Source organism: Muntiacus reevesi, chromosome 2 (assembly GCF_963930625.1).
Source record: "Muntiacus reevesi chromosome 2, mMunRee1.1, whole genome shotgun sequence".
NCBI lineage: Eukaryota > Metazoa > Chordata > Mammalia > Artiodactyla > Cervidae > Muntiacus > Muntiacus reevesi.
In genome coordinates, this window is record NC_089250.1 from 48,313,260 (window position 1) to 48,457,438 (window position 144,179).

Consider the following 144,179-nt stretch of genomic DNA (forward strand, 5'->3'; position numbering starts at 1 on the left):
ATAAGAGCCAGACTTAAAATACAGCCACTGATTAAAATGGAAGAGTTCTGGATTAAATATCCTGTCAAAATAAGCAAAACTGAAATGTTAATTCTGTAGGAGCATTTAGACCAGGGAGTGATGGGGAAAATAGACTGAGTTGCGAGATGTGTTAAAATAAGAAAATGTTTATGTTCACTGACTAGAAAATAGAATGCAAAGGAAAGTTCATGTAAAGTAGTTTTATGGAACAAATATTTGCGAGATTCATTTTTATTCTATAAATGGTGAAAAATAATTATAGAATCAGATTTTTTCTGTACCTATCTGCCTGGTTTTTCATTCAGAGAAGTAGCGCCTGCCCACCCCCAGTAGTATTTGAGAATGTGTAGGGGTGTTCACTACTTAAAAAAATGAGGCACTACTGGGATTGATGCACATATATGTGTTTTTTATACTATATATATCATACATTATATATTATAGCATGTTTTATATGTTTAATTCAATGTTATCTTATTTATAAACATGTATATATTATATGTTTTATATATGCATAAGTTATCCTTTGGAAATACTAATATTCTTCTGGAGAGATATGGTATTATGGGAAACACTATTATGCATAACTTTGAAAACGATATTGAATAGAATCACAGTTCATTCGCTCAGTCGTGTCCAACTCTTTGCGCCATGGACCGCAGCATGCCAGGCCTCCCTGTCCAACACCAACTCCCAAAGTTTACCCAAACGCATATCCATTGAGTTGGTGATGCTATCCAACCATCTTATCCTCTGTTGTCCCCTTCTCCTCCCACCTTCAATCTTTGCCAGCATCAGGGTCTTTTCAAATGATTCTGTTCTTTGCATCAGATGGCCAAAGTGCTGGAGTTTCAGCATCAGCATCACTCCTTCCAGTGAATATTCAGGACTGATTTTCTTTTGGATGGACTGGTTGGCTCTCCTTGGAGTCCAAGGGACTCTCAAGAGTCTTCTCCAACACCACAGTTCAAAAGTATCAGTTCTTCGGTGCTCAGCTTTCTTTATAGTCCAACTCTCATATCCATAGATAACTACTGGAAAAACCATAGCTTTGTCTAGATGGACCTTTGTTGGCAAAGTAATGTCTCTGCTTTTTAAAATGCGGCTTGTTCATAACTTTTCCTCCAAGGAGTGTCTTTTAATTTCATGGCTGCAGTCACCATCTGCAGTGATTTTGGAGCCCCCCAAAAATAAAGTCTGTCACTGTTTCCACTGTTTCCCCATGTATTTGCCATGAAGTGATGGGACCAGATGCCATGATCTTAGGTTTCTGAATGTTGAGTTTTAAGCCAACTTTTTCACTCTCCTCTTTCACTTTCATCAAGAGGTTCTTTAGTTCTTCTTCACTTTCTGCCATCAGGGTGGTGTCATCTGTATATCTGAGGTTATTGATACATCATGAGAAATGTTGGACTGGATGAAGCACAAGCTGAAATCAAGATTGATGGGAGAAATATCAATAAGTTCAGATAGAAACACAGTGAAACTAGCAAACAACCCAAACCTAAAATCATTCTACAAAACAACTGACATGTCTTCTTTCAAAATATCAATTTAATGAAAGACAGTGAAAAATACGGACTGATGCAGATTGAGAGAGAATAAAAAAAACTTATCAACTACATGAAATGAGCTGAATTTTGGACTATTTGAACAAAATACAATATTGGGACAATTGGCAAAAATTGAATTTGGACTGTGTATAAATAATAGCATTGTAACAATGCCAAGTTTCTTGAATTTGATCATTGTTTCATGATTGTATAAGAAAATGTCCTTGTTCTTGAAAATACATGCTGAAGTATATAAATGTGACCAGTCATGGAGAATGCAGTTCTCAAATCGTTCAACACATCAAACAGAAGAAGAATAAATATATGATAAATGTGTGCCCATATTGGTGCTGCTAGCCATATCCATATGCATATCTATAGCTCTACACAGATAAATAACAATTTCAACTCTAGGTGAAAGGATGGTGATAATTCATTGTACTTTTCTTGCAACCTGAGCATTTTTTAATAAAGACTTTTTGTTCTGCTTCAAGATGGTGGAGTAGAAGGACATGCATTCATCTCCTCCAATAAGAGCACCAAAATCACAACTCATTGTTGAACAACCACTAACAGAAGGATACTGGAACCCATCAAAAAAAAAAAAAAAAAAATACCCTGTGTCCAAAGACAAAGAAGAAGCCACAACAAGATGATGGTAGGAGGGGTACAATCATGATAAAATCAAATCCCATACCCACTAGGTGGGTGACCTACAAACTAGAGAATGATAACACCAAAGAAGTATTCTCACTGTTGTGAATGTTCTGAATCCCACAGTTTCCCAGCCTGGGAATCTGGCAAAGGGACTGGGAATCCCCAGGGAATCTGACCTTGAAGGACATTGGGGTTTGATTACAGAACTTCCACAGGACTGTAGGAAACAGAGACTCCACTCTTGGAGGGCACAAACAAATTTCTGCATGCACCAAGACCCAGAGGAAAGGAACAGTGGCCCCACAGGAGACTGAACAAGACCTATCAGCTAGTGTTGGAGGGTCTCTTGTGGAAGTGTGTATTCGTCTTACCACAGGGAAAGGGGCACTGGCAGCAGCAATCCTGGAGGGTGCCCCACTGGCATAAGTCCCCTTGGAGGTCACCGTTAACCCTAACACAGACTCTGTAGACCTCAGGGCTGCATTGCTTCAGGTCAAACAATCAACAGGGAGGGAACACAACCTTACTCATCAGCAAATAATTTGACTAAAGTTTCACTGAGCACAATCCTGCCCACCAGGGCAAGACCCAGTTTTTCCCACTGCAAGTCTCTCCCATCAGGAAGCTTACACAAGCCTCTTAGACTCATCCACCAGAGGGTAGACTTAAGAAGCAAGAAGGACCAAAATCCCACAGTGGCTAGAATTAAAACCACATCACAGAAAGTTTAATCAGGATGAAAAAGCAGAGGGTTATGTCCCAATGAAGAGACAAGATAAAACACCAGAAAGACAACTAAATGAAGACAAACTTCCAGAAAAATAATTCAGAATAATGATAATGGAGATGACCCGGGTTCTTGGAAACAGAATGGAAAAGATGCAAGAAATGTTTACTAAAGACCTGGAAGAACTAAAGAACAAACAACCAGAGATAAACAATACACTAGAAGGACTCAGCAGCAGAATAATTGAGGCAGAAGAACAGGTAAGTGACTGGAAGGACAGAATTGTGGAAATCACTGACACAATAGACTATAGAAAGAAGAATGAAAAAAAAAAAAGAAAAGAAAAGAAATGAAAACAGCCTGAGACCTCTGGGACAACACTAATATACACTAACATTTGCATTATAGGGGTTCCAGAAGAAGAGAGACCCACAAAAATGTTTAAAGAGATAATAACTGAAAACTTCCCTAAGATGGGAAAGGAAATAGTTAACCAACTCCAGGAAGTGCAGAATCCCAGGCAGATAAATCCAAGGAGGAACACACTGAGATACATAGTAATCAAACTGATAAAAATCAAAGACAAAGATAAAATAGTAAAAGCAAAAAGGGAAGACCACGAACAACATACAAGGAAACTCCCATAAGGTTATCAGCTGATTTTTTCAAAGAAAGTCTACAAGCCAGAAAGGAATGGCATGATATATTTAAAGTGATGAAAAGGAAACCTACAACCAATAATACTCTACCCAGCAAGACTCTCATTTGTATTTGATGAAATAAAAAACTTTCCAGATGAGCAAGTTAAGAGAATTCAGCATCACCAAGCCAGCTTTACAACAAATGCTAAAGGAACTTCTTTAGGCAGGAAACACAAGAGAAGGAAAAAACCTACACGAAATAAACCAGAAACAATTAAGAAAATGATATCAATAGTTACCTTATGGATTAAATGTAACAACCAAAAGCTATAGACTGGCTGGGCAGATGAAAATACGTCCCTGTATGCACTTCCACTTACCACATTACTCTACATAATTGCCCAAATTGTACGTAATTATTTTATTAGTTCAGTTCAGTCGCTCAGTCATGTCCGACTCTGCGACCCCATGAACAGCAGCATGCCAGGCCTCCCTATCCATCACCAACTCCCGGAGTTCACGCAAACCCATGTCCATTGAGTTGGTGATGCCATCCAACCATCTCATCCTCTGTTGTCCCCTTCTCCTCCTGCTTTCAGTCTTTCCCAGCATCAGGGTCTTTTCAAGTGAGTCAGCTCTTCGCATCAGGTGGCCAAAGTATTGGAGTTTTAGCTTCAACATCACTCCTTCCAGTGAACACCCAGGACTGATCTCTTTTAGGATGGACTGGTTGGATCTCCTTGCAGTCCAAGGACTCTCAAGAGTCTTCTCCAACACCACAGTTCAAAAGCATCAATTCTTCAGCACTCAGCTGTCTTTAGAGTCCAACTTTCACATCCATACATGACCACTGAAGAAACCATAGCTTTGACTAGACGGACTTTTGTTGACAAAGTAATGTCTCTGTTTTTTAATATGCTGTCTAGGTTGGTCATAACTTTCCTTCCAAGGAGTAAGCGTCTTTTAATTTCATGGCTGCAATCACCATCTGCAGTGATTTTGGAGCCCAGAAAAATAAAGTCAGCCACTGTTTCCACTGTTTCCCCATCTATTTGCCATGAAGTGATGGGACCGAATGCCATGATCTTAGTTTTCGAATGTTGGGCTTTAAGCCAAATTTTTCACTCTCATCAAGAGGCTCTTTAGTTCTTCTTCACTTTCTGCCATAAGGATGGTGTCATCTGCATATCTGAGGTTATTGATATTTCTCCCGGCGATCTTGTTTCCAGCTTGTGCTTCATCCAGCCCAGCATTTCTAATGATGTACTCTGCATATAAGTTAAATAAGCAGGGTGACAATATACAACTTTGACATACTAATTTGCTATTTGGAACTAGTCTGTTTTTCTATGTCCAGTTCTAACTGTTGCCTCCTGACCTGCATACAGATTTCTTAAGAGGCAGGCCAGGTGGTCTGGTATTCCCATCTCTTTCAGAATTTTCCAGTTTATTGTGACCCACACAGTCAAAGGCTTTGGCATAGTCAGTAAAGCAGAAATAGTAGTTTTTCTGGAACTCTCTTGCTTTTTTGGTGATCCAGTGGATGTTGGCAATTTGCTCTTTGGTTCCTCTGCCTTTTCTAAAACCAGCTTGAACATCTGGAAGATCATGGTTTAAGTATTGCTGAAGCCTGGCTTGGAGAATTTTAAGCATCACTTTACTAGCATGTGAGATGAGTGCTATTGTGTGGTAGTTTGAGCATTCTTTGGCATTTCCTTTCTTTGGGATTGGAATGAAAACTGACCTTTTCCAGTCCTGTGGCCACTGCTGAGTTTTCCAAATTTCATGTTTCATTATGACTTGTGATTGTAATTTAAAAAAAAATTTTTTTTTTTTTCTGGCTGTTGAATGTGAAAACTGATAAACATCTTTTACTATTGTGATTATGCAACTATTTTTCACTGATAGCGTTGTTTCATGATTGATCAACAGAAAATAATAGAATTCTATATCACTAGAGCTACTATTTAATAGAAAAACCTGTAGTCATTTTTTAAAATCCAGATGTATATTAGAATTATCTTGGAGTTTTTTAAAACGCATAAATGCCTAGGTATTACATTTTTTCTCCAAAGTTCCAGGTCTATTTCTAGTGAATAGCCATGATTAAAATCAACTGCACTATTTGATGATCTTTCACTTTTATCTGGTTTGTTTCACTTTTTCTGTTTCATTTTCAGTGTTCCCATTTCATTTAGTTTATGTTTTTCAATTTTTCCATCTCTTTTTCTTTTTGAAGTTCTTTCTGAAACCTTTATCAAGTGTAGTAGGGAAGCTTTTGTATACATATATACCAAGTGGCAGTAATAATAAGGAACATACTAGCCAATGCAGATTGCATAAGAGACACAGATTTGATCCCTGGGTCAGGAGGATCCCCTGGGAAGGAAATTGCAATCCACTTCAGTATCTTGCCTGGAGAATCACATAGACAGAAGGCCCTGGTGGGCTACAGTCCATAGGATTGCAAAGAGTTGGACATGACTGAAGCAACTCAAGTGAAGTTAAGTGTTAGTTGTTCAGTTGTCTCCAACTCTTTGTGACTCCATGGACTGTAGGCAACCAGGCTCCTCTGTCCATGGGATTTTCCAGGCAAGGATACTGCAGTGGGTTACCATTTCCTTCTCTAGGGGATCTTCCCAACCCAGGGATCGAACTCAGGTCCCCTGGACTATCAGCAGATTCTTTACTGACTGAGCTACAAGGGAAGCCTTATATAAATCATATGTGTAATATAATATGTATATTTTAGAAAACATGAAATTTGCCTAGCTAAAAATTTATGACATCTTGATTCCACTTGTTTGACTTAGTGTGAATAGAATGGTAGACTTCTTATTTATATTCATTCAAAACTTTGATATAGTTCCAAGTATTTTGGCATCTAGTATTACTGCTAGAAGTCTAGAAAGTTTATTATCTCAGTGCTAAAAAAATTGAATGAAGCTTGAAACTCCTAATCCTATTCTGAGAATATAAAGAAATACTATGTTGCTAAAAAAAAAAAAAAAAGTAAAGTAATGGGATATAAAAAGAAAAGGAAGTATGAAATTTAAAAAAAAATATTTTTTAGAGGAATAAAATTAGGAAAAAGCAGCTTTGATTAAAGGCTGTTGGGATACCTAAAGTGTAAATATACTTCTGAAAAGGGACAGTTACAATGTTATCTGTGACACGTGATGATTTTAATTAAATAGACTTTTGGAATGTACTGTTAACTAGAGCAGTGATATCTTTGAGACTCAGGGAAGTGATTCACTGTTTAAAAAAAATTTCCATACGTCTATATGGCATTTTCATATATCATTAAAATTCAATTTAAAAATAATAAATATGGTGGTCTTCCACTTTAACCGAAATAACAACAGCTTGTTTGAGTTTTTCAGTTTCTAAAATGCTGTTGGGAATCATGTAGCCAATTAAACCAATCCAGATTATTGAGTGGGGTTGAATTTAAGTTGGAATCAACTTGCTATTTGTGTAGTAGATACAACAAGACATTCTGAATACATTTTGGTTCATGATCAGCATATTACTGTTTTGTGGTTAATATGAGGAAAAGAGTCCTACAAACAATTTATTTTGTATCACAATCTCTCCCGGTCTGTCTCTCTCTCTGAGTTTGTACTCATGTGAACCTATGCTCTTTGTTTTTATGTAGTGGCAAAAGTATATTGACAGTGTCACTGTCACTTCATGCTCTTTGTTTCTTACAGGAGCACATATACCACTGTGACCCCTGGCTGTGCCCCTGAGATGGGGTAGCCTTTGCAGTGAAGGGTAATTGGCAGTAGAACACACTTTGTTCTGTACAGTGTTAAAAAATGAACCCCTTGTTTGGCCAACCTTCATGAACTTCCGTTTACTTCAGTGGCAAGTAAAACATTTGTGTAAGAAAGAAATATTGTCTTCAATGGGAAATGCATTCCATGTGTGCTATATTTCATATTATGACAGATTTTTCTCGAGCCTATACTATTCACTATGTGAATACATGACTTTTTCAAGGATCAGTATTTTGAAGCAATCATTATCTGCATTTGTGAGAATAGCTAATAAAATATTAAATATTTTTATGGGTAAGTACCATTTTTAACTCTTGTTCACAGTAAAAGACTCCCACTTTTTATAAGAAAAGAACTTGAGCAATTTCCTTTCAAATAAAGAAAAAAATCTATTCTTAAGAAGCACAGGAACAGGGGAATAAGGATGGAAGATGCAGGAGAAAGTCAGTGTTCATATTCTGTCTCATTAATCTGGTCAGTTCTTCTTCACTTAGTCTTTCCACTTTAATCTTGCCTTACTCAGCAAATGATGTCACAAGGTCCAAACTTTCAGAGGGATGTGCTAATGTTATCTCCAAGTGGTCTGACGTGATTATCATTTGGAGAACGTTTGAGCATAGGGCAGAATCCTGGAGACCAATTTTGGCAAAGAGGATAGAAGTTTTCTATTAACAGAAGTTTTCTGGTAACAGATGTCTCAGAGAAGGGGTAAGCTGAAGGGTCAGGATGGCATTGATTAGTTGATAAGAGATAGAAACAGAATTTATGAAGGAAGAATAAAAGCAGGAAATGAATGGACTCATTCTGATACCATAAAGAAATGTGTGGACTCTGCTATCAGAAATGCACGAGTGTGCATGCATGTGCCAATTTTAAGAATCTAGATCTGTGAGGACTGTTCATGGACCCCATGTTTGCAATCTCGGCAGGTGACAGTGCCATGTATTTACAGAGGCCTCTAGCCTATCTATCTCCTAGCTTTTCTTTCTTAAGAAGCACCAGTGTCTTCCCAGTCATTTTACGAAGTCAACCTCTAGCCCTTTGAGACTTTATTAAGTACAGTAATTCCATTGCCCTAAACATAAGCCCTTTGACACATCCCTTGACAGTAATCCATTTCTTGCAGAGCTTAGGGGCCCGAGCAGCCACGGAATGTTTTCATTATAGACCTCTGGGCTTCCTCTTGTCTGGAGCTTTAAGTACTGATGTTCAGTCACTTAACAAAGTCCACATTGTGATCCCTAGCTAAGTTTGCATAGAGGGAGTACAGTGTCCTGGGCTTACAGTTGGTTGTATCCAAGGGATCTTGGATTTAATATATTCCCTTCTCCTTTTCCCTGATACTTCCTTTCATTTTCGATTTCACTTTCACTTCTCATTTTCAATTCCCCCATTCCCACTAAAACATTCTAAGCTTATTTTCTAAATTGTTTCAATATAAGGTCAGAAATTGGAATTTTATTGCCCAGAGGGAGCCCAGCATTTGTGAGGGTATTCAACTGTTATGAGAGGCAAGTGACTAGTGTTACAGATTTTTTTTTTTCCAAGAGCATCTTCCATCTTCTTCCCTGGATATTAACAATTCTTGTGCTCAGAGATATGCCATTCAAAGTGTAGCCCAGAACCAAGGCAGTACAGGCATCCACTGGAAGGTTATTACAAATGTAAAATCTTGGGTTATGCATCAGACCAGCCAAATCAGGATCTGCTCCTTAATAAAATCCAAAAATGATTCTCATGCATTTTAGAGTTTGGGAAGCTCTGGTCAAAAAGGATTTAGTCTGTCAATGGTTCTGAATTACTAAGCCTATTAAGTAGGAATCTGACTAGCACAATTTTCTACCACAAAAATATCTACATGGCTCAGCATTAAAAATTATTCAGATAAATGAGCTTCTTTCCACCAAAATTTATTTGGGTAGCTATATTGTATTTTTTGTGTCAAATTGTTAGTAAGTCAAGTATAATTTATCCCATAATAGCCATAAATCTTTAAGAAATGAGGATCTGAAAAATCAGATTTTAAGATAAGTTCTGAGGTACATTGGGTCATGATGGGTACCTGCACTATCTTTGGTGCTTCATATATTTGTTTTAAACAAAAACAACCTGACAGGAGTATCATGCACCATATTTCTCAAGTAAAAAGGAGGAGTCCCACTGAGACAATGTATACAGTCACAGCACCACATGCAGAGAGCCCGCACTCAGGGTTACCTCCTATGAACTTCTTCCTCTTTCCACTATTTTACATAAAAGACAATTCCAAAAGTTGAGAAGACTTAATTCTAAGCCATTATCTAGAGCCAGTTTCTCAATCTCAGTGCTATTAACTTTTGAGACTAGAGAATTCTTCATTGTGGGGGCTGTCCTGTGGCATGAACTCATTGTGGGATGTTTGGCAGCACCCTTGACCTCTACCCACAAGATGCCAGCAGCAAGTTGCCCTCTTCTCACTGCACCTGATCTTCCCTGCCCCTGCCACCTAACTCTTCCACCCTGTCTATTGCTCTGCCCTCCCCTCCACCCTCCACCCCCACTCCCCACCCCCCCACAATGTGGAATCTAAAAATATCTCCAGACAATCGATGTGGTTGCTGGGGGGCAAAATCACCTCTAGTTGTGCACCACTGGGCTAGAAATATATGTCCTTCTATTTATTCTTAGCTTTAATCTGATTTTCTCTATCATGTAACTCTTTTTTATGAGACCGCCTCATTCTGGTTAATTAAAGATTTCAGGTAAGGAAGGCTTTAAACTTTCCACAGTTGATTCCAGCTTGTTTTCTCTACTTTCTCAGTCTTCCATACTTTCACAAAATGACATTCAGCTTCTGCTTGATTATCCTAACAGGTGTGCTCACAGTTTATGAGTATTTTTATTCTTCCATGGTTGCATTATAAGCACTTCCTGTAGGAAGGTAGAGATGCCATGCAAAGGAAGCAGATCAGTCTAGTGGATGAACATGCAGGCCTTCCAGCCCAACGCTTCTGTACACTTCTTATCTGTGTGATCTTGGGTAAGTTATCTCCACTTTGCTTTCTCTGTGAAATGGATTCCTACCTGATAGGGTTATTGTGAGAATTGAATGAAATGTTCCAGTGTTATTTGAACAGTGTCTAACACAGAGAATGTCAAAAAATGTTTGTTACTATTATTCCTTTGGGCATTATTTATACCTCAGGGTCTTGTCAGGAACAGAAGGGCCAGGCTCTCACTCATAAACACATACTCTGTTGTTTTGAAATTTTAGTCAGAGCAAAGTTTTAGCCTATATTTTACATATTTAAATTGTGTAACATTTCTACCATAGATTATTTCTACCACAGACTTTTCCACATAGGAGGTAAGAATATCACCGAAATACTGTGAGCTCTTTGTTAACACTGGCTACCCTTCATTGATTCATAAAAACTTAAAACATGAACAAAACTGATCAGTGTGAGAAAGGGTTACCTTTGGTGCGCGGAGCCTGGTGAGAATTCTGGGATAATTTGAGTTCAGTGTTTGGAGGTGGTTATGTGAGTGAGACTGATCAGTTTGTGAAAATCCATCGAGCCATTCACTGATGATTTAGGCACGTTTCTTTAGCTATTTATACTTTAGTAAAATTTCAAACATACAGCACAGATCAATTATAGAAAAATAAAAGTTCATTCTACCTTTAACAATGTTGTTTTTGAGAAAGGTAGAGACTCTGGGAGTTAAAATATGTTTGACATTTTCTTTCATTATGATTTCTGAATTATTCAAATGGTTTTCTTAGGGAAGCTTGATCCTTAAACTCTGTCTGTGCTTGTGTTATAAATATGGGGTGGAGTATGAAAAGAAGTTATTATATGGTTGTTTATGTTCACGTAGCCAAACATGAACCTGATTTTTTTTTTTTTTTTAACTCAGACATAATATTGAGAAGTGCTACTTGGATGACTTCAACTATATTTTTAGTTACCCATACTATTGTTAATGTGAGAAATATAAAACTAAATTACAGGTCCCTCTATTTTCATTATGGAAAAATTTTATAGTTGTCAAAAAAGTTGTGTTTCGCACTTCCCACATACACAAGGCTATGTTGGTACTAAAATATATAAGTTTTTCCTAGAATTTTTTCTTAGTAGCTGAAAAGTTGATATAGTAATGATTTTGTTGCAAAATTATAAAAATAAATAGAGCACACAAAGCAAAGACAAGGACGTTTAAATTACAGAAAAAGATGAAACTTAGGTTATGACTGTGCATGGTAAATAGAAGAGCCATTGGTGAAGTCACCACATTATGCCCAAACCTCTTTCAAGCCAAGTCTTGACATTTTTCACACCATTTTTCCACCCAGAGCTGCTGTAGAGGAGACAGTCTGTCTAATGGTGTTTCATATTTTTTTATTTCTTATGCCCTATATTCTATAGAAGTGCTAAAAAGCAGAGAAGTAATAGTAAGGCTCAAGAGCACAGAGCAGGTGGAGGGGGAGGTTGAGAAACAGAGCAGTTACACCTTGATTAAACCTTCAGTAAGACAAGCAGCACAAAAGCAGTTTAGCTAGGTTGTTTATGAAAACTGAGTAGAATATAATAGCATCTTTAAATGAATAAAATTCTCTAGAATGATGTAGAAAATGTAATATGATTCATAATTCCAGGAAAAAATCATTATTCTAGAGCATAAAAACAATTAGAAATTTCCTGATAGTAATATAGAAATATCTTTGATCCTTCTAAATTATGCTTGGATTTAACAGTAGAAGATTTAAAAATTTGCTTACCTCAGCCTATCTTTACAACATTAAGAAACATATATTGGGTTGGTTAGAAAAAAATCCAAACAAACCTTTTGGCCAACCCAATATTAATTTCATCCAGGAGAAAAAAAAAATCATCATAAATTTCAAGGAAGATTCACTTTGAGGCTCAGATGTGATCACAAGTGACCTTCCACTTCTCTTTCTAAATATGTTATGTTTGTTTCCCATAAAAATAATGTAGCTTGGCCTGAGGGGTTGTCATTGGTCTAGTCAGTTAATAATGCCTATACCTAACTTCTCTGCTTAAAATTGTGATGCCTTTTCCCCATTCTGTGTGTGGTAGGCCAGGTTTCTTCAAAAAATTTTTTTTTCACACAGACAGGTAGAGAAACTGTACATGTTTGCCTTGGGTTCACAGCCTAATCATTGTCCCTAGAGTAGAAAGTAGAATTCTGGTGACAGCAATGGGAACTCTTGTTTCGTCTGTTCACTTAGAGTCTTTGTAAAATTCTCATTAAAAGTATTAATACAAAACGCCAGTACAGAATTCCGGGGAGAGTCAAACAGCGGAAAGAACAGTGAGGAAAATATAAGACAACCCAAGCAGCTGAAATCAGACATCCCCAGCTCAGTGAATCTCTGATGGCAGACAGGTCTTGAGGGTCTGAGTTTGACTGGCTATAAAAGGATTGGGACCACCAACTACTACTTATGCTTTGATCCCATAAATCCTCCCACATGTGAGAGAGATGCTTGTGAATTAGAAACAAGTGATATACATTTATCCATAGAACAAAGTGTGGCAACCATAGTAGGCACCAAAACCCCCAAATGAATGAAAACTTAGGGTTAAGGTTAGGGTTAGTCACATGGGGAAGGGGGTTTTAAATGGGGCATTTTTCATAACTAAACCCATGACAAATTATTCTCTGATGGAAGTTATGCCATGTGTGTCATTTGGGAGATGATTTCAAATGGTATTCCCAGGAATATTCTCTTCAGATGCCTTAGTTCTGCCAATTCTTCCATCTTGGAGTTTCTTAATCCTTGAAAATTGTTATTAATCCTCTTTATCCAGTTATTAGCTTTTATACACTTGCAATTTATTCTCTCAAAATAGAGGTCAACACAAGGCAAGTCAAGTGGACTTGATACTAACTTTCCTCCCAAGGTCAAGCTGATTGCTCAGTGACCTGCTGACAGCTTTGGGGTAGCTCAACCAGAAGTCAGTTAGCCCCTGGAGCTATCCTCACGAAGCTGAATAACCTCTGTCTTAACCTGCCAAAAGGTTTCTCAGTTCAGTGCTACCCTTACTGGAACTCTATCATTATGCTATATTTAGATCATGAAAGTTGTAATTAGCTTTGTTCTGCCTCAAATGGATCCAGCCTCACATACAGCATAAAAGGTAATAAAATAGGTAGGCAGATATAAAAACCTGAATAAGCATCTTATGTAGGAAAGTTTCATGGTTCTCAAACTGATGAAAGAACCAAGAGAAGGGAATGTTCATGACTTCAAAAGCAGTAGAAGCCAGCTAAGAAGCAATATCTAGGTATGGCCAGTTTGCTACACAATGTTTGGTCATCCCCCATCTCTCCCTCATCCCCCTAGTCCTGTCTGCCGATAAGACTATTCAGTAACTTGGTGATATTTAGTGGTAGCTTTTTTTGTTTTTTTAATCATGGTATCTCATATCTCTTTAGGGAGGTAATTTTGTTTAAAAGTGGGCTTTTCAAATTCCATTGTTCAATATCTCTGTATTATCCATTCTAGATACTGTCTGGGATGTGAGCCCTCCATTTTTGTCACACAAACACACAACCATGTGAGTTTGTAGGAATGCAAACAAATGGATGCTACTTATGAAAAAGGAACTGGCAGGAAAATACCAAATCACAAGGTCCACAGTGTCCAAATCGTCATTATGAGTTGATGAATCCCCTCTTACTCTCTAACTTGGTTATACTCCTTAAAGATGATATCTTCTATTGTCTCTTTCATAGGTTTTAATTAAACATGGGCTAACTGTAGATTATTAACAAATATATCATTAAAGAGATGCACTTAGAAAAAAATATATGCTTTCTCAAGATCCAGGTTAAACCTTTCTGAATATTCTTTATTACATTATTGCCAAAGTTTTTTTGACATTATGTAGGACGTTAGGGAAACATTTATATTTGTCAGTTTGTTCAATGGACACAAATGCAAATAAAAGAAATGAATGAATACATGTAAAGATTTTTCAAAGAAAGAAGTATGACTTTTGTGTATCCAGAAATATAAGGAGGGAGAAAAGGCAAAGAAAGGAGAGCCAGAAGAAAGGTGTGAAAGTATCTTGATGAGTTGGGATATAAAACATAACAGTGAACTTGAAGGCAGGAATTGTTATAGTTACTGTATCTTCAGAAATGAGCTCTTGTATTTCTTGTGTTTTGTGAGTTTTGGGAGATGAAGTGGGTGGGGAAGGGCTCCTCATTCATCTTAAAGGAGGGTCCTAACAATAAAAAGAGCAAACGGCATGCAGACAAGAAGTGACCTAGATATCAGGTAGATATAGGTACTTTATCTCTCCTCTTCTGTTGGTTTGTATGTAATGAGATAAGCTAGATGCAAGGGAATATCTGAGATCAAAAATTCAAATAATATATCTGTGTATCTTTTAACAGTTTATTTGCCTAGTTTTGTATTAATGTGCATTTTAATCTGCCTAGCTCTTTGAAGTGGGGATGATCAACTTTAGTTTTCAGATGAGTAAACCAGGTGCAAGAAAAGTCAGGAAACTTGACTGACCAACTTCTCAGCTAGTTAAAAGCAAGGTAAGATTTAAACCTAAACCCATCTCCCAGTTTAATCATCATTTAAGTCCTCACTCCCTGTCCTGTAAAGAGTCTTAACAGACTTGAAGGCAAACCAGACATCAAAGATGTTTGCAATTTCCAATAGGCCTCAGAGAAAGTAGTTATTAGGTTGGTACAAATGTAATTGCAGTTTTGGACCATGAATTTTAAATCATTATAACTAAGCTCACACACATCTTTATTAATCAGAATAGGAACAATTACAATTGACACATTTTGCCAAAGGGAAATAAGTTTGTTTATTCTTGTACCATAAAAATTCATGCTTTGGGATTCAACAAATGGTTGGAAAGCATTTTCTGCCTTCTGCTGGTTGTGGAAATGTTTTCCATGCAAAAAGTCATGCTTGAAGAAGTGGTAGTGGGTTGGTGAGAGATAGATGAATATGGTGGATGAGGCAAAATGTTGTAGCCCAGTTTGTTCAACTTTTGGTTGTGCAACCTGTGGATCAGGCATTGTCATGGAGATCTGGGGCTTTCTGTTGACCAATGCCGGCTGCAGGTGTTGCAGTTTTTGGTACATCTTATCAATTTGCTGAGCTACCACTAAGATGTAATGGTTTCACTGGGATTCACAAAGCTATAGTGGATCAGAAAGGCAGCAGATCACCGAATAGTGGCCATGACCTCTTTTGGTGCAAGTTTGGCTTTGAGAAGTGCTTTTGAGCTTCTTCTCAGTCTAGACACTGAGTTGGTCCTCACTGATTGTCACATAGAATCCACTTTTCATTGCATGTCACAATCCAATAAAGAAATAGTTCATTGTTGTTGCATAGAAAAAGAGAAGATGACACTTAAAAACGGCTATTTTTTTAATCTTTGGTCAGCTCATGAGGCACCCATTTATTGAGCTTTTTTTTACCTTTCTGATTTGCTTCAAATGCTGAATGACCATAGGATGATCAATATTGAATTCTTCACCAACTTCTCGTGTAGTTGTAAGAAAATCTGTTTGACTATCCTCTTGACTGGTCCTTGTCAACTTCCAATGGCCAGCCACTGCTCTCCTTATCTTCAAGGATCTCATTTCCTTTACAAAACTGCTTGAACCACCACTGCAGTATACATTTGTTAGCAGTTCCTGGGCCAAATAGCTTGAATTTTCTTTTTTTTTTTTAGCATCATATTCCTAGTCTAAAATCAATATAAAATAAACAGCAAGTAATATGTTATTAGCAAAAAAATACATAAAATGAGAAATGTGCATTAAAATGATGTGTAATATAACCACATTTATTTAAGAAAGTATTCCAATATCAAATGGCAAGTTTCAACAGTGTAAAATTGGGGTAATTTTGCGTCAACCTAATATAATCCACAGCTAAAATTTCATCTGCATTTTTTACAACCAGTGTGTGCAAAATTCCAGTGCTAGCAGTGTCAGTTTCCACTTTTGGATCATCTTCAGGAGGTAAAAACACTCCCCTTTTTGCCACTGATTAGAAAACATGGGATTTAAGCTGTCAAAGTAATTATAAAGGGAACTCAAGGACCCTGATAAGTTGAGGGTAAAATGAAGATTTTTAAGGATGGCTACTCATTTCCCTGATGACTGGTTGCAGTTTTGCATTGTCTCTAGCGGAAGTTATGCAAAGTTCTAGCGTACATTTTTTCATGCTGATTGAGTGGGTTCACATTATTATATTACATATACATTTTATTTGGGGAAGATGAGAGGCTTGGCTTGTATTTTCCTTTTCTGAACCTTGCATTTATTTTGTCAGCTTAGAAGTTGAATATGGTTCATTCTATAAGGAGAAGAGAAGGGAAAAAAAGGATATATGAAAGATTTAATTACATTTATTTTATGGAGCTTAGTCTTAACTTTTAAATTCATTTTTTTTTTAGATAAATAATTGCTTTTTAAAAATGTAATGTAAAAACTTAACTTTATAACATTATAACAAAAAGTCCAGTTATAAATCTTTTTACTGTTCATAACAAGTGGCATTTTTTTCATTCACAAGAGAGCTTCATTTGTGTTTCCAAAGTTGAGTTTTTTATATTCAGAACCAGTCATTTGAAGGATTTGACATTTTACAGTTGATGACAGAAAATGGAAAAAAAGCACAAGCTTTTCCCTCCCCTCTTCTGCTTTCATAATTCTATCCTGGCTCAAAACATTTTTTTTTTCCTCCCCTTAAAATTTCCAAAACTGTTTATATTGTTGTGATAAGACCAAAGTCAGTGAGTTTTAGACTGGAAAGAATCCTTGTTAAGAAATGCTGAAAATGTGATTGGGAGGAAAATGGGTAGATGGAGAGCAAACACTTGGGATACTCTTTCTTTGACAAGGTGTCAGTTCAGCTGCCTCTGTACCATTTAAAATAATAGGAAGTCAATCAGGCCATACTTTCCACTCCAACTCAGATTTCAATACTGTGCATTTTTTTGTTAAAAAGGTATGAGGTTTATTTTTAAGAAGACTCATTCTAAATATATATAGAAATTTCCATATGTTATGTATAAAATTACATTATGTAAAATATATGAAGAAAATAAAGATCAAAATGAAAAACAAACAAACAAACAAACCCCAACAGAACACAAGAACACTTCTAGCAGAAATCTGAAGAAAATAACTTTTAAAAATGTGGGAGGTTTTCAGAAAGTCTCATTATCAAGCCTAAAACAAAAAACGAGATTAAATCTTGTAATCATTATGAACATGAGCTTTCATTCTTTCTGACACAAAATTCTCACAGGTGGTTCTAATTAGACATAAGTAGTGACAGTGGCCAGTTTGACTAAATCCAGATCCTAGCCAAGAGTAATGGAAAAAAGTCTCAGTTTGCCTGCTTAGAAAACGGAATCTATATTGAGACAGTTCAAGGAAATGACGCCCACGACAAGATGTAAAAACCATGGCTGGAGTCCCTTTGTGTTTTCTTCCTTTAGGGAGCCAAACACCATAAAACACCTAATGCCATGTTTCTTGCTGCCCATATTAAATTCCAAGTCTCTTAAAGAAGGCTTGTGTTCCTCTAAGACAAACTTTGTCCACTTTGCCATCTTGTAGGAAAAGTACAAGGCATGTATGTTATATATATTGTCAGTCATTTTTATCCTTTTGTCTGGCATTTTGAATAGCTAGTTGATAATTCTGTCAAATCATTTCTTAAGTAATTTATTGTTTTCATTAAAACTCTGTATCACCTTTAGTTTAGTTGAGCCATACAGGAAAGGAAAAAAGTCTCTTTGGAAATAGTTTTCAAAAATCAGTAGGTTAGTAAAGCTTGAATCGTTTAGCTTACAATTTTTGTGATGATAAAATTTCTCCCTAGTTGTATTTTTTTCTTATTAGTTAACACTAGTGTCCTAAGAAATTAACACACTCATCCTTGGCTAAGAAATATCTTTTAAAAGTCCCACAGGTACTTATTGGCCATTCAGAGTAATTTTTTAATCTTCACAGCAGGACCATTGAACACAATGGTGCCAGTACTCTAGGATATCCAGTCCATGGGATGACTGAGGTTTGAAATTCAAGTCTCCTTGACAAGGGACTATGTCTACCTGAAAGAAACTGCAGATTTTCTGATATGCAGAAGCTGAGCTTCCTGCATTCCACTCATAAGTCATTCTTGGAAATCCAACCAAAATATTTCTTTAAAAAGAAAAGGATTACTTACTAATATAATTACTTTTCCCCCTACTCTCTAAATATCTTAGTATATGATTTTCAATCAATGAATCTGAATTATCTTCATATTTTTTCCTTCAAATATGGTAAGCGATGATGAGCCAGTCACAGACAACTCACTTTGTGATTTCTTAAGCATGACACCCAAGCTCGCTGAAACATAGGTTTTCTTGGTTGATTCAATGTACGCTAAGTTAGATAAAAAATTGGGGAGTGAGGGTACAGGAAGAAATACTCAGAGAAACCCATATACACTCTTTTCCACATAGCGGAAAATATGCTCTTAACTAAACAATTTTCAGAGCAGTTGGTGATACGTCATTTCTTTCTGTACACCTTTTCCCCAAGATATAGAGTGAAAGAGCAGCAAGGCTTCCCAGGTGACACAGTGGTAAAGAATTTGCCTGCCAATGCAGGAGATGCAAGAGATGTGGTTTCGATCCCAGGGCTGGAAAGAACCCATGGAGTAGGAAATGGCAACCCACTCCAGTGTTTTTGCATGGAAAATCCATGGACAGAGGAGCCTGGCAGGCAACAGTCAGTAGGTTTACAAAGAGTTGGAGATGACTAACTGAGCACATAAACAAAATAGCCTTTAAAGCTCTGCCTTTTATGAAACATATCTTCATTTTGTACATTTTGATATTAATAATTATTATTACTATTTTTATTTTATCTCATACAAAACTATGCTTGAATTCATAGTATTCACAATTTTTGGATATCTTGGAAGAATGATTTCTCCTGTGTCAAAAAGATTAAATGTGTGAAGGAAAGCAAATCAAGACAGCAATTTTTAAACAGCGTGCATTTGTGAATTTTACTTTTCAGCAGTTCAAACTGATCTCAACTGAATACTACTTGAAGCTTTTTTCAGCTCTTGCCATTTGCAGATGTAAAATATTTTTTTCATATTAGTGCAAAAATGACTGCTCTTTATTGGTGATTAGATTTCTAATGACATTGACTTTGTGCAGAGAAAACCCTAGAATGTCAGTCCCACCCTTTTAGCTAATAGTCACAAAATGGATATTCCTGTCATATTGCTTTGGGGGAAGTGTCTGATCTCAGCAGGGGATCTACTGATAAGGAGAGGTGTTCTGGAGAGAAATATCAGAATTAAAAGATAGAACACGCTACCCATTTTGTTTATATCACCACCAATCTAAGGAATTCCCAGAGGTTTGGGGTTGTTGTAAAAGATTCTGCTGCTTATTTTCCAAGGCTTTTCCAATTCAAGGGAGGTGGCAAATGTAGAAGAGCTAGTTGTCTTAGGATTTTATCAGGATTTAAAGAATAATTTTCCAAGTGAGGTTTAAGATTGGACACTTTCAGAAAGGAATCATTTTTAGCAAACCTATTGCTTAAATCCTATCTACCTCTTGAGGCTGCAATTGGTATTCAATTCACCTTGGAAGAAATTTCAGGTATGTATTCAGTTTGTCTCCTTCTCATGTGTTTCACTCAAACCTGCCTTTAACAAGTCTGAGAAAGTTTCAGGCAGCTGGTTTTGTAGTAAGAAATCCTGGATAGGAATCTTAAGAACCTAAATGTACCTTGGCCATATTATTTTCCTTCTACTTTCTCATCCCCTCTTTCTCTTTATCCTTTTCTCTGATTGTTTTTTTTTTTTTTTTTTTAATTTCATGTTGCTGTTGTTATTATTATTGTCTCTCTATAGAATGGCAGCAGCAAAAAAAAAAGTTCCTCGACTATGTGTCAGCCTTCTTCTTCATTACCCTGCTGAGAGGTTGGGGTAGGGCCCTACAGTTTTTGTAACTAGCAGGACACCTACTGGCATAATCAACCAGTCTAAGATAGACCAGTCCTTCTCAAACCCCTAGCTTCCCCTAGCTACAAGTGATAGTCCTTTTACCTGTGGAGCTATTTATTAAAGCCATCACTTATTGTTTTTAGAGTCATAATATTGCAATTTTTAAACATGTCAGTTCAGTTTTCTCTTCTTTAGTGCTAGAAACAGCCCACTGGGGCCTCTGTTTTCTTGTTGACATTCTTACTGTCTCAAGTGAGGAGGTGGGAAGGTGACTTCAAGTTGATGCTGTAATCCTAGAGCTACTTCAGATTTTACCTATATAGTTATACTGATTGGTTTCTTCATCAGCAACCATGGGCTTCCCTGGTGTCTCAGGGGTGAAAAAATAAGAAACAGAAAATAACTCACCTGCCAATGCAGAAGACACAGTTTCAATCACTGGGTCAGGAAGATCCCCTGGAAAAGGAAATGGCAATACACTCCAGTATTCTTGCCTGGGAAATCCCACGTGGGCTACAGTCCATAGTGTTGCAAAAGAGTCCGACACAATTTAGCAACTAAACAAGTTAACCTTGGATTCTCTCACTCAAGTTTGTTGTGAGCTCACTTAAAAAATCTATTAGCATCAGCTTTTTTTTTTCTTCCTTAAAAGCATTAAAAAGGATCATTCACTGTGAATTAATATAGGTAGTGCAAAAGCACAGTTAACAATATAGGATCCCCCAGCACAACCATTAGGTCAGCTTTCCTGTTGCTCTCCTGGGAGATGACAAAGTGAAAAAAAAATTAGGTGCAGCTAACTTTGGACTCTGCATAAGTTTCACCTCTGCTCCTCATTTTTCCATTTGTAGTCATGGCAGTGGGTAGTGATTATCTCAAAGTTGTTCCAGTTCTAATGGGATATGAAATTACAGTTTTCAAGTATAAACCTTTCCTTTGAAAGTCCCTCAAAAGATGAAATGATATGACTATTTCAACATAAAAATTGCATTTTGGCTCACAATGGCAACACACTTTTTAAACCACTGTGTAAATACTTCCACTGGTAAGATGTTTGTAATAGTGAAGAATAAAATCCATGGAATTGGAAGGGAGCAGCTGGCAAGTCAGTGTTCTCTTGGTCCCAGGAGTCATATTTATTGAGAGGAGATGAGTGGATAGGCTTGGTGATTTCACATATCAATATACTGCAAAGATATAACCAGTTGGGTTATAGTATAAGGGGAACAGTAGAATGTATTTCTCATCTGTTGGTGATATTTGTGTAGTGTACTCATCCACAGTGAGGTATGAGTATTCTTCAGGGAAGAATTAGCTGATTACTAAACTAACTTCCAGACTTTATTCTGGGAGCCCAGCCCTGTCAGTCAGTGTAGGAAGTGATTCAGGGTGTGATCAGTATAGTCTCCTAATGCTATAGTGGAAAATTCCCTGCTAACCAACTGGGAGGAGAATGCCAAGGTTTAGGGGAGCAGGGATAGGAGCATCACCTGAGGATGAGTGGCTAGAAACACCAGGTGTGCATATCTTGCTGGTCATTCTTCCTCTCTCCTAACAGTAGGCAAGTTTCATCCTTGGGTGTAGTCTCTCATATGCCCACTGGGTCAAAGTCACAACCAAAATTTTAAACTTTCTAGAGAAAAGGGCAAGAGGGAAGTGAGCCCTTCTTCTGTATTCTCTTTCTTCCCTGTTGAAAAATACATTAAAATAATAGCACTTAATCTTAGCAGAAAAGGACAAAATACATAAAATCTTAACAATTAAGAGTCTTGATGTAAGTCACCCCAACATGTGGTCTGACAGTTAACCCATAAATCTATTAAGAAGGGAGAGTGGAGAATCACATCCCTTGATTTTCAGATAAACTGGCTTTGTAATTCTTGAAAATTTTGAGAAATGAGCATTAAATCAACAGTGAATATTGTGGAAGGACAATTATGATTCTTCCTCTTGAATATTTCATCAAAACTGAACACTGAAACTCACTACCACCACACACACCAGTTCTGTGCTCCTCCAAACATTTCAAATATCTGTAAGGAGGGCTTGGACCCAATAGGCTCTTGCAGTTTTGTACTTCTAACTCCTAGAACATTTCCTGAGAGAGGAGAAATTTCATCAGTTCTTGTTGAATAAGTGCATGGCTAAATGCTCATTGAAAGAACTGAACTCCCTACTCGCTGCCAAGTGATCAGCAAACAAACAGTATGCAGAGATTAGCCTGACATGAGGCCTTTTCAACACAAAAGATGTAACTCAACCTGGTGTGGAAATGATGCAACAATTCTATGCCAAGAAAGAAAGAGAAATAAAACAAAATGCAGAGGAATCATTTCTAGTGAACCATTTTTTAATATACAAATTCTCTGTATTGTGTACTAAAAGGCTTGCAACAAAATATCTTCATAAAAATAAAAGCTTGGAAAGCTATTTTTTCCAGGAATTTTCCATCAGCTTTCTTCCTAATGTTCACTTGCACCATACATGCTGTGTGCATATGGAAATCTGTATATTCTTTCTGGACTGTTTTTTCCAATTAGGTGGCTGTCTGGAGAGCTACATGTAATCTTAATAATGCTCAGGTTTTACATAAGCCATTTTAATAGAGAAAGACTCTTTGAAGGTAAGCAAAAGGGATAATAACTGTTGGCAGTATTGTTGTTCCAGAACTTTCAATTCTTTCATAGGAAACTGCAAATACATAGAGGATTAAAATGAATACAATACACAGATGAAAAGCCCCACTTGTAAGCTGGCTTTTCTCAAATAATTTCTCTACGTTGACTGTTCTAACAATTGTCCCACTTAGTTTTAGGCCCTTCATACTATACAGTAGAGCATTGTTTAAAAGATACTTTAGCCTGATAAATCGAGTGTTGAGATTGAGCACTGTGTGTGATGAACTTCCTTGAAGTATCCACAAGTGCCCTGTTGAACATTCACTCCTGGTCAAGTATTTTTCAAGTACTATAGTCCTTTACTTCGACATCAGGACCCCAGATTTCCCTGCCATTTCAGTAGAAAACATGCTCAGAGACCAATGATAAATGATCCAAAGACCAAGCATGTATGCTGTTTACAGTAAGGCAATCTTTAAACCGCTGGTCCTTAAATCTAGTGGGCTCAGTGTTTGATGGAATAGTGCATCATTAGTGATTTCTCAAATTTCAGATTTTCTTTCTTTTTTTTATCTTTTTAATTTGTTTTTAATTGTGGGACAATTGCTTTACAACATTGTATTGGCTTTTTCCATACAACATCATGAATCAGCCACAAATACACATATGTCTCCTCCCTTTTGAACTTCCACCCCCGCCATCCCTGACCCCATCCCACCCCTCTTGGCTGTCACAAAGCAGCGGGTTCTTTTGTGTGATATCAGCAGTTGTTTGAATCCCATGAGAAGTATAAAACCCAGGAATTGCACTTGAAATAGAATCATGGGTTCTCAGCTTGGGAGGATTTTAAAAGCAATCTGAGACTATGCTTTGTAAATGTTAATATACGTAAAAAATTCCTGAGAATCATATTTAGGTACAGATACTTGCACACTCAACACCCCAATGTATTTCCATGATATATGCTGTTATTAATCTGAAGAGACTAATTCCATTTATTTTATAGTTTTCATCTATGCCTTGGATTCTCTCTTTTCTCTTGAATTAATTTATTTGTTTAGTTTGAGGCTCTCTTGGAGACTGGCTTCTTCAATGGATTACTCTGGCAAGTCAATTTATATTTGCAAATGATGGTCTGCTTTATTGATATCAGTAATCGAAACAGGTATACATGACACAAATGAGGAAAATATTGTACTCTGAGAGTAATTGAAAGTTCTCAGGCTCTGAAAAGAGGCAGGTAGGATGGCAGGGAGCAGGCAAGGAGTGGGTATGTAGCAAGGTTGCTTTACTTTAAGATGGAGGAAGAGTGTCAGAGAAGAGCTCTCTTGTTCTTTGTAGTAACAGAAACTTGCCTACCATACTGCTTACATCCCTTATCCCCAGTACACCTATGGAATTGCTGCTAGGCAGATCCCCACCTTTATTCAGAAAGACTGTCTTTTGGCTTTTGCCTGAGGGCAAATGCTTTAGTTGTCAGCTACCTTGAGGATCAGATTGCCCCACCACTAACTTACTCCACGGCTCCTTATCACATCTGCCTCTGAAACTTCAATGTAAATTCAGTTCAGTTGCTCAGTCGTGTCTGACTCTTTGCGACCCCATGAATCGCAGCACGCCAGGCCTCCCCATCCATCACCAACTCCCAGAGTTTACTCAGACTCATGTCCATCGAGTCAGTGATGCCATCCAGCCATTTCATCCTCTGTCATCCCCTTCTCCTCCTGCCCCCAATCCCTCCCAGCATCAGGGTTTTTTCCAATGAGTCGACTCTTCACATGAGGTGGCCAAAGTATTGGAGTTTCAGCTTCAGCATCAGTCCTTCCAATGAACACCCAGGACTGATCTCCTTTAGGATGGACTGGTTGGATCTCCTTGCAGTCCAAGGGACTCTCAAGAGTCTTCTCCAACACCACAGTTCAAAAGCATCAATTTTTTGGCGCTCAGCTTTCTTCACAGTCCAACTCTCACATCCATACATGACCACTGGAAAAACCATAGCCTTGACTAGATGGGCCTTTGCTGGCAAAGTACTGTCTCTACTTTTTAATATACTATCTGGGTTGGTCAAAACCTTCCTTCCAAGGAGTAAACGTCTTTTAATTTCATGGCTGTAATCACCATCTGCAGTGATTTTGGAGTCCAAAAAATAAAGTCTGACACTGCTTCCACTGTTTCCCCAACTATTTCCCATGAAGTGATGGGACCAGATGTCATGATCTTAGTTTTCTGAATGTTGAGCTTTAAGTCAACTTTTTCACTCTCCTCTTTCATTCATCAAGAGGCTCTTTAGTTCCTCTTCACTTTCTGTCATAAGGGTGGTGCCATCTGCACCACCATCAGCTTCAATATCAGGTGAGTATAAAATTCTGATGAGAATTTTTACTATTTTAAAAAACATTTCTGTCTAAACCTGTGTTGTCCTGTGAGCTTCATCATTTGGGTTACCACATATGCTTTGTAAATCTTCTGGATGTTTCTCATTCTTTGAGCTGATTGGTGTAACCCTCTCAGTTTTCCACTACTGCCTTAAATTTATTCTCCTCATATTTTCTTTTTATACAGACATTTGCAAGGGGAGAGAGAAATGTGTGTGCTCAGTAGCCACCTTCAATGTGAAACTGTCAACTGATGTTGATATATTCTTTTCCTCAAAATAATTTCTGAGCCAACTAGGATTTCCCACTGTGGACTGCAATTCAATGGCATTGCCAATTCAGTAGTTCAAATAAAACGATAGCTTCTTCTAATACCATAGTCCAGCAATAATAATCTAAAAATTATTATGTCTCACCCCAATTCTTAAGCTCTCAGGTCAGATTGGGACTAATGTGACCAAGCCAAACTAGTTACACTTTCAAATTACTTGATCTTCTTATAGTTCATCAGGAGGAATTGGGGGGTGGTGCTATAGGTTTACCATTTATCCAGTAGTAGTCATTGAAATTTCTGATGTAAGAGAACTCATGTATTAAGTAACTGTGGATATCTTAAGGATCTTCCCTGGTGGTTCATATGATATAGAATCTGCCTGCAATGCAGGAGACCCAAGTTCAGTCCTTGGATTGGGAAGATCCCCTGGAGAAGGGAATAACAACCCACCCCAGTATTCTTGCCTGGAGAATTCCATGGACACAAGAGCCTGGTGGGCTATTGTCCATGGTGTTGCAAAGAGTTGGACACGACTGAGCGACTAACACTTTCATTTCACTTTTGATATCACAAAGACTCTTATAAAATGATGAGATGGGAGAATCATATTTTTTTTATTTTGACAGTGATATTAGAAAAGTTTCACTCTGATTCCTCTTCAAGCATTCCTTTAGCTTTACAATGTCTGTTGGCTTTCTTCATCGAGCAGAATAACACTATTGATAATTTATGTGTTTGAAAAGTCTTTACGCTTTTGGAAGTTCCTCTTAAACTCATGCAGAGAGAAAGAAGCAGAATATAATAATATAATTATGATACGGAATGTAATAATAAACATTTAATAATAAATTATGTTGTCATATTCTATGCTATATTATGTAGCAAAATATAAATAGTAAATATATAGTGCAATATAGAATAATATAATAATGCAGGACTTTAGTAAGAATGTAGCATAGAAATTCCAGTTCAATATTAAGCAATTTTATTATTTTAGGGTTACTTATAACTGTAAAATACTTTTAATGTTTCTAAATTTCAATTTTTAATATAATTTTTCTTCCTTATTCTGCATCATTAAGTTAAGTGGAAAATGAATCCCATTGCATGAGTAGTTCTACCCAGTAATTTTAGAACAACTACAATTCTGTAGTGCTGCCAATTTTTCTACTCTTTTCTATAACTAATATTATAGCTTGAAAGATGACAACAAGAAGCACTCAAGAACATGGAGTGCTACTGCTGCTACTGTTTGGTCACTAAGTCATGTCCAACTCTTTGCGACACCATGGACTATAGCCCACCAGGCTACTCCATCCATGGGATTTCCCAGGCAAGAATACTGGAGTGGGTTGCTATTTCCTTCTCCAGCTGATCTTCTCTACTCAGGAACTGAACCCAGGTCTCCTGCTTGTCAGATGAATTCTTTACCACTAACCTACCTGGGAAGTCAAAATCATGGGATCAGTTCAGTTCAGTTCAGTCCAGTTCAGTCGCTCAGTCATGTCTGACTCTTGCAACCCCGTGAATCACAGCACGCCAGGCCTCCCTGTCCATCACCAACTCCCGGAGTTTACTCAAACTCATGTCCATCGAGTCGGTGATGCCATTCAACCATCTCATCCTCTGTCAGCCCCTTCTCCTCCTGCCCCCAATCCCTCCCAGCATCAGGGTCTTTTCCAATGAGTCAACTCTTCGCATGAGGTGGCCAAAGTACTGGAGTTTCAGCTTCAGCATCATTCCTTCCAATGAACACCCAGGACTGATCTCCTTTAGGATGGACTGGTTGGATCTCCTTGCAGTCCAAGGGAACATGGTTAAATCCATTTCACAGAGTCAGTTGCTTGCCACTGACTGATGTATGGAGTTTACATTTTTCTGGCATGTGAATCATTCATTTTCTTTCCTTTGTTTGCATTTAATCTTACCTAGGAACTCATCCTTATGTTTCTTAGAACAGCACTGATCCTTTTATAATTTCTTTGATAGTAGCATGGAACTTCCATTGTAACCCCATTCCCCCCCTCCCCCCACCTCAGCAATTCTCCATCCTCTGGCTTTTAAATCAAATGTGTTGTTCTTGGTGGATGATGAACTAGAAGTATGGCGGTTAGGCTATCATTAGCTTCATACATAGTACCATGAAATTTTTTGTCATTCAGGAGACATGCTTTGTCCCTGGGCATTTCTGAATCTGTACTTAATAATGGACTGCAATCATAAGCCATATAAAGTGGGTCTCACCAAGAAATGTGCTGGCTAATCTCCTGAGAGTGAAAAGGAAGCTTCGACTAAAGGGAAGTGCAGTTGTGGAGGCTGGAGAGAAGCTGAATGTTGACATTTGCAGCTTCTCCTGGAAATACAGGATGAAAAGGATAATTGCACTTTATTCTCATCACCTCTGGTTGACTTGTAAATTGCTTACATGGCCCTTAAATTAGTTTTGAGACAGAGATGGCCTTTCAGTGGAATTTAACCTGGTGATCTCTGGTGGCCTTGGCCTGCAGTGGCTTGAAACGGTGCTTTAGTTCTTGGCCAGAGATTGAGGTAGTGTTATGGCACTGAGAGCACTGAATCCTAGCCACTGGACCAGTGGTCAGTGAGAAGGCCCTGGCCCTTGGTCTTTACAGAAAAGAATTCCCACAAAGACAGAAGTAATGAAATAAGTAAAGTGTTTACTAGGGGGAGAAAGAATACCTGTAGATAGACACAGATGGGCTCAGTGAGAATTTCTGAGTCACACCCTCGCGGCAGTTTAAATTAATTTATGGGGCATTTCTTCCAGTATTCCTGTGGCCAATCATTTTGATTTGCCTGGTTCTGAGGCCACGTTTGGTATATATGAGGAACCTCCCATATGTGCATGTTCATCTCTTAGCCAGGATGGATTTCATAGTGAAGAGGCTAATAGGGAATTGTCATCAGGTAATATGAAGTGATACCCCTCCATTTTTGAACTCCAATGAGCTTTTCTGTGCATGTGTAGTTGGGAGGTCTCCTTAACTCCAAGAGTGAGGACTATGTGGTCTTATATCTTATCTGCACAGGGCCCAGTCACTTTCATCATCTTGTGTCCATGGAGTCTCTGCTATTATGGAGTTTCTGTCCACAGGAGAGAAATTGGACCACAGGGTCCATCTATCTCCTGCCTCACTGGGACTTTCCAAGATCTTGCAAATGATAACTCACTCATATGATGAAATAGAGAATTATTTGACTTTATTTTAACTAACTATTTTCAATTCAGTTCAGTTCAGTTCATTTCAGTCACTCAGTCATGTCTGACTCTTTGTGACCCCATGGACTGCAGCACGCCAGGCTTCCCTGTTCATCAACAACTCCCAAGCTTATTCAAAGTCATGTCCATTAAGTTGGTGATACCATCCAACCATCTCATCCTCTGTCATCCCCTTCTCTTCCCACCTTCAATCATTCCCAGCATCAGGGGCTTTTCCAGTGAGTCAGTTCTTCGCATCAGGTGGCCAATATTGGAGTTTCAGCATCAGCATCAGTCCTTCCAATGAATATTCAGGATTGATTTCCTTTAGGATGGACTGGTTGAATCTCCTTGCTGTCCAAGGGAACTCAAGTGTCTTCTCCAACACCACAGTTCAAAAGCATCAGTACTTTGGTGCTCAGCTTTCTTTATAATCCAATTCTCACATCTATACATGACTACTGGAAAAACCATAGCCTTGACTAGATGGACCTTTGTTGACAAAGTAATGTCTCTGCTTTTAATATGCTATCTAGGTTAGTCATAACTTTTCTTCCAAGGAACAAGTGTCTTTTAATTTCATGGCTGCAATCACCATCTGCAGTGATTTTGGAACCTCAAAAAATAAAGTCAGCCACTGTTTCCACTGTTTCCCCATCTATTTGCCATGAAGTGATGGGACCAGATGCCATGATCTTAGTTTTCGAATGTTGAGCTTTAAGCCAACTTGTTCACTCTCCTCTTTCACTTTCATCAAGAGGCTCTTTAGTACCTCTTTGCTTTCTGTCATAAGGGTGGTGTCATCTGCATATTTGAGGTTACTGATATTTCTTCTGGCAGTCTTGATTCCAGCTTGTGCTTCATTCAGCCCAGAGTTTCTCATGATGTACTCTGCATATAAGTTAAATAAGCAGGGTGACAATATTCAGCCTTGATGTACTCCTTTTCCTATTTGGAACCAGTCTGTTGTTCCATGTCCAATTATAACTGTTGCTTCCTGACCTGCATACAGATTTCTCAAGAGGCAGATCAGGTGGTCTGGTATGCCCATGTCTTTCAAATTTTCCACAGTTTATTGTGATCCACACAGTCAAAGGCTTTGGCATAGTCAATAAAGCAGAAATAGGTGTTTTTCTGGAACTCTCTTGTTTTTTTGATGATCCAGTGGACATTGGCAATTTGATCTCTGTTTCCTCTGCCTTTTCTGAAACCAGCTTGATCATCTAGAAGTTCATGGTTCATGTATTGCTGAAGACTGGCTTGGAGGATTTTGAGCATTACTTTATTAGCGTGTGAGATGATTGCAATGAGACAGAATGTGGTCCACTGGAGAAGGGAATGGCAAACCACTTCAGTATTCTTGCTTTGAGAACCCCATGAGCAGTATGAAAAGGCAAAAAGATAGGACACTGAAAGATGAACTCCCCAGGTCTGTAGGTGCCCAATATGTTACTGGAGATCAGTAGAGAAATAACACCAGAAACAATGAAGGGATGGAGCCAAAGCAAAAACAACACCCAGTTGTGGATGTGACTGGTAATAGAAGCAAGGTCTGATGCTGTAGAGCAATATTGCATAGGAACCTGGAATGTTATGTCCATGTATCAAGGCAAATTGGAAGTGGTCAAGCAGGAGATGGCAAGAGTGAATGTCAACATTCTAGGAATCAGCACACTAAGATGGACTGGAATGAGTGAATTAATTCAGATGACCATTGTATCTACTACTGTGGGCAGGAATCTCTTAGAAGAAATGGAGTAGCCATCATAGTCAACAAAAGAGTCTGAAATGCAGTACTTGGATGCAATCTCAAAAATGACAGAATGATCTCTGTTTGTTTCCAAGGCAAACCATTCAATATCACAGTAATCCAAGTCTATGCCCTGACCTGTAATGCTGAAGAAGCTGAAGTTGAATGCTTCTATGAAGACCTACAAGAGCTTTTAGAACTAACACCCCAAAAAGATATCCTTTTCATTATAGAGGACTGGAATGCAAAAGTAGCAAGTCAAAAAATACCTTGAGTAACAGGCAAATTTGACCTTGGAGTACAGAATGAAGCAGGGCAAAGGCTAATAGAGTTTTGCCAAGTTAACACACTGGTCATAGAAAACACCCTCTTCCAACAAAACAAGAGAAGAATCTACACATGGACATCACAGATGGTCAACATCGAAATCAGACTGATTATATTCTTTGCAGCCAAAAATGGAGAAGCTCTATACAGTCAGCAAAAACAAGACTGGGAGCTGACTGTGGCTCAGATCATGAACTCCTTATTGTCAAATTCATACTTAAATTGAAGAAAGTGGGGAAAAACTCTAGACCATTCAGGTATGACCTAAATCAAATCCCTTATGATTATACAGTGGAAGTGAGAAATAGATTTAAGGGACTGGATCTGATAGACAGGATATCTGATGAACTATGGACAGAGGTTCGTGTCCTTGTACAGGAGACAGGGATCAAGATCATCTCCAAGAAAAAGAAATGCAAAAAAGCAAAATGACTGTCTGAGGAGGCCTTATAAATAGCTGTGAAAAAAGAAAAGTGAAAAGCGAAGGAGGAAAGCAAAGATGTACCCATTTGAATGCAGAGTTCCAACGAATAGCAAGGAGAGATAAGAAAGCCTTCTTCAGTGATCAATGCAAAGAAATAGAGGAAAACAATAGACTGGGAAGGACTAGAGATCTTTTCAAGAAAATTAGAGATACCAAGGGAATATTTCATTCAAAAATGGGCTCAATAAAGGACAGAAATTGTATGGATCTAGCAGAAGCAGAAGATATTAAGAAGAGGTGGAAAGAATACACAGAAGAACTGTACAAAAAAGTTCTTCACAACTCAGATAATCATGATGGTGTGTTCACTCACCTAGAGTCGGACATCCTGGAATGTGAAGTCAAGTGGGCCTTAGGAAGCATCACTATGAACAAAGCTAGTGGAGGTGATGGAATTCCAGTTGAGCTATCTCAAATCCAGAAAGATGATGCTGTGAAAGTGCTACACTCATTATGTCAGCAAATTTGGAAAACTCACCAGTGGACACAGAACTGGCAAAGGTCAGTTTTCATTCCAATTCCAAAGAAAGGCAATGGCCACTAGAGAAGGGAATGTTAAACCACTTTAGTATTCTTGCCTTGAGAACCCCATGAACAGTATGAAAAGTCAAGAAGAGAACACTGAAAGATGAACTCACCAGGTCGGTTGGTCCCCAATATACTACTAGAGATCAGTGGGGAAACAACTCCAAAAAGAATGAAGAGATAGGGCCAAAGCAAAAACAGCACCCAGTTGTGAATGTGACTGATGATGTGAGTAAAGTCCGATGCTATAAAAAGCAATATTGCATAGGAACCTGGAATGTTAGGTCCATGAATCAAGGCAAATTGTAAGTGGTCAAATAGAAGATGTCAATAATGAACATTGACATTTTAGGAGTCAGCAAACTAAAATGGACTGGAATGGGTGAATTTATCTCAGATGACCATTATATCTACTATTGTGGGCAAGAATCCCTTAGAAGAATTGGAGTACCCATCATAATCTACAAAGGAGTCTGAAATGCACTACTTGAATGCAGTTTCAAAAACAGTAGAATGATCTCTGTTTTCAAGGCAAACCATTCCATGTAGCAGTAATCCAAGTCTATGCCCTGACAACCACTTCACAAGGATAGAATAGATTTGTAACATAAGTGGGAGGTGAGGTCTAAAGGAGTGAGATGGTCAAAACAACTCACAACATTCCCACTTCTTATGTCCATAACAAAAGTGGCTGCTCTACAGTCTTCCCCCTGGACTCTCTACCATCAAAGGCAAGAGGTAGTTTGGGGTAACTCATGAAATGTTAGCCACGTCCTCACTGATGAAGATAGGACTTCAGCCTCAAAAATTCATCATGACCTCAGTCACTGTCATTATTCCAGCATCTGAAAATGAGTAGCATGATGGATATGACTAACTGAAGACTGTACAGACTTTAGCTATCCAGGAAACTTGCAAAAGGTAAAAATAGCATCTATGAATCTAAATGGTGAGGAGGTAAAATATGAAATATTTTCAGCATAACATGAAACATGTCCATGTAAGAATACATTTCCTAAATACTATTCTGCCTGAGAAGGTGTTGATGTGTTTCCTGGATTACTTTTGTTGGATATATGAGTATATTGACAACAATTTATTAAATCTTTGGATATTTTATGTGCTTCTGGAGAGTTAAGTGGTAAAGGTTTCATCATGCTTTATTGTTATTGTTGTTAAGTCATGTCTGACTCTTTGGGAGTTCATGGACTGTAGCACGCTAGCTCCTCTGTCCTCCACTATCTCCTGGAGTTTGCTTAAATTCATGGTCATTGAGTCAGTGATGCCATCTAACTATCTTATGCCTTCAATCTTAGTAATTCAATATATTTTTAAATTAAAATGTGTTATTTTTTAGCCACAAAGTAGTGTCCTTTTAGCAAACTGATCAGTGGTAGAAAGGAGTAGCTTGTGTCTTTCAGCAACTAAATTTCTTTTCTTTATATTATCTGTGCTGGATGTAACATTGTCAGTTAATAGGATGATTTTGCTCAGGTATGGTGTGCCCTGAAACTTCTCACTTCTCTCAACACCAGCATGTTCTTTTTGAGGGCTTCTCTTTTTGTCATATGTAATGGAAAACTCCATATGAGACATTTGGGGTTTTTCAACCATTGACTCATTAAATAATAGGCATGGGAGAGAGGAGACCCCAGACACAGATGAAAGGTTACTTATTGATTTTTCTTTCTTTTTTTTTTTTTTTGGTAGGTTATTTTTGATGTTTCTGTTCTGTGGACAAAACAGAAACCAACAAAGGCAGTGAGTGATTCACTTACTTCCTGGACTGTCAGCTGCCACCCTGTCACCTTTGACAGTGTTCATACACATGGAGACATGTCTCTCCAGCTCCCAGGTGGTTTTCCAAGGGGAGGTCCTCAGTTTAGTATCTTTTCAGGCAATCTTTAAAAGAAAAGGAAACATCAAATTATAAGAGATACTCCAGTTGGGGCATATCAGTTCCAAGTGAAAGCAATGTGAGTAAGTCTGTGCTTCCCTTCCTCCACCCAAGGCTCCAAGGTAAAAAATTGTCTATATTTAAATGAAAATGAAGGTGGGTTTTCCTTTCCTTCCTATTCTGAGACAATTAGATAAAACTCCCTGAGGGCCTGCCAATCAACAGGACAGTCAGTTTGGAGATACTACTTGTACTATGATAGTGGTATTTACAAGTCTGGCTGGATCTGATTTGGAGACAGCTGGGCTGTGGGTGGTCAATCTTCCATTCTTTTTGAAATCTTATCATTGTCAGCATGGCTGAGATAAAACTCATTCCTAACTTCTTGAAGTTGTGGATATAAACTCACAAGGGATTTTTTTTTTTTTTTTTTTTTTTTTTGTGGTAAAGATTTCTCTGGCCCTTTATTTGTACTGGTTCCTCAAAAGCCTGGTCCTACAACAGAGGTGGCTACATTACTCTGGGAAAGAAAGAAATGACAAATAGTTCTTTAACTTTTTTTCATCTGCATTAAGATTGAAAACAATGGTCATATAAGGTTCAAGATCTAAAGTCTCATGATATAGAAGGCTACACAAATTATTTCACCATTTTGGAGCTTTTCCTAAGATTACTAGTGTAATTTTTCACTTCATTTCCAAAATTACATAATGTTAAATGGTGGATGTGAAATAGTAGTTCTACAGCCTTAGGTTTATTTAAAGGTTGTGTGGGAATGCATGTGTGTATGTATGTATATGAATATATAGAGAGATATATAGATATAGATTAGAAACACTTTTTTTTTTTTTTTTTTAGAAAATCTGACATACTACAATATTTTGAGTTTTAAGATCTTAAACTAGCTATTCATGGATGTGTTCTGTAAACTTTACTGGATATAAAGCATTTGAGGTGGTTTTAGAACTGGACCCTTCATTGTTTAATAAAGAATAAAAATAAAGCCTTTGGGAACCATTTCTGAGGAATAGCTAGTGTGATTTAAATAACAGAAATTTAAATCAGAGGCCAGATCTGATTTGATACCATAAAACAATAATTTTCTGAATTTTTTGGAACAGCAAGTAACTAAAATTACTTTTAAATTTGGATGGTAAATAGAACACTGTATCATATATTTGGGAACATTTATATTTTTTGGTAGCATTTGTGAGGCAAATATGACTTGCAAAAAGTAAGTGAAATGGTTTAGAAATTAAATTCTTTGCCTCTAGGCGACCATACTTTACAACATTCCCTTAGAATAAGGTTAACTTCTTCTTCCACATGAGACTCAATGCCAGCCTTTCCTTATGCCACCATTAGGTTGCCCAAAATTCTCCTCAGAAGATATCCAGGATTTCACTCTTGCCTCCAAATATCAAAGCATTTGGAGTGCTATTAAAAAGACTGAAGCCAGCCCAAAAGTCCTAGTCACTCAATAGAAAGTCAGAAGGGAACATGTGACAAACATACTCTGCAGTTACTTTCACACACAGTTTCAACATAATCCCCCATTCTGCTTCTTTGTTTTATTTTGATCCAAAAGAATTTAGAAATAATTGGGTGTATGTTTTATTTATACTAGTGGAGGTGTGTTAGTAAATAAATCAATAAAGTTGTTCTTGGAATCATCATAATATGCCAGACATTCTGTAAGCTCTTTTTTTAATATGAATATTTTATTTAATCCTCATCATTAACATCTACACTTTACAGATCAGGATCAGTGTCCCTCAGAGTGTTTTTCCCAAGTTCATATAATTGAATTAATGGCAGAAATGGAATTCAAGCCTAGACTCCTTCAGTTCTGAGTCTACTCAATTATATGGGACTTGCCAAAAATCTTAAGAGAGCCAAAAGTTTTATGATAATTTTGTATGATTTCCTTAATTTAAGTGTCTATATGCCTTCCAACCTCCTTGAGATGTTTTTGCCACTGAATTTTAAATGGAGAGAAGGAAGATAAACCGAAAAATAAATTTTTAGAGAGATGTTCAAAATCTCTTTGAGTATAGTAGAAAAAATGCATTTAAATTGTATATCTGTGGATATTATAGCTGTTAGCCTATCAGCTAGAAAGTCTGGACTTGAGACTAAAGCAAACTTTCCTTTTAAATCAAAAGCAGACTGATTGCACCTTTTTACCCTGGCATATGTGAACACCATTCCACAAAAGTTACAATAAGATGACAAATCTAGGTATCTGACCACTGATAGGTATTGAAGGAACAGAAATGTAAAATATGTTTGGAATATGTGCTTTGGATAAGAAAAGTTTTTCATTTACAGGTGGAAATTTTAAATTTGATATAAACTAACACATGTGCCATCCAACTGTCCAAAGCAAGTATAAAGCTAACTGAAAATAAAGGAGAAATAAATGTTCAATACCTGTATTAAATTTGTATTCTTCAAGAAACATCTTACCTAAAATGATTTAGCCTGGTTAGATTTTTTAAATGTCGTGCTCATCACTCCATTAGTAAATATTTTTTAATCTGTATCACTGGTGTCTACTAAGTGCTCTTTTGTGTTTGACATGCAGTTTATCCAAAGCCCTGCAATTGTCTTACCTCCTGCCCTTCCTTCTGCTGCATCCGGGGGAGGTTCTCTATTTTACTTCTGTTTATCGAGCCTTGTTTCTCTCAGTGTTGTCTTCCTTACCTTTCCTGTCTTTTATACCTTTAATTCTATTGTAAGCAGAGCCATAAGTTCCTTTCAGATTGATGCTAACTTTTAATTAATTGTTAGTTCAGCCTTTCCCTGTAGATTACCTCTTCATAAATGCTGGAATTGTGTTATATACTTGTTCTATGTCTGTTATAGTTATCCTAAAGTGTCTAGAACGAGGGATTATCTCTGCCATTACTTACTAACAGCTATGGCAAGAAGATATATGTTACAATTAGAAATAATTTGACTCAACATGAGTTAAAACTTTCTAATGGACATAAAGTTTCAATGAAGCTTTCAAGTTTCCATGAGAGGGGAAAAGATGTGTTGAGAAGCAGGCAGTGTGTTCCAGAATGAATGAACACTTAGGACAGACTGAGGAAAATTGCTTGTAATTGACAATTTATAAGGGCCTAGGTGCCAGTGGTGCTATTACATGGACATTCCAGGAAAGAAAAAAATAAAGGAGAAAGAGTAAAATCAGTTCCATCTTACTTTTTGTGAAAGTGCAGCCTTCTCTCCCCCAGACTATCCTCTAATGCAAAGTCATGGTCTCAACAGTGCTTTAGAAATTGCCTACTACTTATAAATTGGGCTTCCCTGGTGGCTCAGAGGTTGAAGCGTCTGCCTCCAATGCGGGAGACCCGGGTCCGATCCCTGAGTTGGGAAGATTCCCCTGGAGAAGGAAATGGTAACCCACTCCACTATTCTTGCCTGGAGAATCCCATGGACAGAGGCGCCTGGTAGGCTACAGCCCACGGGGTTGCAAAGAGTCGAACAGGACTGAGCGATTTCACTTTCACTTTCACTTTATAAATTGCAAAGAGTGTGAATGGAGATGCTTTTACTTCACATTTGTTATTTTGGTGAGTATAGATTATTGCCCCAGATAGTGGAAACCAAATAAAACTTGCCACCAGATTGTTCATTTTACTTCAGTCTGTTTCGTCCCTTACTGAAAATATGATTCTTTGATATATTAAGTTTTTACTTACAAAAATAATTATTAACTTTAGCATTTAGAAGAAGATGTTTTAGAATTTGCTGGGCTGTGGTGGTATGTCCGTTTCACCTCCCATAGAATAAATTAAAGATAAGCATGGCTGCATTGCCTTATCTCTGCATCAAGGCACATGTGGTCTCTTGGCCTGTCTGAATGCCTCAGCTGCTGGCTGCAAGCATACAGGGTCTGGTGGCTTCCTTTATAGGAATGAAAGTAGGCAGAAGAAGGACATTTTGAGTCTAACCCACCATGAATACAGATACAATCACCTAAAGAAACATTCAATGAATATAGAAAGTGTGCTGTAGCTTTTAAATGCAAGAAATTAAGTATGGTTCCACAGAAAAAGACAGGCAGTGTAATGATCTCTCCCAGCCAGGCATGTTAGCTACCATATTCCTCTGCAAACTTCCAGTTCCTTGTAAAATGCATCCAAGTAAAAGGGTCTGAAAACTTTGACTAGTGCCTAGCTCTAAATACTAGTATGTGTGTGTGTGTGTGTGTGTGTATAAATTCATTCATTCATTTCCTAAAATGTTGGTTTGATTGAGAGAAATCTTTATGCTTCTTTAAGTCCTTGCTGTTCATATATTTACCTGCCTGTGTGAGGATGTCAAAAATTTGTTTCTGACTTATTGTCAGTCCTTGATTGCCTTATAAGAGGTTTCCAGGCTCTGGAAAATAGTGAAGTCTTCACTGTGTTTCTAGAAAATATATTTTTATTGGTCATACTACGGGAAAAAAGGACTCTAAGCTAGACATTCTGACTTGTCATTAAAAGATCCATGGATTATTCCTCCTATCTGAGGATGCTTCTATCCTTGTGACACCATTCTGTCTGTCTTTTCAGAGTGAGTTAGTTCAGAAAGTGTTCCTTACTTAAATCTATCCATAATTGGCAAGAGTATTGCAGTTTCAATTGCAGTTAAATTGTAGTTGTAAAAATTATGTTTAGGTTGACTTTGGAAAAAACATCTAAATTAGCATCATCAGTTCAGGTCACCTTACCTGAGACGTTCAAAAAACCTCTCAGCTTGAAAAGTTTCGGGTCATCATATGCATCCCAAAACATGCAGGGTAACAATGATGCTGACAATGCTGATGCAGAGCCTGGGGGTCAGGAGCCAAGTGCTATTTCAGGTGCCTGCCACCTCTGCCCTTACTGTGATGCCAAAGGGATCATTTCACCCTCCTGGCTATGGTTTTCTTATCTGTAGCCTGGCAATACCAAGATATATCCCTTGGTACCCAACTGCAGTCTTGTCATACAGATTCTCCTCCTTAAGATTGTTCTAATTATTTAAACGTGAAAAGATGTCCATACACAGACATTCAGGGGTTCTGAAAAATATTTTAAGGATAATTTTATTGTCCCTGTGCAGCTTCATCTTTTTTTAGAACTGGAATTAAAAAATCAGCTTTTAATTTTTCCTCTTTTAAAATGTGTGTATCCTTTTGGTTCCAAGTGTAATAAGGCAAAGCATTGAAGCCTCAAAAAAAAAAAAAAAAAAAAGTCCATGGAGCTATTAAAATGTGGTTATATTTTCTCAAAGGTCAAAGTTGCCATTCTTATGCTACCTTGTTGCAAATCTTTGAGCAGTTATTAGCCTCTTCTTATGAACTAAAAATGGGCCATGTCTGTGATATGACATTAGTTATTAATATTTTACTTTTGGATATTTAAGAGAAAATTCTTGCTAACAGGAAATTGTATATGCATATTCTTGAGCTCTGATGTCTACTGCAGTAGCCATTAGTCACCTGTGGTTTGTGAACACTTGAAATGTGACTAGTCCAACTGAGATAGAGATGACTATACATCAAATTCAAAATTTTAGTATTAAACAAAAGTAAAAGATGTCATTAATAATTTTAATATGTTGATCACATGTTGAAATAAGAGAATTTTGGAAACACTGACCTAAAATAATATTTTATTAAAATTAATTTCACTTAAAAACTTTTGATTACTAGAAAATGTAAATTTACATATGGGGTTTATATTATTGTTTCTACTAGACAACACTGTCCTCAAGAGCTTATCAAGGGGCCAGACAATAAATAAAGCATCTTGGAAATATCATCTGGTTCAAAAAGTAGCAGAGCTCCTGCCCATCCACAAGCTCCGTGAGAGTCAAGATGCTTCAGGGGCCCACGGATCCAGTCTATGCATGAGTTTCTTTCATGGTAGTGGTTCTCGTGGTAAGTTGGTTCTCTGTGCCCAATGCTGATCAGTATTACATGAAAACCTTTTTTCAATTTCTACACTTTATGGCCAGAGTAAGCATCATCCTGGTTTTCCTCCTATTCAACAGAATGTCATTTAAAGGAATGTATTGGAAAATGAAATTGCTTGTGTCTGGTGATGACGGCCAAACTTTCATTTGAAAAATTTAAATAGCCATCTAAATCATGATCTTTTATTGTCCTAAGAGAAACATGCCATTCTTATTTGAAGCATATTTTAAGATGTGAAATTCTGTTGAAATATAGACTGGTAAGCATTAAGAGGGAGAGACCATGAGTGAATTTTGCGAGCTTTTCTTCTGTCAGTGAGTGGGCAAAATTCATTAGATAGAAAGAACCAAATAATCCTTCTCAAACCAGAAAGTTTTGAAAGCCCTTTCCCTTCATGGATGACATTCTTCTTCTCTACAAAAAGTTATCCTTGTTACTAAGATAAAGTCTATCCTACAAGCATTGACTCATATTTTCACTGCCACGACTCCTGTACAAGCACAATTTTTGCTTGTCTGAACCAGTGACAACATCTTCTCTCTTCCACCATGCCCCCCTTTAATATGCTGTGCCATAGCTGCCTGAGTGATTTTTCAAAATTTTAAATCACATTGCCCCAGTTGAAACCCTCCAGCCCTTCGCTATGGCATTAAAAGAAAAACCAAGCCGCCCTGTAAACTCCTGGGGCTCTGCATGCTCTGGTCCTTGCTTGTCTCCAGTATCATTTCTCCTTTATCACAAGGCAGGAACCACACAAGCCTATTCCACATTCCCAGAAGCGACCAAGCTCATTGCTGCCTTTCAGCCTTTACAGTTGCTGTTTTCTCTCCCTACCCGCTTACCTCAGTTCTTTACATGGTTTACACCTTCCTGTCCTTAGGTTGCAGCTCCAGTATCACCTCCCAAGAAAGGTGTGCCATGACCATCCATCCAAAATAGTCATCCAGTCAATTTCTGGCCATCATTATGTTTTTTATGTGATTTGATCTAGCTGACTTATTTATTTTTTGATTTGCTCTCTATTCCCCACCATCCTCGAAAACACTCCAGCCCCCTTAAAGAAAAATCCTAGGTATCTTATCTGCCTTGTTCTCTAACATGTTATCAGCACAAGAATAGATTTTGCTCGATTTCAAATGTCCAACTTGAGAAACAGGTGATGCACTGGTCAGAGGAGGACAGAGACTAACCCTCTCCTAATTTTTACCTTCCAGTTGACATCTTCAGGATCTGTTTCTCTGCAGTGTGCTTGGGCTTATCTGCCTGGGATTTACAGTCTCTACAAATGTGGGTCAAGACCACTCAGGGTTATGCTCTAATATTTTTATCTGACTTTGAATGAGTGCAAGAGTGTAAACCTTCTGATTCGTGGCTTATCCCATACACTTAACTGATAGCCCTGCCTCTCGTTGCGATTTAAATGGTAAATTGCAAAATACATCTTAGGGTCAGGGCACCCTGGTGAGTAAGCAGCGAATTCAGTTTTATCTTCTCTGCTCTGATTGTGTTTGGTTAATAGAAGGCTCTGAGTCCTCTTCTTGCTTACTCCCTTCAAGGGAAAGAAAAGTTGCAGTTAAGAAAGCAGGTGAGTCTTCGATTAAAGAAATGCCACATTTGATATGAACACCTTGAATGAAAGTTTATTATGTCAACTACTTTATTAGTCTTCCCAATTAATAAAAAAAAATGCATTTCAATCATTTTAAGGGATTTCTTCAGTGTGTTTTAATTTCTTTAGTGAGATTTTTTTGTTTGTTTATTTGTTTGTTTAGAGCAGAGAATTCTGTACTTGGAATAGTCAACCCGTTGTTACATTCTATGTATTCAAATCTAGGAGTGTAACAACAGCATTACTCTTTAAGTTCACCTGGAAACAGAAAACAGGAGATATAAAAGGAAAGTTGCACAAATCAACCAACTCTATTTGCATAGTCTTTTTTTGAACTCGGTGATATATATATAATGTAGTACTTTGATTCTAAATTTACTTTTGAATTGTTATTGTACTCTTTGTAAAAGCATCTTTGTTCTATTTCTGCGAATCATTTTCTGTCTGAATTAGTAAACCTTTTCAGACCTGCCTGTAATGTTTAGCGAATTCACAAAGCAGGCTTGACTGTATAGAGAGTAGCTACTTATAAAATCTAAACATCCACAAATCTTGCAAATAAAAATGAAGTTGGCATTTTTGAGGTTACTTCAAAGACAGCTGGAGAAGAGGCACATTTTTAAATTCAGATTCCTAGATGGAGGTTGTGAATCAGATTTCTAAGAAGAGAAAAGATTTTTAACTTCAGAATGTAGCCAAATAAGTAACATCATTCTTAAAATGGAGGGAGAGAATGTAAAAAAGTACCTTGTTTTAGGCAACCTGTTGATTAGGCATAAAGAAAACTTTTGGTTTATTTATAGACTTCTGGAAATATTCAGTGCAGCTGAGGAATTCGGCTACTTCTCAATTAAAAAAAAATCCATAAAAATAAATATTTGGCCAAAGGAAAAGAGATGTCCTCCCAAACATATCAATCTTCCAAATGTCTTCTATTTCTAAGGTATTTTGTTTTTAATGTGCACTAAAAATGGAGCTGGATTCCAGGCTGTAACTAGCTTCACAAACCAAAAACAGAAACAAAAACAAACAATAAATAAGAGAAAAAAAATGTGTGTATTTGTGATTATTTCATATATCAGTTTAATAACTGATAATGAAACTGAAGCAATCTCTTGAAGTTTATCTTTGGCTTCGATCCCGTCTTGCACTCTTGGAAAGTCTGGTCTGCCCCTTGGTGAAGAACACTCCAGCAATCTCAGATTGATACGAGGTAGATTCTCTCTTTCCCCACAAACACCCAAAAATGTGCATCTGGAAAAAAAAAAAAAAACAAACCAACTATGACAGGGACTGAGCCCCAGAGATATTTGCAGGAACTCTACAAAATCTGTGGCACAATCTGTGGTCAGCCCCAGCTGGGCACCCAGCCGGCCTTGGCTGCCATCCCTCTGGCTGGACTCTTCCCCAAGGTAGGGCTCACCCTCACATGAAATTGCCAACCAGGGCCCACGTGGGTAGAGAACTAATTTAGCCTCCTGGACACTTGATGAATGAAGAATTTCCTCTTGGGTCTAAATTATAGGGCTTGTCAGAGTTGCTCTTTCGTGATCTGTTATTTGGAGGTAATTTTCCAAAAGGGCTGGAACACAGGGCCGTGAGCTAGAATAGGATTCACCAAGCGCAGCTGCCACATGCTGGCCAGCACATCCCACTGTGCCCAGCCTCTCCTCTATTCTCCTCGCCTCCACCCTTCCTTCCCCAGGGAGGTGTCCCAGTCAACAGAGCTGGTCTTAACTTAGATCTTTACTTTCCTTCTTAATTAAACCACAAGAATGGCATCTGCCCACTTTTTCTGCATCCTGGTTTCTAGAAATTTAACATCTTGTCCTAACACGCTTGCAAACAGATGAGCAGGCTTTCCCCTCATCCCCCAGTGTGGATGATTACAACCTTCTGTCAAATTCCACCTACCCTCCCTCCCCTGTTGGCTGGAAGATAAGCTTCTGATCTTCTCTTGGCTTTTTGAACTGCTGGAAGCTGTGTAAACACAAGCTGTAGGTTAGTCAGATTCTGTTTGACCCAGGGCCTGCTGAGTGCAAAGAGATTACATTTGAAAACTCCCTTGTCTAATTAAGCGATGGTTACCTATTATGGGGTGGTTGCTGATGAGGTCAAGTAGCAAGAGGTTTCAGGTTGACCTGCTGCAGCTGGTCATTTGCTGATAAATAAGAATAGCTAGTTTTCAGTGGGCCGCATTCTCTACATTGGGAGCTCTCATTTCATGAAACATTTGAATTTTGCTCTTTTTCTGAATTTTGCATGTGCATTTAAGCACTTTAGAGAATTTGCAACAGCAGAAGTGACAAGGATTGTTCAATGATGGCAACTCTTCTTCTCTGGTGGCTCAGATGGTAAAGAATCTGCCTGCAATGTGGGAGAACTGGGTTCCATCCCTGGGTTGAGAAAATACCCTGAAGAAGGGAATGGCAATCCATGCCAGTATTCAGGCCTGGAGAATTCCATGGACAGAGGAGCCTGGCAGGCTACAGTCCATGGGATCACAAAGAGTTGGACACGACTGAATGGCTAACATACACACACATACACACACACACACGTGCACACACACACACACACATATGCTTTTCTTCATCTTTGCACATTGGTGCCCCATCCAGTGGTTCACAAACTAGTGTGCTGGGTTTCTAGCTCTATTTGGATCACTGGTTTCTTGCAAATCCCAAAAGTTAGATGAGGACCACTTCAAACACTGACAATGGATGGGCTATGGTGGTGAAGTCAAGAGAGGAAGGCCCAAGAAATGCATCATAAGACCTGGACCAGACTGTGTAGAGTGATCATGATCATTTATTGAGCACCAACCATGCAGCAGACCTGTTGCATGATTTCTCATATGTGTCTCCAGACCTTACCATGACCTTCAGAATAGGTGATTTTACTCCTATTTCCCTGTGAGAATTCCTAAGGCAAGTAGAGATAAGCAAGTTTCATAAGGGCACAAAATCACCCAGTGAAAGGCATGGGATATGACCCCAAATAGCTTCATACTTAAGGCTCACCTGATCCAGGCAACTGTGTGATTTTCCTGTGGAATTAGAAGTCTATGGAGGTCCCTGGATGAGGGGAAAATTTGATGAATGCAGATTCTCCTTGTGAGTAGATGATAAAAGTGAAGATAAGAACTTTGGAACTGTAAACACTGGAAAATTTATCAAAGAAACCCTCCCACTAGCTATCAAGTCCTCAGATAGGTTTATCCCCAAATTTCTTGTGAGCGTCTACTGTTTCTCTACCAGCATCTATTTCCTGAGTTCTGGAAAAGCATATGCAGAATTCCTCTGGAATAACATTGCTCCTCCAAAATTTTGCTAAAGTCTTTTGTTAGGGTCTGCGTCCCTAGGATGCATCACGATTGCATTTGGACCAATCAGAAACAATGAAATAAGATGCATGTTTTTTATTGTGGAAAGTTGTAGAATAAACATAGTTGTCGTTTCCCTCCATCCTTGAGTCAGGAAGGACAGGCTGGAGTTACCCTTGCCATCCTCTACTGAATATGGACATCTGAATGTATCTGAGAGACAGAAAGAAACTGGGTCTTGGTAATATAGTTGGAATCCTGATCAAGCTGTTTGTGATCTCCCTCTGTGCTGCACTTTAGGGATTTGAGAATGTTTTATATATTTTCAAAGTAAAGACTTCGAGAGGTTTAGTGTTATTTTCTTGCCAAATCCATGCATTCACCCATCTGGTTATGGGACAAGAGTAAAATAACGTCTTACTGTCTCCAAAGCTGGAGAAGGCAATGGCAACCCACTCTAGTACTCCTGCCTGAAGACTCCCATGGACCGAGGAGCCTGGTAGGCTGCAGTCAATGGGGTCGTTACGAGTCGGACACGACTGAGCGATTTCACTTTCACTTCCTTTCATGCATTGGAGAAGGAAATGGCAACCCATTCCAGTGTTCTAGCCTGGAGAATCCCAGGGACCGGGGAGCCTGGTGGGCTGCCCTCTATGGGGTCGCACAGAGTCAGACATGACTGAAGCGACTTAGCAGCAGCTGCAGTCTCCAAAGCCACTTCTTTGCCATGGAATCACATTGCTTCTGAATTAGAAAGAGGACATTGAAAAAGAGAGGCCACATATTGTTATCAATGCGTTATTTTCTTTATAAGCAAAGTTGGATGGTGTGACAATTTTAAAATCACATCTCTTGTAAAATCTTTCAACCTGTCCCACAGTCCATTTTTCATCCTTCTCATAATTTGAATATATCAAAAGCTGGTGAATACTTTTGTTAATTATCCTCCATAAAATAATGCAAAGCCTCTAATAAAAACATTTTCTGATGCCTTACAACTTTACTTCAGACAGTTCCTTACAATAGTGTACATAGAGTTCTCTGGCTACATTTCCAGTTAATGATCTATCTTCAGCATCATATGTAAAACAATTTTGTGTGTTCCCTAAAAACTGTAGCAAACCCACAATTCTCATGAAATTGGAATAATGAACAATCTCTTATTTTCACAGGGCTTCAGAGTTTATAGGGCCCTTATTCAATCTGACTGGTGTCCTTACAGAATACTTTTATGTAATTTATCTCATTTTTTCCTCATTTCAACACTTTAAGGTTGAAATCATTATCCACATTTTAGAGATTAACATTAAAAGGTTTAGGGCTTAAATAATTTGTCCAAATACCACCCCCCCCACACACTCCACCAGCCTCCAATGGTGGGACTGTATTTTACACTCAAGTGTTCTAAGTTCAGACTTTTCATGGTTCCGAATAGTCTATTGGCACTTGGAAATTTCTGAATAGAGAGGAGGAGTTTGAAATTAGAATGCCACCATATTGGTTCTGTTCTCTAGGTAAAGAAGTGAGCTTGATTCTCCAAATAGCTGAGAAAGACTTTTAATGCTTCTGTTCATAGTTATCCCTTTCGGGAACCACAGGAATCTTGATTTTCCTGATCATTTGTCCTCCATTGGGCCCAAATGTTTAAAGGACATTATTTTTATATGCCAATAATTGCAGTATTTGCATGTGCAAATCAAGTAATTACTTAACTACCCAAATTGTGCATGCAACTAAGGTAATTATGAACTTAGAAAATTGCTATAAGAATCTGACCCTGGAAAAACTGTGATAGCAGATAATGAGTGTTGGAGTGGAAATTTCTTGCAAGACTGATTTTGTTGTTGTCATTGTTTAGTGAAAAAAATAAGATAATTCAGTTGCTTGCTTTGCCTCAGTTTTGACATCTGAAGAATGAAAATAATAATGTTTGCACTACCGACTTCCAAAGGGTAATTTCCATGTGAGGGAAATTGGGACAATGCATGCAAAAGATCTGAAAATAAAAAAATGACAAGATGTTTAAAAAGGAGATATTATTTTTAAGCGGCCTATTAACCCCTATGTTGAAATCAGTAGAAATTCATATTTTTACATGACTCTTTGCTTCATCAATCCAAATAGATGTCATGTTGTAATTAAATAAAATGTAAAAAATTATCTCAAGTTGTGCAAAAATAAAATAAAATTGTTACTGTCTACCTCTAGATTGCAAAACAATTTCTCATGTCGCTTTCTAACAATTACGTGTGGTACATGGTGAAAGAAAGATTAATCATGGTTATTAAATATGGGAGAAACTGAAGCTTGATAAATTTAAAGCGAAAATCTAGCAACAGGGTGTCTGACTCTAATTAATAATTACTGCCAGAGAGACCACAGTACCTTGACACTGGTAGTTATAAACATGAATAGGTCAAGCTGCTAAATGAGTTTAGAAATATATCTGCTTCTGAATAATTTCATGAATGTAATCACTTGTATTAGGTTGACTTGCAGATTACTACCACATTATATGCAAGAAAAGGACTTGCTAGGAAAGCTGATGATGTGCTTAAGAAGTTGAAGGCTTTTAAAATTCATTTAAGAGAACAGATAAATCAGTAGGTTGTGATTATACTTTGTTTGTTGAAACAAAATGGTGGAGACTGGATCCAGTTCTGTGAACAGTTAGCTTGAGTTCCTGGGCCACTTAGAAGAAACTCATCAGATTTCCTATAATTCACCCAGCCTTTCCTCCCAAATGTTCATTACAATGAGGTCATTACTATAATTGTTAGAATATCATCTGATAAAAACATTCATGCTTAGATAAAGTTCACCAACAATGCTCACCTTAGGTTGCCAAGTCTCTGAGTTGCTATGTTCTAAAGAGCATGAAAGATGGATGGAGTTTGAAGTGCCCAGATCCCAATGACATTTGAAGGTGATTCTGAGAGTCGGTGATGGGGTTGGAGCATCTGTCATTGTTTGACCCCACATTCTGTTCTCTAACCATCTTCCTCTGTCAGCATCAATGTCTCCAGATAGACAAGAGATGCCTTGTATAGTAAATGAGGGCCACCAAGTCATCTATCTGTACCCAAAGACTTGGCAGGTAGTAGAATTACCACTTCCTTTTAGAGTGACAGTGTGTCTCAAATTGTGTTTATTGTAAAATTTTTTGTGTGCAAAACACAAAAAAATTGTTTATTGTAAAAAAATTAAAAAATTAACTTTATTATAAAATAAAGTCATCTGTATGATTCACGTTTCTTTCCAGTTTGAGAAGAGGACAGATACATTATCTATCATCATTCTACTCCACCATTTACCTCATTTTAAAAAAAATCAAACAAATTTGTATGCATAGCTACCATTTCTCAAGCATTTACCAGGTGCCTATCCCCTTGCTAAGCATGATCTATGCCTTATCTAACTTAGCCTTTGTTACATACTGTGAACTAGGCATTACTCTTTTCCTAAGTTCACAGATAAGGAAATGCAGGATGAAAGAGCTTAAGTAACTTGCCTAAACTTACACAGGCTGACTTATGTGTATTTTTTTGAGCACACCTCTGTACCCTGAAAATTCATTGTTGATGACGCCAGGATGGAAATGCTAATGACAAGACTCATATGTTTAAACAGATTTCCATAAAAAAATAATGAAATAATGCTATTTGCAGCAACATGGATGTACCTAGAGATGATCATGCTGAATGAAGTCAGACAGAGACAGGCAACTGTCACATGATATCACTTATATGTGGAATCTAATTAGAAATGATGCAGATGAACTTATTTACAAAACAGAAACAGACTCACAGATCTTGAAATCAAACATGATTGCCAAAGGAAAAAACCTGGGGGGAATTGATAAATTGGGAGACTGAGATTAACAAGCACACACTACTATATATAGAACAGATAACTAATTAATAGGGGCAAGGAGATCCAACCAGTCCATCCTAAAGGAAATCAGTCCTGGGTGTTCATTGGAAGGACTGATGCTGAAGTTGAAACTCCAGTACTTTGGCCACCTCATGCGAAGAGTTGACTCATTGGAAAAGACCCTCATGCTGGGAGGGATTGGGGGCAGGAGAAGAAGGGGATTACACAAGATGAGATGGCTGGATGGCATCACTGACTCGATGGAGATGAGTTTGAGTAAACTCCGGGAGTTGGTGATGGACAGGGAAGCCTGGTGTGCTGCGATTCATGGGGTCGCAAAGAGTCGGACACGACTGAGTGACTGAACTGAACTAAACTGAACTATATAGCACAGGGAACTCTAGTCATGTACCGTAATAACCTATATGGGAAAAGAGTAAAAATAACAGAAATATACATATACACATATGTATAACTGATTCACTTTGCTGTGCACCTGAAAATAACACAGAATTGTAAGTCAACTCTACTCCAATTTTTTTTTTTTTTATTGAATGAAATGAAGAGAAAGTCATTCAGTTGTGCCTGACTCTGCGACTCCATGAACTCATACAGTCCATGGAATTCTCTAGGCCAGAATACTAGAGTGGGTAGCTTTTCCCTTCTCCAGGGGATTTTCCCAATCCAGGGATCAAATCCATGTCTCCTGCATTGCAAGCAGATTCTTTACCAGCTGAGCCACAAGGGAAAGTTACACACACAAAAATAGATTTACGTCCTTCTTCTCTACATTTGTCCATCAGATAAAGACATAAACTGTATGTTGCCCTCTCTTTGAAAAATTATATTCATGTCATTAGCTTTTCCACAGAAGAATATAACATTAATGATGATAATTGCTAACATTTTTACAGTATCCATGAGATATAATTTGGGGCACACAGTTGTGACAGTGAAAGAATACTTAACAGTTGGGAAATTTCAACTTCTTTAGGAAATAAGATTTTTCTTCACTGAGTAAGACTATATTAAGAGGTCGAATAAGCTTTCCAGGATGGAACAGAGAACTTGATATAGAAGGTTTTTCTGAACACTCAGTGTCCCTGCCTATCAAGAATAAATTTTATTTTCACTGAAGAGATACAAAGTTCTGCCTTTTCCATTCTTATTTAGAGATTAACTCAGATAAGTGTAACAGATACAGGCATCTATCAAGGTGTAGCTATGTGCTGGGGATTCGGGATACTGGGATAGTTTTTCAGGTTAAAGCAAACTCAGAAGGCAGATTGAATTTGAGAGCTAGTGCTGAAATAAGGCTCCCAGGAAAGTTTCAGCTGGGGCCAGGTAAAGGAAATTCAGTCTAGATCTGTACATAAACACCTTAATTTCCCTAATATTGCTTTCCACCATTTAAAATCTATATAACAATCAGTTGATGAATATTAAGAAGTAGACTCTTCACCCCTCCGCCCAGCAGCATCAATGGTGAGAGAAGGTCACTGTGCCTGATGGCTTGCTGTGGCATCACAAGGGTCTTGACTAGTTCTAAAGTGGTTCTGGAGTCCTGCCAAGCTCATGGTTCATTACAAAAACCATCTAAAGTTACGCTCTCCAAACCAGGTGTCACTAGCCACAGGTGGCTAAATTCTTGGAAGGTAGCTAGAATGAGTTGAAATGTTCAGGGGGTACAAAATACACGCTGAATTTCAAAGACTTAATGTGAAAAAATAACGTAATATTTATTAACAACTTTGTATTGATTACAGTGGTGGAAAGAGAGCATGTTGGATGTATTGGCTTAAGTTAAATATATCATTAAAGTTAATTTTATATGTTTCTTGTAACTTTTTCTTAATGTGACCATGAGAACATTTAAAATTACATATTTGGCTCACATATCTCTTTGGGATAATGCTGATAGAGAACTTTTCTACTCTCATTGATAAAGTTCCTTTTCAAGATATTTACTTAGAGGAGAGAATTTATGTTTTATAATAAATGATGCCCCAAATAGCACAGTAACATTTTGATCCAATGCATTTTCCCTCTTACTCTTGCCAAGCTGCCACCCAGAAACTTGTAAAGCACTTAAAATATACTGTGTAAGTTGTCAAGAAATTGCATAAATGACAAAGAATATTTGGAAAAAATAGTGAAAGCAAATCTTATAATTTAGAAAACTGATGAGGGATGATTAAATTAGCAGACAATTAAAAAATATTTCTTTAGACACAACTTCATATATTTTTCAAATCTAAATTTTACTTGAAAAATAACTGAATGTGGGATTTTTCTAATGTTACAATCTCTATAATGTTTTTCATTTCAAAGTACATTTAACTTAAATGATTATGATTAGAAGTTTAGTATTCCAAAAACATTTTTCTCAGGGGACAGATGCTCTGGGCCTATGCATTCTCTTGTGTGTCACTCATTGTTTCCTGAACTGTAAAAAGGAGGGAATGAGATAATAAAAATTTTATATATTTTTCTGGGTTTGACAATAATTTCCCTACAATATTATGTTGGTTTCTGTCATACATCAACATGACTCAGTCATAGGAACTGGAATACATATGTTCCCTCCCTCTTGAACTTCCCTCCCGCTTCCCACCCCATTCCATACCTCAGCGTTGTCACAGAGCACTGGCTTTGAGCTCCTTGTGCCATATAGTAAATTCCCACTGGTTATCTGTTTTACATATGGTAATGTATATGTTTCAATGCCAATCTCTCCAATTGCACCACGCTCTCCTTCCCCCACTGTGTTCACAAGTCTATTCATTATGTCTGTGTTTCCATTGCTCCCTTGCATATAGGTTCATCAGTATTATCTTTCTGGATTCCATATTTATTTGTGTTACTATATTTGCTTTTCTCTTTCTGACTTACTTCACTCCATATAATAGGCTCTAGGTTCATCCATCTCATTAGAATGGACTCAGATGCATTCTTTTCATGGCTGAGTAATATTCCACTGTATATATCTACCACACTTCTTTATCCATTCTCTATCAGTGGATATCTAGGCTGCTCCCATGTTCTACTTATTGCAAATAGTGCTGCAATGAACATTGGGGTATATGTGTCTTTTTCAATTATGGTTTCCTCAGGGTATATGCCCAGTACTGGAACTGCTGGGTCATATGGTAGTTTTGAGAGGGAAAGTTGCATCCAATTAAACATAGAGTTTCAAAGAATAGGTAGAAGAGACAAGAAGGCCTTCTTCAACAAACAGTGTTTAATAACATAAGAAAATAACAAAAGGGGAAAGACTAGAGATCTTTTCAGGAAAATTGAAAGCATCAAGGGAGCATTTGGCCCAAAGATGGGGCACAATTAAGGATAAAAATGGTAGAGAACTAGTAGATTCCAAAGAGATCAAGAAGAAATGGAGTGAATACATGGAAGAACTGTATAATAAAGATCTTAATGTACCAGGTTACTATGATGGCATGGCTAGTCACCAAGTGCCAGACATTCTGGAAAGTGAAGTCAAGTGGGCCTTAGGAAGCATTGCTATTAATAAAGCTAGTGGATGTGATGGAATTCCAGTAGAACTACTCAAAAACCTAAAGGCAGATGCCATCAAAGTTTTAAATGTCAGTATATCAGCAAATCTGGAAGACCCAGCAGTGGTCACAGGACTGGAAAATGTCAATCCTCATCCCAATTCCTAAGTAGGGTAGTACCAAGGAATGTGCATCTGACAGTTGCACTCATGTTGCTAGTAAGGTCATGCTTAAAATCTTGCATGTTAGGCTTCAACATTATACAAACCAAGAAATTCCAGATGTCCAAGCTGGATTTAGAAGAGGAAGAGGAAACAGATCAAATTACCAATATTCACTGGATTATAGAAAAAGCAAGAGAATTTCAGAAAAACATCTACCTCTGTTTCATCAGCTACACTAAAGCCTTTGACTGTATAGATCATGACAAATTGTGGAAAGCTCTTAGAGAGATGGGAATATCAGACCATCTTACCTGTCTTCTGAGAAATCTGCATGAGGGACAAGAAACAACAGATAGAACCCTGTATGGAACAATTGTTGGTTCAAGATCGAGAAAGTAGAACAGTGCTGTCTGCTGTCACCCTGTTTGTTTAACCTATAGCATATCATAAGAAATGCTGGGCTTGATGAGTTAGAAGCCAGAATCAAGTTGGGCAGGAGAAACATCAACAGCTTCAGATATGCAGATGATACCACTTTAATGGCAGAAAGCAAAGAGGAACTAAAGAGCCTCTTAATGAGGCTGAAGGAGGAGAGTGAAAGAGTCAGCTTAAGACTAAATATTAGAAAAACTAAGATCATGGCATCTGGCCCCATTACTTCATGGCATACAGAAGAGGAAAAGGTGGAAGCAATGACAGATTTCCTCTTCTTGGGCTCCAAAATCACTGAGGATGGTGATTGCAGCCATGAAATCAGAAGACAATTGTTTCTTGGCAGGAAAGGGATGACAAACCTAGACAGCATGTTGAAAAGCAGAAACATTACTCTGCCGACAAAGATCCATATAGTCAAAGCTATGGTCTTCTCAATGGTCATGTATGGCTGTGAGAGCTGGACCACAATGAAGGCAGAACACCAAAGAATTTATACCTTCCAACTGTGGTGTTGGAGAAGACTCCTGAGAGTCCTTTGGAGAGCAAGGTGATCAAACCAGTCAATCTCAAGGGAGATCAGCCCTGAATATTCACTGGATGGACTGATGCTTCAACTCCAGTATTTTGATCATCTGATGGGAACAGCTGACTCATTGGAAAAGTTCCTGATGCTGCGAAAGATTGAGGGCAGAAGGAGAAGAGGGCATTAGAGGATGAGATGGCTGGATGGCATCACTGATGCAACAAACATGAACTTGAGCAAACTCCAGGAGATGATGGGGGACAAGGAGCCCTGGCATGCTGCAGTCCATGGGGTTGCAAAGTGTCAGACATGACTGGACAACTGAACAAAAACAACATGGTAGTTTTATTCCTAGTGTTTTAAGGAATCCCATACTGTTCTCCATATTGGCTGTATCAATTTACAATCCCACCACCAATATAAGAGGATTCCCCTTTCTCCACATACTCTCCAGCATTTATTGTTTGTAGATTTTTTTGATGATGGCCATTCTAACTGTTGTGAGGTGATACCTCTTCTTAGTTTTTATTTGAAACACCTCATTTACTATACAAGACATGTCTTGTCAGTCTGGAGACATTGATGCTGACAGAGGGAGATGGTTAGAGAACAGAATGTATTCTCATTACTCTAGGAGGTGGGCCAAAGAAGATCTTGCTGTATGTCAGAGGTCAGAGTTTACTGCTTACATTTCCTCTAAGAGCTTTATAGTTTCTGGCCTTACATTTAAATCTTTAATTCATTTTGAGTTTATTTTTGTGTTTGCTGTTAGAATGTTCTTTCATTCTTTTACATGTAGCTCTCCAGTTTTCCCAGCACCACATATTGAAGAGACTGTCTTTTCTCCATTGTACATTCTTCTTTTGTCAAAGATAAGATCCCACAGATGCATGGACAAATCTCTGGGCTTTCTGTCTTTTTCCACTGGTCTATATTTCTGTTTTTCTGCCAGTACCACACTGTCTTGATGACTGTAGGCTTTGTACTATAGTCTGAAGTCAGGAAGGTTGACCTCTCTAGTTCCATTTTTCTTCCTCAAGATTGCTTTGGCAATTCAGGATCTTTTAAGTTTTCATACAAATTATGAAATTGTGTTTTCTATGAAAAATACCATTGGTAGTTTGATAGAGATTGCATTGAATCTGTACATTATGCATACTATTGTCATTTTCACAATAATGATTCTTCCAATCCAAGAACATGGTATATCTCTCCATCTGTTTGTGTCATCTTTGATCTCTATCATCAGTGTCTTATAGTTTTCTGCATACAGCTCTTTTGTCTCTTTAGGTAGGCTTATTCCTAGGTATTTTATTCTTTTTATTGCAGTGATGAATAGGTTTGTTTCCTTAAATTCTCTTTCAGATTTTTCATTGTTATTATATAGGAATGAGAGAGATTTCTGTGCATTAATTTTATATCCTGCTATTTTACTATATTAATTGCTTAGTTTGAATAATTTTCTGGTGGAATCTTTAGGGTTTTCTATTTTGATTGTATCATGTCATCTGCAAACAGTGAGAGTTTTGCTTCTTTTCTGGTCTGGATTTCTTTTATTTTCTTCTCTGATTGCCATGGCTAGAACTTTCCAAACTATGTTGAATAATAGTGGCATGAGTGGGCACCCTTGTCTTGTTCCTGAACCTAGAGGAAATGCTTTAGTTTTTCACTGTTGAGAATATGTTTGCTGTAGATTTATCGTAAATGGTCTTTATTTTATTGAGATAGGTTCCTTTTATGCATACTTTCTGGAGTTTTCATTTTTTATCATAAATAGGTATTGAATTTTGTTGAAAGCTTTCTCTGCATCTGTTGAGATGATCAAATGATTTTTGCCTATCAGTTTGTTGATAAGGTGTATCACTTTGCTTGATTTGCATATATTGAAGAATCCTTGGACCCCTGGGATAAATATCACATGATCATAATGTATAATCCTGGGTTGTGGGATTATGTTTGTCAGAATTTTGTTGAAGATTTTTACATTTATGTTCATCAGTGATATTGGCATGTAATTTTCTTTTTTGTGTGTCATCTTTGTCTGGTTTTGGTAATGGGGTGATAGTGGCCCCATAGAATGAGTTATGGGGGTTTCCCTCCTCTGAAATTTTCTGGAAGAGTGTGAGTAGTATAGGTGTTAACTCTTCACTAAACTTTTGGCAGAATTTGTCTATGAGGTCATCTGGCCCTGGGCTTTTGTTTGTTGAAAGATTTTTGATCACAGTTCCGATTTTGGTTCTTGTGGTTGGTCTGTTCATGCTTCTTATTTCTTCCTGGTTCAGTCTTGAAAGGTTATACTTCTCCAAGAACTTGTCCATTTCTTCCAGGTTGTCAATTTTATTGGCATATAGTTGCTCATAATAATCTCTTATGATCCTTTGTATGTCTGCATTGTTTACTGTAACTTCTTCCTTTCTATTTCTCATTTTATTGATTCAAATCTTCTGTTTTTTTTTTTTTTTTTCCCTTGACAAGTCTGGACAGTATTTTGTCAATTTTCTTTATCTTCTCGAAGAACCAGCTTTTTGTTTTATTGATCTTTGCTATTGTTTCTTTCATTTATTTTTCATTTATTTCTTCTCTGATCTTTATGATTTTTCCCCTTCTACTTTGTTTTTTGTTGTTGTTCTTGTTCTTCTTCTTTTTCTAGTTGCTCTAGGTGTAAGGTTAGATTGTTTATATAATATTTTTTCTCATTGCTTGAGATAGGCTTATATTGATTTAAACATTCCTCTTAGGACTGCTTTTGCTGCATCCCATAGGTTTTGGGTTGTTGTGTTTTCATTTTAATTTCTTTCTAGATACTTTTTCATCCCCATCTTGATGTCTTCAGTGGTCTGTTGGTTATTTAGAGACATGTTGTTTAGCCTCCATGTGTTTGTTTTTTAGGTTTTTGTTGTTGTTGTTGTTGTTGTTAAGGAGGTTTTCAACCATAATCTCTTCAAATATTTTCTCATACCCTTTCTTTTTCACTTCTTCTTCAAAGATCCCTATAATTCAAATGTTGGTGTGTGTGTGTATGTGTGTGTGTGTGTGTAGTTGGTATCTAGTCTCATACTGTTGTGGTCAGAAAATATGCCGGATACAATTTCAGTTTTCCTAAATGTACCAAGGCTTGATTTGTGCCACAAGATGTGGCCTATCCTGGAGACTGTTCCATGTGTACTTGAGAAGAAAGTGCATTTTTCTGCATTTGGATGTAATGTCCTGAAGATATCAATTAGGTCCATCTAGTCCAATGTGAGATTTAAGGTTTGTGTTTTCTTATCAATTTTCTGTCTGGAAATCTGTCCATTGGCATCAGCAGAGTGTTAAAGTCCCCTACTATTATTGTGTTACTGTCAATTTCCCCTTTTATGGTTGTTAGCATTTGTCTTATGTATTGAGGTGCTTTTATGTTGGGAGTACAAATATTTATAATTGTTATATCCTCTTGGATTGATCCCTTGATAATTTTGTAGTGTGTTTATTCTTGTACCAATTTTTATTTTAAAATATATTTGGTCTATAAGTATTGCTACTTCTGCTTTATTTTGATTTTCATTTCATGGAATATCTTTTCCCATCCCTTGATTTTCAGTTTGTAAGTGTTCCTAGGTCTGAAGTGGTCTCTTGTAGGCAACAAAGACACAGATCTTGTTACTGTACCCATTCATCCAGTCTCTGTCTTGGTTGGGTCATTTAATCCATTTACCTTTAAGGTAGTTACTTTTATGTATGTTCCTATTGCCATTTTATTAATCATTTAGGATTTGTTTTGTGAGTCTTTTACTTCACTTGTGTTTCCTACCAGAGAACTTTCATTAGCAGTTCCACAGTACTGAATTCTCTTAGTATTTCTTTGTCTATAAAGGTTTTGATTCACCATCACATCTGAATGATATCTTAGCTAGGTAGAGTAATCTAGGTTGTAGATTTTTCTCTTTCATCACTTTAAATATATCCTGCCACTACCTTCTGGCCTTCAGAGTTTCTGTTGAAAAATCAGCTGTTTAGCTTATGTGGATTTCTTTGTATTTTATTTTTTTGCTTTTCTCTTGCTGATTTTAATATTTTTTCTTTGTGTTTAATTTTTGTTAGTTTGCTTAATATGTATCTTGATGAGTTTCTCTTTGGGTTGATCCTGTACGGGACTCAGCTTCCTGGACTTGTATAGCTATTTCCTTTCCCTTGTTAAGGACGTTTTCAACTATAATCTCTTCAAATATTTTCTCATACCCTTTCTTTTTCACTTCTTCGAAGATCCCTATAATTCAAATGTTGGTGCATTTAACATTGTCCCAGATGACTCTGAGATTGTCCTCAATTCTTTTCATTCTTTTTTCCTTATTCTGTGCCTCAGCAGTTATGTATATCATTCTATCTTCCAACTCACTTAATCTTTCTTTTGACTCTGTTATTCTGCACCAATTCCTTTTAGAACACTTTTAATTTCAGTGATTGTGTTGTTCATCACTGTTTGTTTATTTTTTGTTTCTTCTAGGTCTTTGTTAAATGTCTTAAATATTTCTCGCATTTTCTCCATTCTATTTTTGATATTTTGAAACTTCTTTATCCCCATCATTCTAAATTATTTTCCAGATAGGTAGCCTATTTCCTCTTCATTTAGTTGGTCTTGCCGTTTTTTACCTTGCTCCTTCATCTGTAACATATTCTTTTGTCACTTCTTTCTTACTGTTTTTTTGATAAGTGGGACTGTGTTCCTATCTTGTTAGTTGTTTGTCCTGAGGTTTCCAGCAATAGAGTTTCTGGGCAGTTGGGTAGAGTCGGAGCTTGGTGTTGAGATGTGGAACTCTGGGATACCTCACTCTGATTAATATTCTTTGGTGTTTGATGTTCTCTGTTACTACAGCAGTTTGGACTCAGTGCTCCTGACTAAGGTCTTATCTCTCTGGCCCATGAACTGAATCCCACACGATGTGAGGTGCAAAAGAAGGGGAAAAAAAAGAAAGAGAGAAAGGAGAACAATAACAAAGAATAAAAAAATAACACCCCCTAGTCACCCCTGGGTCTCCTGCCGTCAGTCAATCTGCCAGAGGTCTCCCACCAGTATACGGTGAGTATCCTCAGTGTGGGAAGACATGGAGCCCGTGTCTTCTCTCACTGCCATCTTGACTCCACCCATATATTTGTTTTTATTTTGATTTTCTATGTTTCTACATGTACTATAAACAAAATTATGTTAAATTATTATAGTTATAATGTGTAATAAAATTTCTACTCCTCATGCTATTATCCTTCACAGATGGTATCTCATTATTATCTTTTTTGTTCTAAAAGTTGTGATTATTTAATTTTCATCTGTAGCCAAGGAAAATTTGCAGTTTAAAGATTATAATATTTGAAAGTAATTCTATTTCTGTACTTATTATCTAACATTGAATGTTTTCCTTCATAAAATAAAGGGAAATATGATGTTAAATTCAGTTCAGTTCATTTCAGTCGCTCAGTCATGTCCGACTCTTTGTGATCCCCATGGACTGCAGCACACAAGGCTACCCTGTCCATCACCAACTCCCAGAGCTTACTCAATCTCATGTCCATTGAGTCAGTGATGCCATCTAACCATCTCATCCTTTGTTGTCCCCTTCTCCTCCTGCCATCAATCTTTCTCAGCATCAGGGTCTTTTCAAATGAGTCAGTTCTTCGCATCAGGTGGCCAAATTATTGGAGTTTCAGCTTCAGCATCAGTCCTTCCAATGAATATTCAGGACTGATTTTCTTTAGAAATGACTGGTTGGAACTCCTTACAGTCCAAGGGACTCTCAAAAGTCTTCTCTAACACCACAATTCAAAAGCATCAATTTTTTGATGTTCAACTTTCTCTGTAGTCTAACTCTCACATTCATACATGAGTACTGGAAAAACCATGGCTTGACTAGATGAACCTTTGTCGGCAAAGTAATGTCTCTGATTTTTAATATGCTGTCTAGGTTGATCATAGCTTTTCTTCCAAGAGCAAGCATCTTTTAATTTCATGGCTGCAGTTACCATCTGCAGTGATTTGGGAGCCCCCAAAAATAGTCTCTCACTGTTTCCATTGTTTCCCTATCTATTTGCCATGAAGTGATGGAACCAGATACCATGATCTTAGTTTTCTGAATGCTGATTTTAAGCCAGGTCTTTCATTCTCCTTTTGCACTTTCATCAGGAGACTGTTTAGTTCTTCACTTTCTGCCATCAGAGTGGTATCGTCTGCATATCTGAGATTACTGATATTTCAAAATTTTTCAAAATTTATAAAAATAGGGCTTGAAATTGATTGACAAAGAGAAATAAGAGACTGTTGGAGTGACTAATAAAATGCATAACTAATTCAGATTTTGTTGAGTAGGCAGACTTTTGCTATTTTTGTTACCAATCTATATCTATGATATGAAAATATGAAACAAAATTAAAATTTACAGCTAAAATTGCCATGGAAATATATATTATATAACAATATATGTAATAGAAAAAAAGTCAGATTCTAGAGTTGTATGTTAGATATATTTCATATCATTCATTATTAATAATGTTAATAATAATTTATAAGTGAAGTGAAGATGCTCAGTCATGTCTGACTCTTTGCAATCCCATGGACTGTAGTCTACCAGGCTTCTCCGTCCATGGGATTTTCCAGGCAATAATGCTGGAGTGGGTTGTCATTTCCTTCTCCAGGGGATCTTCCTGACTCAGGGATTGAACCCAGGTCTTCCACATTACAGGCAGACGCTTTACCCTCTGAGCCACCAGGGAAGCCAATAATTTATAAGGTTATATTAATTAACACCTTTTCATTGGCTTCATACTCCATGATCTCATAGTCCTATAATAACTATTGTATTAGAAATGCTAGTAATTTGAGTCTGTAAAGACAATGCAATGCTGGTAGAGCTATAATTTCATTCTTTAAACTTGCCACTTTTTAAATGTAGACATTAAACCTATGATTCAGATGTCTGCAATATCATGGTTTCGTCATTCCTTATATATCATATGTACAGAGAGAAAAATTATTCTAAAATAGTAGTTCCATGGTAAAAGTGTGACTGTATATTTTCATAAATATGAACCAAAATATTTTTTGAACAGATATTTGTAAACAGTATGGTATAGTTTTGATAGATTACAATCATAAGAGTTTAATTAAAGCAAAATTAAGGTGATGCTCCAATATTTCCAAAGGATTCTCTCTCCAAGTGTTACTGAATGCCAGAAAGAGTATTGTTTACTGCCTTGTTGATCCAGTTGTCTGGTTCTAACTGGTGAAATGAATAAACGGAAGCATACTAGAGTAAATAGAGGCATTGGTGCTGAGGACGTTGTTGCAAATTTCAGCTTTATTTGAACTGTGACTGTTGCAAAAATTTCAACCACTGACTATGAAATGCTTCCTTTTGCTACCCAAGGATGCATGCATGCCTTGCACAGCCCAAGTAGCTACAATGAACATCTGTACTACAACTTTGAGCTATCTCTAAAATTAAGAGCTTTGGGCTGGTATGTCAGCCTGAATTGAAATAGTTGTGACAATTTTGGACAATGATCAGGTAATAAAAGCATAATAAAGACTGGGATGTTAAACTGAGTTGACTGCTGGCCAGAGCAGGGAAAATTAAGCCAACATACAGGGGTGAGATCCTGTGGGATAAGCTATCAGAGTATCAGAAGAAAAGTAAAAGAGACTTGTAAATTGGCTTGCAAATGGGTACAAGCACAGGGAACTATTGCTTGAGAATACCATGTCCCCAGTCAAGGCAAAGGTGTGACTTACAAGGCTTAAGATTTCACAAGGAACAGAAACTGATTGGCTCAAGCACATCCTTGATTTGTCAGTTCTGGATTGGGGGTTCTGTCAGTTGCAGAACCCCAGATCTATTTGTGGTTTGAAGGAGCTGTTTTGACCCACAAAACCCATTGAGGTTAAGTTCAGATAGTTCAGCTGAGTCATAGACCACAAAGAGTGGTTAACTGTGTGGCTGCTTTTCTGCTGATTCTCATCAGTTTTCTAGAGGGGCTGCTCTGGTTTCTTCTGGCAGCACAATACTCTCATTCTTTTCAGGCACAGGGTAAATCACAGGCTCATTATATATGTATTCAAAGCAGAGCAAAGACTTCTTTTATTACAGGTAAAGCAAGAGCTTCTCAAGGGCTTGCTGAGAAACAGCCATGTGAAAATGTTAGCAACGGAAAGGAAAGTAACGAGGTAAAATCAGTGAGAAAGAAATGGAATGTGAACATTTCTCTTTAAAAGTAGTATTCTCATAATCACTATTACTAGAGCACTATATGGATGGCTTGGTTCATTATTTCAGGTCTCATGTGACTCTTGAATTCTCTGTCTATATGAAATATTAGGACAATAGCACTTCCATGCTTTTAAGTGTGGTGTGGAAATAGTCCAAACACATTTTCATCTACATTATTGAAACATAGTCATTTTCTCAACCACCTTATCAAACCTCAGGGACATGCATCAGTGTTTATATGGGACATTGTTAATTAGACTTTTGGTGTGGGTCTTTGTTTTTTTTTTTTTTTTGACAGTGCATTCCTCTATGCAAACTTGCAGATAATGATAATTGTGCTAATTAAAGTTTTGCATAAAACAGTTCTCTTTACTGAACAGTGGAAACCATGTGCAAGGTCTAGTCTCTGCTCTTAAGGAATTTAGAATTTACTGAGTGGAAAAGTAACACATCATAACATGGTACTTATTATCATTGTGGTGTAAAGTATTAAGGAGATTGAGTCATAATTTAGTCATCTCAGCCAGCACAATTAGAAAAGTCTCTTCACAGTGTGCTAAAAAGCTATTTTTGAACTGTGTCATGATGTAGAGGTTAGGCAGGTGGAAACAAGAGTGAAATTATTCCCTGGCCAAAATGACCAGATGTACAGTTCCATAGGGATATGAAATGGCATAATATGGCCTGACAATAGTGAGCAGCATAAACAGAGTTAGTGAGAGAAAAATCTGGAAAGAAGAGAAAAGAAAGGCAAAAGTAGGGTTTTAAATATTAGACTAAACATTCTGTTTGTTTTGTTGTTGTTCTTTTTTTATATTTTACAATTGGGATCTGCAAATAAATGTAGAGAAGGAAAGTGATTTGCTCCTACATGAAGGTTTAGGTAGACACCATTATTAGCAGCATTTGAATTAAAGAGCAGTGAACCATATTGGAAAGTGATCACAATAGTCTTGGGAAAAAAGATGCTTGCTCCTTGGAAGGAGAGCTACGACAAACCTAGATAGCATATTAAAACACAGAGACATCACTTTGCCAACAAAAGTCCATATAGTCTAAGTTTTTCCAGTAATCATGTATGGATGTGAGAGTTGGATCATAAAGAAGGCTGAGCACTGAGGAATTGATGCTTTCTAACTGTGATGCTAGAGAAGACTCTTGATAGTCCCTTGGATTGCAAGATCAAACCAGTCCATCTTAAAGGAAATCAATCCTGAATATTAATTGGAAGGACTGATGCTGAAGCTGAAACTCCAATACTTTGGCCACCTGATGTGAAGAGTCAGCTCTTCGGGAAAGATCCTAATGCTGGGAAAGATTGAGGGCAGGAGGAGAAGTGGGCAATGGAGGATAAGATGGTTGGATGGCATCATCGAGTCAATGAACATGAGTTGAGCAAACTCTGGGAGATAGTGAAGGACAGGGAAGCCTGGTTGTGCTGCAGTCCATGGGGTAACAAAGAACTGGACACAACTTAGTGACTGAACAAGAACAATGAAGTCTAGATCATGGTAAGTGGTGAGAACGATGCAAAGAGGGAAATTGATTTTGGGAGGCATTCTAGAGGAGAACAGACAGAAGCTCATCATCATATGAATTCTCCGTGGGGAGAAGAGAGAAAAGAAATCAAGGCAGAGTCTCTGTTTCTATCAGGGCTCTCTGAGAAGGACTGAAAAACAACTCAGCCCTATGCCCAAGGACATCCATTCTTGGGTTAAAGGCTGTGAGTTAGAACAATGGAGAGGGCTTTTTAAAGAAAAATGGAATCCTGTTTCCAAGAAAATGAAGAAAGATTCTGGCTGAGGAAAAAACTGCAAATCTCATCTATAGATTGTAAAACCATTAACTAAGGTAATGAGTACAGAAGGAAGAAATGTTCAGGTGGGTGAATGAAGACAGAGGAGTGAGGTGATAATAATAGTTTGTATCTATTGCTAATTATTGTAATAATCATATCTACATTGTATGTATATATTGTATATGTATATATGTATACATGTATATATGTATCTATACATATATGTACAGATACATATATACATATATATATGTATCTATTGTATCTATATGTATATATTGTATCTATTGTAATTATTGTCATATCATAATAATTATTCATAATGATCAAACATAATTTACTTATAATCCCCAATCAGAGTCTGATTCTTCCAAAAGTAGGCAATATAATATAGTTTATCAATATTGTATCAATATACAGCAATATTCATGCAATATAGTTTAGCAATATACATGCAATATATAGCATGTGAGATATAGCATTGTTCTGTATTTGTCCATAGTAAGAGCTACTACTCCCAAAGATTTTGATATGCACAGGACAGGCACTTAATGGATCAATCATAAATCAGACAACTATTTTCAGATGTATCATAATAATAAGTTTAATACTTTTATTAATGCATGTAAGATGGGTCAATTAGTCAAACACATGTATTATTTCATCTTTATTAGCAAGATGCTTTTGTTTTGTTCAAATATCTGAGGATTGTACCAGATGACAATTTTTTAGTTTTTTGTTTTTTTTTTCTGGAAATTTCAGCTAAGTGCACCATATGGAAATAGACTACATACTGGCACATTTCATGGTCAAGATATTTTATAGAAACTCTCTGTTATCTAGAATAATTGGGAGCATATATACTAAATTAATAATTATTTTAGTTAATGGATAATTTGTCCACATACTATGAATGAGTATAAGCAAAGGCAATGTGAGTATAATATATTAATAATGCTAAATATTTGTTTTTAAAAATAAAATATTTATTATTAAACACCTTTAAATAACCAGTGACAATATTATAGATATGTTTTGAAATATTTGTACCATAATTTTAAAATGTAGTTGTAAGTCAGTGAAGATTTATTTGTGCTGACCCTGTGATATAAGCTGACAAATGACAAGTTAATCTTATTTGTCAATTTCAATCAAATTGTCAACATTTGATTCTCAGCATTACTTGTTGCACAATGGTCTAGGCATAATTTTTACCCTTTCACATACATATACACACTCTGTTGGGCTTACCCAGGGGCTCTGCAGTAAAGAATCTGCTTGCAATACAGGAACCACAGGAGATGTGTGTTCGATCCCTGGGTCAGGAAGATCCCCTGGAGGAGGGCATGGCAACCCACTTCACTATTCTTGCTGTGAAAATCCCATGGATAGTGGAGTCTGTCGGGCTGCAGTCCATAAGTTCACAAAGAGTCGGACACGTCTGAAACTACTCAGCATGTACACATATACACTGTCAGGATTCTGGATAGGATTCTAGTCAGCATTCCTTGCAAGATTTTGTCAGGAATTGAAACTAGCCATATGAATAGAGAATTTAATTAAAATCAGGAGGCATGTTTAGCTGGAAAAAAAAGAAAAGGAAAAGATAAAGAAGGGGAAAGTGCCTATTGATCCAATTATTTCAGTCAATTTAGTGGAAAGGTCAGGCCAACTCCTACTTGCTTCAGATTGACAGAGTCAACATCTATGTAGCTATTTGTAGTCAGCCTGTGAGGTTTAATTAAATGTGTAGGTGATTAAAAAAAAACTATAGCTTGTAGATTCTCACGAGTTTTGGAAGCTTATTCTCTCTCATAGTTTACCATGGAACTAGCTAAGAATGCCTTCAGTGACATTATAAATGATAGAAAAGGAAATCCCCTATGGAAAAATACTGTCCCTTAAATAATGGTTGCTGGCTATATAACCATTAAAAGTTAAAAGTGAAAGTGTTAGTTGCTACATAATGTCTGTTTCTTTACAGCCCCATGGATAACAGCCCTCCAGTCTCCTCTATTCATGGAATTCTCCAGGCAAGAATACTGGAGTGGGTAGTCATTCCTTTCTCTGGGGATCTTCCCAATCCTGGGATCGAACCTGGGTTTCCTTCAGTGCAGGAGGATTCTTGATCATCTGAGCCACAAATAAAGCAGTTAGTTAACAGAGTCTCTTAAAACTTGGTACTTAATTTTGATAACATATTTTGAAGAATATGTTGATATGTATCAAAAATAAGAAGCTTCATGGCAGAATTTAACTTTTTTTCAATTGGCTGTTGCAGGTCTTAGCTGTAGCATGCGGGATCTAGTTTCTCGACCAGGGTTCAACCTGGGGGCCTCCTGCATTGGGACCATGGAGTCTTAACTACTAGGCCACCACAGTAGTCCTGGAAAAGGTGGCTGGCTGACATTGGTATTGGTAAAAAGAGGACTTTTTGTTTTCTTCTTTGTATTTTACTGCAACTTCTACATTATGTAAAGTGTATGTTATCATTGTAATTAGAAAATGAATATTATAAAAATTATTCTGCAACAATCAATTTTTCCTGTTTACACTTCTAACCTCCAGCTTTCTACCTCTGGAGTTAATGTACTTTTCCCTCCAGTGTACCTTGCTTATAGATTTTCTTCACAAACAAAAGCAAGAAAAAGGTGAAAGCAAGTAATGTTGACATCATCATAACATAAGCTAATCATTTTCTATCCTGGTCTTTCTTGATTTTCAACATTCTGAAATTTTCTACCAACTCCTGCTGCTCATTGGTCAAACACTGTGATCGCATTTCATTCCAACCCAAATCCTCACAAACTGCTGAGGGCTCACAACCAGAAGTCCATTTAGATAAGAAGACTTTTCTCATAGGATTAAATGGTGGGAAGTCATTCTAAATAAAGATTTTGGAGTGCTTAGCTCACCCGCCCCTATCCCATCTCCCTCACAATATACTAATATTTTAGATCTTCTGAGACTGTGAACTCTTCTAGTTTTCTAACCAGCTCCACCTGCTGGTGTTGACCTGTTTCTTTGTGATCTGAACACTTGCCTCACATAATGTTGAAGTTTACCTCAAAATATGACCTCCTTTTCATATTTTCTTATTTCTGCATCACTTAGTTCCTGACATGAGAAGAAAGGCAGTGAGATCTGTTTTAGAATATTTTGTTTTGGTCTTAAACTGTTTCATTTGAGTCCTATTTAATTGCTCTTAGGTAAATGGATGAACAGTCCTAGAATATATACCACAGAAGCGTAAGCTGAATTGAGGGTTTGGAGTGATGAACTGCCAGTTCTAAGGATAAACTTAACAGGCCTTTACTTTTGGAAGGACAGAACATTTTATTTGGGAATTCAGCAGATATGACTCATATTTTGAATGTCTTGGATCTTTTCTGACACTTGACAAGCAGGTATGAGGCCCACACCTGCTTTGAAAAGTGTAACTAGAGGTCAGCTGGTTATTTTTCAGAAGCATCTTGTTCTCTCTTGAGGTCAACTGGATGACTCTAGCCATATTTCTGGTAACTTCACATCTAGCCATTCCCGGGGTCTTTACAAGTTGACCATCCTCTAACTTCATCCCTTAAAAGTATAAATTAGTGTCAAGATACTCATCGGCAATTCCTTTGAGGACCAAGGGGAAAAAAAGGCACAGGAAGTGAGTAATTTGAATTCAGTTCAATTCAGTTCAGTTACTTAATCGTGTCTGACTCTTTGTGACCCCATGGACTGCAGCACACCAGGCCTCCCTGTCCATCACCAACTCCCGGAGTTTACTTAAACTCATGTCCATTAAGTTGGTGATGTCATCCAACCATCTCACCCTTTGTCGTCCCCTTCTCCTCCCACCTTCAATCTTCCCCAGCATCAGGGTATTTTCAAATGAGTCTGTTCTTTGCATCAGGTGGCCAAACTATTGGAGTTTCAGCTTCAGAATCAGTCCTTCCAATGAATATTCAAGACTGATTTCCTTTAGGATGGACTGGATGGAACTCTTTGCTGTCCAAGGGACTCTCAAGAGTCTTCTCAAGCACCACAGTTCAAAAGCATCAGTTCTTCGGCACTTAACTTTCTTTATAGTCCAACTCTCACATTTATATATTGCTACTGGAAAAACCATAGCCTTGAGTAGATGGAAATTTGTTGGCAAAGTAATGTCTCTGCTTTTTCATATGCTTTCTAGGTTGGTCAAAACTTTTCTTCCAAGGAGAAACATCTTTTAATTTCGTGGCTGCAGTCATCATCTGCAGTGATTTTGGATCCCCCCAAAATAAAGTGTACCACTGTTTCCAGTGTTTCACCATCTATTTGCCATAAAGTGATGGGACTGGATGCCATGATCTTAGTTTTCTGAATGTTGAGCTTTAAGCCAACTTTTTCACTCTCCTCTTTCACTTTCCTCAAGAAGATCTTTAGTTCTTCAATTGCTGCCATGAAGGTGGCAACATCTGCTTATCTAAAGATATTGATATTTCTCCCAGCAATCTTGACTTGTGCTTCATCCAGCCCAGCAGTTCTCATGATGTACTCTGCATATAAGTTAAATAAGCAGAGTGACAATATACAGCCTTGACATACTTCTTTGGAACCAGTCTGTTGTTCCACATCCAGTTCTAACTCTTTTTTTTTTTTTTTTTTTTTTTTTTTAATATTATTTTATTAGTTGGAGGCCAATCACTTTACAACATTTCAGTGGGTTTTGTCATACATTGACATGAATCAGCCATATAGTTACATGTATTCCCCATCCCGATCCCCCCTCCCACCTCCCTCCCCACCCGACTCCTCAGGGTCCTCCCAGTGCACCAGGCCCGAGCACCTGACTCATGTATCCCACCTGGGCTGGTGGTCCGTTTCACCATAGATAATATACATGCTGTTCTTTCAAAACATCCCACCCTCACGTTCTCCCCCAGAGTTCAAAAGTCTGTTCTGTATTTCTGTGTCTCTTTTTCTGTTTTGCATATAGGGTTATCGCCACCATCTATCTAAATTCCGTATATATGTGTTAGTATACTGTAATGTTCTTTATCTTTCTGACTTACTTCACTCTGTATAATGGGCTCCAGTTTCATCCATCTCATTAGAACTGATTCAAATGAATTCTTTTTAACGGCTGAGTAATATTCCATGGTGTATATGTACCACAGCTTCCTTATCCATTCATCTGCTGATGGGCATCTAGGTTGCTTCCATGTCCTGGCTATTATAAACAGTGCTGCGATGAACATTGGGGTAACTCTTGCCTCCTGACCTGCATACAGATTTCTCAGGAGGCAGGTCAGGTGGTCTGGTATTCCCATCTCTTCCAGAACTTTCCACAATTTGTTGTGATCCATACAGTGAAAGTCTTTGGCATAGTCAATAAAGCAGAAATCGATGTTTTTCTGGAACTCTCTTGGTTTTTCAGTGATCCACCGGATGTTGGCATTTTGATCTCTGGTTCCTCTGCCTTTTCTAAATCCAGCTTGAACAACTGGAAGTTCACAGTTCACATACTGTTGAAGCCTGTTTTTGAGCATTACTTTACTAGCGTGTGAGATGAGTGCAATTATGCAGTAGTTTAAGCATTCTTTGGCATTGTTTTTCTTTGAGATTGGAATGAAAACCAACCTTTCCCAGTCCTGTGGCCACTGCTGAGTTTTCCAAATTTGCTGGCATATTGAGTGCAGCACTTTCACGGCATCATTTTTTAGGATTTGAAATAGCTCAACTGGAATTCTATCACTCCATTAGGTTTGTTCGTAGTGATGCTTTCTAAGGCCCACTTGACTTCATATTGCAGGATGTCTGTTACACTGGCTGTTGTTTCTCTTAGGAGCCCATTCATAATGATCACTCATTCATTTTAACATCTTTTTGCCCCATGCACAATTCTGCCAGTAATTGGCTTTGGACTTGATACCGTTGGCTGGATCAACTTGTTCCTGGTGAGATAGGAAGGGGCAGGTGCCAAGAGTCTGGGATAGAGGCTGTATTTCCCAATATTTACTCTTTGATCTTACTCTTCATGTTCTCAGCCCTTTACTTGAAGGGGAAAAAAGTCTGTTGTAGTCAATCCAAGGCTTCCTTCCTGGTTCTTTTCCCAGAGACTTGGCCTCAAAAATTTGCTCTGGACATATTTTATTTGTCTTCTTGTACATTTGCTCAGTGCCCTTTAGCAAAGTTGTTTACATACACATGCACACACACACATATACACAAGTTCAACTCTTGGTTCACTAGAGATTTCAAAACCATAAATCATATTGAGTCACATCTACTAGCAATTCACTATAGGCCCTTTCCTCACATTTGCTGTAACTAGGATGTTATCCTGAATGTTTAATTAAAATTGCTACTGTTATAAGTACATAAAACATACGAGAATAAACAAAAAAGAAGGCTGAAGATGTAACATGGTTACTGTCATAACTTTTGATCACTTTTTTCTGTTTATTAGAATTTAATACTTAAGCTGTAGCACCTGGACATAATGAATTCTGAATCTATTATCCACTAGAATATTTTTTTATCTAGGTAAACCTTAGAACAATTCCTGAAAGACAGGAATTGTTTTTGCTCTGCTCTCCAGATTTTTGTATTGAATATAGTTTTTTTGCTTATATTAAGTTAATCAAGTAATGAGAGAAATAGAAGCCCACATTATTTATGAATCCTTCCAAATGCATTTGCAGATTTCTCTCAATCTTCTCCTACTTATTACTGAATGGAAGGGGCAGTTGCTGCTTGTGGACAAGTTCATTCTGGATATCTTATTAGTGTTCACTAGGGATGATACTAGCAAAGTTAATTATTTCCAGATATCTCCAGACCTATGGTTATAAGTATCTTTGTAATGTTTTTATTTTTCTAATTTTGTACAATCAGTGCTTTCACACTGTCCAGGATTCAACTTTTTTTTCTATAGCCACTTGATTTTTCTTCTGGAAAAAATAATATTCCTTTTAATCTCTCTTACTTTCTAAACTTCATTCTGTTTGATTCTCTCCTTCACATTAAATAGTTTTACCTATATTCATGTTCTAGGTTTCTCCAATTAAGTTGCTTTAAGACTATCAGCTTCAAAGTGGATATAATTATACATATTATATTTTTATAGAGTTTAGTCTATATTCACTGGAGTGTATACTTCTCTTGTTTTTATTGAAGAATAATTTATTTACAATGTTGTGTTTATTTCTGCTGTATAGCAAATTGATTTAGTTATACATATATATATTCTTTTTTAATATTATTTTTCATTATGGTTTATCACAGGATATTGAACATAGGTCCCTGTGCTATACAGTAGGACATTGCTGTGTATCTATTCTATATTAGCAGTTTGTTTTTCTCTTCCTGACTTACTTTACCTAGTGTGATAATCTCCTGGTCCATCCATGCTGCTTCAAATGGCATTATTTAGTTCTTTTTAATGGCTGAGTAGCATTCCACTGTGTATTTACCCCACATCTCCTTTATTCATTCATCTGTCAGGGGGCACTTAGCTTGTTCCCTTCTCTTAGCTATTATGAATAGTGCTGGTGTAAACATAGAGGTGAACATATCTTTTTGAATTATTGTTTTGTCCAGATTACATGCCGAGGAGTGGGATTGCTAGATCATATCAGTTCAGTCACTCAGCAGTGTCCCACTCTTTGCGACCCCATGGACTGCAGCACACCAGGCCTCCCTGTCCATCACCAACTCCCGGAGTTTACTCAAACTCATGTCCATTGAATCAGTGATGCCATCCAGCCATCTCATCCTTTGTCGTCCCCTTCTCTTCCTGCCTTCAATCTTTCCCAGCATCAGGGACTTTTCAAATGAGTCCCCTCTTTGCATCAGGCGGTCAAAATATTGGAGTTTCAGCTTCAACATCAGTCTTTCCAATGAACACCCTGGACTGATCTCCTTTAGGATGGACTGCTTGGGTCTTCTTGCAGTCCAAGGGATTCTCAAGAATCTTCTCCAACACCACAGTTCAAAAACATCAATTCTTCGGCGCTCAGCTTTCTTTATGATCCAACTCTCACATCCATACATGGCTATTGGAAAAACCATAACTTTGACTAGACAGACCTTTTTGGCAAAGTAATGTCTCTCCTTTTTAATATGCAGTCTAGGTTGGTCATAACTTTTCTTCCAAGGAACAAGTGTCTTTTAATTTCATGGCTGCAATCACAATCTGCAGTGATTTTGGAGCCCCCAAAAATAAAGTCTGCCACTGTTTCCACTGTTTCCCCATCTATTTGCCATGAAGTGATGTGACCAGATGCCATGTGTTTAGTTTTCTGAATGTTGAGCTTTAAGCCAACTTTTTCACTCTCCTCTCTCACTTTCATCAAGAGGCTCTTTAGTTCTTCTTCGCTTTCTGCCATCAGGGTGGTGTCATCTGCATATCTGAGGTTATTGATACTTCTCCTGGCAATCTCTATTTTTTAGTTTTTTGAGGAACCTCCTTACTGTTTTCTGTAGTGGCTGCACCAAATTACATTCCAACGAAAAATGTTGGAAGGTTCTCTTTTCTTCACAACCCCTCCAGAATTTGTTATTTGTAGACATTTTTAAAGATGACTATACTTACCTCTATTTTTAATCTGGGCAATAGTTTAGTGCCATTTAATGATGATGCTTTCATTTTATTAAAAAAAAACACAACTCTACTTCAAATTTAAAAATATACCTGAGTAGTTGAGAGATTGTATAAATGCTCAGTATTAAAAGCAGAAACATTAGCTTTATTTCTCAATTACCAGCTGGGACATCTATAGAGTGGTGTGCTAGTTAAAGTTCAACAACCAATTAGGACAAAAATAGGCCCTGATGTATAGAGTTTGCCAATTTCCATGCAGTCTTTGAAGTCCACCATGACTAGTTTTAAGCTACAGACTAGAAGTGGCTGAACTCAGGTTAAGAAGCCAGGAGCACAATTATTTCTCTCTAGCCTGTGAGCTAGGGTCTAGTCCCTGACCAGACCTTCCCCAAGTCTTAGTTCCAATATAGAAATGGGCTATGTTAGGATGGAATGAAATAGTCTATTGGAAAACTATGAAATATGGACTATAGCTCACCAGGCTCCTCTGTCCATGGGATTCCCCAGGCAAGACTACTAGAGGGGTTTGCTATTTCCTTCTCCAGGGGATCTTCCCTAACCAAGGATCAAACCTGGGTTTCCCACACAGAAGGTGGATTCTTTACCAACTGAGCAACCAGGGAAGACCTGACATACAGTAGAACAAATAAATATTTTACTTGAAATTGTCCTTTAGTGTAGTTATCAGCTTTCAGGTGTATATTGTATATATAAAGTGAATATACACTTTTCTTTAAATTTTTGTGGTAAAATTTAATATTTAATCTCAACCCTACCATTTATCTTTTAATATTCAGCTTATAGTGATTTTTTTTTCCTGAAGTCAACTATGCCTAAAATATATAAAAGAATTTGAATGATTATGAAACAAACTCCATTCCTGGATTAGTTTTATTTCACAGCAGCACTTGGTTATTAGCATTAATTAGTTGATATTGCAGCTGAGTTTGCAACTTTCTTATTAAACTATACAGAGGGAAGAAGTTTTGAGAGTTAACATCAGGTCTGATTTTTGCCCACAGTTCTCAAAGATCTAGGAAAAGTGTAACATTTCTGAACTATATTACTGAAATGATTTATTTCATTGAGTCAAAACATATTTCCATAGTGTCTAATGAATATTATTATTTGAGCTTTAATTATTTTTAAGAAAGAATGTCTTATCTCTTTAACTTTCCCAAGTTAAAGTTATCTGCCCTTGTTCCTTCCTGCCCAGGAGCGTCAATGACGTGAGTATCCTCCAGCTATAGTTTGTCTTTCTCTGTGACTTGACTGCTGACTGATTCAAATGTCTGTCATTTCCCTCTCATAAAAAACGCCGGAAGGATAAAGAGGAGGGTGACATGAGAGTGTATTAAAATGATCAACAATCAATCAAACAAACAAGTACTTGCCCAGCACCTCCGAAGTAATAGACATTATGGAGTAAGACCATAAAATCCTCAGAGGGATAGAAAAAGAGGCAAAGTAACAAAATTACTTATTAAGTAATTAAGTACTTAATTAAGAAAAGTATTTAATAAGAGGTCCACAGTTGCAAATATAAGAGGAAACAATAGTAAAGGAAAGCACAACATATATGAAATAGGTTAAAGGGAAAGGCTTTATACATTTATTTCAGATTAAAATGCATACAATATCCACAATACCCAAAAATTAATATGGTGTACATTTTTTATATTTCAGTAGGTTTTATTTCATTTTGGAATGTTAATGAAGACTCTCTCTGGTTTTACTTATTCAGGTCTGGAAATTGCCCATCCAATCAAATCTCTATTTGGTGAAATTCTGTGAAATAAATGTAAATGGCAGCAGGTGTATTTCCCCACCCTAGTTCTCTCCCATTCTGACATGCTAAAAGATGACTTCATGGATTTTTCTTTGATGTTAGAGCTGTGGGATTTGCATTTTGAAACTTTCTGTTTTTTCTTTTACTGAAAATGAAAATCAGAGGAGGCAGATGACACAACAGTTAGGAATCAAGCATCTCAATGTAGGTAGACATCTTTTTACATTTCAGCAAATTACTCAGTTCTGCAATGGCACAAAGAGTGTTGTCTCACTGTTAAATTTCTAGGAGACCACTTAACCTCTTAAACTCTAAAAAAGGACCTTGTCTAATATTTACATAGTTTTCAAAATGCATATTCTCTGTATCATGTTACAAATTTCAGTTTTCATTTTATGCAGTGTTGGTTTGCATAAGTTGGGGAATTGATTAGTGTTATAGTGTGTGGCTAGCAAAATTTGGGGATATATAGTTAGTTTCTGGAAGGTATTATCTTACCTATCTATTGGTCTCCCAATCATTTATCTCTAATAGATTCCATGTTATTCAAGCAACATCAAATTTATCTAATTAAATTCATTTTTATAATTTTTATACAGTTGATGCTTTGTAAAAATCTGAAACTAATTATAAGGATAATTTGAGTGTTTTGTTATCTCATGCTATACAGGCTCTATTTCCCTAACTTTCTGATTCAGACTAATTCAAGGAAAATAAAGATATTAAATGACTAGCTTTGGGTCTAGTTTTAGTCAGTATCTTGCAAATCTATATGGGAAGTATCTATAGATAGTGTGACATTTGAGTCCTACAGCTCTGGGTCCAAACAGCAAGCCCTCCACTTTATAGAGTATAGTTTGATAAAATTACCAAAGCTTTCCGGGCTTTAGTTAATGCATCAGGAAAATGGGGTTAATTATATCGCTTGCAGGATTATGCTGAGAATATTGATGACTAATAAATAGAAGTGTTTGGGAGTCTTTCCGTTAGTAGTCCCTGCACTTCTCATACAGGCATTCATTTTTGACATTTCTTTCCTTTTCCATCAAGAAGGATGAACAGGAAAGGAGGTCTCCTGGAGTGGGGTTGATAAGAAGCCACATGAGTGTTAGTTCTGTCCTGAGGTCTTAGAGCTGAGATTCTGAGACTTGGCAGAGCAAAGGTCAAATAAAACAGCTGCTTTGTATCCCTATTGTGGTGATGTGGCTGTATGCATCAGCCTCCTTTTATAATGATTACAGCTCTTCAGGTTCATGACAAGGGTTTGGAATTAAGATAAGGGCAGAAAATCTCAAGAGGACTCATGTATTCCATTAACATTTAAAGACTGAAAAATCCAAGCCATGGCAAATGGCTCCAAGCACAAGATTGAGAAATTACTTCAATCCGAAATGGAGAGAGTGTAGCAACAAAAAAGTACCTACAGGAAATCAGCTTGTGGTTCTCCTTTCATTATGTTTCAGATCCATGTTGTATCAGTAGACAGAAAAGAAGTTGATGACTGTCAAATATGTATAGAGTTTAAGAATGTCCAAAGAACTAGTGACTCTTATGGGGACGTGGAGTGTCCATATTATTATGTGCATGCTTTGTCACTTATTGTAAGGCACTTTAGCTTATTTTTACATTTTTGAATTGAAGTACAGTTTATGTAAATAGGTTAGAGGTATACAGTATAGTGAATCACAAATTTAAAGGCTATACTACACTTATAGTTGTCATAAAACACTATGCACTGTTATATATCCTTGTAGCTTATTTTATACATAATAGTTTGTACCTCTTAATTCCTCAATCCTATTTAGCGCCTCCCCTTTCTGGAAACCACTAGTTTGTTCTCTGTATATGTGAGTCTGTTTCGTTTTTGTTATAGTCACTAGTTCATTATATTTTTTAGGTTCCACATATAAATGATATCACACAGATTTGCCTTTCTTTCTCTGACATTTGATTCAGCATAATGCACTCCAAGTCCATCTGTAGTGCTGCAAATGAAAAAAAAAATTTTTTATGGCTGTGTAGTATTCCATTGTGTGAATATTCACACACTTAAGTTGTTTCCATATCTTGGCAATTGTAAATCATGCTTCTATGAACATTTGGGTACATAAATATTTTTAAATTAGTTCACTCGATTTGTCAGACATGTACCCAAAGGTAGAATTGCTGGGTCACGTGATAGCTCTGTTTTTACACCCCTGCAATGTACTTAACAGGGACACTGAGGCTCATAATATTTGGGCAGCTAGATTAACAGATTTGGATTGACAGATCAAAGGAGCTGAGATCCTTTCTCTTAACTTGGCTCTGAGAGTTGGACTATAAAGAAAGCTGAGCACTGAAGAATTGATGCTTTTGAACTGTGGTGTTGGAGAAGACTCTTGAGAGTCCCTTGGACTGCAAGGAGATCCAACCAGTCCATCCTAAAGGAGATCAGTCCTGGGTGTTCATTGGAAGGACTGATGTTGAAGCTGAAACTCCAATAATTTGGCCACCTGATGCAAAGAGCTGACTCATTTGAAAAGACCCTGATACTAGGAAAGATTGAAAATGGGAGGAGAAGGGGACGACGGAGGATGAGATGGTTGGATGGCATCACTGACTCAATGGACATGAGTTGGGGTAAACTCCGGGAGTTGGTGATGGACAGGGAGGTCTGGCGTGCTGCAGTCCATGGCGTCACAGAGTCAGAAACGACTGAGAGACTGTACTGAACTGAATAGTGCAACAGGTGAGTACTACAGGATCATAACAATTAAATCGATATGTGCATGAACAGAAGACAAACATATTGCAGAGTATTGTCTGAGTTGTCTAAAAGCAGAGTGTGAGACAGGGATTAAGTACCTATTATTTATTGAGGGAGTGCTTTCAGGTGAATGATGTAAAGCAGTGAGAAAAGCTGAAGACCAGAAAAGATTCTAAACAAGAAAGTGAGTCCATGTTCTCAGACTGTGTTTTGCCTAAAGTTTTATTTTTGTTTTAGGTTTGAAGGGTTTGTTAACAGAAGAAAGGACTCTTTTTACACAAATAAAACAGTTTCAGTTTTTTAATAAAGATTACTTGACTTAATTTCAATACATATAGTTATTAAAATAAAATATGCAAAAATAATAGAAGTAACAGCATATTAATCACTAAATTGGCCAACCTAAATCCAGACTTAAGCAACATGGAAAGTCCCAAGTAACAGCAATCTGGTTTCTCAAATGGGAAAACATTCTGGTGGCACATCCACCCCCACAGGTGAGACTTCCAATTGCAGTTTTCGGGGTTCTTGCCTATAACCTCAGACTGCAAACTGATATCATCAGTTAAACCAGAGCTGATTTGGTTTAACTTTTACAATGCTGTTTGCTTCATCTTGTGAATCATAAGACTTCTTAGACCCTGGGGGCTTGGCTAGAGCTCTGGGGTCTCAAGAATTAAAGATCCACTCCTTTCTTTATCTAAAATGTCACTTGCTGTGCTTGCACGCAGGTGCAGAATCCTGGCAGTGTCCAGGCAGAATGGAAGCAGGTCAGAGGCCTGCTCTCCTGCTCTGAAGCCTGAACAAAACTTTCTCCCTTTTAACATCACTAACAGCCAGATCCCATCGGGAACCCTGGAGCTTCAATGACACCACAGTTCAGTCAGTTCAGTCGCTCAATCGTGTCCAACTCTTCGTGGCCCCATGGACTGCAGCAGGCTAGGCTCCCTTGTCCATCACCAACTCCCAGGGCTTGCTCAAACTCATGTCCATCCAGTCAGTGATGCCATCCAACCATCTCATCCTCTGCTGTCCCCTTCTCCTCCCACCTTCAATCTTTCCCAATATCAAGGGTCTTTTCCAATGAGTCAGTTATTTGCATCAGGTGGCCAAAGTATTGGAGTTTCAGCATCAGTCCTTCCAATTAATATTTAGGACTTATTTCCTTTGGAAGTGACTGCTCTGATGTCCTTGCAGTCAGTCCAAAGGACTTGCAAGAGTGTTCTCCAACACCACAGTTTAAAAGCGGTAATTCTTTGGCGCTCAGCTTTCTTTATAGTCCAACTCTCACATCCATACATGACTACTGGAAAAACTATACCTTTGACTAGATGGACATTTGTCGGCAAAGTAATGTCTCTGCTTTTTAATATGCTAATATTAATATGTCTAAGTTAGTCATAGCTTTTCTTCCAAGGAGCAAATATCTTTTAATTTCATGGCTTCAGTCACCAACTGCAGTGATTTTGGAGCCCCCAAAATAAAGTGTGTCACTATTTCCATTGTTTCCCCATCTATTTACCATGAAGTGATGGACTGGATGACATGATCTTCATTTTTTGAATGTAGAATCTTAAGCCAACTTTTTCACTCTCCTCTTTCACTTTCATCAAAAGGCTCTTTAGTTCTTCTTCACTTTCTGCCATCAGGGTGGTGTCATCTGCATATCTGAGGTTATTGATATTTCTCCTGGCAATCTTGATTCCAGTTTGTGCTTCATTCAGTCTGGCATTTTGCATGATGTACTCTGCATGTAAGTTAAATAAGCAGGGTGACAATATACAGCCTTGCCGGACTCCTTTCCCAATTTGGAACCAGTCTGTTTTTCCATGTCTAGTTCTTACTATTGCTTCTTGATCTGCTACAGATTTCTCAGGAGGCTGGTATGGAGGTCTGATATTCCCATCTCTTGAAAAATTTTCCACAGTTTTTGTGATCCACATAGTCAATTATTTGGCTTAGTCAATAAAGCAGAAGTAGATGCTTTTCTGTAACTCTCTTGCTTTTTCTATGACCCAAAGGATGTTGACACCACAGAGATGATCTCAGTTTGAGGCAAGGTGACTAGATTTTTCACCCTATTAGTCAGTTATTGTGGAGAAGGAAATGGAAGCCTGCTCCAGTATTCTTGCCTGGGAAATTCCATGGACAGAGGAGTCTTGTGGGTTACAGTCCATGGGGTTGCAAGAGTCAGACAAGACTTTGTGACTAAACCACCACTACCAACACCAATCAGTTATTGACTGTGGTTTAGCACAAGGATAGGGTTAGGTGTTGGCCTCCTGATCAAAGTGATTCTTTTTCGGTCAAGGACAATTCTGTGCAGAAGCAAATAGCTTTGAGTTAGCAGGTAGGCCTTGGGTGTACCATGAGTGACCACTACTCATCATATGTGTGGTACATATGAACCAAAACAGGAAATTAAATACTATTTAATGCACTCTCTACAACATAGAGTTACTAACCTAACTCTGGTTTCAAGTTAAGTCTCCAGGTCACATATGTAAATCTTAAATTTCACCTGAAGGCCACAATGATACAAAGCAGGAAGGTAAGTGACCACTCACAGATCACCTACTTGTTTTCTCTAAATTTTAACTGACTTAGATCTCACAGCCATCGCTTACATGTGAAACCGTTAAAAAAAATTCATTTGATGGCAAAATGTCAACTGTTAAGATATAGGTTTGTTTATTTTATAGACTTTATTTAAAGTCAAATGCATTAATGAAGAAATATTAGTTTTATTAGCATGTACTATTCCATGTCCTACTAACAGTATTCTGTGATGTACACAAAGTATAATAATTGCCATTATAAGATTTGGAAAATTCTTAATTCCAAACCATGTGGCCCTGAGGGTTTCAAAGAAATAAGCGTGGCCCCACTATTCTCCCACATGGGTGAGGCATAGAAGCCCAGAAGCTTAGGATGTCTTGTCTAAGATGGTTTGGTTAGTAGAGGATTCCCCATTCACCCATGTGATTGCACCTATGTGAATACATGGTCCTCTATCCTGCATCTCTTTATATCAGGACCCAGAGATGCTAAAGCAAGGCCTAATTCAGAGGAGCATGCCTGTTTCCTTCCCTGAATACAAGCCATAAAAAGCTCTTGATCTTGAAAGTAGATAGGACTTTTTAGAATCAATCAGATAGTATAACCAACTTAATATAGGAACTTGTTTTACAATAGCCAATCAGATTATCTGGTAGACAATTTACATATGTTCAAGTTCTTTGCTTTGCGAGGGTTTAAATTTATAATCCAATTATGAATCATTTCATCATTCAGGGAACTCCGACCAGTCATGTCTCTTTGCAACCCTATGGACTACAGCATGCCAGGCCTCCCTGTCACTCACCATTTCCTGAAGTTTGCTCAAATTCATGTCCATTGCATCAGTGATGCCCTTCAGCCATCTCATCTTCTGACACCCCTCTTCTCTTTCTGCACTCAATATTTCCCAGCATTACAGACTTTTCCAATGATTCAGCTGCCCACATTAGGTGACCAAAATACTGGAGCTTCAGCTTCACCATCAGTTCTTCCAGTGAGTATTCAGGGTTGATTTCCTTTAAGATTGACTTGGTTTAATCTCCTTGCTGTCCAAGGGACCCTCATGAGTCTTCTACAACACCACAGTTCAAAGGTTTCAATTCTTTGGTGCTCTGCCTTCTTCATGGTCCAGCTCTCACAACTATACTTGACCACTGAGAAGACCATAGCTTTTACTATGTGGACCTTTGTTGGCAGAGTGATGTCTCTGCTTTTCAACAAACTGTCTAGGTTTGTCATAGCTTTCCTGCCAAGAAGCAATTGCCTTCTGATTTCATGGCTGGAGGCATCATCCACAGTGATTTTAGAGCCCAAGAAGAGGAAATTGTCACTACTTCCTCTTTTTCCTCTTCTATTTGCCATGAAGTAATGGAGACAGATGCCATGATCTTAGTTTTTGTGTTTTTCTTTAATATTTAGCTTTAAGCTGGGTTTTTCACTCTCTTCTTTAACCCTCATCAACAGGTTCTTTAGTTCCTCTTCACTTTCTGCCATTAGAGTGGTATCATCCACATACCTGAGGTTGTTGATGTTTATCCCACCTACCTTGATCCAGCCTGTAACTCAGCCAGCCCAGCATTTCTTTTGATGTGCTCAGCATATAAGTTAAACAAACAGGACAACATCTGACAGCTCTGTCTTACTCATTTCTCAATCCTGAACCAATCAGTTGCTCCATACAGGGTTCTAACTGCTGCTTCTTGACCCACATACAAGTTTCTCGGGATACAGGTAAAATGGTCTGGTATGCCCATCCCTTTAAGAGCTTTCCACAGTTTGTTACGATCCACACAGTCAAAGGCTTTAGTGTAGTCAATGAAACAGAGATAGATGTTCTTCTGGAATTACCTTGCTTTCTCTATGATCCAGTCAATGTTGGCAGTTCAATCTTTGGTTCCTCTGCCTTTTCTAAGCCAAATTTAGACATCTGGAAGTTCTTGGTTGGCATAATGCTGAAGCTTAGCTTGCAAGATTTTAAGCATGACCTTACTAGCATGGGAGATGAGTGAAATTGTCCAGTGGTTTGAACATTCTTAACCGCTGCTCTTCTTGGGAATTGGCATGAGGATTGACCTTTTCCAGTCCTGTGGCCACTGTTGGGACTTCCAGATTTGCTGACATATTTAGTGCAGCACTTTAACAGCATCATTTTTTAGGGTTTTGAATAGCTCTACTGGAATTTCATTGCATCCACTAACTTTATTTACAGCAGTGCTTTGTAAGGCCCACCTGACTTCACACTCCAGAAAGTCAGATTTTATCAGAATCTATCTCCTTGTATACTCCACCCATGGGCCCTGGTTCTGGTCCCCAGAATATTATAGGCCATAAGTACTTTGCCTTCCAGTTTGTCTTGAAATACAGGAATAAATTGCAGATTCTACTTTCCTAAGATTTTTCTTTTTTTCTTTCTTTTTTTTAGCTTGGATCTTTTTTTCCCCTTTATATATATATAATTGAACAATAACTGACTCACAATTCAGGTTCACAGTAAGGTGATTTAGTTATATGTATACACACATATATAATACACATATTATTTTTGAAATTGCTTTGCATTATATGTTATTACATTTCCATTATAGGCTATTACATTATTATATTACATGTTATTGTAAGACATAGTTCCCTGTGCTATGCAGTTTTTACAAGACAGAGTTCCCAGTGCTCTATAGTAAACCTTTGCTGCTTGTTGCATATCTATTTTTTAAATTAGAAATCTAGCATTCTATTCATACTAAGTCAAGCAAGTGGAACTGAAATGTCAAATTTTTTAGTTAGGCAAAAATTCATAAGATTTCTAAAATATATATTATACATGTTATTTATATATGTATACAAATATATATATTTATATTTGTATGCTTGATAAAGACTTGAGAAAGAGCATCAAACAGGGACCGGTCCTAAGATGGCAGAGGAATAGGACAGGGAGACCACTTTCTCCCCCACAAATTCATTGAAAGATCATTTAAACGCTGAGCAAATTCCACAAAACAACTTCTGAATGCTGGTGGAGGATACCAGGCACCCAGAAAGGCAGCCCATTTTCTTTGAAAAGAGGTAGGACAAAATATAAAAGATAAAAAGAAGACAAAAGAGTTAGGGACAGAGATCTGTCCCAGGGAGGGAGTCATGAAGGAAAAGTTTCCAAACACCAGGAAACCCTCTCACCCTATGGGGAGTTTTGAAATCTCAGAGGGCAACATAACTGGGAGGGGGAAAAAAACAAACAAACAAACAAAACGACCCACAAATTATGCACCTAACCGCAACTCCCAGCAGAGAAGTAGCCCAGACGTCCGCCTCCACCAGCAGAGAGCAGGGGCTGAACAGGGAGGTGCAGGCTGCATGCTTAGGGTAAGGACCGGGCCTGATGCCCTGAGGACAATCTGAGGGAGCAAATGTGAGATAGCAACTCAAACTGGGATAGCCAGAGGGGGGGAAAAAAAAAAAGAGAGAGAGAGAGAGAGAGAGAGAACTTTGCCACAAAAAGCTCTAACCTAAGGCACTGCCTGGCCCGCTCACAGAACAAAGGACTGAGCTAATACAGGAGAAGAGCTAGGCAGCTGTGGACTGGCCCCTCCCCTCACTGGTGGCAGAGAGGAAGGCAGGCGGCAGTCAGAGCCAGAAGGCGAGGGACAATCTCAGTCCCAGAGATGGCATTCTCCACCAAACTGTGAACAGGCTCCCAATTGCTAACCATGTCTTCCTGGGATCCTGGACTGTTGACATCCACCAGGAGGATCGCAGTCAGAGATCAGCTCCCCAGAGGAGACACATGGCACACCTGAGATGAAGGCTGGGACCAGGGAGGTGATAAGATGCACCCCCACCTGGGAGAGTGTGCTCACCAAGCACCTGGTCATGTGAGCTGCTCGGACCTGGGAAGGGCACAATACGCAGGCCCAACCAAGTCTGCACCTTTGTAATGTACCCAAGAACCTGAACCTGAGCGGCTTAAACCTGAGAAATGCATGTAACCCAGGGCCCATGTTAGACAGTTCCCCTGCAGAGCAACCTGGAGCCTGAGCAGTGTAGACTGGGAAAGCACACACGCAGTGAGCGGGAGCAAACCCACTGTGGTCCATACACTGCGAGTACTCCCCACACATGCCAGTGATATTTGTTTGCAGTGTTCGTCCCTCCCCATAACACAACTGAACAAGTTTGCCTAAATAAGTGACCACCTTCGCCCCCTTGTGTCAGGGCAGAAATTAGACATGAGAGACTTGCAAAGAGAGGAAGCCAAAATAAACAAAGAAGAGGGAACTGTTTTCGAAGTGACAGGTGCAACAGATTAAAGCCGTGTAGTTAGCATCAACTACATTGGAAGGGGCCTATAGACCTTGAGAAGAAGTATAAGCTGGAACAAGGAACTATCTGAAACTGAACTGATGCCACACTGTCCTCAACAGCTCCAGAGAAATTTCTAGATGTTTTTTACTATTCAGTTCAGTTCTGTTCAGTCCCTCAGTTGTGTCCCACTTTTTGAGAGCACATAAACTGCAGTATGCCAGGCCTCCCTGTCCATTACCAACTTGCGATGTCCTCCCAAACCCATGTCCATTGTGTCGGTGATGACATCCAACCATCTCATCCTTCGTCGTGCCCTTCTCCTACTGCCCTCAATCATTCCCAGCATCAGGGTCTTTTCCAATGAGCCAACTCATACATCAGGTGGCCAAAGTATTAGAGTTTTGCTTTATCATCAGCTTCAGCATCAGCTCTTCCAATGAACACCCAGGATTGATCTCCTTTAGGATGGATTGTTTGGATCTCCTTGCTGTCCAAGGGACTCTCAAGAGTCTTCTCCAACACTGCAGTTCAAAAGCATCAATACATTGGTGCTCAGCTTTCTTTAGAGTCCAAATCTCACATCCATACATGACCACTAGAAAAACCACAGCCTTTACTAGATGGACATTTGTTTACAAAGTAATGTCTCTGCCTTTTAATATGCTGTCTAGGTTGGTCACAACTTTCCTTCCAAGGAGTAAGCGTCTTTTAATTTCATGGCTGCAATCACAATCTGCAGTGATTTTGGAGCCCAGAAAAATAAAGTCAGCCACTGTTTCCACTCTTTCCCCCATCTATTTGCCATTAAGTGATGGGATCAGATGCCAAGATCTTAGTTTTCTGAATGCTGAGCTTTAAGCCAACTTTTCACTTTCCTCTTTCACTTTCATCAAGAGGCTCTTTAGTTCTTCTTCACTTTCTGCCATAAGGGTGGTATCATGTTCACATCCAAGGTTATTGATATTTTCTCCCGGCAATCTTGATTCCAGTTTGTGCTTCATCCAGCCCAGTGTTTCTCATGATGTACTCTGCACATAAGTTAAATAAGCAGGGTGACAATATACATTCTTGATGTACTCCTTTTATTCTATGAAGACCTACAAGACCTTCTAGAACTAACACCCAAAGAAGATGTCCTTTTCATTATAGGGGACTGGAATGCAAAGTAGGAAGTCAAGAAACACCCAGAGTAACAGGCAAATTTGGCCTTGGAGTACAGAATAACGCAGGGCAAAGCCTAATAGAGTTTTGGCAAGAGAACTCACTGGTCATAGCAAACACCTTCTTCCAAGATGGTCAACACCGAAATCAGATTGATTATATCCTTTATAGCCAAAGGTGGAGAAGCTCTATACAGACAAAAAACAAGACCGGGAGCTGACTGTGGCTCAGATCATGAACTCCTTATTGTCAAATTCATACTTAAATTGAAGAAAGTGGGGAAAACCACTAGACCATTCAGGTATGACCTGAATCAAGTCCCGTATTACTATACAGTGGAAGTGAGAAATAGATTTAAGGGACTAGATCTGGTATATAGAATGCCTGATGAACTATGTACAGAGGTTGGTGACACTGTACAGGAGACAGGGAGCAAGACCATCCCCAAGAAAAAGAAATGCAAAAAAGCAAAATGGCTGTCTGAGGAGGCCTTACAAATAGCTGTGAAAAGAAGAGAGGTGAAAAGCAAAGGTGAAAAAGAAAGATATACACATTTGAATGCAGAGTTCCAAAGAATAGCAAGGAGAGATAAGAAAGCCTTCCTCAGTGGTCAATGCAAAGAAATAGAAGAAAACAATATAATGGGAAAGACTAGAGATTTCCTCAAGAAACTTAGAGATACCAAGGGAACATTTCATGCAAAGATGGGCTCAATAAAGGACAGAAATGGTAGGAGCTTAACAGAAGCAGAAGATATTAAGAAGAAGTGGCAAGAATACACAGAAAAACTGTACAAAAAAGATCTTCACGACACAGATAATCATGAAGGTGTGATCACTCACACTCACCTAGAGTCAGACATCCTGGAGTGTGAAGTCAAGTGGGCCTTAGAAAGCATCACTATGAACAAAGCTAGTGGAGGTGATGGAATTCCAGTTGAGTTATTTCAAATCCTGAAAGATGATGCTGTGAAAGTGCTACACTGAATATTTCAGCAAATTTGGAAAACTCACCTGTGGCCACAGGACTGGAAAAGGTCAGTTTTCATTCCAATCCCAAAGAAAGGCAATCCCAAAGAATGCTCAAACTACTGCACTATTGCACTCATCTCACACGCTAGTAAAGTAATGCTCAAAATTCTCCAAGCCAGGCTTCAGCAATATGTGAACCGTGAAATTCCAGATGTTCAAGCTGGTTTTAGAAAAGGCAGAGGAACCAGAGATCAAATTGCCAACATTTGCTGGATCATTGAAAAAGCAAGAGAGTTTCAGAAAAACATCTATTTTTGCTTTATCAACTGTGCCAAGTCTTTGACTGTGTGGATCACAATAAACTGTGGAAAATTCTGAAAGAGATGGGAATAACAAACCACCTGACCTGCCTCTTGAGAAACCTGTATGCAGGTCAAGAAGCAACATTTAGGACTGGACATGGAACAAGAGACTGGTTCCAAATAGGAAAAGGAGTACGTCAAGGCTGCATATTTTAATATTATCATTTTTTTAAAATATTTTTATTTTTAAGCTCTTTATTATTCCTTTAATTTTCATTTTTATAACCTACTATTACCTAGCAAGAAAATGACCCTATTTTTGAAACAAATTTCAAAAAAAATTCATATATATATATTTTTTATAATTTTTGTTGTTTTTTTTTTTTAAAGATTGTATTTTTGAGAGTCTAGCCTCTACTCTACATTTTTATTCTTTGCTTTTTGGTATATGTTATCAATTTTGTACCTTTAAGAATCCAATCTTCAGTACCCATTTTTACTTAAAATTGTGATTACTGGCTTCATTGATCTCTTCCCCTTTTTACTTTCCTTTTTCTCCCTCAGGTCACCTCTGTCTCCTCCTTCCCCCTTCTCTTCTCTTCTTAACTCTGTGAATCTCTCTGGGTGTTCCGGGCTGTGGAGAACACTTAGGGAACTGATTGCTGGCTAGATCTCTCTCTCTCCTTTTGACTCCCCTTCTTCTCCTCCTGGTCACCTCTATCTCCCTCTTCCCTCTTCTCTTCTCTGTAATTCCGTGAACCTTTCTGAGTGTTCCAGACTGTGGAGAGCACATAAGGAATTGATCACTGGCTGATTGTTCTCTCCCCTTTTGACTCCCCCTCTTCTCCTCCTGGTACCTCTATCTCCTCCCTCCCTCTTCTCTTCTCCATGTAACTCTGTGAACCTCTCTGGATCCCTCACTGTGGAGAATCTTTTCACCATTAACCTAGATGTTTTATCATCAATGCTGTATGGATGGAGAAGTCTTGAGGCTACTGTAAGAATAAGACTGAAAGCCAGCGGCAGGAGGTTTAAATCCAAAACTTGAGAACATCAGAAAACTCCTGACTCAGGGAAAATTAATCGACAAGTGCTCATCCAAAAGCCTCCGTACCTATACTGAAACCAAGCTCCACCCAAGAGCCAACAAGTTTCAAAGCAAGGCATACCAAGCTAATTCTCCAACAACCCAGGAACATAACCCTGAGCATTAAAATACAGGCAGCCAAAAATCACACCAAACCCATAGACACCTCAAAACTCACTACTGGACACTTCATTACACTCCAGAGAGAAGAGATCCAGCTTCACCCACCAGAACACTGACACAAGCTTCCCTAACCAGGAAAGCTTGACAAGCCACTCGTCTAACCCCACCCACAGGGAGGAACCCCCACAATAAAAAGGAACCACAAACTTCCAGCATACAGAAAGGTCACCCCAAACACAGCAATCTAAACAAGATGAAAAGAGACATATTCAGCAGGTAAAGGAATATGATAAATGCACACCAAACCAAACCAAAGAGGAGATAGGGAATCTACCTGAAAAATAATTCAGAATAATGATAGTAAAAATGACCCAAAATCTTGAAAACAAAATGGAGTTACAGATGAATAACCTGGAGACAAGGATTGAGAAAGATGCAAGAAATGTTTAACAAGGACCTAGAAGAAATTTAAAAAAAGAGTCATCAACAATGAATAATGCAATTACTGAGATCAAAAACACTCTGGAGGGAACCAAGAGTAGAATAACTGAAGCAGAAGATAGGATAAGTGAGGTGGAAGATAGAATGGTGGAAATAAATGAAGCAAAGAGGAAAAAAGAAAAAAGAATTAAAAGAAAATGAGACAACCTCAGAGACTTCGGGGACAATGTCAAACACCCCAACATTTGAATCATAGCAGTCCCAGAAGGAGAAGACAAAAAGAAAGGTCAGGGGAAAATACTTGAGGAGATAATAGTTGAAGACTTCCCTAAAATGGGGAAAGAAATAGCCACCAAAGTCCAAGAAACCTCAAGAATCCCAAACAGGATAAATCCAAGATGAAACCCCAAAGCACATATTAATCAAGTGAATGAAAATCAAACACAGATAACAAATATTAAAAGCAGCAAGGGAAAAACAACAAATAACACACAAGGGGATTCCCATAAAGATAACAGCTGATCTTTCAATAGAAACCCTTCAGAAGAGAAGGGAATGACAGGACATACTTAAGGTGATGAAAGAGAAAAACCTTCAAATCAGATTACTGTACCCAGCAAGGATTTCATTCAAAATGAAGAATAAATCAAAAGCTTTACAGACAAGCAAAAGCTGAGAGAATTCAGCACCACTACACCAGCTCTTCTACAAATGCTAAAGGGATCTTCTCCAGACAGGAAACACAGAAAAGGTATATAAAATCAAACCAACAAAGTAAATAGAAACAGGATCATACTTATCAATAATTGCCTTAAATGTAAATGGGTTGAATGTCCCACCCAAAAGACAAAGAGTGGCTGAATGGATACAAAAACAAGATCCCTTTATATGCTGTCTACAAGAGACACACCTCAAAACAAGGGACACACACAGACTGAAAGTGAAGGGCTGGAAAAAGAGATTTCATGCAAATAGAGACCAAAAGAAAGCAGGAGTAGCAATACTCATATCAGATAAAATAGACTTTGATATAAAGGTCGTGCAAAGAGACAAAGAAGGACACTACATAATGATCAAAGGATCAATCCAAGAAGAAGATATAACAATTATAATTATACATGCACCCATAATAGGAGGACTACAATATGTTAGGCAGATGCTAACAAGTATGAAAGGGGAAATTAACAGTAACACATTAATAGTGGGAGTTTTTAATACCCCACTCACACTTATGGATAGATCAGCTAAACAGAAAATTAGCAAGGAAACACAAACTTTAAATGATACAATGCACCAGTTAGACCAGATTGATATCTATAGGACATTTCACCTCAAAACAATGAATTTCACCTTTTTCTCAAGTGCACACGGAACCTTCTACAGGATAGATCACATCCTGGGCCATAAATCTAGCCTTGGCAAATTTAAAAAAATAAAAATTAAAATAATTCCAAGCATCTTTTCTGATCACAATGTAGTAGGATTAGATGTCAACTGCAGGGAAAAAAAAAAAAAAAAAAAAAAACTATTAAAAATACAACCATATGGAGGTTAAACAACATGCTTCTGAATAACCAACAAATCACAGAAGAAATAAAAAAGAAATCAAAATATGCATGGAAATGAATGAAAATGGAAACACAACAACCCAAACCTATGGGATTCAATGAAAGCAGTGCTAAGGGGAAGGTTCACAGCAATACAAGCTTACCTCAAGAAACAAGAGAAAAGTCAAATAAATAACCTAACTCTACACCTAAAGCAACTAGAAAAAGAAGAAATGAAGAACCCCAGGGTTAGTATAAAGAAAGAAATCATAAAAATTAGGGCAGAAATAAATGGACAAGAAACAAAGGAGACCATAGCAAAAATCAACAAAACTAAAAGCTCGTTCTTTGAGGAGATAAATAAAATAGACAAACCATTAGCCAGACTCATCAAGGAAAAAAAGGGAGAAGAATCAAATCAGCAAAATTAGAAATCAAAATGGATAAATCACAATAGACAATACATAAATACAAAGGATCATAAGAGACTACTATTAGCAACTATAAACCAACAAAATGGACAATTTGGAAGAAATGGACAAATTCTTAGAAAAGTATAACTTTCCAAAACTAAACCAGGAAGAAAGAGAAAATCTTAAAAGACCTATCACAAGCATGGAGATTGATACTGTAATCAGAAAACTTGCAGCAAACAAAAGCCCAGGACCAGACGGCTTCACAGCTGAATTCTACCAAAAATTTAGAGGAGAGCTAACACCTGTCCTACTCAAACTCTTCCAGAAAATTGCAGAGGAAGGTAAACTTCCAAACTCATTCTATGAGGCCACCATTACCCTAATACTAAAACCAGACAAAGATGCCACAGAAAAGAAAGGCTACAATCCAATATCACTGATGAACATAGATGCAGAAACCCTTAACAAAATTCTAGCAAACAGAATCCAATAACATATTTAAAAGATCATACATCATGACCAAGTGGGCTTTATCTGAGGGATGCAATAATGCTTCAATATTCACAAATCAATCAATGTGATACACCACTTTAACAAATTGAAAGGTAAAAACCATATGATTATCTCAACAGATGCAGAAAAAAGCCTTTGACAAAATTCAACATCCATTTATGATAAAAACCCTCCAGAAAAAAAAAAAAAAAAAAAAAAAAACCCTCCAGAAAGCAGGCAGAGAAGGAACATACCTCAAATAATAAAAGCCATATATGATAAACCCACAACAAACATTATCCTCAATAGTGAAAAATTGATAGCATTTCTCCTAAAGTCAGGAACAAGACAAGGGTGCCCACTCCCACCACTACTATTAAATAGAGTTTTGGAAGATTTAGCCACAGCAATCAGAGAAGAAAAAGAAATAAAAGGAATCCAGATTGGAAAAGAAGAAGTAAAACTCTCACTGTTTGCAGAGGACATGATCCTCTGCATAGAAAACCCTGAAGACTCCACCAGAAAATTACTAGAGCTAATCAGTGAATATAGTAAAGTTACAGGATACAAAATTAACACACAGAAATCCTTTGCATTCCTATACACTAGCAATGAGGAAACAGAAAGAGAAATTAAGGAAACAATTCCATTCACCATTGCAACAAAAAGAAAAAAAAACTTAGGAATAAATCTTCCTAAAGAAACAAAAGACCTATATACAGAAAACTATAAAACACTGATGAAAGAAATCGAAGATGACACAAATAGATGGAGAAATATACCATGTTCATGGATTGGAAGAATCAGTATAGTGAAAATGAGTATACTGCCCAAAGCAATCCATAGACTCAATGCAATCCCTATCAAGTTAACAACAGTATTTTTTTCAGAGAACTAGAACAAATAATTTCATAATTTGTAGGGAAATACAAAATACCTCGAATAGCCAAAGCAATCTTGAGAAAGAAGAATGGAACTGGGGGAATCAACCTGCCTGACTTCAGGCTATACTACAAAGCTACAGTCATCAAGACAGTATGCTACTGGCACAAAGACAGAAATATAGATCAGTGGAACAAAATAGAAAGCCTAGAGATAAATCCACACACCTATGGACACCTTATCTTTGACAAAAGAGACAAGAATATACAATGGAGAAAAGACAATCTCTTTAACAAGTGGCACTGGGAAAACTGGTCAACCACTTGCAAAAGAATGAAACTAGAACACTTTCTAGCACCATACACAAAAATAAACTGAAAATGGATTAAAGATCTAAACATAAGACCAGAAACTATAAAATAGGCAAAACACTCTCTGACATAAATCAAGCAGGATCCTCTATTACCCACCTCCCAGAGTAATGGAAATGAAAGCAAAAATAAACAAATGGGACCTAATTAAACTTAAAAGCTTTTGCACAACAAAGGAAACTATAAGCAAATTGAGAAGATTGCCTTCAGAATGGATGAAAATAATAGCAAATGAAGCAATGGACAAAGAATCTAAAAAATATATAAGCAGCTTCTGCAGCTCAATTCCAGAAAAATAAACGACCCAATAAAAAATGGGCCAAAGAACTAAACAGACATTTCTCCAAAGAAGACAAACATATGGCTAACAAACACATGAAAAGGTGTTCAACATCACTCATTATCAGAGAAATGCAAATCAAAACCACAATGAGGTAACATCTCATGCCAGTCAGAATGACTGCTATCAAAAAGTCTACAAACAGTAAATGCTGAAGAGGGTGTGGAGAAAAGGGAACCCTCTTACACTGTTGGTGGGAATGCAAACTAGTACAGCCACTATGGAGAACAGTGTGAAAGTGAAATTGCTCAGTAGTATCTGACTCTTTGTGATCACATGGACTATAGCCTACCAGACTCCTCTGTCCATGGAATTTTCCAGGCAAGAGTACTGGAGTGCAATGCCAATTCCTTCTCCAAGGGATTTTCCCAACCCAAGGGTCAAACCCAGGTCTCCCACATTGTAGGCAGACACTTTACCACCTGAGCCACCAGGGAAGCCCAGAACAGTGTGGAAATTCCTTAAAAAACTGGAAACAGAGCTGCCATATGGCCCAGCAGTCCCACTGCTGGGCATACACACTGAGGAAACCAGAATTGAGAGACATATGTACCCCAATGTTCATCACAGCACTGTTTACAATAGCCAGGACATGGAAGCAACCTAGATGTCCATCGGCAGATGAATGGATAAGAAAGCTGTGGTACATATACACAATGGAATATTACTCAGCTGTTAAAAATAATGCATTTGAGTCAGTTCTAATGTGGTGGATTTAACTGGAGCCTATCATACAGAGTGAAGTAAGCCAGAAAGAAAAACACCAATACAGTATACTAACACATATATATGGAATTTAGAAAGATTGTAGTGATGACTCTATATGCAAGACAGCAAAAGAGGCACAGATGTAAAGATCAGTCTTTTGGACTCTGTGGGAGAAGGCGAGGGTGGGATGATTTGAGAGAAGAGCATTGAAACATGTATATTATCATATGTGAAATAGATTGCCAGTCCAGGTTCGATGCATGAGACAGGGTGCTCAGGGCTGGGGGAGGGAGGTGGGAGGTGAGTTCAGGACGGGGAACACATACACCCATAGCTGACTCATGTCAATGTATGGCAAAAACCACTACAATATGGCAAAAACCACTACAATACTGTAAAGCAATTAGCCTCCAATTAAAATAAATTAATTAGTGAAAAAAAAGAACATCAAACAAACAACAAAAAAATAGAGAAGAGATGGAGAAATTAGAAAACCAATTAAACAAAATGGGAGTGTTGAATATGAGAGAGAAGAGTGAAGCAATTTTTCTTTCATTAAATTGCTGTCTCCATGCCTTTTACCATTCAAATCAATCTTTTTTTTGAAGATTCTTTCCATAAAGAGCTGCTCCTGGGCCTGAAGTCTTCAGGGACTTTAGCATAAAGTGAGGAGAAGGAAGAAGCAAGTGAGGGAAGGAAGGGCTGGAGAAAGGACCCGTGCATAGAGCCTTTTTTCTACTGAGAACCAGCTTTTTTAATGCTGCATGGAATCCAAAGGCCAGTTCAGCCACAACTTGGTTTGGTGAGTGTTGGAGATTTGGCTTAGCTGGTAGCATTGAAGTAGGAGAAATCAATAAGATGGTACATTCGTGGTTCCATGAAGTTCAGCTGTTCACTGTAGAACTGCTTGCTAATAACTGGAAGATCCTGGGGTCATAATCCAATCCCCCCCAAAAAATTAAGTAGAACCTCAGATCCACATAAGACAGGGCATTTTGTGAAATTTCTTCCTAGTGATTCCAAGTTGGATTTTTGTCTTTTAAAGTATGTGAAGATTTGTCTGGTACTTAGTAAGCACTATGTAAGTTTTCAATATATGTTTGTTAAATAAATTAATGACACTATATAAATTTTTAGTACATATTTTTAAAATAAAGAAGCAAATTAATACATTTTTGAATTATTGGAGAACTGGATTAATTGAATTTTTTCTGATATTAAAGCACCCTTTTGGAATACACCTCTCTTCTGTTTTTCAACAACTGTATGTTTGCCCATCTCTCAATTTCCTATTATTTCTGACCTTGAAAGTGTACTCTCTGTGGAATAGAGGTTCTAAAATAAAGGTGGGAAAGTAACTTTTGTTTAAGACATAGACTAATGCAAACAATCTTACTAATTTCTCACAGGCCAGTCTTGTTTTGTTGTACTCAGGGTCATAGAAACTTAACCTGGGACATTTTAAGACAAAGCAATCAAGGTAGAGAGAACCAGTGAGAATCACTTAGATAGCCTCAGTAACCATAAGACTAAGATAGAACTATTAGAAATAAAATTCACATACTTTGTTCACTGTTTCTCTGCCAAAATAAGTTTTCTAGACCAAATCTTGTTCACTAGAAATTTACCCAAAGGCTTACAGAAGATACAAACTCTCTTTATCAGCTTTTCTTTGTTTTCTTTCCCTAAGATATTTTATCTTTAATGTGTTTTGAATCTTATCTTTGAGTTACATAGAAAGATTTCCTGTTTCCAGTTACATATTTTATAAAAAGAATTAAGATCTTAAATATCTAGTTTTATGAGATATTTCCAATAAGAAAGAAAGTTAATTTATTAAAAAGGTGGGATTCTAACTTATAAATAGAAACCCTTTTTACAAAAAGTGAAAACTAATTTTGATTAATCTTTTAAATTAATTTTGATTAATCTTTTAATATATCAGAAAGCTTGCATGGGAATTCTAGCTCAAAAAATAATTGCTTTATAACCTACCCTGATCATATTATGTATTTCTTTATTTTTAAATATATTCCTCCCATCTCTTTAAAACAAATGCATGTGCTATATGATAACATATTACCTTAAATACTATACTATACTGTTTGTGCCCACCAAATCATTATCTCCCCACAATTTTCTCTGCCCATGAATGAGTGCATTAAAAAAACTGCAAGCTGGGAGCATGGAGAGAAAGACTTTGTGACTCTGGATAAATTTTCAAATAACTTTGTTAAACAAGTATCTGCTGCATGTTCGGTATAACATTTGGGAGAATAGTCACACTTTCTTGGACATAATTGTGACCATACCTTTTGATATAAAATCTGGGCTTTAGTGCTTAAGGGATCTTAGCTTAGACCAGTATTTTCAGCCTATAGGCAGCAATTTATATATCATTTTCCTTCACTCTAAAATTTGTAATAAAAATGATTGCAAACAAATTTATTTTTGTAATAAAATAATAAATGTTCATGTGGAAAAATTTAGGAATTCAAAAAGAAAAAAAAAATCACTTTCATCAATTATATTAATATAACCCAGGCATAGTATTATTGACATATGGATTCCAAGTCTTTTACTTTTATCCCAAATCTTTTAAAAATATGTTTAATCATTAAAAGATAAAAATGCAAATTCATGTGTAAAAATAAAATAATAAACAGGTGATAAAATAAAATATTAAAATTCTCTTTCCCTCTGCTCTCAATTCACCTCCTTACTTCTTGTTCTTAGTTTTCTCTGTGAAATCATATGCTTATTGACTTTGTTTTAATTCTTTACTATAAAACTGAAGCATTTATTCAATTTTTATCACATCAACTCCCACCTTTTTCTGAATCTTTTGATTTTTTCATTCACATTTTATTCTTCTGATGAGAGTGAAGAATTAGATTAAATTCTCTAAGGCTTTGAATCTCAAATTATTGAATCATTCTTAATCTTATTTTAAGGCTATATTTTTTAATTATTGAGGATGATGGTTTGAGTGTTCATGAAGTTTAGGTTCTTATTTCTGCTACTTGGCTCCCAATAATAGAAAGTCTTGGAAAATCATTTATATTCTCTGGTTCCTAGGTTGTGTGCTTATGAAATATTAGGTGTAAATTAAAGGTCTCGTAGCTTTAAAATTTTACTATCTGTGGTTATTGAGAAGAGAACAGCTCTTTTTCAGCCCATTCAATTGGAAGGCATTTGATTGGTCATGGAAACTGAAGGGTTATCTCTAACACCTAAGATTTCTAACTTATTTTCTCTTTTTAATTTGACTACAAAAGGATATAGATAGATACATATTTATACAACTCAATGATTGATGAAGAGTTTATTGGAGGCACACACTCTTAGGAAATATGTCACAAATAATGATATTTCCAGTGGTGTGTTAGAGATATAGGGCTTTGGAAAGCTAATTGTTTGAATAGTTTCCCAAGTCTACATTCACTGTCACCATGCTAGTAGTTTGAAATTGGCCATCAGGAGTATTTATACCATGGAAATGAGTAAACAGTTACAAATCTGCTTTTTTCCCCTCCAGACAGCCCAGTGTGCAGAAAAGAATTAATTTAACATGCCTGTGACTACTATCCTTAGAAAGACCTGCTTGCTAGGTTGGCCTATGGTCAGTGTCTGGGAAGTTGGATTTTGGGAGACTTCTTGCCATTTCCTAACTGATAAGAAATCTCACTTGCCTAAACTATTTGTGCAAATGATGTGGGTTATGCAGAATGCCTGTTTTCCTTCTGAGAACCTGGAATTTTGATATGCACTAGGCAGAAGATTTTCTTGAAGAGATCTCTAGTCATTCCCATTCTGTTGTTTTTCTCTATTTCTTTGCATTGATTGCTGAGGAAGCCTTTCTCCTGGCTATCTTTGGAACTCTGCATTCAAATGGGAATATCTTTCCTTTTCTTCTTTGTTTTTCACGTCTCTTCTTTTCACAGCTATTTGTAAGTCCTCCTCAGACAGCCATTTTGCTTTTTTGCATTTCCTTTCCATGGGGATGGTCTTGATCCCTGTCTCCTGTACAATGTCATGAACCTACATCGTCCATAGTTCATCAGGCATTCTGTCTATCAGATCTAGTCCCTTAAATCTATTTCTCACTTCCACCGTATAATCATAAGGGATTTAATTTAGGTCATACCTGAATGGTCTAGTGGTTTTCCCTACTTTCTTCAATTTAAGTCTGAATTTGGAAATAAGGAGTTCATGATCTGAGCTGCAGTCAGCTCCCAGTCTTGTTTTGCTAACTGTATAGAGCTTCTCCATCTTTGGTTACAAAAGATATAATCAATCTGATTTTGGTGTTGACCATCTGGTGATGTCCATGTGTAGATTCTTCTCTTGTGTTGTTGGAAGAGGGTGTTTGCTATGACCAGTGTGTCCTCTTGGCAATACGCTGTTAGCCTTTGCCCTGTTTCATTCCGTACTCCAAGGTCAAATTTGCCTGTTACTCCAGGTATTTCTTGACTTCCTACGTTTGCATTCCAGTCCCCTATAATGAAAAGAATATCTTTTTTGGGTGTTAATTCTAAAAGGTCTTTGTAGGTCTTCATAGAACCGTTCAACTTCAGCTTCTTTAACATTACTGGTTGGGGCCTAGGCTTGGATTACCTCTTCAAGAAAATTAGAGGTACCAAGGGAACATTCAATGCAAAGATGGGTTCAATAAAGGACAGAAATGGTAGGTACCTAACAGAAGCAGAAGATATTAAGAAGAGGTGGCAAGAATACACAGAAGAACTGTACAAAAAGAACTTCGTGACCCAGATAATCACAATGGTGTGATCACTCACTTAGAGCCAGACATCCTGGAATGTGAAGTCAACTGGGCCTTAGAAAGCATCACTACGAACAAAGCTAGTGGAGGTGATGGAATTCCAGTTGAGCTATTTCATATCCTAAAAGATGATGCTGTGAAAGTGCTGTACTCAACATGCCAGCAAATTTGGAAAACTCAGCAGTTGCCACAGGACTGAAAAAGTCCGTATTCATTCCAATCCCAAAGAAAGGCAATCCCAAAGAATGCTTATACTACCGCACTATTGCACTCATCTCACATGTCAGCAAAGTAATGGTCAAAATTCTCCAAGCCAGGCTTCAGCAATACATGAACCGTGAACTTCCAGATGTTCCAGCTGGTTTTAGAAGAGGCAGAGGAACCAAAGATCAAATTGCCAACATCTGCTGGATCATTGAAAAAGCAAAAGATTTCCAGAAAAACATTTCTGCTTAATTGACTATGCCAAAGCCTTTGTGTGGATCACAATAAACTGTGGAGAATTCTGGAAAAGATGGGAATACCAGACCACCTGACCTGCCTCTTGAGAAACCTGTATGCAGGTCAAGAGGCAACAGTTAGAAATGGACATAGAACAGACTGGTTCCAAATAGGAAAAGGAATACGTCAAGGCTGTATATTGTCACCCTGCTTATTTAACTTATATGCAGAGTAGATCATGAGAAATGCTGGGCTGGAGGAAGCACAAGCTGGAATCAAGATTGCTGGGAGAAATATCATTAACCTCAGATATGCAGATGACAGTACCCTTATGGCAGAAAGTGAAGAGGAACTAAAAAGCCTCTGGATGAAAGTGAAAGAGGAGAGTGAAAAAGTTGGCTTAAAGCTCAACATTCAGAAAACGAAGATCATGGCATCTGGTCCCATCACTTCATGGCAAATAGAAGGGGAAACACTGGAAACAGTGGTACACTTTATTTTGGGGGGCTCCAAAATCACTCCAGATGGTGATTGCAGCCATGAAATTAAAAGACGCTTACTCCTTGGAAGGAAAGTTATGACCAACCTAGAAAGCATATGAAAAGCAGAGATATTACTTTGTCAACAAAGATCTGTCTAGTCAAGGCTATGGTTTTCCAGTGTCATTTATGGATGTCAGAGTTGAACTGTGAAGAAAGCTGAGTGCCGAAGAATTGATGCTTTTGAACTGTGGTGTTGGAGAAGACTCTTGAGAGTCCCCGTGGCCTGCAAGGAGATCCAACCAGTCCATCCTAAAGGAGATCAGTCCTGGGTGTTCATTGGAAGGATTGATGTTGAAGCTGAAACTCCGATACTGTGGCCACCTCATGTGAAGAGTTGACTCATTGGAAAAGACCCTGATGCTGGGAGGGATTGGGGGCAGGAGGAGAAGGGGACGACAGAATGAGATGACTGGATGGCATCACCGACTCGATGGACATGAGTCTGAATAAACTCCAAGAGTTGGTGATGGACAGGGAGGCCTGGTGTGCTGTGATTCATGGGGTCGCAAAGAATCGTACACGACAGAGCGACAGAACTGAACTGAGGCAGATTACCTTCAACTCCAGACAAACCTTGGAAAGGTAATTGTCTTCACGAATAGAATGTATTTCACATGTGTTGTCCAAACTCAATATTGCAGGAATTAGGTGTGTCCTCTGTGACTATACTAGAGAGAAGGATCCTCAAAGCTATCTTCTGGTTTCTTCTGGATTTTTCCCCATGTACTGTTTTCTTTTACTGGTTTGCTGTGTACACTTTTGCTGTAATAAATCATACCTTGGAGTTCAGGTATATGTTCAGTCCTGAACACATGAGTTTTCTTAGAAAATTTCCAAATGTGGAGGTCATCTTTCTTTTTTTTGATGGTGGCAATTTTTTTTTTCCCCTGTTAGAACTCTTTATTAAATACAAGACACATCGCCAAACCAAAACAAGGAAACTGTTAGTACAATATTGGTATGATATATGGAGGTGATCTTAAAGACCTTCAACACAGCCAGTATATCCACATACCACTGGTCATATTAAGAAATCTTATTCATCCAGTAATGTGAAGTGTTACCATATGAAATATCCTGGGAAGAGTCTCATGATACATTGATAAGGAGAAACAGAAAGGTGTAATTATGTTTGTGTGTGTGTGTCTAAAGTATAAAATTATCTGAACGATTAGGTATGAAAATATTAATGTGGTTACTTTTGGATGTTGATACTGGGTAGGCAGAATACAATATTAATACTTCCATCATACTTTGTAAATTAATAAAAAATAAAATGAAATACTGGGATTTATAAGTAACTTATTTTCCAGTAATACTGAAATAAAATACAGATTAGTCAAAATTATATTTCTGAATAGTACTATCAATAATGTATTATTTTAGAGTTCTGTATCATAGACACTGCAAATAACAGACATAACAAAATTTGAGAGATTAAGGAGGCTCTAGAACTAGTGATAATTGACTAATAACATTGCTAATGGACATTCTGGATGTAGGACCTTTTTTGATTCATTCTGTAATTTGTCATAGTTTCCTGTCCCAAATGTCAAGGGGTCTTCAAGCCCTGCATTTAATTTTCCTACACAGGTAGTCAAATTTTTCTTGTCAAAGTCTGTTGGTTCAAATTTTTCAAGTCCACTGCATTTAGATTCTGGTTGTTAAACAGTTTTTCTCTGATATAGATTTGTTAACAGAGATGGATAATTATAGGTCAGCTCAGTAACAGGGTAACAGATGTTTGATTAATTGATATAGGCATATTGAAATTAAAAAGTAGAAGTATAGTATTTACAAAGTTGAAGCTTAGATTAAACCTAATAGCACTGTTGAATAATGACCTAAGTTTTTCTAGATTTTCCTCAATTCACTAATAAATAATTCAAAAGGTATTATTTTCTCCATTTACCTCAAATGTTTGTTGGTAAAATCATCCCCACATTCTTCCTCTTGGCCCCCACCTGCAACCCCTTAAGGAGCTATTGCATTCTAAGTAAATATTAGGTTATTATAGTTGCATTCAGGGATATTTGCACAGGAGACAGTTAAATCAGCCCAGTTACTATGTTCTATAAAACTGCATAATTACAGAGCTTTCAAAGTTCATCTTATTAACTTGGGGCATGACTACTTCAAAGTAGACATGCTGCAGATTGGTTGAGTCAATATTCCCATGGTACTTTTAGCTTTCAGTCTTGGAAGGAAACAAACATATGGAGGCTCCTGGGTATGTGCTAAAGAAAGTGTTAGTCATAACTAAAAATTTCACATAATCATCCAGGATTTTTAAATATCCAGATGTTGGATGCCTTATTTTATAACATTATGTATAAACAACATAACCAGTGATACCATTTTCATATGCTAATTGAGTCAGTTTATAAATACACCCTTGTCAGGTGCAGCAGAAGCCAATTGACTTTTTAAAACTTATTTCATTAAAATATATATTATATATATACACACACATTTTCCAGTGCATTCACATCTAGATCCCAATATCCACACCTGATAGTCAAGATCGTCCTAGTTTCTGACTCCTAGGTTTCTAGAAAAGTCAATTCATTGGCAAAGATTTCCTTGGACATTGTAGAATAGAAGTTTAGGAATGTGAATAAGGTTAGACTTTAGCATAAACTCAGGCAAACCTTAGGAAGCATCTTCACTCCTCATAGAAAACACCTGTTTCATTTTCAAATTCTTCTTATCCCTTAATTGTGACTGCTCAGGAAAAACCAGAGGTGTACTGTTGCCTCTTCTTTCCTGTTACCAGGTTGATCATATTTATTCAAACTGACAATTTTCTTCAGGAGTTTCAGTTTTACAGTACTACCCTCCTTAGTTAAATAAGTCTCTTCCCATAGGGAATAGAATAGGTTGGTCATCCTCCCCGCTTACCAAGGCCATGTTCACACCAGGACCATGCCATAGAACACCCAACCCTTATCATTGCCACATTCTTGTTCCTACTGCTGTCCTTTTCCTCCTTTCACTGAAGGATGAGTGCACTGTCTCCCCCATTCAAACCACTGCCATCATCCTCTGGGACTTCAACATCTCCATGTACAGCTTATTCAACCAACTGATCCCAATCTGTGAGCTCATGTTTAGGGACTCTTTTGCTGAAATGGTTATTTTCATTTTATGTTCAAAGAATTTGCCAATAAAAGAAATAACATATTACAAATAAAAATTTCAATTGTTAATAGATGATTATTTAACCTAATTTCAAATACAGTTAGAAAATAAATAGAAGCAGTAGAGAGAAGTAACAGAATATTGTTGCTGTTCAGTCACCCAGTCATATCCGACTCTTTGTGACCCCATGAACTGTAGCACGCCAGGCCTCCCTGTCCCATGCCATCTCCCGAAGTTTACCCAAGTTCATGTTCATTGTATCAGTGATGTCATCAGGCTATCTCATCCTGTGATGCCCTCTTTCTCTTCTGCCCTCAATCTTTCCCAGCATCAGGGACCTTCTAATGAGTCAGCTGTTTGCATTGGATGACCAAAATACTGGAGTTTCAGCTTCAGCGTCAGTACTTCCAACAAGTCTTCAGGGTTTATTTCTCTTAATATTGACTGGTTTGATCTCCTTGATGTCCAAGGGACTCTCAGGAGTCTTCTCCAGCACCACAGTTTGAAGGTATCAATTCTTCCGTCCTCTGCCTTCTTCATTGTCCAGCTCTCACACCCATACGTGACCACTGGGAAGACCATAGCACTGACTATATTGACCTGTGTCAGTGCAGTAATGCCTGCTTTTTAACACACTGTCTAGGTTTGGCATAGCTTTCCTGCTGAGAGACAGTTGTTTTCTGATTTCATGGAAGCAGTCACCATCCGCAGTGATTTTATAGTCCAAAAAGAGGAAATCTGTCACTACTTCCACATTTCCCCCCTCTATTTTCCATGAAATGATGGGACTAGATGCCATTATCTTAGTTTATTATTTAGTCTTAAGCCAGTTCTTTCACTCTCCTCCTTCACCCTCATCAAGAAGCTCTTTAGTTCCTCTTTACTTTCTTCCATGAGTGATATCATCCGTATATCTGAGACTGTTGATGTTGAAATATGAACAGCATATATATCACCAAATAAGGCTGATGATCTACATCCAGACTTGAACAGTGCTAGGAAGTCCTACAATCTGGAGTTCCAATTAGGAAACAGTCCCTGAAGTGTGTCCACCCCATAACATGAGACCTCAAATTGCTGTTTTGGGGACTACCGCTGATAATGCTTATAATTCCAGGACACACACTGATATCATCATCAATTTGTGTACAAAAATGCAGCTCTGGATTTCTTTATTTCTTATTTTTTTTAACTTTCACAATATCATTTCTTTTACCTTGAGAGTAGTGAGATTTCTTTAGATCCCAGGTGTTTGGTGAAATTTCCAGAGGTTCAAGAGTTCCAAAAGCCACTCCCATTCTTATCTAAAGTGCTGCTTGACATGCTGTGCGTGTAGGCAGGCACAGAATCTGGGCAGTGTCTAAACATGTCAGAAGAAGGTCAGAGGCCTTCTCTCTTCCTTCTGAAGCCTAAAGAAGACTCATATCCTCCCTACCTCCTCCTTGCCTCAGCCACAGTCTCATGGCTGCTACCAGCAAGACCTGCTGTTTCTGAAATATTGAATTAAAGTGTCCACTCTGAATGACCACATTCTATAATTACACCTTCACTCTCTGCTTCATTGATGTCCATAACACCCATCTGACAAAACTATAAGGCTTAGACCAACCCAGACTTTTGTTCTCTTTGTGACAACAGTGAAGTATCTGATTGCTTCTGGGAAACATGCCACACATGTTCCAAATACAAAGACATGTACAGATGCAATTTTAAATGTGTTCTCTTAAAGCCCATTTAGGCACTCGGCTCTCATGTGATCCCATAGGCAGCTTTCTCTTCCCTTCTCTATGAGAACCATTTCAAATTTTCTTAAAACATTTCTCCCCATTGAAATTGGTATTCTTCCCTCTACAGATATTCTTACTTCTTAGTTCAAAGATAAAACAAGTTGCATCACATAAAAATAACCTCCATTTCCAGTCACTTCCCTACTCACACTTACATCTATAATTGACTCTGTTGGCTGTTTCTTCTCTGCCTTGCTTCTGTAGCTTTTTCTGTCTTCTGACTCTTGTCCAACATTACTTCACTGATTCATATTACTCATAGATTAGTAATTAAAAAGGAAATAACAACCTACTTCAAGTACCAATTATCTCACAATAATGGTTCTTTATCTCTCTTCATTCAAGCCAAGCTTCATTTTCTCTCTTTTAAAATATTAAGGTGAAATTCACATAGCACAAAATCAATTTATTTAAAGTGATCAATTCAGTATCTACTAGTTAAGTAACAATATTGGACAACAATCACCTTGACCTAGTTCTAAGCTTTCCTACTTTTAACACTTCAACCCCACCTAAATATTTCTTTCCAAGTTCTTCATATATAACAGTAGGTAATCTCTTCAAGCTTAAATTATTTTAAAAAAAGTCTTCCTTTTTTTGACAGCTCAAGTACATTCAACTATTCCTCCTTATTAAAACCTGTTGCTCACTTGAGTTTTATTAATTAATTTCCTCATTCATTATACAAATCTTTGTTTGTTTCTCAGTTGTTAAGTCATGTTTGACTCTTTGCAATCCCATGGACCACAGCATGCCAGGCTTCCCTGTCCTTCACTGTCTCCTGGAGTTTGCTCAAACTTTGTCCATTGAGTTGGTGATGCTATCTAGCTATCTCATTCTCTGTCTCTCCCTTCTCTTCTTGCCCTCAATCTTTCACAGCATCAAGGTCTTTTACAAGTGACCAAAGTATTGCAGCTTCAGATTTGGCATCATTCATTTAACTTCCAATGAATATTCTGGGTTGATTTTCTGGCTTGATCTCCTTTCAGTCCAAAAGACTTTCAAGAGTCCTCTTCAGTACCTTAATTTAAAAGCATCAGTTCTTCAGCACTCAGCCTTCTTTATGGCCCAGCTTTCACATTTGTACATGACTACTGGAAAAACCATAGCTTTGACTATACAGACCTTTGCTGGCAAAATAATGCCTCTACTTTTTAATACACTGTCTAGGTTTATCATAGCTTTCTTTGCAAGGATTAGGTGTCTTTTAATTTCACAGCTGCAGTCACCATCCACAGTGATTTGGAGTCCAAGAAAATAGAATCTGTCACAGCTTCCACTTTTTCCCCATCTCTTTGCCAGGAAGTGATGGGACCAGATGCCATGATCTTATTTTTTTGAATGTTGAGTTTTAAGCCAACTTTTCCACTCACCTTTTCACCTCCATGAAGACATTCTTATTATTTAGTTCCTCTTCATTTCCTCTTCACTTTCCACCATTAGAGTTGTATCATCTGCATATCTGAGGTTGCTGATATTTCTCCCAGAAATCTTGATTCCAGCTTGTGATTCATCCAGTTCAGCATTTCACATGATATATTCTTGCCTGGAGAATTCCATGGACAGAGGAGCCTTGAGGGCTACAGTTCATGGGGTCATAAATAGTCAGACATGACTGGGCAACTAACACTTTCACTTTCACACTACATATAAGTTAAATATAAATAAGGTGACAATATACACCTTTGTCATACTCCTTTCCCAATTTTGAACCAATCAGTTGTTCCATGTAAAGTTGTAACTGTTGCTTCTTGACCATCTTATAGGTTTCTCAGAAGACAGGTAAGTTGATGTGATATTCCCATCTCTTTAAGAATTTCCCACAGTTTGTTGTGATACACACAGGCAAAGGCTTTAGCATAGTCAGTGAAGCAGAAGTATCTTTATTGGACAAGCTATTGTTGACCCAAGAATGTGCAAGGTACTAAGGACACACTAACATGTAAAAGTAGACTAAGGTCTTTTACTGTAGTGGCAGAGGCTGCCATTAATCAGAAAATAACACCAAAACATGTAAAACTGAAACTATGACAAAACTGCAAAAGTGAGATACATGGTGCAAATGGCAGAAGATTACATTGGTGGCTAAAGTTCATTAGTGCTTAAAATGTACCAGACATTTTTAAACACTTTACACATACTAACTTACTTAATATTCATAGCAAGTCTGTGATATGGATATTATTACAAGCCATACTTTCAGATGAGAAAGCTTAGATGAAACTAGTTTACATAACATCGGTAAGGTCACATCAACCCAAATACTGGTATAGGAGTTTGAATCCAGGTAATCTGGTGTTACAAGCTCTGCATATGATCATATAAACTGGAGAGGTTAGGTGGAATGGAGGGAGATTTTTCACTTTCCAAGAGTGATGATTTTTCTTGCAGAGCCCTGTGGGCATGATGAAAAGTTTGTTCTTCATCTTATAAGAAAGAAAATTTTAAAATACTTCAAAATCAAGTATAGTTTATAGGGTAATAGTGGGCGGATTACTATGAAGATAATTTATTGAAAGGGGGCTAGAATAGTTGAAAGAAGACCCATTTAACAATCAATGCAGTAGTCAATGTATCACAGAATGAGTGATACATGAAAAAAAAGATAATGCTTGAAGAGATGAAGAGAAATGGACAGACTTCAGAAATTTATAGGCTGTAAAAAATCCTTGGTACTTAGTGATCAATTGGGTGTATACAATTCTTAAAAAGGCAATGTCATTACTCTGCCATTAAAAAGAATTCATTTGAATCAGTTCTAATGAGATGGATGAAACTGGAGCCCATTATACAGAGTAAAGTAAGCCAGAAAGATAAAGAACATTACAGTATACTAACACATATATATGGAATTTAGAAAGATGGTAATGATAACCCTATATGCAAAACAGAAAAAGAGACACAGAAGTACAGAACAGACTTTTGAACTCTGTGGGAGAAGGTGAGGGTGGGATATTTCGAAAGAACAGCATATATATTATCTATGGTGAAACAGATCACCAGCCCAGGTGGGATGCATGAGTCAAGTGCTCGGGCCTGGTGGGCTGGGAAGACCCAGAGGAATCGGGTGGAGAGGGAGGTGGGAGTGGGTATCGGGACGGGGAATACGTGTAACTCTATGGCTGATTCATATCAATGTATGACAAAACCTACTGAAAAATTAAAAAAAAAAAAAAAGGCAATGTTAAGGATTACTTCTAAATGCATGATTTATTTCACTAGGTGAGCTGAGACAGAGATTGCTTGATAAAACCAGGTTGGAAGATGGAAGTTTGGTTTTAGACATGATGAACTTGAGAGGACTTTGGGACATGCGGGTAGAACCCAGAGGAGAGATCTGATAGAGAAAAATATCTCTGATTATTTCTTATAGACAATTGAAATCATGTACTAGGATGTGATCATCTGAGAAGGAGAAAAAAAGACAAAAACAAGGAGAAGACAAGAGGTTCTAAGGTACAAACCTCAAGCTCCAACATTTTATCCTATTTAAGGATAAAAGAGGTTGATCAAGCGAAGGACAGAAACAACCCAACAAACAGCAAACCTGTATACCCACATAAGCAAACGTAGCAAAGAAATAGATGTACATTACCCGAGCACTACTGAATAATTCTTTCTATTAACAATGATGAAAAACCCTACTCTGATTTACTTGAGGTTAGGATGTGGAGATGGTGGGGTCAGTTTTAGTGAGCCCCTTATAAGCTAGTCTGATGTAAGAAAATCATGAGCCAACATTTACAGTCCACACAAAAGAAGGATTTATTAAGCAGCCAGTTAATAATTAGAAAAGCAGGAAAAAAACTAGGATTATGTTGTGCCACTAAAGTCCAGAAAAGAGGATGTTTCCAAAAGCAGAATATTTGTTACTGTCTAACGCTGCTGAGAGGCAGGAAAGATGAAGGCTGAAAACTATTCTCTAAACATAGTGGTGCCAAGTTCAATGAAGATTTTATTCAGATCGTCCATGAAATGTCCTTGAAACAAAGATATGGTGAGGGCCTCTTGTGATAGCACTTGCCATCATCATAACTTCAATTTTTTCCAGTGATGTTTTGATTAGCGTGTCTGCACCACTGGACTTTAAGTTCCAGGAGTGCAGGGGTTACATTTGCTTCACTAGCTTATGTGTTCATTTGCCACAGGGCGGTGCTTACCCTAATGTCTGGGTCATTGTGGGAATAGTGTTAAGTGTGTCTCATATAAATGACTTGGAAAAGAAAGATTAAGTGTTAAAATAGCCGAAAATCCTATTCCACTTTGTTTTCTCTTTTATATTAGGCCGAAGCTCCTTTGATCACTGCTAACAGTTACTAAAAGGACTTCATTATTCCACATAATGGTACAGATCATTGCCATGTGGGAAGTTTTGCTTTGATATTTAGAGAAAATTTTCTAATTTCATAAAAGAACAAAATATATTTTTACATTACAATGCTCTTTCGTACATGATACAGTCTTTCTAATGTTCAGAACTCTTTTCCTGAACATCCATTCTCCCTGAATGTGACTGAACTTTGATTTGACTCTCCTGGACTTTCTAATATTATAATTTCCCAACAAAGTTGTAGTCTAAATAGTTTTTTTTTTTCCAAAGAATTGAGTTTATAAGACTTCTATCAGGCCCATTATACCTCATTGATTTTGATGATATATTTATCTAACAGGAGGGTAGATAAAATAACTCTAATGATGATTCTGAAAGGTTTTTCATGGTATATATTGACATTTATATTCATTTTTTTTGGGGGGGGGGCTTCTAATATCTAGATTTCTCTCTCTCTCTCTCTCTCTCTCTCTCTCTCTCTCTTTTTTTTTTTTTTTTGCCTTGGGAGTATTTAGGGAATTCCCAGGTGGTGCAATAGTAAAGAATCCACCTGCCAATGCAGGAGGTACAAGAGACACAGCTTCAATCCCTGGGTCAGGAAGATCTCCTGAAGAAGGAAATGGCAAACCACTCCAGTATTCTTACCTGGAAATTCCCATGGACAGAGGAGCCTGGTGGGCTACAGTCCATGGGGTGACAAAGAGTCGCACAGGACTGAGGACAGCATAGCACATACACATATATGGGAAATAGTACACGGTTTAAGTACTGTTGTACTTGACTGGTAAGAAAAGAACAATTGCTCAGTGGTCTAACTCTGTAAAGCGTTTCCATTGTAAAAACTGTCAGCATCTCAACAGTAAAGAAGATAAATACTGCAAAAGAAAAGGTTCATCATGGATTGAGTAAAAGGTTAGAGACTCATGATTACAGAGCAGAGAAATACCATAAGGAAATTCACTGAAACCCAGGTTCCCTAAACCTCGCACTCTTGCTTTCTCCAGAAAAAGAAGTGGCTTTGTGTCTAGCTCTCATTGATGTGCTTTGCTCTACACACAATCCATTTTTTACTGTGCTGATAACCTGAGCATCGTGCACTTTCAGAGTCTCATCCATTCATTTTCTGCCCATTGTGTTTATCCACTTTTGTACCATCATAGTAGTTTCTCCTCCCACTGCTCTTTTTCTCACCACTCTAATATTTAACATGAATATTAGGGAGGCTTGATTTCAGGTTTGTTTCATGCTGGCACACTGGAAAAGTCTCCTTTTCATGGCGAGCAGTTTGGATCGCTCCAAGACTGGATTTATTTTTAAAGTTCCACATTGCACATTGTTGGCTCTCCAATATCTTCTGGCAATAGGACACCAACAAGACAGAACACATAAAAAAGAAGAAAAATGCCCAAACATTTTCTTTCCCCCTTTCCATATTCTCCCTAAGCCAAGTTTGGAATGACTTAAGGGAGGGGTTTTTCTTTCCTTTTCTTCTTTGCCTAAAACTGGCTGCTATTAGGCACCTTTTTGGATTCAGGCATTTTCTTGTTGGCCTCTCCTAAGGGAACCTACAACTGAGTTCTAGCACATTTTACTTATCCAAGAAACCACTGCTTAAGGGAGAAATGGGCCTTTGGTTGAAGAACAACAGGCTCTACATTTTAAGGATTCTCTCTGTTGTGTGGAACTAACCACATTCCTCAGGAGTTAAGGCTCTGCTGAGTCTTTAACCCATTCTGACCTTTTCCAAGATCATAAAAAATAAAACTGTCAGCTGTGGTTGTAATAGTTTATCACCATGTAAGGTGAATCACCACTAGTGGAAGTCAAGTGTTTGGTCTTTGAAGATGGTTATGAGCAAGAAACCAAATGTCTTGAGTCTTTGATTGAAGAGAACTATTCCCTTCTAAAGGTTACCACTAAACTCCTTTTTCTTTGCTTCCCTTTCTCTTTCATGATAGACATCTGTGTCATAAGTACACGATCATTTGTAATGTACATTTCTGCACCCCAACCATCCCTGGTTGTCACCACAAAGAAAGTTATGTTTGTAGATAGATTTCTTCCCAATGAAGTGTGCATAGGTCATCACACCCTGTGGTTTTACTCCAATCTCAGAGCATTTGTGGGCTGAGGAATGGAACTGTGTAGCATACTGTTTACCCACTTACCTTCTCAGTAAAATAGAGAAGAAATGAGGTAAATTCTGTTTACTAAGAAAAATTAGCTAGTCAGGACAGGTATCAAAGTTTTATAGTGTTTGTACAGAATTTAACTGAGAATTTCAATTAGAAAGTGAGTTGGCAGATACTAATAAGTGAAGTTAGTTGGGATTCTATTACTGGGAGAATATTTTCTTTGTGTTTCCAACAGATTCTAGGAATCTAGAACTACATTAAGGCCTCCCAAATTTTTAACAGCATCAAAGACAAAAAGACAAACAACAAACAACCCAACAAGCAACAAATGTGTATACACACATACACAAACATAGCAAAGAAATAGATGTACATTACCTGACCACTACTGAACAATTCTTTCTATTAATAATGATGAAAAAATCCTACTCTGATTTGCTTGAGTTTAGGATGTGGAGATGTTGGGGTCAATTTTAGTGAGCCCCTTAAGAGCTAGTCTGATGTAAGAAAATCATGAGCCAACATTCACAGTCTACACAAAGGAAGGATTTATTAAGCAGCCAGAAATCCAGACAGCTAGCAAGCTTGGCTTTATTCTGCTCACCACAGTAGAAATTACCCCAGACTTCGTTAATGCTTGCTTGGTTGCAAATGCCTCACTTGTTGCTTATACAGTGTTCATTGGGCAATGATCCTTATTTGGAAGAGCTGTTGGCAGCACACATTTTCAAAAAAAGAATAAACTACCAAGCAGCAAATACACTCATCACCATGTAACAGTGATGACAGCAAAAGCAAAACAAGGATTAGAATTGTCTGATAGTCACTCTCTTTTTTTAGCCAACAGGCTTATTTCCATAGCCATTTATAGGTAGGGTCTTTATGCCTTTTCCATAACTCTATTTTAATTATTTTATCTCAGAAGACACCAATTCCATTTAGTCTGTCTTAACTAATGCTTCTTAGCCTCTAATTTTTGCCTATTTGTGTTTTCTTCACCAAGAATTACCAGAGGAGTGGAGGTATGGAGGATACCAGCCTCACATTCACGCCCTTGAAGACACTGGATGCAATTCCAAAAACTCAGCTCAAGTGCTAAGAATGATGGCCCATATCATTTTTTTTTCCACTTATTTTTATTAGTTGGAGGCTAATTACTTTACAATATTGTAGTGGTTTTTGCTATGCATTGACGTGAATCAGCCATGGATTTACATGTATTCCCCATCCCGATCCCCCCTCCCACCTCCCTTTCCACCCGATCCCTCTGGGTCTTCCCAGTACACCAGCCCTGAGCACTTGTCTCGTGCATCCAACCTGGGATGGTGATCTGTTTCATCCACGATAATATACATGTTTTGATGCTGTTCTCTCGAAACATCTCACCCTCACCTTCTCCCAGAGTCCAAAAGTCTGTTCTGTAAATCTGTATCTCTTTTTCTGTTTTGCATATAGGGTTATCATTACCATCTTTTAAATTCCATATATATACGTCAGTATACTGTATTGTTCTTTATCTTTCTGGCTTACTTCACTCTGTATAATGGGCTCCAGTTTCATCCATTTCATTAGAACTGATTCAAATGAATTCTTTTTAACGACTGAGTAATATTCCATGGTGTATATGTACCACAGATTCCTTATCCATTCGTCTGCTGATGGGCATCTAGGTTGCTTCCATGTCCTGGCTATTATAAACAGTGCTGTGATGAACATTGGGGTGCACGTGTCTCTTTCAGATCTGGTTTCCTCAGTGTGTATGCCCAGGAGTGGTATTGCTGGGTCATATGGCAGTTTTACTTCCAGTTCTTTAAGAAATCTCCACACTGTTCTCCATAACAGCTGTACTAGTTTGCATTCCCACCAACAGTGTAAGAGGGTTCCCTTTTCTCCACACCCTCTCCAGCATTTATTGCTTGTAGACTTTTGGATAGCAGCCATCCTGACTGGCATGTAATGGTACCTCATTGTGGTTTTGATTTGCATTTCTCTGATAATGAGTGGTGTTGAGCATCTTTTCATGTGTTTGTTAGCCATCTGTATGTCTTCTTTGGAGAAATGTCTGTTTAGTTCTTTGGCCCATTTTTTGATTGGGTCGTTTATTTTTCTGGAATTGAGCTGGAGTTGCTTGTATATTTTTGAGATTAGTCCTTTGTCTGTTGCTTTGTTTGCTATTATTTTCTCCCAATCTGAGGGCTGTCTTTTCACCTTGCTTATAGTTTCCTTTGTTGTTCAAAAGCTTTTAAGTTTAATTAGGTCCCATTTGTTTATTTTTGCTTTTATTACCAATATTCTGGGAGGTGGGTCATAGAGGATCCTGCTGTGATTTATGTCAGAGATGGTTTTGCCTATGTTCTCCTCTAGGAGTTTTATAGTTTCTGGTCTTACATTTAGATCTTTAATCTATTTTGAGTTTCTTTTTGTGTATGGTGTTAGAAAGTGTTCTAGTTTCATTCTTTTGCAAGTGGTTGACCAGTTTTCTCAGCACCACTTGTTAAAGAGGTTGTCTTTTTTCCATTGTATATCCTTGCCTCCTTTGTCAAAGATAAGGTGTCCATAGGTTCGTGGATTTATCTCTGGGCTTTCTATTCTGTTCCATTGATCTATATTTCTGTCTTTGTGCCAGTACCGCACTGTCTTGATGACTGTGGTTTTGTAGTATAGTCTGAAGTCAGGCAGGTTGATTCCTCCAGTTCCAGTCTTCTTTCTCAAGATTACTTTGGCTATTCGAGGTTTTTTGTATTTCCATACAAATTGTGAAATTATTTGTTCTAGTTCTGTGAAAAATACCATTGGTAGCTTGACAGGGATTGCACTGAATCTATAGATTGCTTTGGGTAATATAGTTGTTTTGACAATATTGATTCTTCCAATCCATGAACACGGTATGTTTCTCCATCTGTTTGTGTCCTCTTTGATTTTGTTCATCAGTATTTTATAGTTTTCTATGTATAGGTCTTCTGTTTCTTAAGGTAGATATATTCCTAAGTATTTTATTCTTTTTGTTGCAATGGTGAATGGCATTGTTTCCTTAATTTCTCTTTCTGTTTCATTGTTAGTGTATAGGAATGCAAGGGATTTCTGTGTGTTAATTTTATATCCTGCAACTTTACTATATTCATTGATTAGCTCTAGTAATTTTCTGGTAGAGTCTTTAGGGTTTTCTATATAAAGGATAAGGTCATCTGCAAACAGTGAGTTTCACTTCTTCTTTTCCTACCTGGATTCCTTTTACTTCTTTTTCTGTTCTGATTTCTACGGCCAAAACTTCCCAAACTATGTTGAATAGTAGTGGTGAGAGTGGGCACCTTTATATTGTTCCTGATTTTAGGGGAAATGTTTTCAATTTTTCACCATTGAGGATAATGCTTGCTGCGGGTTTGTCATATATAGTTTTATTATGTTGAGGTATGTTCCTTCTATTCCTGCTTTCTGAATGTTGAGTTTTAAGCCAGCTTTCTCACTCTCCTCTTTCACCCTCATCAAGAAGCTCTATAGTTCCTCTTTGCTTTCTGCCATGAGAGTGATATCATGTGTATCTGAGGTTGTTGATATTTCCCTAGCGATCTTGATTTCAGCTTGTTGAATTAAGTTTCTTTTTCTTAAAACGGACAGAGCTGTGATTAATTCAGGTATGAGACAGCCAGTTCCATGTTCACTTGCTTTCAATGTAGTGCTGGCCAGCAAGGAGGGGTCAGGTGCTCTTCATATATGATATATGTGGTGCTCAGACATTAGATCTGAATGGAAAACAGAAGCTTTGGAATCTGAATGCTAAGGGGAAGTCTTTTCTCTACTTTTACCACAAATTTGAGGCAGACCATACTCTAATTTTTGTCAGGATAAAGGAGAAAAAACTGTCTAAAATATCTTACTTTCTTCTTACATGAGAATTTTTGTTGGATATAAACAGATGGTCATTTGAGAACAAAGTATTAGGTAGTGAAATTTGTCCACATGACTTAAATGACTGTCTTATTTTTTTCCGTGTAAATTGCAGGATACATTGTTTGTTTTAATTAAGCAATGGCAAAAATGGCTTTGTGACATTTTCCTTCTAGGATTTGGAACCTATACACATCAGGTTTGTGCATGAGAACCAGAAATTAAAATTGACCCCAGCTAATGGGAACCGGCTCAGGCCTATTTTATAGACTCCGCTGAGTGAAGTGTTAAGAGAAAACAGGCTAAGTGAAGAAGAGAAAACCTAATTCTGTCTTTTCAACAAGAATTAATAATGTATAACCCCCAGAAAGTAACATATGATCAGAATTACAAACTCTGTTGTTGCTTTTCTAGCATCAGGGATTTGTTAAGCACCCATAGGAATTTGTTTGTCTTCATATTTTTAATTCAACATCAGTGTCTTCAATTAGAGCATACTGTCTGAACAAATATATGGTCAAGGAGGACTGATGCTATGTCTTAAGGTGTATGTACCTAATTGGAGATTTTAGGGTTGGTGGTTACAGAATGAATTCTTGTTGGCAAGGTGGCAAGTATAAAAAGTCTTTCTATTTTTTTATTCTGTGTATGAAGCAATGTAAAAACATAAGGGAATCCAGGAGATGCTTGCCTTGTTATTAGCCTTTTTCAATGTTCCCAGAAGGCATCTTCTGCTTCCATTAACTGAGTCTCTTTTTCTGGGTTCTACCTCCCTTCAAGCTTAATTTTGTGAGGTATTATGAACACTCTTCTTTGAAGGCATATGGCAGCCTCCAGCTATTCCACGGCTCTGAGGAAGGGCATAAAATATGCAGAATGAGATCTTTTATTAGCAATTCTATTGACAAGAGCAAAAAAAGGTTGGGATCCTTCTAGTTTGATCTCTGGAGACTGCTCTTTTCTTTCGGATTATATATATATATTATAAATATATATATATATATATATATATTTCAGAACTCAGTGGCCAGCGGCAGTTGTATGTGTTTAATTTTTAAAAGTTTAAAAAAATTTTTTTAACATTTTAAAAATGTTTTTCTGTTTACTCACTTGGTTCTCCTACATTGGACTTATCTTCATTATAAACGTGGTCCCATCCTGGGTTTGTTTTTTTCCTATGGCTGAAACTTCCCAAAGATACAGTCCTTTAAAAAAATATGAGATGTCCTAAAGTCAAAGAAAGCAGCTCAGGACTTGGTTATTCATAATTCAGTTGTAAATACATTTAATGGAGAGATGTTCTATCAATTATCCACCGATTTGCAAAAAAAGGCCTCAAAACTTGATGCACTGAGACAGGATGTATTGCTTATTAAGATTATGTGGGCTGCAGAGTAGTTCTTCTGATGCTTTCACCTGGGCTCACTCCAATGGCTGCATTTATCTGTGGGTTGGCTGGAGTTAGAGTGTACAGTAGCCTCATCCATCTTAGAAACAAGAAAAGTGAGAGTAGTCAGTTCAGTTCAGTTTAGTCACTCAGTCATGTCTGACTCTGCGAACCCATGAATCACAGCACGCCAGGCCTCCCTGTCTATCACCAACTCCCGGAGTTTACCCAAACCCATGTCCATCGAGTCGGTGATGCCATCCAGCCACTTCATCTTCTGTCGTCCCCTTCTCCTCATGCCCCCATTCCTCCCAGCATCAGGAATGCCTGCAAAACACTCAGCAGCTGCTTTCTTTGAGTTAACAGGTGTGAGCCTGGAGAAATGGTCCAAGTACAACTGTCTCACTCTGATTTACAGAACACAGGAATGTTTAAGCTTAAGCAGCAGATCAGTTGTAAAATAATTACATTATTGGAGGTATCATAAGTTAGAGCCTCATCCTAAGTTTTCAGCAAAGATTAATAAAGTCATGTGGTGTAAGGAGGTGTTTTGCTGAAATATTTACTTTCATTTTAGGATCAAAGGACTCATTAACAAAAGAAACTACCCATTACACACAAATAATTTCAATTTTTATAGAAGATTATTTGACTTAATTTCAATATGTAGTCATTAGAAGAAAAGAAATAGAAACAATAGAAGTGACAGCTTGCATGTGTGCATGTGTTCACAGTTGTTCAGATGTGTCCAATTCTTTGTGATCCCATGGACTGCAGCCCTCTAGGCTCCAATGTCCATCAAATTCTTCAAGCAAGAATACTGGAGTGGGTTGCCATTTCCTCCTCCAAGTGATCTTCCTCACCCAGGGAATTGAACCCAAGTCTCCTGCATCTCCTGCTTTGGCAGGTGGATTCTTTACTACTGAGTCACCTGGGAAGCCCCAAAGAACAGTGTATGCATCACCAAAATCTGACAACATGCATCCAAACTTGGACAGTGCAGGAAAGCCCATTGTTAGCAGCAATCTGGAGTCCCAATTGGGAAAGTGTCTCAGGTGGTGTGTGCATCCCACAAGTGAGACTTCAAATTGCAGTTTTGAGGGTCCCTGCTTATAATCCCAGCCCTCAAATTGATATTGTCATCACTTTACGCACAAAAATGAAGCTCTGGTTTAACTTTTACAATGTTGTTTGTTTCACTTTGTGAATCATAAGACTTCTTAGACCCTGGGGAGATGGCCAGACCTTCAAGGGCTCAAGAATTCCAAGACTCATTCCCTTTCTTATCTAACATGCTGCCTAACTTATTGTGCTTGCAAGCGGGCACAAAACCTGGGCAGTGTCCAGGCAGATAAGAAGCAGGTCAGTGGGCTGCTTTCCTGTTCTGAAGTCTGACAAAGACTTCATCCATTTTAATATTTCTAATAGGAGGTTTGCTTTCTTCTGAGGAGTCAGAAAGTAGAGGGTATTAGGAAATGAAAAGGGTAACAATTTGGCTCTCTGCAAATTATATCTTAATAAAGCTGTTATTGAGAAAACTAAATACCATAATGAAACAATTGGCTTTAAAAAATAAAAATTGCTTATTTGTAGCATTTGCCATCTTCTGCCAATGTGTAAATCATCTACACTGGCCAATATCAAGCATTTGTTCAAATTGAGAAAACATGTGCACAGTGAATTCTTAAGAGCCTAGACAAGTCTGCTCTAGCACACTAATCAGGAAAAAAAAATTTTTTTAAATAGAGCATTACCAGGAAATGGAAAAGAAGTTTCTGGTTTCTAAACACATTGGAGGAAAGATATTTGAACATGTGGATGGGAGATAAGACAGAATCATTGGTGAAATCTTTTACTACCTATGAAGGAAAATCTCCAAGCATTCTTGAAATGAAGACCCAAATGCGCACCCACACACACATACACACACACACACAAAACAAGCACAATGAACAAGAGAGAGGAAATAAAATAAAAATATTCATCTTGTCTCCAAAGTCCTCATTAGATCTTGAACTAAACAAATTAGATCCTAGGTTTGGTTAATCAGCACCTCTGGGAGATTAGACCTGAGGTGGGCTATGGCAGGAGATGAACATTTTATGAAATATGCCTAAGGAGGTTGATGAAATGGAAAAAGCCTGATGAAGAATTCAGGAAAGTACATGGTTCTGGTTCTATTTTTAGCCCAACTCTGTAACCTTGAACATTTGACTTGTACAAGTTCTAAACTTTGAAACAGCATGGACCTAACATAATCAGAAGAGATTAGGAAGAGACAGCAAGAATACACAGAATTGTTAAAAAAAAGAAAAAAAAAAAAAGGGCTTCAGTGACGTGGGTGACCATAATAGTGTGGTCACTCACCTAGAGCCAGACATCCTGGAGTGTGAAGTCAAGTGGGGCTTAGGAAATATTACCAGAACCAAAGGTAATGGAGATGATGGGATTCCAGATGAGCTATTTCAAATCCTAAAAGATGATGCTGTTAAAATGCTGCACTCAATATGCCAGTAAAGTTGGAAAAACTCAGCAGTGGCTACAGAACTGGAAAAGGTCAGTTTTCACTCCAATCCCAAAGAATGTCAATGCCAAAGAATGTTCAAACTACCATACAGTTCAGTTCAGTTCAGTTTAGTTGCTCAGTCGTGTCCAACTCTTTGTTACCCCATGAACCACAGCAGGCCAGGCCTCCCTGTCCATCACCAACTCCCAGAGTCTACCCAAACCCATGTCCATTGAGTCGTTGATGCCATCCAACCATCTCACCTCTGCTGTCCCCTTCTCCTCCTGCCTTCAATCTTTCCCAGCATCAGGGTCTTTTCGAATGAGTCAGCTCTTCGCATCAGGTGGTCAAAGTATTGGAGTTTCAACTTCAACATCAGTCCCTCCAATGAACATCCAGGACTGATCTCCTTTAGGATGGACTGGTTGGAAATCCTTGCAGTCCAAGGGACTCTCAAGAGTCTTCTCCAAAAACAGCATCAATTCTTCTGTGCTCAGCTTTCTTTATAGTCCAACTCTCACATCCACTGGAAAAACCATAGCCTTGACTAGATGGACCTTTGTTGGCAAAGTAATGTCTCTGCTTTTTCATATGCTGTCTAGGTTGGTCACAACTTTCCTTCCAAGGAGTAAGCGTCTTTTAATTTCTTGGCTGCAATCACCATCTGCAGTGATTTTGGAGTCCCCCAAAATAAAGTCAACCACTGTTTCCACTGTTTCCCCATCTATTTGCCATGAAGTGATGGGACCAGATACCATGATATTAGTTTTCTGCATGTTGAGCTTTAAGCCAATTTTTTTCACTCTCCTCTTTCACTTTCATCAAGAGGCTCTTTAGTTTTTCTTTCTTTTCTGCCGTAAGGGTGGTGTCATCTGCATATCTGAGCTTATTGATATTTCTCCCAGCAATCTTGATTCCAGCTTGTGCTTCCTCCAGCCCAGCGTTTCTCATTATGCACTCTGCATATAAGTTAAATAAGCAGAATTACAATATACATCCTTGACATACTCCTTTTTCTATTTGAAACCAGTCTGTTTTTCCATGTCCAGTTCTAACTGTTGCTTCCTGACCTGCATACAGGTTTCTCAAGAGGCAGGTCAGGTGGTCTGGTATTCTCTTCTCTTTCAGAATTTTCCACATTTATTGTGAGCCACACAGCCAAAGGCTTTAGCATAGTCAATAAGGCAGAAATAGATGTTTTTCTGGAACTCTCTTGCTTTTTTGATGATTCAGTGGATGTTGGCAATTTGATCTCTGGTTCCTCTGCCTTTTCTAAAACCAGCTTGAACATCTGGAAGTTCATGGTTCACATATTGCTGAAGCCTGGTTTGGAGGATTTTAGGCATTACTATACCCAATGTCCAAGGTAAAAGAAACCCAAGTAAGACGTTAGGCACTGAGACAGGGCATCAGAGGGCAGACAGACTTAAACCGCCATCACAGACAACTAGCCAATCTGATCACACAGACTATAGCCTTGTCTAATTCAATGAAGCTAACCCATGCCGTGTGGGGCCCCAAGACAGGTGGGTAATAGTGGAGATGTCTGAAAGAATGTGGTCCACTGGAGAAGGGAATGGCAAACCACTTCAGTATTCTTGCCTAGAAAACCCCATGAACAGTATGAAAAGGCAAAAAGATAGGACACTGAAAGATGAACTCCCCAGGTCTGTAGGTGCCAATATGTTACTGGAGATCAGTGGAGAAATAACTCCAGAAAGAATGAGGGGATAGAGCTAAAGCAAAAGCAACACACAGTTGTGGATGGGACTGGTTATAGAAGCAAGGTTTGATGCTGTAAAGAGCAATCTTGCATAGGAACCTGGAATGTTATGTCAATGAATCAAGGCAAATTGGAAGTGGTCAAACAGGAGATGGCAAGAGTGAACATCGACATTCTAGGAATCAGCGAACTAAGATGGACTGGAATGGGTGAATTTAACTTAGATGACCATTATATCTACTACTGTGGGCAGAAATCCCTTAGAAGAAATGGAGTAGCCATCATAGTCAACCAAAGAGCCTGAAATGCAGTACTTGTATGCAGTCTCAAAAACGACAGAATGATCTCTGTTTCCAAGGCAAACCATTCAACATCACAGTAAGCCAAGTCTATGCCCCAACCAGTAATGCTGAAGAAGCTGAAGTTGAACAGTTCCCTGAAGACCTACAAGACCTTCTGGAACTAACACCCCCAAAAAATGTCCTTTTCTTAACAGGGAACTGGAATGCAAAAGTAGGAAGTCAAGAGACACCTGGAGTAACAGGAAAATTTGGCCTTGGAGTACAGAATGATGCAGTGCAAAGGTTAAAAGAGTTCTGCCAAGAGAACACACTGGTCATAGCAAACACTCTCTTCCAACAACACAAGAGAAGACTCCACACATATACATCACCAGATGGTCAACTCCAAAATCAGATTGATTATATTCTTTGCAGCCAAAGATGGAGAAGCTCTATACAGTCAGCAAAAACAAGACTGGGAGCTGACTGCAGCTCAGATCATGAACTCCTTATTTCCAAATTCATACTTAAATTGAAGAAAGTGGGGGAAAACCACTAGACCTTTCAGGTATGACCTAAACCAAATCCCTTATGACTCTACAGTGGAAATGAGAAATAGATTTAAGGGACTTATATCTGATAGTCAGAGTGCCTGATGAACTATGGACGGAGGTTGCTGACATTGTACAGGAGACAGGGAGCAAGACCATTCCCAAGAAAAAGAAAAAAAAAGAAAAAAAGTACCAAGCAGTTGAGTTCATTTCACACGTTAGGCAGGCAATGATCAAAATCCTTTAAGCTAGGCTTCAGTAGCACAAGAACTGAGAATTATATATGTACAAGCTGGATTTAGAAAAGGCAGAAGACCCAGAGATCAAATTGCCACCATCTGTTGGATCATAGAAAAAGCAAAAGAATTACAGGAAAACGTTTACTTCTGCTTCGTTGACTATGCTAAATCACTTGTGTAAATCACAAGAAATCTTGGAAAATTCTTAAAGAGATGGGAATATCAGACCAACTTACTTGTCTCTAAGAAACCTGTATGCAAGTCACAAAGCAACTGCTAGAACTGAACATAGAACAACTAATTCAAAATTGGAAAAGGATTATATCAATGCTGTGTGTTGTCACCCTACTTATTTAACTTATATGCAGAGTAAATTATGTGAAATGCTGGGCTGGATGGACCACAAGCTGGAATCAAGATTTCTGGGAGAAATATCAACAACCTCATCTACACAGATGATATCACTCTAATGGCAGAAAAGAAGATGAACTAAATAGCCTCCTGATGAGGTTGAAAGAAGAGAGTGAGAAAGCTGGCTTAAAACTCAACATTCAAGAAACTAAGATCATGGCATTTGATCCCATCACTTCATGTCAAATAGATGGGGAACAGTGGAAACAGTGACAGATTTTATATGTTTGGGTTCCAAAATCCCTGCAGATGCTGACTGCAGCCATGAAATTAAAAGACAATTGCTTCTTGGAAGGAAAGCAATCACAAACCTAGATAGTTTACTACAAAGCAAAGTCAAAACTTTGCCAACAAAATCTGCATTATCAAAGCTATGGTTTTACCAGAAGTCATGCATATATGTGAGAGGTGGACCATAAAGAAGGTTGAATGGCAAAGAACTGATTCTTTCAAACTTAGGTGCTGGAGAAGACTCTTGAGAGCCCCTTGGATTGCAAGGAGATCAAATCAGTCAATCCTAAAGGAAATCAACGCTGAATATTCATTGGAAGGACTGAGGCTGAAACTAAAGCTCCAATACTTTGGCCACCAAAGTGGCCAAAGTGAAGAGCTGACTCATTGGAAAAGACTCTGATGCTTGAGGCAATAGGAGAAAGGGGCATCAGAGGATGAGATGGTTAGATAGCATCACCAGCTCAATAAACATGAGTTTTAGAAAACTCTGGGAGTTAGTGAAGGACAGGGAAACCTGCTGTGCTGCAATCCATGTGGTGACAAAGAGTCGGACATGACTGAACAACAACATGCTTTGAGTCACTTCTCTGCCTATCTGCTGTGTAAATATATCCCAAAGTAACAATGATCACATGAAGATAATCATGGTAAGGCAATAATGGATTTATCTATTTTTGGCATAGAATCTAGGACAATCATTCAGAGAAGAGTGTTGCACCGGCTTGACCTAAAACAATGGGGAGGGAGAGCATAGAGTTCTCAGAAACCTCTTTGTCAATGGTAGATACTGGCCCCACGAGGGGACATGATGCCTTGGCCACAAGGGTGGCATTATACAAGGCAAACCAGCATGGGATAGGAGGACATGATGCCTTCAAACTGATCCTGGATCAGGTGGTGATGGTGTAGCTTGGCTCACAGTGAGAGCAAGCAGAGTGGTTCTCCTTCCCTCAGGGAAACAGAATAGAAGTGTTGACTGAAGTTCAACCCGCCCTCAGCCCAGCCTCCTACACAGGTGTTTCCTTACTTGTCAAGTAGAGATAGTGTTCATAGGGATCTGATGACAATTTATTTGCAACGGAATTATATTCCCTCTGAGATATTTTTCTTAAGTGTAGATTGCATATACCATTTCTGTGATGTTTCTTTCTTGAACAGCTAATTAAGCAACAAGTTTTAACTCAAATTTTAGAAGTGTACCCTATAAAGTTGCTCAAAATTGATTCATTGACAAAGTCAAACATGGTTAGCCCAAAATTATCAAACATCTATTTATCTTAGTAGGGTTCCTTAAAAATAGTCATTAAATACTAAAGTGGGTCTCTTTAGCACCTGTGTTCCATTTCCAGAAAATGTTCTGAACTGGTCTTTGCAGACTGTTACATTAAACTCTCTTCTTGATCTCCTTCTGGACTCATGGTTCACCATCACATCCTTCATTAGGACTATGGCTTTGCCACTTTTGTGGAATCAAGTGCAGAAGTGCTGCCCTGACCTTGCAGTTCTGCCTTCAGAGATACAAATGACTGCCCAGGAACACCAGCCAAGCCCATTTATTCATGGAACAGCTATATATGCTTCTATTTCTTCAGCACAAGCTTTTATGGCCACCTTGTGGCTTTTGGATGTCTCTGAGTGTGTTGGCATCTTGGTTTCTTTCTTGACACATTATTTAAAGAAACAGTTGTATGCACATAAAGTCCATCAATGGGAATAGTTATTTTGCTGAGCTTCTATGAGAACTGTGCAAATTTAAGACACTTCATAAGAATGGGGATCCTGTCTATTTAGCATGGCCTCTAATAGAGGAGGGAGGTCTGTCTTGAGAGATTTCCATTTCAACTCTAGACTATTGGACTGTGCTTAAAAGTATCTTCACTAGGAAAGTGATTTCAAAAGGTTTAGTTATCTCTTTGCCATGACGTATCCAACATCAAAACCAGTCGGTCTTTGTCAATGGCCAGATGAGTACAAGGGACTGGTCATAACCAACCTGGTTATGTTTTTAGATCAAGGTCTTTCTAAAATAAAAGAATTAGCTCTTCAAGCAGAGTGATTCCTCCATCCTCATTCAAGAAAAAGTCCAAATCAAACTTCATCCCTTCTCTTACCCTAAGGTATATTTTGACCACCCATTGTTTTGGTGTTTGGAACCAACCTCTATATCTTGCTGATAATAGACTCTAAAAAAGCAGGCACATTTAATAGTGACTAGAAATCCTAGTTTTTTAACTATATCTTCATGCCCCCACAATTAAGGTCCACACACCCTTGGCCCTGTCATTGAGGGTCCAAATAGAGTACCCTGCACAGAGTGAAAATGTTAAAATGTTTGACTTAAGGTCCATGAACTGGAGGACTTGACTTTGAGTAGAAAGCTACTTTTGTCATCTGTACCAAACTTTGGTAACTAGCTGTCGAGGAAGCTACCTAAAGTGTGTTGTGAAAGTATTAGTCACTTAGTCAGGTCTGACTCTTTCTGGTCTGCCAGGCTCCTGTGTCTGTAGTATTCCCCAGGCAGGAATACTGGAGTGGGTAGCCATTCCCTCCTCCAGGGCATATTCCTGATCCAGGGATCTAACCTGGGTCTCCTGCATTGCAGGCAGATTCTTTACCATCTGAACCACCAGGGAAGCCCCAAGAAGCTTTCTAAGTCACCAGATAGTTTGCTTGTCTTTCAAGCCAATGGTCCACCATGGGTCTTACAAAACAAATAGAAAAAGAATTGCATGTAAATTGCACTGTCTGTGACTGTGATCTTATGCTAGGACTGGAATTCTTTAAAAGTACAAGCACTATCTTACAGCCAAAGGCCTGAGCTGCAGAATTAATATATCTTTAACCATATAGAATTAACATATCTATTAATATAAAGCTTGCAATGTGATACTGTTGAACAGCTACTTATTTCTATCCTTTGAAAATAAAGCTTTATAAGTAGCCTGATGGCTGTAAAAGTCTGAGAAGGCTTCAGGTGTTCATAATAAACGAATTTCCACAACCTCAAAAGGGAGATGAACAGAAAGTTCATTGTCAAGTTAAATTCATCTGTTCTTTGGTTTTGTAATTCTATTTGGCTTGTGTAATGTCCCCACAGTATTTCAGCCCTAAATGGATCATATCTTCTACTATCTTCAGCTTAGGGGATAATTATCTATTTCAAAGATATTTTGATCCAGTCTTCCCTAAACTCATGATCTGAGATGTCCTAACCCAGCTACATTGCAGGGGTTGGGCAATGCGTGATCAGAACCATGATTGGGAGAAACCAGTACCATGGCCTTGCAGGTCTGGATTCAGTCAGGGACTCATAGCTTTGATATTTAGAAATTAATAAGACATTTTCTGGGTTGGGAACCAGAAGAGGCAGTGGGCTCAAACACAGATGCTCATAGAGTGAAAGGTAAGATTTGAATTTAAATGAGAATGGGGGAAATCCATGGGTTGGTCTTAAAAGCTGTAGCTTAGCATAGAAGGCCATGGAAGAGACTAGCAGTGCTGAAAACTGGCCCTGGATTAGGGTATGGGATACATGGTCTTGCTGTATTCACTTAACAGTCTTTCCTCAAGGGAGGTGCATTGGACTTGATTCGTGAAAAGAAGATGGTGTTTAATAGATGGATTCTTCATTTTGAGCAAAACAGGGTATTAAACAGGCACTTCTGAACTCTACAATGGTGAATGGGAATGCTGAATTAGGATGAAAACAGCCACATCAATATATAGTTTATCTATCTCTTCAGTCGTTCTTAAATCGACATAAGCTTTGCAAGGTGTGAAAGACCAATTTTGGACTACATATAAGTAAGGGAAGACATGCTACTAATGAATAGTGTTCACTGTTATGTGACTCTTGTCAAGTTCAGTTCAGGGAGTTCAGTCATTCAGCCATGTCTGACTCTGAGACACCATGGAGTGCAACACATCAGGCCTGCCTCCCTGCTCATCACCAACTCCTGGAGTTTACTCAAACTCATGTCCATTGAGTCAGTGATGCCATCCAGCCATCTCATCCTTTGTCTTCCCCTTCTCCTCCCACCTTCAATCTTTCCCAGGATCAGGGTCTTTTCAAATGAGTCAGTTCTTCATATCAGGTGGCCAAAGTATTGGAGTTTCAGCTTCAGCATTGGTCCACCCAATGAATATTTAGGACTGATTCCCTTTAGGGTGAACTGATTGAATCTCCTTGCAGTCCCAGGGATTCTCAGGAGTCTTCTCCAACACTGCAGTCAAAAGCATCAATTCTTCAGTGCTCAACTTTCCTTATAGTGCAACTCTGATATCCATATATAACTACTGGAAAAAAAATAGCTTTGACTAGATGGACCTTTGTTGGCAAAGTAATGTATCTGCTTTTTAATATGCTGTCTGGGTTGGTCATAGCTTTTCTTCCAAGGAGCAAGAGTCTTTTAATTTCATGGCTGCAATCACCATCTACAGTGATTTTGGAGCCCCCCAAAATAGACTGCAGCCATGAAATTAAAAGATGCTTACTCCTTGGAAGGAAAGTTATGACCAACCTAGATAGCATATTAAAAAGCAGAGACATTACTTTGCCAACAAAGGTCCATCTGGTCAAGGCTATAGGTTTTCCAGTGGTCATGTATGGATGTGAGAGTTGGACTGTGAAGAAAGCTGAGAGCCAAAAACTTGATGCTTTTGAACTGTGGTGTTGGAGAAGACTCTTGAGAGTCCCTTGGACTGCAAGGAGATCCTATCAGTCCATCCTAAAGGAGATCAGTTCTGGGTGTTCTTTGGAAGGACTGATGCTGAAGGTGAAACTCCAGTAATTTGGCCACCTCATGTGAAGAGTTGACTCATTGGAAAAGACCCTGAAGCTGGGAGGGAATGGGGACAGGAAGAGAAGGGGGTGACAGAGGATGAGGTGGCTGGATGGCATCACCGACTTGATGGACATGAGTTTGAGTAAATTCCAGGAGTTGGTGATGGACAGGGAGGCCTGGCGTGCTACGACTCATGGGGTCACAAAGAGTCGGACATGACTGAGCGACTGAACTGAACTGAAGTGAAAATAGTCTGCCACTGGTTCCACTGTTTCCCCATCTATTTGCCATGAAGTGATGGGACCAGATGCCATGATCTTAGTTTTCTGAATGTTGAGCTATAAGCCAACTTTTTCACTTTCCTCTTTCACTTTCATCAAGAGGATCTTTAGTTCTTCTTCGCTTTCTGCCGTAAGTGTGGTGTCATCTGCATATCTGAGGTTATTAATATTTCTCCCAGCAATCTTGATTCCAGCTTGTGCTTCTCATGAAGCACAGGGTTTCTCATGAAGTACTCTGCATATAAGTTAAATAAGCAGGGTGACAATATACAGGTTTGACACGCTGCTTTCTCCATTTGGAGCCAGACTGTTGTCCCATGTCCAGTTCTAACTGTTGCATCCTGGTCTGCATACAGATTTCTCAAGAGGCAGGTGAGTCTGGTATTCTCATCTCTTTAAGAACTTTTCAGAGTTTGTTGTGATCCACACAAAGGCTTTGGCATGATCAATAAAGCAGTGGTAATTGCTTTTCTGGAACTCTCTTGTTTTTTTGATGATCCGGTGGATGTTGGCAACTTGATCTCTGCTTCCTCTACCTTTTCTAAACACGTTGAATATCTGGAAGTTCATGGTTCATGTACTGTTAAAGCCTGGCTTGGGGAATTTAGAGCATTATTTTACTAGCGTGTGAGATAAGTGCAATTGCGTGGTCATTTGAACATTCTTTGGCATTGCCTTTCTTTGGGATTGGAATGAAAACTGACCTATTCCAGTCCTGTGGCCACAGGTGAGATTTCCAAATTTGCTGGCATATTGAGTGTAGTACTTTCACAACATCATCTTTTAGGATTTGAAATAGCTCAACTGAAATTCTATTGCCACCACTAGCTTTGTTTGTAGTGATGCTTCTTAAGGCCCACTTGACTTCACGTTCCAGGATATCTGGCTATAGGTGAGTGATCACACCATGACGATTATCTGGGTTGTGAAGATCCTTTTTGTATAGTTCTTCTGTGTATTCTTGCCACCACCTCTTAATATCTCCTACTTCTGTTAGGTCCATACCATTTCTGTCCTTTATTGTGCCCATCTTTGCATGAAATATTCCCTTGATATCTCTAATTTTCCTGAAGAGATCTCTAGTTTTCTGCAGTCTATTGTTTTCCTCTATTTCTTTGCATTGATCAAAGAGGAAGCCTTTCTCATCTCTCCTTGCTATTCTTTGGAACTCTGCATTCAAATGGGTATATCTCTCCTCTTCTCCTTTTCCTTTCACTTCTCTTCTTTTCACAGCTGTTTGTAAGGCCTCCTCAAACAACCTTTTTGCCTTTTTGCATTGCCCCCCACCCAGGGATGGTCCTGATTACTGCCTCCTGTGCAGTGTCATGAAACTCTGTACATAATTCTTAAGGCACTCTGTCTATCAGATCTAATCTTAAGTATAAACATTAATTTAAACCGTTTTCCTTAGTTTAGTCCTATTGCTTTATGACTGAGTTTTGTGTTGTTGTTCATTCACTAAGTTTTGTCTGACTCTTTTTGACCCATGGATTGCAGCACTCCAGTCTTCCCTGTCCTTCACTGTCTCCCAGAGTTTGCTCAAACTCATGTTCATTGAATCAGTGGTGCCATCCGACCATGGAGCACTATATTTTTTTAGAGTATGAGGAGCTACTATAGAAAACGAGAGGTGCCAAATGCTGAAGGCATTGGATCTCAACTGTGTTTCAAAAATATTTATCCCTCTATTACCATTTTTATGTATAAGGGTTACACTTTGGAGGAAAAATTCTGTTATTAAAAGTAACCAGTTAGAAGACCATGAGCTAAGTTATTACCACCTGAAAGACTAGCATGTTTGAATTTTCTCAGAAATTATGACTATTGCAGCCTATCATCTCTCATCTCTTAAGTAAAAAGAGTCCTAGCCCCAGTAAATATCTTTAAGGAATGACTGTTGTCCTTGAGGAACAAAGTCTTGTGGATTAAAGAAGACCCTATTTTTCACACAACATAATGACAAGACCCCAGGTGGATAAATTTGCTATAAATAATATTTCAATAAAAGTGGTTTATTAGATGATGAATGAGATTAATCAAAGTGGTGAAGACAGGCTATAAATATAAGACTGTATCTTTGGAGACCAAGTCCTAGAGACCTTTACCTTTCCCTGTTAAATTTTCTCTGACAGCATAACTCTTAATACAATTAACAATTTAAAGAGAAAAATTACTTCTTTACATTATGGAATGAACACAAGATTCAGACAGCGTGCTGTCTAGGTAAGAACTGGCAAGCTGTCTTTGGTTATATCATTTGGCTGGACACCATGGATTACCTGGGCTTATCATTTACTGATCTCACTTTTAAAAATAATTAAAAGATTCAGACACAAAAATGGCTGATGTTTAACTCTGGAGGTCCCCCCAACCCAACCAATCTAAGACCCTTTAGAAAATCACAGTAATCTTGCTCAGCGGGGTCTTTGAATTTCCACAGGACCTGATCTGGGGGCTCAGATTATTATCATCTACACGTCAAGCTGTGTGAAGATCCTAATAAGGAGCTGGGTTACAACAGAAATAATTTGGCCCTAAAACTTAGAATTTTAAATAATTGCATGCTATCTGATCTAAATGTATTTACCTGCAGTTGTTTTCACTAATGTAATGTTCCAACATTTTCAAATGACACTAACAAATAAACATGCTACTCTATATCCCAAGTTGATATTTACCATTCATCACACTATTTTATTGTTTCAATCTCAATGCATCAAAAAAGATCAGCTTTGAACTCTTACTATTCCTCTTGTCATTTGTGGTTGTATTTTTGGTGGGTGGAGTGGTGGTGGAGTATTAACAAATAATTTTGATTTAGCACACTTTTGGCTTCCACATTTCTTATAGGGTGATTTAATAAAATAATTAAAGAAAAATTTAATTAAAAATAAAAGAAATAATTTTATGTAATAAAATAATTAAAGCTGAGGATCAAAGAATTGATGCTTTTGAACTATGGTGTTGGAGAAGACTCTTGAGTCCTTTGAACTGCAAGGAGATCCAACCAATCAATTCTAAAGGAAATCAGTCCTGAATATTCATTGGAGGGACTGATACTGAAGCTGAAACTCCAATACTTTGGCTACCTGATGTGAAGAACTGACTCACTGGAAAAACCCTGATGCTGGGAAAGATTGAAGGCAGGAGGAGAAGGGGACAACAGAGGATGAGATGGTTGGATGGCATCACTGACTCAATGGACATGAGTTTGAGTAAACTCTGGGAGTTGGTGACAGACAGGGAAGCCTGGGTGCTGCAGTTCATGGGGTCGCAAAGAGTTAGACACGACTGAGTGACTGAACTGAACTGAACTGAAAGGAAGAAAAGATAAAACAAAACAAAAACATCTTTTTCTACTTCTTTCAACTCAAGCCAAATGTGGTCAATTTATCCTTGCTTCTGAATCTGTTTATTTATGCTTTAGAATCAACTTTTCAAGGAAGGAAAGCATCTTGTCTTTAAGATAACTCTATGTTGCCATATTTTCAATAGATTTGCTTAATTTCTAGCAACAGAGTCATTCTGTGCTTTCAGGATTTAAAATTGTCTGACTGACTGTGGCACCCAAATATGTCAGGTTATCTTTCTCAAATACAAGATGCCTGGAGGGGATCTACATGCCAACCCTGAGTAAGAAAGAAATTCTCAAACTTAAGTAGATGAAATAGACTTACCTCTGATAACCTCCTTCAAATATGACAACCTTTCCTAGTATCCATTATACAGAGAGATATGCTCTTTAGGCTGAGTTTCTTATAAGGTAGGGATCCAAAAGAAGAATAAACTGGAATCAATTAAATGAACAGGACCAAATCCTTGGGGTCTTCATTCCCTTTAAAGTGTAATTCTGAAAGGAGAAGGCCAACTGTGGGGAATGTTAGCATGCCATCCAAGCTCTGCAACCTCTCATTTACCAGATCCTATGGATTCTTCTCTCTGATAGGTGTTAAGTTGAGGTCCTGTTTGAAGAAATGCCCACAGTAGTAGGTGCAAAAGACTCAGTGGTCTCAGCCACAAAAAAGGAAACTTCTTCTAGAAAAGGAATCTTGCTTGAACTTGGCAGCCTATGCAAAGTCTCTGCATGATTCAGACTTAGTCAGTCTAAAGTTTGCTGGCTAATACTGCTCCCATGGCTCTTCCAAGTTAAAATGGAGCAAAGGATATTGAGATAGGAAAACTCTTTGAGACACATATGAAGTTCACAGGATGAATGAGGCCTGATTGTGGCCTAACATTGGGAGGCAGGCATTTCACTATTTGTGCTAAACTCCGTTTATCACCTTGGGTAAGCATTTTTATGCTTTGTTTCTTTCTCTTCTAAGATAATTATGAAATTTAAAACAAATTTATTGAAAGTGAATTCTTATTTACTTATTTACGTCTTCTTTCTTAACATGACGTCTTTTTTTTTTTTTTTAATTTGGGCAAAGTTTTAATTTTTTCCAATGAGCATACAATTATTTACTGGAAATAAAGTGCCTGCCCTTTAAATCAATAAATACCCTTGGCAAAACAAAGTGGTGCCAAAATGCTACTCAGGATAGGTCAGAAGCTTCATGTTTTTTGAAGCAAAGCACAGAAGTACAGAACTTTAAATTATCTCCAAGATCTTCACTCTGCAACTATCTCTGAGGATGTACTAGGTGCTAAGCATGTTGTAAGCATTAAGGGCATGAAGCAGACACACACTCATCTTTGATTTTAAGAAGCTTGCTGTTCTTGTGAGGAGGGCAGGCAGAGCCATTACAAGTAAGTGTTATACCTGGAGCGTGCAGAACGAAAATAATAAGGGGCTCAGGTGGAGGACTAGAGCTACCCAGGTCAAGTAACAAATGGTAAAAGGGTAGTAGAAAGTGAATGGGAAAAGCCGAGCAGAAATAATCAGGAGCAAAGATAATAAAACAAGGAGCAAAACATGAGGATAATTGAGAACATGTCACATTGTAAGAAACTCAAGTCATCTGGTACCTGGAGCAAAAGATTCAGGTGGAACAGGAGACGAAATTGGCAGGATATGGGAGGCTTCCTCTCCATTATAATCTCCTGAATACTCTGCAGATTTCTTGGCAAGAAATGTCACAAGAGAAGGTGGATAGAGAGTAATTGGCTTTTTTCATGATGAAGCTCTCAGCCATTACTACAAACCAGGTTTTCTGCCCCTAAGATCCTTTTAGAAAATTACCGTTTTTACCTTCAGAATTATCAATAAAAATCTAGTGGAGAAAAAAAAAAAAAAAAACAGAAACTAAAGTAAGAATACAGAAAGGTCTCTGAGACTATAAACCTCATGCTTTTGTCTAATTTATTCATTAAAATCATACAAGAAATAATCGAGGACCTATTTACTTTTATAAAACTCAGAATATTATAATCCAGATGATAGCATATGATTTCATTGAAGGAGAAAATTTCTATGTGACCAATTTTACACCCATTTAACACTTGGATAGTGAAAATAAGGGAAATGTTTTGGTCAAAACTTTCACTCCAAGAATCAAAGTTGTATCAGTGTCTTTAAGAATGGTATGTCTTTTTCATACCATTCCAGCTTCTTCAGTTTGTGCCACCTGTACATTGTCACTCCCAAGAGACTAGATTCAAATAAGATCTGATACAACTTAAATAATTCTCTTTCCTCATACAATGTTTTTATCCTATACTATCCTCTTGATTTGACTTTGACTTCTAAATCTTCAGAAATTTCAAGGAGACAAAAATAGGTATAAGGCAGTTAGAATAGAGCTTGCTCCATATTTTATCACTTACGTGCAATTAGACACTTATATCATCCCCTTATAGAAAGAATAGTGAGATCGTCCTCTTGTTCTTGCATTATTTCTTATAATAATGCAACATTGTGTTTTTCATGTCTCTAGCAATTTTATTCTAAAGAAGAGAAGGCAGAGGAGGGACAGAGCTAGGATATTGGATTTGAAATCATAAAAAACATCATTTCAATCTAATTCATCCATTGATTGATTGTAGGATATATGTGAATATTATATATATATAGGTGAATATTATAGTCTTTTTTAACAGGACTGTCCAATTACCTCTAAGTATTAGTAGTTATACATGTATTTATAGTGTGATAGGTCTTCCCTGGTGGCTCAGCAGTAAAGAATCTGACTGCAGTGCAGGAGACCTGGGTTTGATCCCTGAATTGGGAAGAACCCCTAGAGGAGGGCACAGCAACCCACTCTGCTATTCTTGCCTGGAGAATCCTACGGACAGAGGAGCCTGGTGAGTTACAGCCCATAGGGTCACAAAGAATCGGATATGACTGAAGTGACTGAGAATGTACATATAGTCTGATATATAGCAGGAATCACTAAGCAGCTACTCAATAAGTGATATTCAAGACTGTAACCTAGGACTATGAAGTAAGAATATTACCAAGAGCAAAGTTGAGACTAAACTTTCTTTCTCAAGCATTTCTTCTGAATGCAGAAGTTCAGTCGTATGAGTTAGGAAATGAAATAAAGCAATGATACTGTTTGAGAACTGTTTAGGGGACTGAGCTTGTTAGGTGCTGGTTTAAGCTCTGAGGATACAGCAAAACAAAACTTGAGATAAGCAATGAATTTGTGGACTGAGAAGTTTTTGAAGTGTATACTATAATATACTTTTATTGACTAAGTCAAATTTTTATAATTGCTCTATTTCCTCTCAGCCAATTAGTGACCATTCCATCTTGCTGTCACAGTAATCCTTAATATCTTCATGTTGAGTTGAGGTAGACATGCAATTAAGAATGATTCGGTTTTCAACAATAATGTTTACACTGGACATGACTTTAGTGACTAAGCATGCATGCAATCCCATTGCACGTTCACTTCAGTATGCAACCAAACATGTATGTATATGCAACTAAACTACATGTTTCTGAAGCAAAGTAAAATCACTAAGATTAAACTATAAACCCAATAGTTTTCATTAAATAATTTAATGTCAATTTATTGCTTCTAACATGCTAGGTGCCCGGTAAGTGGCTGAATGACTTAGGAGATCATCAGTATTGGTGTAGAGATTTTTGAGAACATGCATTTTGATAACTTTGAGGATTTCTTCCTCTGAACTTGGAAACTGCATAGTTCTACAGAATAGAAATCAGCTGTATGCATTAATAATGAAATGTTTCTATGATTTATTATTGTTTAGATATGAACCCAATCCAAGAGATAGAGGGTATCCCAGATCAAGAAAAATGGAACTGTTCCATTCACTCCTCTCCATTATGTTGTTATTTGTCCTTCTGTTGTCGATATAAAGACCAGAGATGTACATACAAATGTCGGTGTTTTATCACAAGATTTCTTAACACTGAAGAATGGTAGATAAAGATGTAATTGCATGGTTTAAAGTTTTTACGTAGCTCCTAATAGAGTTTATATATATATATATATGTATATATATATATATATATATATATACACCTCTATCAATGTAACCAGATATCACTGAAGTGAGTCTTGTAAACTCTTAATCTTTCCCAACTAGGATACTGGAAAATCACTTTGTTGTTGTTGTTTGGTGATGACAGAGGGAAGTCTAAGGAAACATCTGGCCATGATCTGTTTTCCTCTGTCTTCCACATCTAATGTTAATTATTTCCATATGTGTTTGTGTGTGTATCTGTGTGTATAATTTATTCAGATGGCCTATATCTTCAATTTGTAAACCTCTTGGAATGTTGCTGTTACCATTTGATGCCTTTTCTTTTATGCTCTTACTACAATGACAGGGTTTTTTTTTTAATACTTGGGCTTCACTTTTAATGTTAGATGCATAAATAAATCACTATTACAACATTTTTTAAGAGATGATTTGTTGAGAATACATGAAACTATTGCTTTATTAGAGGAAGACTGAATCCACTCACATGACATTTTGAGGATAATACAAAAAAAAAAAATAATTGATTGTCTTTCTTCTGTGATAGCCACCTGATACTTTATTGCCTTTGTATGTTTACATCTGTCTCCGTTCAGTTCAGTTCAGTCACTCAGTCATGTCCAACTCTTCGCAACCACATAAACTGCAGCACACCTGGCTTCCCTGTCCAACATCAACTCCTGGAGTTTATTCAAACTCATGTCCATTGAGTCAGTGATGCCATCCAACCAGGTCATCCTTTGTCTTCCCCTTCTTCTCCTGCCTTCAATCTTCCCCAGGATCAGGGTCTTTTCCAATGAGTCAGCTCTTCTCATCAGGTGGCCAAAGTATTGAAGTTTCAGCTTCAGTATCAGTCCTTCCAATGAATATTCAGGACTGATTTCCTTGAGTACTAACTGATTTGATCTCCTTGCAATCCAAGAGACTCTTAAGAGTCTTTTCCAACACCACAGTTCAAAAACATCAATTCTTTGGCGCTCAGCTTTCTTTATAGTCCAACTCTCACATCCATACGTGACTACTGGAAAAACCACAGCCTTGACTAGGTGGACCTTTCTTGGCAAAGTAATGTCTCTGCTTTTTAATATGTTGTCTAAGTTGGTCATAGTTTTTCTTTCAAGTAGCAAGCGTCTTTTAATTTCATGGCTGCAGTCACCATCTGCAGTGATTTCAGAGCTCCCCAAAATAAAGTGTGTCACTGGTTCTATTGTTTCCCCATCTATTTGCCATGAAGTGTTGGGATCAGATGCCATGATCTCCATTTTTTGAATGCTGAGTTTTAAGCCAACTTTTTCACTCTCCTCGTTCACTTTCACCAAGAAGCTTTTTAGTTCCTTTTCACTTTCTGCCGCAAGAGTGGTGTCATCTGCATATTTGAGGTTATCTATATTTCTCCCGGCAATCTTAATTCAACCTTGTGCTTTATCCAGCCTGGCATTTCCCATGATGTACTCTGCATATAAGTTAAATAAGCAGGGTAACAACATATAACCTTGATGTACTCATTTTCCTATTTGAAACCAGTCTGTTCCATGTCCGATTCTAACAGCTGTTTCTTGACCTGCATACAGATTTCTCAGGAGGCAGGTAAGGTGGTCTGGTATTCCCATCTTTTGAAGAATTTTCCACAGTTTATTGTGATCCACACAGTCAAAGGCTTTGGTGTAATCATTAAGCAGAAATAGATGTTTTTCTGCAATTCTCTTGCTATTTCTGTGATCCAACGGATGTTGCCAATTTGGTCTCTGGTTCCTCTGCCTTTTCTAAATCCAGCTTGAACATCTAGAAGTTCATGGTTCACATACTGTTAAAGCCTGGCTTGGAGAATTTTGAGCATTACTTTGCTAGTGTGTGAGATGAGTTCAATTCTGCGGTAGTTTGAACATTGTTTGGCATCATCCTTGCTTGATATTGAAATGAAAACAGACTTTTTCCAGTCCTGTGGCCACTGCTGAGTTTTCTAAATTTGTTGACATGTTGAGTGCAGCACTTTCACAGCATCATCTTTTAGGATTTGAAATAGCTTAACTGGAATTCCATCACCTCCACTAGGCTTCCATACCAGGGGTATTTTCTTGGGTTTCATTCACCTTGTATCTTTGGCTCCTAGCACACAGTCTCAGTGGGTAGGATGTGTTTGATAAATAAACGGATGTTAACAGAGGAGTTACAGGTTAATGCCTTGAGCAAACATGATCTGGGTTTCAAAAAAGTTTAGGAACTTGGTATGACAAGGATGAGCTTAGAGAACATGCTAAGCATAGCAGGTGTGAAGACATGAAGGTGAGTGTGTCAGGGAATGTTCAAATCACCATGTGAGGTTGAGTTATCAGCACTTGAATCCATTTTTAAGTGTTTACCACATATTGATTCTAAAATGTGTTCAAAAGAGTCTTTTTCTACCCTGAGGATAGTGTGAAAGTTTTCTCTATCAGTCTACCATCAAAGTTAAATTAAGTCATTGAGTTTCTGACCTATGTATATGATTACAATATATGATCAAGGATTCTAAACACCAGGAGTTCTGTATTATTATACTAATTATCATGTTCAGAGAATGACAGCAGACAAATATTTCATCTCTTACTAGAAAGAAGAAATCAGACAGAACCTGGGAATTCACTTTGATGCCAGATTTGTAGATGAATGTATCAAAGATTGAATTATTTTCAAACAGAACATCCAAACATCCAAAGTTGGTTTCATCTAGGAAGTCGACTTTTAGCTACATTGACGTGATTTTCTTTGAAGTGGCATAGCTTTGAGTTTGTTATTCGAATATATATATTTATTGCAGGTGGAGCAATGAAATTCAAGAAGGTGAAAGAAAAAGCAGAATACCTCAAAGTCAACAGCAGGTGTTATAAGTTGATCTCTGAATAGTGTAAGGTGCCAACAGAGCCAGCCCAACAGTGTGAATAGCCTAGATATTAGTAGATCAGCGGTTATTAAAATATGCTTCTCAAACTAGTAGTATCAGAAGCACCTGGGAAACAAATTCTCAGGCTGTGTTCCACACCGACTGAATAAGAAACTCTATAGATGTGACACAACAATATGTGCCTTAACAGGCCCTTCCTGCAGGTGGATCTGTTCTCGGCTAAAGCTTGAGAACCACTGGTATACAATAATGTACCAAAAGGATCTTCTGTATCCCTTTGACTTTCCTAATCCTAGTGGCTCCAGTGTATCTTTTACAATATTTTTAATTGAAGTATAGTTGATTAATAATATCATGTAAGTATCAGGAGTATGGCACAGTGATTCAATTATACACATACATGTATATATATGTATATATGTACATAGATATTACATAGCATTGCATATAGTTCCCTGTGCTATGCAGTAGTAGGTCCTTGGTTATCTATTTTATACATAGTAGTGTGTATATTTTAATCCCAAGCTACTAAGTTATCCCACTACCACCCAAAACCATGAACAGTATGAAAATGCAAAAAGGTGTGACCCTGAAAGATGAACTCCCCAGGTCAGTAGCTGCCCAATATGCTACTGGAAAAACAGGTCCAGAAGGAATGGAAAGGCTAAGACAAGGTAGAAGCAGCACCGAGTCTTGGATGTATCTGGTGCTGAAAGTAAAGTCTGATGCTGTAAAGAGCAATATTGCATAGGAACCTGGAACGTTAGGTCCATGAATCAAGGCAAATTGGAAATGGTCAAACAGGAGAGGGCAAGGGTGAACATCACCACCATTTTAGGAGTCAGTGAACCAAAATGGGGAGAAACAGGTGAATTTAATTCAGCTCACCATTATATCTACTACTGTGGGCCAGAAACCCTTAGAAGAAATGGAGTACCATCATAGTCAAAAAAGAGTCTGAAATGCAATACTTGGGTGCAATTTCAAAAATGACAGTAACATCTCATTTTGTTTCCACGGCAAACTATTCAATATCACAGTAATACAAGTATATGCCCCAACCAGGAATGCTGAAGAAGCTGAAGTTGAATGGTTCTATGAAGACTTACAAAATGTTCTAGAACTAACACCCATAAAAAGACATTCTTTTCATCAAAGGGGATTGGAATACAACAGTAGGAAGTCAAGAGATAGGAAGTCTGGAGTAACAGACAAGTTTGGCTTTGGAATACAAAGTGAAGCAGAGCAAAAGCTAACAGAGTTTTGCTAAAAGCACACACTGGTCATAGAAAACACATCTTCCAACAACATGAGATGACTATACACATGACCATTACCAGGTAGTCAATACCAAAGTCAGATTGATTATATTATTTGCAGCTGAAGATGGAGAAGCTCTACCAGCAAAAACAAGACCAGGAGCTGACCATGGCTCAAATCATGAACTCCTTACTGCAAAATTCAGACTTAAATTGACAAAGTAGAGGAAAAAACTAGGCCATTGAAGTATGACCTAAAATCCCTTATGATTATACAGTGGAAGTGACAAATAGATTCAAGGGATTAGATTTGATAGAGTGCCTGAAGAACTATGGGCGGAGGTTTGTAACTTTATGTAGGAGTCAGTTATCAAATCCATCCCAAAGAAAAAGAAATGCAAAAAGGCAAAATGGTTGAATGAGAAAGTCTTACAAATAGCTGAGAAAAGGCAAGAAGGGAAAGGGAAAGGAGAAAAGGAAAGATATATTCATTTTTTTTTTTTATAGATACACTCATTTAAATGCAGAGTTCCAAAGAATAGCAAGGAGAGATAAGAAAGCCTTCCTAAGTGGACAATGCAAAGGAATAGAGGAAAACAATAGAATGGGAAAGACTAAAAATCTCTTCAAGAAAATTAGAGATACCAATGGAACGTTTCATGCAATGATGGGCACAATAAACTAAATAGTATGGGCTTTACAGAAGCAGAAGATATTAAGAAGAGGTGACAAGAATACATAGAAGAACTATACAAAAAGATCTTAATGACCTGGGTAACCATGATGGTGTGATCACTCATCTAGAGCCAGACATCCTGGAGTGTGAAGTCAAATGCACCTTAGGCAGCATCATTGAAGTGGAGGTGATGGAATTCCAGGTTAACTATTTCAAATACTAAAAGATGATGCTGTTAAAGTGTTGCACTCAATACACCAACAAATTTGGAAAACTCAGCAGTGACCACAGAACTGGAAAATGTTAGTTTTCATTCCAATCCCAAAAAAGGGCAATTCCAAAGAATATTCAAACTATTGCATAATCACACTCATTTCACATTCTAGCAAGGTCCTGCTCAAATCCTCTGAGATAGGTTTCAGCATTACATGAACTGAGAACTTCTAGATGTTCAAGCTGGATTTAGAAGAGACAGAGGAACCAGAGATCAAATTGCCATCACCTGTTGGATCATAGAAAAGAGCAAGGGGATTTCAGAGAAAAATCTGTTTCATGACTATGCTATAACCTTTGACTGTGTGATCACAGCAAACTATGGGAAATTCTGAAAGAAATGGGAATACCAGACCATCTTACCTGCCTCCTGAGAAACCTGTGTGCAAGTCAAGAAGCAACAGTTAGAACCAAACCTTGGAACAACAGACTTGTTCAAATCTGGGGAAAGAGTGCACCAAGACTGTATATTGTCACCCTGTTCATTTACTTATATGCAGAGCACATCATGCAAAATGCCAGGCTGGATGATTCGCAAGCTGGAATCAAGATTGTCGAGAGAAATATTAATAACCTCATATATGCAGATGACACCACCCTTTTGGCAGAAAGTGAAGAGGAACTAAAGAGATTCCTGATGAAGGTGAAATATGAGAATGAAAAAGGGCCTGAAACTGAATGTTCCAAAAACTAAAATCATGGCATCTGGTGCCATGACTTCATGACATATAGATGGGGAAACAATGGAAACAGTGCATGACTTTACTTTCTTGGGCTCAAAAATCACTGTGGACATTGGCTGCAGCCATAAAATTAAAAGACACTCGCTCCTTTGAAGAAAAGTATGACCATCCTAGACAGTGTATTAAAAAGCAGAGACATTATTTTGCTGACAAAGGTCTATAGAGTCAATGGTACGGTTTTTCCAGTAGTCATGTATGGATGTGACAGTTGAACCATAAGGAAGGCTGAATTTTGAAGAATTGATGTTTTAAAACTGTGGTATTGGAGCAGACTCTTGAGAGTCCCTTGGACTGCAAGGAGATCAAACCAGTCCATCCTAAAGGACATCAACCCTGAATATTCATTGGAACGGCTGATGCTGAACCTGAAGCTCTAATACTTTGGTCACATAATGCGAAGTGTTGACTCATTAGAGAAGACCCTGATGCTGGGAAATATTGAAGCAAAAAGAGAAGAGGGCAGCAGAGGATGAGATGATTAGATAGCATCACCAACTCAGTGCACATGAATTTGAGAAAACTCTGGAGACAGAGAAGTACAGAGAAGCCTGACATGCTACAGTCCATTTGGTGGCAAAGAGTCAGGCATGACTTAGCAACTGAACAGCAACAAATATATATATGTACATAAATACATTCTTTTTCAGATTATTTTCCATTTTAGGCTACTACAGGATATTGAATATAGTTTTCTGTGTTATATAGTAGGTCTTTGTTTATTTATGTTAAGATATAATAGTGTTTATCTTTTTATCTCAAACTCCTTATTTATTCATTCCACCCTTTATTCTTTGGTAACCATAAATTTGTTTTCTATGTCTGAGAGTCTGTTTCTATTTGGTAAAAAGTTTATTTGTATCTTTCTTTTTAGATTCCACATGTAAGGGATATTATTTAGTATTTCTCTTTATCTGTCTGACTTACTTTAGGTAGTATGATCATCCCTAGTACCATTCATGTTGCTGCAAATCGAGCTCAGATAATCTTTAAAGAATCAAGGGAGCGGGTTTTTGTTTAAGTTGTAGTAGGAAAGATGAAAATAAAACTGTTATTCTCTTAACATATTACTGTGATTAATTTTACACACCAAAAAAAGAAGTTGTATTTAGATTGAAGGGACAAGTAGTTTCACTTTCAGGGAAGTGTAGTGTCAGACTAAAGGGATGGAGGCCACTGGGTTTCTGCAGTGTGTGAAATAGGGTGTCAGGAATATAGAGAAGAAACTTAACTGGTTTGCTTAGGTTGTTCCTCTGGCTGATTTTGCCTCCAGTGGAAGTGATGAGAAAGATTTTATAAAGGGAAATACCAAAAAATGTGTAGTTTGCAGAGATGGTGACTGAATGGGAATGAGAATAAACAGAGGAGTGAAGGAGAAAGTTCATAAACTTGTCAAAATGCATTATCAATAAATAAATACTGCATGGTATAAATACAAATTGTGGTGGGGTGTGCCATTGTAGATAGATGGGCAAACCACATGGGTTTCAGATTCTAATGAAAAAACTCATTATTTTGACCTTTCTAATATTTTTGGAACACCTTTGAAGTCAAGTGAAAGTCACTCAGTCATGTCCGACTCTTGCAACCCCATGGACTCCATGGAATTTTCCAGGCCAGGATACTGGAGTGGGTAGCCTGTCCCCTCTCCAGGGGATCTTCCAAACCCAGGGATCAAACCCAGGTCTCTTGCATTGCAGGTAGATTCTTTACCAACTGAGCACAAGGGAAGACCAAGAATACTGGAGTGGGTAGCCTATCCCTTCTCCAGCAGATCTTCCCAACCCAGGAATCCACCAGGGTCTCTTGCACTGCAGATGGATTTTAACCAACTCAGCTATCAGGGAAGAACAGCTTTAAGGGTTTTAAAATATATATATATATACATTTTTATTCAAATTTGTTTATGTAGTGCATGTTTATGTGTTTGTGAAAGAAGAGGGAAAAAAAGATGAAAAGAGAAAAAGAGAGAAATAACTATTAGGATACCTTTCCCTTCTTCCATCACACTAAAGACCCAGGAATATGAAAACTGAAGAAGAGAGGAACTATTTCCTGAGTAGTCCACAAGCAAAGGACTTTCAACCATCAAATGAAGTTAGCAATTCCTATCCCCTCTGCAGTAAGCTAAGAGATCAATAATAATGGTGGAAAATAACTTCTCCAACTTTAAATGCATTTGTTAAGCCATTGCCTGAGTTGAATTTCCTTGAGATGTTCATGGAACTCTGACAAGATGTGCCAGAAGGAGGAGCAAGGCTGTGCTTCTCCATGGCACCTGTGCAGTGAATTGAGACATTTCTGTGAGGTCTCGAGAACTATCATATCAACAGGGGGAATCCACAGAGTTTCTGTGTTAAGACACTGTGTTCAGTAATTAAGCATTTCTTCCAAATTCTACCATACTGCTTTCATTTAGGCACCCTCTTTCTTGCAGAAGGCATAGGGATGTGCAGACAAAATGTGGATGCCACATCAAAATGGTAGTGATCATGGCCAAGGAGGCCTTTCAGATTATGTGAATGAATAAAAGCTGCTTTTCAAAAACCAAGCTTCTCCCCCTTTGCCATTGATGTGCTGCCCTAGATTGAGAGTGGCAACATTTTGTTTTCTGTTGCCGAAATTGTGGGATTCTTGTGGGGCAGGAGAAGTGAGCATTGGGGTTATATCGTATGAAATGGTGCCTTGAGTTTTGACCAGTTTCACTCAAATTTAAGTCTTTGTTTCTAAGAAATTCCTGGTTATTCAGAAGCAGTGCCTTACTCTGGGTTTTGAAACACATTCCATAATCATTTAATTTATTCTAAGAACAAGAGCCTTGTTGGAAAATAGAATGGGTGGTCACCGTAAATGGGGCACAGTGGTGCCAAATATGGCAGCAGAGGAAAGTCTGGGGCTTCAGAACTCAATTTTGGGGTAAGATTTTTCCCAAGGAGCAAATGATGTAGCAATTAATATTCAACTGTATCTTTATAAAACAGCTTCTCCTGCTTTCATTTTCTTTCCCACCCCACTAATCCTCAGAGTATAAAATTTCAAGACTTTTTGTTATTACTCTTGCATTTTCCCCCCTTAATGCATGTTCTCTAAGCACCTATTAACCAGGTTATTCAAATGTCCTCTTTTTCCAAATCCAGTGTCACAGAGTCTGCTGAGCTAATGCAATAGATTCTTTTCTCACCTATAAACTTCTGATCTGGAACCATCTCCCATTATTGCCACTGCACTTTCTCAAACCTATGAATCTTCTCATCTCTCCCCTTCAGTTGCAAATCTAGTTCTTTGGAAGGTGAAGGAGGCTTTTGCATAATCTGCCTACTACCAAATTTAAGCCTTTCCATTTCCTTTATTGCACAAGAAACCACACAGCACTCAGGTTTGTGAAATTCTTCAGACAAGCTTTGCTACGCTTTTAGCCTCTTGCTATTAGTGATGTTGCCCCCTGCTTGTCTTCTAGATACACTCAACTTCACATTGGTGTCCCTGCCGCCAGTTTCCCATAAAATTACCCTCCTTCAAATTTCATCTGAAAGCTAAAGTTTCAATTTAAATGTTTCTTAAGTAAAGGAAGACTTTTTTGATGCTACACAGATAATCTATCATATACTCCCATGGAATAGTGCTCAGCTTATAACTCCCTTGTAGCAATTACTGTGCATGCTTTAATTATATGTAGGCCTATATGTCACCCTCTAGACTTCATGAGTTTGTTTTAAATCTCTCTCATTTTTAACACTTTAATTTTTTAGTGGGCTTTCACCTTTGCTTACATATTGCTATTCATCGTTTAATTACTTTAATAAGTTCACCATATAGTATAAATATTTCCCTCCTGAAATTCTCTCATGGGGACCCATGGAGACTGATTCTTCAAGTATTTTGTAATTATGTTTTTATTTTGAGTTCATTTTCAGCAGGGAATAACATTCAGTCTGTTTGGAAGATGTGTCTTTCCAAGGAGGCTTAGCATTTGCTTTCACCAGGTACTCTAGGTATCACTGACATGGAAATATCTTTATGTTTGTTTCTTGTCTTAAGATGAATGAATTAGCTCATGTATCGATAGCTGCTTTCAGATAAGTATTGTGAGATCAATTCTGTTTCTTCATTGTGAGTTAATTCCAACTCCAAATCCCTCTAAGAGCAAAATTGAAGTTAACAATTCTCAGGGGAGATGTTTTGCTTTTACCCAGTTCATAGGCCAAAAGAATAAAGGTTATTAATTTATCTTTCTTGCCATTTCATAGATTTTCTTCAATTCATCCTTTTACTAATCCCTGAAATATATAATCTCAGTTACCTTCCTGGTACTGAAACGGAGCAGGATTCTGTGTGGTTTCTGGGCAGAGAAGTTCTCTGTTTCTTGTTTGTAGGGAATAGGCTTCAGTTTTCATGACTTTTTCTGAGTCCCAAAGAGCAGGTTCAAACAGTTGCTAAACAGGGAAGGGAGAAGATACTGAGATAAGGGAGGAGCAGTCAAGAAACAATAGCTCAGCCTTGAGACAGGATTCTGGTTCCACCTCAAGTGATGCACATAATGATATCTTTGAGTTCTTCTGCAGAACTAAATTCCCCTAAAAATGGAAGTTGTTAACTACTTGATGAAACACCCTTCAGAGAAAATCAGGAGACCACCTGAGGCCAGATTGAAGGAACTATAGAAACTCATTAGAAGAATACAGGCCCTGAACACACCATGATCCTTATCAACAATCCCATCCTGAACCACTGCTACAAACCTTCTTACCAGATTCTTCTGTGTTGGGACATAGTTTTTGAAGGGCACGAGTCTGCTTTATCCTCTGCTTGGCAAAGCCATAAAGCTGTTCTTTTCTACTACACCTAAAACTGTATATCTGAGACTCAATTTGGTACCTGTGCACAGAGGCTGAATTTTGGACATCAATATCCTCAGACTTGTATTTTTGTCTCTATATTGTGTACATTCATTAAGTCCCTAGTAACTAGGTTATGCAACTGTATGCAGTGGGGCCATATATTTGAAATGTTTTTATAAAAAAATCAATCAAGAATGCTATATCTAGCAAAACTATCCCTCTAAATTGAGAGAGAAATAATAATAATCTCAGGTTTACTAATTCCTCTGCCAGTTCAAATCTACTATTAACTCACTTTGGAGAATTTTTAATTTTAGTTGTGTTTTTCAGCTTCTAAATTTCCACTTGATTCTTTTTAAATATTGTATTTCTTTATTGTTATTTGCTATTTGATACAATGTCATCTGCCTACAATGCAGATGACCCAGCTTCAATCCCTGGGTTCAGAAGATCTCCTGGAGGAGGGCATGGCAACCCACTTCAGTATTATTGCCTGGAGAATCCCATGGACAGAAAAGCCTGGCAGGCTACTGTCCATACAGTCCATAGGGTCACAAAGA